This window comes from Chenopodium album, chromosome 14 (assembly GCF_948465745.1).
Source record: "Chenopodium album chromosome 14, dcCheAlbu1.1, whole genome shotgun sequence".
In the NCBI taxonomy this organism is placed as follows: Eukaryota; Viridiplantae; Streptophyta; class Magnoliopsida; order Caryophyllales; family Amaranthaceae; genus Chenopodium; species Chenopodium album.
The window spans coordinates 53,815,427-53,937,322 of NC_137847.1; the positions used below are offsets into that span (position 1 = coordinate 53,815,427).

At 34.3% G+C, this 121,896-nt stretch overlaps 14 protein-coding genes, 2 non-coding genes and 3 pseudogenes across 18 annotated transcripts; 10 read left to right on the forward strand and 9 right to left on the reverse strand.

Moving 5' to 3' along the window:
- Positions 1–1,662: 1,662 nt before the first annotated feature.
- On the reverse strand, positions 1,663–2,928 carry LOC145579604 (uncharacterized). Its single transcript, XM_081636839.1, has one exon. The coding sequence runs from the start codon at positions 2,706–2,708 to the stop codon at positions 2,022–2,024; it is 687 nt and encodes a 228-aa protein (XP_081492965.1). The 5' UTR covers positions 2,709–2,928; the 3' UTR covers positions 1,663–2,021.
- Positions 2,929–8,679: 5,751 nt separating this feature from the next.
- On the reverse strand, positions 8,680–13,645 carry LOC145579605 (carboxylesterase SOBER1-like). The gene is made up of 6 exons (XM_081636840.1): positions 13,271–13,645; positions 11,536–11,588; positions 10,164–10,287; positions 9,944–10,065; positions 9,322–9,429; positions 8,680–9,117 (listed from the first exon to the last, which is right to left on the reverse strand). The coding sequence occupies exons 1-6, from the start codon at positions 13,563–13,565 to the stop codon at positions 9,028–9,030; spliced, it is 792 nt and encodes a 263-aa protein (XP_081492966.1). The 5' UTR covers positions 13,566–13,645; the 3' UTR covers positions 8,680–9,027.
- Positions 13,646–14,831: 1,186 nt separating this feature from the next.
- On the forward strand, positions 14,832–19,055 carry LOC145579606 (mitochondrial pyruvate carrier 4). The gene is made up of 5 exons (XM_081636841.1): positions 14,832–14,991; positions 16,705–16,803; positions 16,969–17,021; positions 18,471–18,544; positions 18,776–19,055. Exons 1-5 carry the CDS (start codon positions 14,937–14,939, stop codon positions 18,819–18,821), a joined length of 327 nt encoding a protein of 108 aa, XP_081492967.1. The 5' UTR covers positions 14,832–14,936; the 3' UTR covers positions 18,822–19,055.
- A 773-nt stretch (positions 19,056–19,828) lies between these two features.
- LOC145580529 (small nucleolar RNA snoR109) lies at positions 19,829–19,915 on the reverse strand. The gene has a single exon (XR_014099551.1). It is a non-coding gene; the product is annotated as a small nucleolar RNA snoR109 (small nucleolar RNA).
- Positions 19,916–21,981: 2,066 nt separating this feature from the next.
- On the forward strand, positions 21,982–27,757 carry LOC145579607 (uncharacterized). The gene is made up of 3 exons (XM_081636842.1): positions 21,982–22,552; positions 26,840–27,004; positions 27,353–27,757. The coding sequence occupies exons 1-3, from the start codon at positions 22,124–22,126 to the stop codon at positions 27,506–27,508; spliced, it is 750 nt and encodes a 249-aa protein (XP_081492968.1). The 5' UTR covers positions 21,982–22,123; the 3' UTR covers positions 27,509–27,757.
- A 1,524-nt stretch (positions 27,758–29,281) lies between these two features.
- On the reverse strand, positions 29,282–30,755 carry LOC145579608 (uncharacterized). The gene is made up of 2 exons (XM_081636843.1): positions 30,248–30,755; positions 29,282–29,867 (listed from the first exon to the last, which is right to left on the reverse strand). Exons 1-2 carry the CDS (start codon positions 30,723–30,725, stop codon positions 29,341–29,343), a joined length of 1,005 nt encoding a protein of 334 aa, XP_081492969.1. The 5' UTR covers positions 30,726–30,755; the 3' UTR covers positions 29,282–29,340.
- An 8,347-nt stretch (positions 30,756–39,102) lies between these two features.
- LOC145579609 (alkaline ceramidase-like) lies at positions 39,103–44,742 on the forward strand. Its single transcript, XM_081636844.1, has 3 exons — positions 39,103–39,235; positions 42,394–42,732; positions 43,787–44,742. The coding sequence occupies exons 2-3, from the start codon at positions 42,479–42,481 to the stop codon at positions 44,298–44,300; spliced, it is 768 nt and encodes a 255-aa protein (XP_081492970.1). The 5' UTR covers positions 39,103–39,235; positions 42,394–42,478; the 3' UTR covers positions 44,301–44,742.
- Positions 44,743–45,430: 688 nt separating this feature from the next.
- On the reverse strand, positions 45,431–53,447 carry LOC145577574 (transcription initiation factor IIF subunit alpha-like). The gene is made up of 9 exons (XM_081635067.1): positions 53,087–53,447; positions 52,830–52,997; positions 50,165–50,310; positions 49,374–49,747; positions 48,501–48,616; positions 47,066–47,236; positions 46,751–46,957; positions 46,428–46,643; positions 45,431–45,767 (listed from the first exon to the last, which is right to left on the reverse strand). The coding sequence occupies exons 1-9, from the start codon at positions 53,255–53,257 to the stop codon at positions 45,672–45,674; spliced, it is 1,665 nt and encodes a 554-aa protein (XP_081491193.1). The 5' UTR covers positions 53,258–53,447; the 3' UTR covers positions 45,431–45,671.
- A 1,455-nt stretch (positions 53,448–54,902) lies between these two features.
- LOC145579610 (alkaline ceramidase-like) lies at positions 54,903–59,551 on the forward strand (annotated as a pseudogene). Its single transcript, XR_014099170.1, has 3 exons — positions 54,903–55,180; positions 57,675–58,016; positions 58,485–59,551. The product of XR_014099170.1 is annotated as an alkaline ceramidase-like (transcript).
- A 2,471-nt stretch (positions 59,552–62,022) lies between these two features.
- Positions 62,023–63,576, forward strand: LOC145579612 (umecyanin-like). Its single transcript, XM_081636845.1, has 2 exons — positions 62,023–62,346; positions 63,083–63,576. Exons 1-2 carry the CDS (start codon positions 62,160–62,162, stop codon positions 63,439–63,441), a joined length of 546 nt encoding a protein of 181 aa, XP_081492971.1. The 5' UTR covers positions 62,023–62,159; the 3' UTR covers positions 63,442–63,576.
- Positions 63,577–64,245: 669 nt separating this feature from the next.
- Positions 64,246–67,415, reverse strand: LOC145579613 (transcription initiation factor IIF subunit alpha-like). Its single transcript, XM_081636846.1, has 3 exons — positions 67,210–67,415; positions 64,841–65,034; positions 64,246–64,368 (listed from the first exon to the last, which is right to left on the reverse strand). The coding sequence occupies exons 1-3, from the start codon at positions 67,265–67,267 to the stop codon at positions 64,267–64,269; spliced, it is 354 nt and encodes a 117-aa protein (XP_081492972.1). The 5' UTR covers positions 67,268–67,415; the 3' UTR covers positions 64,246–64,266.
- A 2,188-nt stretch (positions 67,416–69,603) lies between these two features.
- Positions 69,604–77,528, forward strand: LOC145579614 (fumarylacetoacetase-like). Its single transcript, XM_081636847.1, has 14 exons — positions 69,604–70,008; positions 71,215–71,293; positions 73,724–73,782; positions 73,872–73,996; positions 74,080–74,154; positions 74,505–74,583; positions 74,774–74,873; positions 74,966–75,025; positions 75,139–75,209; positions 75,376–75,438; positions 75,595–75,656; positions 76,061–76,157; positions 76,264–76,389; positions 77,258–77,528. The coding sequence occupies exons 1-14, from the start codon at positions 69,805–69,807 to the stop codon at positions 77,315–77,317; spliced, it is 1,260 nt and encodes a 419-aa protein (XP_081492973.1). The 5' UTR covers positions 69,604–69,804; the 3' UTR covers positions 77,318–77,528.
- Positions 77,529–77,923: 395 nt separating this feature from the next.
- Positions 77,924–79,088, forward strand: LOC145579615 (BAG family molecular chaperone regulator 5, mitochondrial pseudogene; annotated as a pseudogene).
- Positions 79,089–79,213: 125 nt separating this feature from the next.
- On the forward strand, positions 79,214–79,286 carry TRNAV-UAC (transfer RNA valine (anticodon UAC)). Its single transcript has one exon. It is a non-coding gene; the product is annotated as a tRNA-Val (tRNA).
- Positions 79,287–80,196: 910 nt separating this feature from the next.
- Positions 80,197–84,466, forward strand: LOC145579616 (mannan endo-1,4-beta-mannosidase 6-like). 2 transcript variants are annotated; one of them, XM_081636850.1, is made up of 7 exons: positions 80,197–80,894; positions 81,593–81,793; positions 82,102–82,224; positions 82,595–82,806; positions 82,896–83,378; positions 83,472–83,942; positions 84,242–84,466. In XM_081636850.1, the coding sequence occupies exons 1-5, from the start codon at positions 80,493–80,495 to the stop codon at positions 83,308–83,310; spliced, it is 1,353 nt and encodes a 450-aa protein (XP_081492976.1). In that variant the 5' UTR covers positions 80,197–80,492; the 3' UTR covers positions 83,311–83,378; positions 83,472–83,942; positions 84,242–84,466. The 2 variants fall into 2 exon arrangements, with proteins under 2 accessions (XP_081492976.1, XP_081492975.1); XM_081636849.1 differs by having other exon boundaries at positions 80,199–80,894; positions 83,456–83,942; positions 84,242–84,465.
- Positions 84,467–105,924: 21,458 nt separating this feature from the next.
- Positions 105,925–109,067, reverse strand: LOC145578386 (protein NRT1/ PTR FAMILY 5.5-like). The gene is made up of 3 exons (XM_081635712.1): positions 108,837–109,067; positions 107,224–107,756; positions 105,925–106,783 (listed from the first exon to the last, which is right to left on the reverse strand). Exons 1-3 carry the CDS (start codon positions 109,065–109,067, stop codon positions 105,925–105,927), a joined length of 1,623 nt encoding a protein of 540 aa, XP_081491838.1.
- A 1,972-nt stretch (positions 109,068–111,039) lies between these two features.
- On the reverse strand, positions 111,040–114,560 carry LOC145578387 (protein NRT1/ PTR FAMILY 5.5-like). Its single transcript, XM_081635713.1, has 5 exons — positions 114,534–114,560; positions 113,604–113,646; positions 113,238–113,458; positions 112,408–112,955; positions 111,040–111,889 (listed from the first exon to the last, which is right to left on the reverse strand). The coding sequence occupies exons 1-5, from the start codon at positions 114,558–114,560 to the stop codon at positions 111,040–111,042; spliced, it is 1,689 nt and encodes a 562-aa protein (XP_081491839.1).
- Positions 114,561–116,408: 1,848 nt separating this feature from the next.
- On the forward strand, positions 116,409–119,429 carry LOC145578388 (protein NRT1/ PTR FAMILY 5.5-like). Its single transcript, XM_081635714.1, has 4 exons — positions 116,409–116,433; positions 116,649–116,863; positions 117,400–117,953; positions 118,544–119,429. Exons 1-4 carry the CDS (start codon positions 116,409–116,411, stop codon positions 119,427–119,429), a joined length of 1,680 nt encoding a protein of 559 aa, XP_081491840.1.
- A 671-nt stretch (positions 119,430–120,100) lies between these two features.
- LOC145578390 (acyl-CoA--sterol O-acyltransferase 1 pseudogene) lies at positions 120,101–121,641 on the reverse strand (annotated as a pseudogene).
- Positions 121,642–121,896: the final 255 nt, after the last annotated feature.

The following is a 121,896-nucleotide window of genomic DNA, read 5'->3' on the forward strand; positions in this document are numbered from 1 at the left end:
AGAAAGAGAGAAGGTACAGTATGATTAAATTTCCACTTTATTTTCTTACATAATAAGGATAGAACATATCAGAAATAAAGGGATTTGACAGCCTCCATTTGCCATTATTTCTCTTTTTCACTGTACTCCGTATATCTTTGTCTTTTTAGTTTAAAACAAATACGGACTATAAACTGTTCCATTACTCAGCTTCCATTTACAATATTCTGGAGATTCTCCTTGAATTTAATTTACCCATTGTTTAAGATGAGAAAAACAATTCTAAAATTTTGATGGTAAATAAATATAGTAAAAATTAATTATGATTAAAAAAAAAAAAAAAAAAATAAAAAAAACTCCTTTCATTGATCATCACTATATTTATTTTTCAGGAGGATTAATAATCATGCTGCTAGTATAAATTATTAAACCCGCATAACTGTAAATTACTTCTTAATATCTAAATTAAAACGGAGATAGTATACTATTGTATGATTGGATCCCCTTATCAACAAGAGACATGGATACGTAAACATTATTAACATTTTTTTTTTCCTCATTTTGACTTTATCCCAAATAAATGATTTATGATTTAAGCATTTATGAATCAAGATTTCCTCTAACATTTCCTCCAAAAAATAAAGAAAGAATATTAAAATGTCCCCTAAATTACGACTTACTCTCCCAAGAATATTAAAGGGTAATTAAACTATTGAGGATACAAAAACATCATAAAAAAGGTGAGAGGGGTGCGGAGAGCAATTTAACAATGGAATATTTGTTGACATAGAAAAAGTAAGAGAATTAGAACCCAATTACAAAAATGGAATAAAAAAAATGAGACAAATGATTATGGAGTGCAACGAATATAAGTTGGGCTAATTCAATGCTTATAATGAAACCCACAAAAAGGTGACCTTAAAGCATCATTGATCAATACTTCTTAATTAATAATAATAGTACATCTTCATAATATTTAATCATCCCAATATTCCCGTCAAAAAAAAAAAAAAAAAAAAAAAAAAAAATCATCCCAATATTTTCGACTAATTACCTACATAAACACTTTCATTTGACTAATTATAGGTAATTATGTGATATGGTACAAATTGGTTATCATGCCAATGTTATGCTATCATTATGTTAGTAGGTTAAAAGCTCATTGTTAAACTTTCAATAATAACACCAAGAAAAAAGCATTAAGAAAAAAAAATATATTAGCTAAACAAAGAGAACTATAGTTAACAAGGGAAACACCCGATATATCAAAATTTAGAAGGGATTGAAAAATGGCGGAAGAATTTTACAAGCATTTATTACAAGTCTTAAGTAATCTAATGTCCCACATTTGTAATCCTATATACTATTCAATTCATGCTTAAAACACAAATTAGACATTTCACCCGGTCTCAATAACTACTATTTTTAATTATAAAACACCCTTAAATTTTTCAAGTGATGTTAACTCCAAAACTCTTTAACATATCCAAAATGCCACCAAGATTAAACCAATTATGCAATCCCAAAGATTAATTATAATACACCACACATCTTTCTCAAAGGAAAAAAATGACTATGTTTTCTCATCAATTTGACTCAACATTTTAGTTCAACTCCATCCACCAACCAACCCAAAATAGAACAAAGATACAAATATTTGCATGTTAAATTATATAGCAAAAAACATAGCAACCCCCCATAAATGAGGAAGAAAAATCAATTTATTTCCAACCTAATATAGTATTCATGATTGGATTACATAATTTTTACATATAGAAGTACATATTCTACCCTCTTTTTTTCCTTTTTTTTTTTTTTTTGATGTAGAAAAATAAAAATAAAACCCTAATCTCATATGAGAATATTGTCAAAACTGCCCATATATATCATACAAAAAAAGAGCAGGGGAGAAGTATATCATACAAGATTGAAACTTTGAAACAGAGCATCTAAAAAAAAAAAAAATTGATTTAGCAGATTTATATTTCACATAAAATTAGCAAAATAAACCCACCTTAAAATTTGTAGTTTTTATTGATTTCTCAACCCCAAACACTTCCCCAAATTCTTTCACCAATAAAACTGACAATCTTCCTTACAGACCCCTGTTTCATTTCATCACCTACTATCTTCTCATCATCATCTTCACCTCTTTGTTCTTCAACCCGGCCCAACTCAGGCCCGACTCGGCCCGACCCATCTGACCCATTGCGAGTAACATCATCATTAACCTTAACCTTATCAGAAACCTGATTATTATTATCATGATCGAAGTTTGATTTGCTGTTCTTCCTCTTTTCTTTCCGGGTTGACCCCTGTTTCTTCTTCTTCCTTTGCGCCACCAAATTATCTTCGAAAGCGTCGATGATTTCATGAATAAGCTGCCGATTTGGGGAGGAATCCCATCGAGCCCAGTAGCTAGTATAGCAGGTGAAACAATAACAGCTCGAATAAGGAGGGTGTTGCTGAAGATTACTATTATTAGTAATATTATTATTAAAATTGCTCTGTTTTTTGGCAGAGGATTTAGAAGGGTCAAAATCAAAAGGGGTAGAAGAAGAAGAAGAAGAGGAACAAGAAAGAAGATAAGCTAAAACTTCTTTGTCTTGAGGAGAGAGAGTAACAGCAAGTGTTAGGATTGCAGCAGGAAGATAGGAGAGAGAAAATTGATCAGAAGATGGTGGAGAAGGAGAAGGGTGAACTTGACCTTTGCGGTAGAGTTTTTTCATGGCGGAGAGAGAAAGTAGAGAGAGAAAGAGAGGGAGGAGGAAGAAGAAGAAGTCTTATCTAAGGAGTTGAGTTGGGTTGATATAGAAGAAAGGGAAAGAGGAAGAATATTGAGGTTAAGGAATGGTTGATGAGTCTTTTTATTCTTTTGATTTTCTCTCTCTTCTTCCTCTGTTTTTCTCTTTATTGTGTTGAGTTGTAATTGTGGACCTTTGTTTTTATCAAATGTTGGTTCTTTTACTATACGGTGTGGGTTATGTAATGTAATAATGTATGTTTATAGAGGGAATGTTATTACTCTAGGTTTGGTTACTTTGACGGCGTCACAAACTCACATTGCGGTCACTATTAGAAAAGAGCTCATTAACGACAAAAAGTCCCGTCGTTAATCTATTATATAGCGTCATTTAAGACAAGTTTTCCTGTCGTGAGCCCATCCTAGAGGGGACTTTTGTAGAATATTTTTCCGTCGTGGAGTAAGTCTTTTGTATGAAGTTGGGTATGTTTTATAACAGATTAAAAGACGGTCATTAAAAGTGTTATAAGTTTGTCGTCAATAGACTGTCATAAAATTTTTATAATGCGCTCTTTTGGACTTACTTTTCAAATTTTAGTTATGTTCAATTTAGTTTTACCAAGTTTATTTTAGTACAATTAAGCTTCATTAGGTTGAGTTAAACAAGGTTCAGTTATATGAATTACCTAAGTTTAGTTAATTGAACTTTTAAGTTCAGTTCGGTTCAGTTCAGTTCAGTTTAATTTATTTTAATTTTATTCCGTCCAAAAGATTATGATCTTAGCCACCACCGAAGTAATAACAATAACATCACAATTTATGGGCCTGTTCTCTTCACTTTATCTTCAGTTCAATTCAACTCTAATCAATTCAGTTCCCAATTTCTTTCTGTCATAAGATATTCAATTCAGTTCAGTTCAGCTCACTTTAGTAAAATCAGAGCAGGCCTTAAATATAGTTTGTATTGCCTTTATGATTTTTATTCGAGTTGATCATGGGTTAGCTCGAGCTTAATAAAATATAATTTGTTTGGGACTTTAATTAGATTTAATTTAATTTGATAAGAAATCTTAATCGTTGAGTTAACTCAAGTTGGACATTTCAAGACTAACGTCGAAGAACCCAAACTCTACGCAAACTTTAGGATGCATGGGCTAAGTCAAAGTTGACTGGCATTAACTTTTAAGAACATAATCTACAAGAACATCTGGTATAATGCACGTAATTCATATCGCATCATTTTCAATCTCACAAGGCTATATATGCAAGAAAAACATGCCACAAGATCGACCCGATGGTCAACATATTTTAAACCAATAGCATATAAATAAGAGTTTAAAGATAAGGCGAATAGTTACAAGAAGCCAAAACATATATGAGAATATATATACATGCAAGTTAAATCACTTAGTAATCACCTCAGAAGTCACACCACCTTCGAATGCTATTGATTGGGTGTGCATGTTGGATATGTATCTGGTTGGTTTAAGTGGGTGTGCATAAGTCGTTATGTTAATACTCAAGCATGCACAACCAATTATGATATGTGTCACTTTAAAATAAGTTAGATTATTGTCAAATCAGATTAGATTTTTTTAATAGCATTAAGGGTCTGTTCTCTTCAGATTATTTTCAGTTTACTTCAGTTCAGTTCTTAATTTCTTTCTCTCATAAAATGTTCAGTTCAGCTCACTTCAGTCAATCAACATGCCCTAAGACTATAATAATCAGATTTCAAAAGAAGAAAAAAAAAAAAACTATACTAATCATTCTAACGGATCATAGTCTATCAAAAAAAACTTGCTCATAACCACAGCAAGTGGTCTCTAGCTAGTCAAAGAATGTTAGGCAACAATAACCTAAAAAAAACTTTTCAAATTCACCCCTCATAAATTCCTAATCCAAGAAAATGAAGATCATTTACCAATTTAAGAAGATGAAATACAATTATACAAGTGGTATGTATGGTTTGACGAGTAGGATACAATTGAAATTAGTTGGTGTTGCGAGGAAGTTACCTTACAAGTGTTACAACGTACAAATATGTAAAACGATGAAGATGACGTATGTGATAGGGTATGAAAGTATAGTGAATTGGGTTCACGTGCATCGCGGTATATGTTTGGCAAATTCAATTGATGATGCGGCTATTGAGTTTTCCAGAGCTCCAAGCCAGGCCAGTGTACCTGCAGTAGTACTTATACTTGTAGGGTATGCCCTACAATTCAAGGGCTCTCAATATAGTCTGTTTATAGTCTTGTTTCCAGCTCTGTATGTAGTTAGTGAATATGTTAGGCATGTTGTACTCGTAATTGGGAATCGCCGGATCGGATATATCTAAGCAAGACTTGATTTACTTGAATTGGATTAATCTAGTAAATCTGAGGACATAAGGTCGAGTTCTTATAACTACACATCTGCACGTGTTTAGAATATAACTCGTACTGAGTATTGAACCCTCTCCTCACTTCCTAGTGTTGGGATCGCAAAAACTGGTTTAAGAAAGTGTAACATTTGTGGTTGTTTCGATCCTTAAACTAGAAAGTCAATTGAAATTAATTGAAATTACGTCTTATGTCTTATAGTAGGAACTACATAATTACTCTTGAAAAAATTAAATGGTGCAAGTAACTTTTAAACTATACTATCTTGTATTCTAATTGATGTATAATATGAACAATACAGTTGTGTGAGAATATGTTAAATTCATTTCGATATAAAATTATTTAATACATGTGTGGAAATTAAGACATTTGTTGTTTATTTAAAACACGTCATAAATTTTATAAAAACACCAAATAAAGAAATATTTAAGGGATATAAAGAGACTGATACCTGTACAAGAATACGTAGTAGTAGTGTAGTACCCGTATTTAACTTTTAATTTTACCTTTTTTTTTTTTTTTTTTTTTTTTCTAGCAACTTCCAATTTTACCTCAAATGGTAGGCACTCCGCACTAGGGCAGCATCTCAACCGCAACGGGCCTGTAATAACTGACGAATAACAGAGGATAAAACAGGGCCCAATTGTTTTTTAGCCTTGTAAATTGGATTGTCTTTACATCTTTGTTCTTTTACGGTTTTTGGCCGACTTTTTTTTCATGCTACTGTTAAAAATTATTGATTGAATTGTACTTTTCTAATTCTGACCGCTTTAATTTTATTTATTTTTTATCAGGCTCTAAATCTTTTGTTGAACTCCTGAATTAAAATTCTGAAAGTGTACACAAGTACTGTAAAAACAACACTCGTGAATTCTGACGTCTCCAACATTATTTGAAATAATCTAAAAACAACACTCTACTAGATTTGTATGTTGTAGGTCCACTATACAATTTTTGCAATATGCTAATTATCTCACTTACGTGCCAGTAGCGGAGCCAATAATCGACATTCATCATCATAATATCGATACAATGTCTTTAAAATCTTGACTCCACCATTGCCATTGATAAGATATATGTAATAATTAATAAATGATTTTGTCTATGTGATAATAATTTTAATGCTGCCGAAGTGCCGATATTCAATCATTTGAATGGCTAAAGGTTGATTTATAGTTATATCGAGTATCTACATGACTAAAATGCCAATACATATTTTGGACGCACCATAAAAAAATCTGCTTACTCCCTTCTCAATTTGCAATAATTTATCATATCCTTTTTGATACTCAATCGCTAATAGCTAATATAATAAATCGACTATAGCTAGTAAAAGGTAATTAACCATGAATATAAAAACTAAATTTGGTGAACACGCACTTAATGCAAAGAGTCACTTGTAAGTTTATAACCCTTTCATTGATCATATTATATAATCATTTGGTTGCGTAGGACTTAGGGCCTGTTCACATTTACTTAATTTCAGTTCAGTTCAGTTCAGTTCAGCTCCAATCAGTTCAGTTCAGTTCAGTTCCAATCAGTTCAGTTCAGTTCAGCTCTTAATTTCCCTCTCACATAAAATATTCATTTCAGCTCAGTCCAGTTCAGTTCAGTTCAGCTCTAATCAATTCAGTTCAGTTCAGTTCAGCTCAATTCAGTAAATATGAACAGGCCCTTAGGAGGGTTGGTACACTTAGTTTATTGTACACTAGCCTAGTTTTGAGGTTGCTTGTTACTGTAAAAAAAATCCAAATGTATAACGACATTGCAAAGTGAATAAAAAAAAAAAAAAAAAAAGGTGTTAGAGGATTGTCATTTGTCAGTGGATTTGGTAAGGGGCAACTGTTAGGCCCCGTTCTTTAGAGCTGCTCTGCTCTGCTTTGCTCTGCTGAAATTTGCTCTGCTTTGCTCTGCTCTGCTCTGCTTTGCTCTGCTCTGCTTTGCTGAAATCTGCTCTGCTCTGCTTCAATCTGCTCTGCTCTGCCCTGCTCTGCTCTGCTTAAAATTAATACTTAATATTGAATTATTATAATAATAATGTATATTTAATAATAATAATAAATAAATAATACTTAATGATAATAATAATTAATATTTAATAATAATAATAAATAAATAATATTTAATAATAATAATAATAAATATTTAATAATAATAATAATATATAATTAATATTTAATAATAATAATATATAAATAATATTTAATAATAATAATAAATATTTAATAATAATAATATATAATTAATATTTAATAATAATATATAATTAATATTTAATAATAATAATAATATTTAATTAATATTTAATAATAATAATATATAATTAATATTTAATAATAATAATATATAATATTTAATAATAATAATATTATTAAATATTAATATTTAATAATAATAATAATATTAATAATAATATAATTAATATTTAATAATAATAATATTAATAATAACATAATTAATATTTGATAATAATAATATTAATAATAATAATGTAATTAATATTTAATAATATAAATATTATTAATTATAATTAATATTTAATAATAAAATTTAATGATTATATAGTAGTAGTTGTAGTAGTAGTAGTAGTAGCAGTAGTAGTAATAATAATAATAATAATAATAATAATAATAATAGTAATAATAATAATAATAATAATAATAATAATAATAATAGTAATAATAATAATAATAATAATAATAATAATAGTAATAATAATAATAATAATAATAATAATAATAGTAAAAATAATAATAATAATAATAATAATAATAATAATAATAATAGTAATAATAATAATAATAATAGTAATAATAATATTAGTAATTATAATAATATTAGTAATAATAATAATATTAATATTAATCAAATCTGCTCTGCTCTGCTCGGCTCTGCTTTGCTCTGCTCTGCTCTGCTTCAATTTGCTCTGCTCTGTTGAAATCTGCTCTGCTCTGCTCTGCTTTGCTCTGCTCTGCTGAAATCTGCTCTGCTCTGCCCAGAAGCTCAAAAGAACAGGGCCTTAATGTAGTAATAATTTATGATTTAGCTATGAAATATGGTTTACTACTTCGCTTGATATGGATGGTAGACAGATTACTTACCTCTAAAATAAAACTATTACATAAATTGACTTTAATGATAAGCTATAATATCGGATTATGTCATTCAGTGAATACATATGGTTTAATTCGATAATAAACCATGTATGTTTTCCCATTCGAAAATATTGTAGGCAGCAATCAATCTCAGTCCTTGAGTACCATCCCTATTGAATATTCAAGTGTTGAACTTATCTCGAGCTGTTTTGAAATTTTTTTTATCATTAACACGGTGTACTAATTAGAGTGGGCCGGCACGTACTACTGCTACAATTATTTAAAAATTCTAAGAACAACCTTTCATGTTGCATTTAACCTGCCTATCTCATCAATTTGGCTTATAAATTATACAAGAATCAAAAGGGATTAATGAATTCATAAAATATCAGCTTGAAATGATCAAGAAAATCTTCACTTCTGCATACTTTTATTTGTTTATGTGCATAAGATAACAAAGAAAAAGTGACAATAAAGATGATGATAATTGAGTTTAAGCTCTTTAAGGGACCACCCCAAAACACTCTTTACATCATACACGTAACAAATACTTTCTTTCCATAATTAGAATATTGATTTGGTTTAATTGGTTCCACAATGGAGCAGTTCAGAAAGATACAACTGATCAACTGATACCTGTATGTCTCTGTCTCAATGCAAAGATCAAATAGACCCATACAGATTGGACATGAACATCATCAAGTCAAGCCGCGTTATGTAATCAAGTACTGTGACTGTGAGTGACACAAGAACGATGTTGATGGTACCGATCATCAAATTCACCTTGGCAAACTAGCATAAAAAGAACGAGGGTGAGAGGAATGTGCTAAGAAGAGCTACTTAAACGTGACTTGATCCATGATTCAAGGTTCTTCAACTCCTCGGTGCTAATTGAATGTCCTAAACCTGGATAAGCCTGCAATAAACCAATAGGGTATGTGGTGAGTCATAATACTTCTATCTCACGGATGGGAAAATCTAAGACTTTTTTTTTTTTTTTTGGCTATGTAAAGGTGATCAAAACAATGACCCAGCGGTCTAATTTTAACTCGTGTCAGAGATAGACGTTTATCATTCTTGATGAGAGGTTAATGGTAAACCGTTAAACATCATTAAGTACCTTAAACTCGCAGGTAACACCAGCTTTTTCAAGGAAAGGAGGACCAGCTTGCCCTGCCTCAAATAAGACAGTTGGGTCGGATAATCCATGTGACCACAAAATTGGTGTCTGCACAAACACAAACTATATAAATAACAGTTTTTGCACCAAACAAGTGTCACTAAAAAGACGGCAGAAGTGGCTTGAAAAAGACTTCGACATTGTGGAAAATATACTTTTTGAGAAGCCAAAAGATGGTAGGCATGCAAGCAAGTGCTTCTAAAGTATTTTATATACTGAAGACTGAATATATGCATCCGCCTTTTATAATCAGTGTAGTGGATTACAACAAAAAATTGACTCGTGCCGTGTACAATGCGTCTTCAAATTCCTTAGGGGTCAGCCAGAATTCTTTTTCTTAACTTCGAAGATATTAAAGAAGGAAAAGGGGAAGAAAAAAAAACGAGAGAAAGAAAATGGAAAAAGTGTGCTCAGTCCATGGAAAATCACTGCTCAAAGTGCTTAATGATCTAATGCATGACTACTAATTGACAAGGTTGAAAGTTCATACTTGTAGAATGTTTCCCACAATAGAAACACAAACAGATTATAGTATTGAACTGCAAGTACAAGAACCTTGTACCTTCTTTGCGTCTGCTGGAAATTGTTCAATAAAGGAATGATTAAAAGGAACCCAGCCACTGAAAATTGCACCACCTCCTAAAGTTTTGGGATAAAGCAATACACTAGCCAAGGTCAAAGCACCTGCAAGAATTGACCCCCACTTAATAAGCTTTCTAAGTAGTTAAAGTCAAACCTTGAGTACAAATTCCGAGTGCGCGAAAGGTATTAAGAATAGGTACCTCCTTGACTAAATCCACAAACAAATATGTTATCAGGACTTATGCCTGAGTCAATCTCTTTGTCTATCATTGCATGGACGTTTTTCACTGCTTTCAACACAGAATTTTCATCATTTGGAGAATGCTGAAAAAGAGAATAAAGGTACTGTAAGAATATATTCATACTTCATAGTTCATACTCCAGTAAAGGTACTGTAAGAATAAGTATATGCAATGTACTCCCTCTGTCAAATTAATGGACCCCAATCCTTAGTAGGCGTTCCAACAATAGGTCACATTCTGGCTTCTAGAAAGTTAAACCTTGAACTTACTCAATTTAGTGAATTTACCCTTAATGTTACACTAAGCCAACAATCCTAAAGAGATGTGGAGTACTAAATTAGTATGGGTAAAATGTTAAACTATTGAATAGTGAAGTATACTTGTAGAATTTCACTATTTATGTCATAAAAAATGGCTCTTACCCACAAGTTCCTAACTATTGAACTTCTCCATTATTTAAGACGGAGGGACTATTACATAAGTCGGCAGCCAGGAATGTCAATGTCTTGCTAAGGATAACAGCAAAGTTGTTATAACACAGCATTTACCCAACAAGTATGCCAAAATGAGTTGGTGACTGGTTAGCCATAGATCAGACCAAAGTCAAGAAACTTCTAGCCTCTTTTCTCCAAGAAGCTAATATGTAACAGCTAAAAATGAGTGATGAAACTGATCAGAACAATAGTAAAGCTGACATGGGGCACACAGATGAGCTACATACATTTTATTAAATCTGAAGGGCATTGAACTTGTGTTAGTGATTGATCAAAAAGTTGCTAAGTGAATAGAGCATGAGAATAACACTGAGCTGAGTTGGATTCAGATTTTCTTTACATGGGAGGTAGTATTACATAAGTCCCCAAGCAAATTTCACATTAGATGTGATCAATAATCTAAAACTTCAAAACCTACATCCTCAACACGTATTTGTCATGGCTGAAATACATCCACAATAATCAGGGGAGACTACCTGTGTACAGAGAAGGATTGGGGCAATCCTTTCCAACACATTTCATCAATGGTCTCCTGGAAAATTAGAAATAAAAAATCTAACTTCCTTAGGTGAGTTATATTACTTGAACTTTTTTAGCCTTGGTTACAAGCCCTGACCATCAGTAGCAGTGTATCACAACTACCTTTGGCAATTGTAACTAGCTATGTGGCCTTGTCAAGGGCATCGGCTAATGCCTATAACATTCCCTAAGCTTTGTTCAGAACAATGTATTGGATGATATGATTGTCAGTTTTTTAAATTCTTTTAAAACAGTCACACAAAAGTGAGGCAAAACTAACAAGTGAATATAAAGAATAACTAGAATGAGTAGCTTACAGCCGTCACTGGTATCTCAGGAATGTCGAACCATGAGGGCATGACAGCGCCATCTGCAAAGAAAAAGCAGGCTATCCGCTTAGCAAAAATGTTTTGACCCATGACTCTAGAGCAGAAATTTCATAAAATAAGTTTATAGTGAGAAAATCTATCAGGCTCTCAAAAAAAAAGGGAGAGAAAGAAGAATTGGGCAACAGAGAAGTGGAATCGACATTCAAAGTTTTTCCAGAATTTTATAAATGAACAATCTGGGAAACCTAAACTCCATCTTGTATAATTTAGAAAACATATGGAAATGGACATGTATAAAACGTTTAAGCAACTGTCTTTATCCTTATAAGCAACTTTCTTAATTCTTCATACTTATCTCCTAGGTTGGAGTAGGATCCTGATGGTCAAGTTCTGTAGTTGCTTTCCTAGAGAATGTCATTTAAGTAACTAAGACACTAACAATAAACAAAAATAAGGGTTTGAAACAGGATGAGTTGCCTACAATCTACATATATCCTCAATTCATTAGACAAGCAATAACAGAGGATATTGTTTAACAATTACCAGCTGATGTCTTTCCTGACAACCTCCATGGACCATGGACATGTATAAATTAGAAAACATATGGAAATGGGAAGAATTTCATACAGAATTAAAAGGAAAAAGAAAAAACTAGAATGGCTAATAGCAATCATGATTCAATGAACGTTTAAGTTTTATACTATCTGATTGCTGATATTTTACCACTACAAAATGACAACTTTCTATGGTCATACCTATCTCATGACTTTGCACAATACTCATAGGTGCATCCTGGTAATATGGTATACCTAGAGCTGTGTACCCTACAGCTTTTTGCTAATTAGAAGATCTTCAAATGAACCTTGGATACACCTAACTCAAAGGGGGGTGATCAGCTAGAATTACCGTCCACAAACAGAATAATAGTGTCGACAATGCAACATAGCTTATCACCATATAACTCTTCTAACCGATCCCAGTCAATTGTTTCCCTATCCTAAATGACGGCATCTAAATCTAATACTATCACCATATAACTTTGATCTTTTACCTATATTGTCCAACCCTATGCTCAAATCCTGACAAGTTAAGCTGTTCCATGATCAACAACAAACCACATTGGAACTAATATTCGAAAATCATTGTTAAACCATTACACTTAATCCCTGCACACTGATAAATTTCCTCTTACCCACACCAAATGTAAATTGAAAGATGTAACCCAAATAAGAGAAACATCAATTCCTCTTTCACACTCAAAACACACTTCTTTCTACTCCACAATAAGCCGCAATCTCAGACTACAACCAGATCACTCAATGCAGCCATCCTACATTCATATTCTGAATTCCCAATTCCTAGTATCAATCAAATCAGACACAAAATCAATTCAGATATTCAGCAAAGAATGAGATACCCAGAAACAAAATTTATATTCCGAACAAGATTCAACAACCATCAACATAAAAATGCTAAATTTTGTAACAAATTCAGAAACTTGATTACCGAAATAAAATTTTGAAAATAAGTCATTTTTTCACTCAAATCAAAAATCAAACACATAATAGATAGAGATACACACAAAAAACTAAAATTAAACACCCATAAACAAAATTAAACAAAGAATCAAAAAACCATTACCGATTTTGTTCATAACCCACAAACAAAAACTGCCAAAATCAGCAAAAATTCAGATAAATTAAAAATAAAAGTAAGAACTTACAATTGCAGGTAACTGGGTTTGGTGGAGCAGAAGGGAAGGACCATTTGGAGGAATTAAACTCAGGAGAAGTGAAGAAACCTTTGATGGGTTCGTTGGCTGGTCCAGAATCACCCAACCCATGAAGCCATAATATGAAGCTCCTGCTTCGACCCGCTGCCATTTGCTTCGGGTTCGTGTTTGGGTTTGGGTCTGGATTCGGGTTGGAGATGAAGATGAAAAGGAGGGTGATAAAGAGTGAGAATATGAGAACCGCAATTGGCTTTGCTAATAGTGAAATTGAGCTTGCTACCTTCATTTATCTCTCCTGATTTTCCATGGAGTTTTTCTGCATTCTTTCGTTTTCTTTACTGATTCTTCGATTCTCATTTTCAAATACCTAAATTGCCCTTTTCTTTTCTTTTGTTTTATTTTTAAATGGTAAATAGGATTCTGACCAGATTTTAATCATCACAGATTTTTTTGGTCGAATGTCTACGGGCTAAATATTACCTTAGGGAATAGGGTCTAAAAGCATCTTGTTATGTTAGATATATTATCGGATTTTTCATTTTCGTATTATGTAAAGATATGCGATAAAACTACGCATTGAGAGAGCGTAAAATTATATGTCGGGCATGAATTAGATCATTTCAACCATTAAATAAGCCTCCCGAGTTCCCTTGAAAGCATGTGAAAAGCCTCGTTGTCTAGCCTTTTGAGATCCAAAAATGGTATACATAAGCTAGATTGAAGGCTATACACGAAATCGGGTCATTTTCAAAGAGTTTGGGATTCGATTTCAAAAACTCAAGTAGTGATGGACACATCTCAAGATCATACAAGATTGTTGGGAACCAATTTCGACCACTAATTAGTCATATAAGAGTGAAATCATCACATTAATGCAATAATTCGGGGTATCACCCAGGTCCAAAATAGGTAGGCTTGTGAACTTGAAATTTCGTTCAAGTTTGTTTGTTTAGTAATGAACTAATTATCAAGCCTTGACTAAGTTCATGACCTATTCATTGGAATCCTTAGTTAAACCTAAATTAGTTGTTTACAAGTGTGTTGGCTCATTGACATTCCTATTTACTCCCTCCGTTTTTAAAAACTTACTCCACTCTCTATTTTCGTACGTTTTTAAATAATTGCTCCATTTCCTTTTTTCGAAAGCTTTTAATCTTTTACAATATTCAAATAATTTCTTTCAACTAGTAGACCCAACATTAATCATATTTTTATTAATTTCATATTCTCTCTCCTCTAATTTTCTCCACTACTTTGGCTTTTTAGAAATTTTATTATTCCACCCACCCCACTACCTCCATATTTTATTAATCTCTCCGATTTCTACAAAAACTCCGCACATGAAAAATTTGAGCAAGTATTTAAAAACAAAGAGAGTATATTTCAATATTACTCCCTCCGTTTTGTAATTATCGTAACACTTTTTTTTAATCGTTTTAAAATAATTTTCCTAAAAAATAATAATTTAATCAATGTATTTACCCATTGATGAAAATGGAGAGTAGGGCCCACGAGGTGCACAAATTGAATTGGATATATGAACCGAAGAATTTTCACCGGCGAACCGCTCTCTTTTGACCTTCTTCTCAAACCCAGACTCCCAAAACATTGAGGAGAGATAATAGAATTTGAGGAGAGAGAAAGTTGAAGAGAATTCATGGCGACTTCAAAGCTTCAAGCTTTATGGAACCATCCTGCCGGCCCTAAAACCAGTAACCCTCTTTTCTTCTTGCAATTGAGAAAAAAAAAAAGATTCAATTTTTATACTTTATGCTTTTGGTTTCCCCAATTCAGATTTGCGATGTTATTGATTTTTCCTGATTCCCCTAACTTTGTTTGGTGTGATTGATATTATAAGAACTCTGGATGAAAATTTAGACATTGATTATAAGGGTTGATGTGTTTCCCTCGAAAATGGGTTGTTATATGTTCAATTGAGCTGTACTTTCAGTTGTTAATGATTTTCGATTAAATTAGCTGTATTTTTTTTATTAAGAAGTAATTGACCTTAAAAAAAAAGGGACTTTGATGGGTAATGTAGGGATTCTTGAGCTTAATTTTGATTTATGAAAATTCTGGAGTGTTGTGAAGCTTAGATCAGAATTCAATGTGGTTCTGTTTCATTTGGTTGGTGGCTCGGTGTCTTGGTCTGGATTGATTATACTTCGTACAAAGGATTGCTGAATTGCTATGGTGGAGATTGGGATTATGTGTGGAAACGTCATTACTTCAATTAGGCATGCTCATATTGCTACTAGTGTCAAATACGGGTACGTGTTTAGGTGTCGTACTTGACCATATAATGATAATCTTGCAAGCTTTTGTTTATTATGAAGTGCATTGTGCAAAGTTACAAATTAGAGTGTTGAGTATTCAACACGGATGCTTGGGGTGATATGAAGAGCCTGATTAATATAGATGGTGGACTGTTTAATTTTGTGGGGTAATTTGGATTGGAATTGGAGTATATGGCAGCTTAGGTTGTGCAGTTTGTGTTTGTGCTTATGGGTGATTGTTTGGTTAATAATAGGAAAATGGATAGGGAAAAATATTATGATTATAGCATATAGTGTTAATATTTTAGATAGACGTAGAGGATCCTTTCATATATAGTATATTTGTCAAAAAATTTCCACTTGGGTGATATTTCGCCAAAATGATCTTGTCAAAGGAGCATTTGTGCTGAATAAGTGTGAAAACCAATTTGAGGATGCTCTAGCTCCAAATGCCATCCCTTGTAAAAATCATGTGAGTAGTGATAACATGAAAATTGACCGTGATTTACTGCCCTTGAATAATGGCAAATGCTTCCTGAATGATGTTTGATGCCTAGATTGCCTGTCGAATGTCAAATTCTTAGATATTTGATACAAAAATATGAATTTCTTTGGAGGAAAGAGAAAAGGTTACTAAGTGGTTGGATTTTAAAAAGTTTATGGACCAAAGTACCAAACCCCCATTATGCTTCTTCCCCCCTCCCCCCTCCAAAGCAATCTTTTGATTCTCTCCTTCTAGATTTAGTTGTCATAGCACTAGCTCAAGTTGTATCACAGTTACTATCATCTCCAAATAGAGTATAGCAAATTGATAAACAGAAGCTCTTTTTTCTCTCTTTTTGTATTGTGTTGATGGATGAGAAATAAAACATGCCTTTAGGTGTGAGCCTATGGACATCAGTTGAGAGTATTCTATATGGAAGCTTGAACTACATCTGTCAATAGGATTTTCTGAAGCTGAACTTCTATATAAAATTTGATGCATCATAAATATTGAGTAAAGATCTTGACTAGAATTAGACTCATGCTAGGTATCAATCTAATAAACTAGGGACGTGATAGCAAGAATGTGATTAATTTTCATTGTTTCTTGCTACTTTTAATGATTAGCGTCCGTGAACTCGTCCAATGACTTATTTTCCATTGCAGTTCATTTTTGGGCTCCAACTTTCAAATGGGGCATTAGTATAGCCAATATTGCTGACTTTGCCAAACCACCAGAGAATATTTCATATCCTCAGCAAATAGGTATGTGTCTTTGCCTGATACTATCAGCAGGCAGGCATTCTGCACTACATTCTTTATATGAATAGTGTCCCCTCCTCTCTTTCTCCCCCAACGCAGGTTTTTTTTTTTGTCTATGCTCCTTAGTCCTTTTGTTTTTCCTGATGTCCTTTTCCTTGTCCTGCTCAGCGGTCACAGCCACTGGAATCATATGGTCTCGCTACAGTACTGTAATTACTCCTGTGAGTTTCTTTTATCTCTTTTACTGCTACATGGAAAATATTTTAGTGATTGTGTTTATTTAGTAGTTTATTTCATTCTATAGTTTGTAAATTGTAAGGATTTAGCTTCATTAGTGCAATATTATTTACTTTAGATTTTCCTCAAACATTATATGTAGATACACAACTCCTGATATAGTTCTTGTTGTTACTCCTATTTGGTAGTACTGTTTACTGTAGTCTTCTTGTTGTGTTTTAGTCACCTGCAAAACTTTTTAGAATATACTCCTTTGATAGACTTTGGTTGCAAGTTCTAAATGTGCTATATTCACATTAGTTTCACATTAATTACATATACAGAGTATATGTTTTTAGATTACCTGAATGCTTGAAAAATAAATCAGCCTACCTCACCACTGTAGCCCTAGGTTGATGGTGAAATGCTTACCCCAATGAGGCTATGATCCAATATGATCTTTTCGATGATCAATTGAAATTTTTCTGTGTGACTTAGTTCTTTGTTGCCCTGATATATATCATGGACATAGCCTTGGGGTTTTTTTTTTTTTTTTTTTTTTTTTTGTGCTGATGGGAAGGGATGGACCTTTCTAATGCATGCATATAGAGTCACAATAGTTCAGATCTTTTGGCATAATTTTCTATTGGCCTTAGTTTTTTGTAGTGTAATTAAGATTTGTTTTGAGATGTGCAATCAAATCCATCGGCTGTTAAGGCGTATTCCTGCTCAGTGTATACGAATCTGGCCTTCTGGGGGCTCCATGTTGCTGAAGAAATACCAAAATTCAATTTTCTCTCTTTTCATGACTTCCCGCTTCCAATATCAAAAAATTTGTTGCAGCTTGATGCCAAGCTTTGATTTGAATTTGTGAGGGTCTACTTTATCTTTTAATTTTAAATTTGGCACTTTGCTTTTAAATTTGACATATGGATGTTGTTCATGCGCTGAGGACATTGGTGGGGCTTCTTGTTTATACTTCAATCCAGCAACTTACCCGTAATTTCATTCTCTCAATGCATGTGGTAGTGGCCTAGAGGCTATAGTATTAATCAAAACAAACTTGGAATCCCCAGCTCAAACTAGTCAAATGTCACATGACTAAAGCTAACCCTTCATTCAGTTGATCATTGCTGCTCAAAATTTTTTTCTTTCGTGTGTATTAAATTAGATAAAGTTTTATCTCTTCATTGAAAGTGGTTGAAAATCGGTTGGAAGGAGAGTGGTTGAATTCTGCCTTTGATCTTGTTCCATGCTTAATTTATGCTGGAAGCTAAATCAGATGAAGTTTTCTCTCTTCAGACCAGTCTGAAATTGTTCCGAGTTTTTCTTACAAGTTCTTGATCCATGCTGTTTTTCTTAGCCGACCCCAAATCATTTTGGGACTAAGGCTTTGTTGGTGTTCTTGATCCAAGCCTTGATCATGCTGACTTATCATTTACTCCTGGTTACAGAAAAATTGGAATCTTTTCAGTGTTAATGTGGCAATGGCTGGAACTGGTCTCTACCAACTTTCCCGAAAGATCAAGTAAGTCTACTCTCCCTTCTTTAAATTATGAATTTCAGTTGTATTACATCTTTGAACAACAATAGCAAGAGTCCAGCATATCATATCTCAAATGGGATGTGCAAATATCTGTTCATGCAAACTAGGATGTTTTGGACGCTTTTTTTTCTCGATATTCAAAAACCTGGTCACTCACCTTGCTAATTAATCTTTTTAAGGTCAGTGCTAACTTGTATTTTTATGACATTTCAGGCACGATTATTTCCAAGAGGGAGAACCTGTTGCTGCCAAAGAATGACTACGAAAAGCAAAAGAATAACAAACCAAAACACAAAAGTTTGCCATAATTTGGCTTAGATCCGCATTTATCCTGTTTTTGCTGATGATTATGACCGACAATGTAATGTTTTCTTTTTAATGTATCCCATTTTAACACCAATTTTGATGGGTGCAATTCTTGTGCAAATTGTGAGGCACCTGTAATGTACATTTCAGTCTCTTATAAATCTGAAAATACAAGTTCCTCAGATCATAGTTGTCAGAATTGAACCATCCTTCACGTTACTGTGCTTGTTTTTATTGTTCAAATTTTACTAATCTGGTTGTTTTCATTCATCATCTCAAGTAAAACAGATACGCTTTATCATGCCTTGCCCTTTGTAATTTGTAATCATACCCTTCGTCAGACTTGTTTCAATAGTATAAAGTATAATCATATCAAACTCGTTTCAATACTAACGGAGTGTGAAGAGAGTATGATCATGTCAAATTTTTTATGCGCAACAGAGTCATCCATTCTAAATCACAGAGGTTAAAAATCAAGCCTAGCTATTATCAGATTTATCACTCTATACTTCTATAGCTCTTTTCTTAGTTTGATTGGGATTATTTCCTTTCAAGTATGCCTACTTATTCAATCATCCCATTTTAAATGTCTCCTAAAATCCTTATATGTCCATAACCAATCAATTACAAAAATTCAGTCTTAACTGCAGTTCTTGATTCAATCGAATTTTCCCACAAAAATTAATTTCACAAATTACTCAATTAAAGATCCACCCTTTATAAGTTAATTTAAATCTCAAACCACTTAATTTTCCAAGTTTATAAAAAAATGTAGGCACTTATAGACGCATAGCAGCTGGAAAATAAGCGCAGCAATGCCTGGAAAGTGTCGCAAAATAAAATAATTAATGTGACGAGAAGGGTCTCTTAAAATGGCTTTTATTTATGCCATCTCCTCTTCTCTCCCTTCTCAATCCCAATTTTTGTAAAAAAAAAAAAAAAAAAAAAACAATAAATCAAAAATTTAAGAAGCTCGGTAAGCAGTAACGTTGATTAAAATTAACAACAAACGGCCAGATAGCTTCTAATTTTCTATTGCTACAGCCATTTTGGCAAATCAAGAGATTGTTAAGAGTATTGATTTTACACTCTTCTCTTGGTACAATGCAGCTCAATGGTGATACAACAAGTTTAATGGGTATAAATCAATTGAAATTTAAATCGAAAACCCAGATAAACTGGAACAAGCAAAGAGGAAACTGATGAATCTTTCTTTAAAGTTTACAGAAAATTAAAAAAAGATAGAATTTTTAATTTTACGGGTATAAAAAGTAAATGAAATAAAATCAAAAACTCAGATGATCTTGAAGAAAACAGAGAGAAAAATTGAATCTTTGATCATAAAATTTATCAATGGAGTTAAAGTTGGTGGCTATTAGGGTTGAGACTTGAGAGTGAGATGTGAATGTTGAGGGATACATGCTCATATTTATATTCGATGATTTCATGAGGGATGCTTTTGTTTAATGGGCTAGGTTAACTTGAACGCTTCATCCTAATAATGGGTGGTTTTTGGGTAGTTTAGCCCATATATCATATATGGTGTAAGTGTGGTTCCTTCACCCTTTGTAGTTAGGGTCTCTTTATTTCAGCTTAATTTCAGTTCACTTTATTTCAACTTTTAATTTTCTTCTCTCATAAAATATTCATTTTAGCTCTATTATGTTCAATTCAGTAAATGTGAATAAGCCCTTAGCCAAGCATGGAGATCCCATTGGAGCATCGAGCCACTCATATAGGCACATAGCGTTATGTGTCGGCCTTGTGTTATTAGAACTCTGGTGTAAGAGTCATGTTATCTAAAGTTTTAGATGTTATGGTGATCTTTTATTAATGGATATGCATTCTATGATCCCTAATCCCTACCCTCTTCTCTTACCTCGTTTCCCTCGTAATGCAGTTTTGAATATTAAAGCTTAGTTCATGTCTCTTAAGGTCAGTTGAAGAGACTCACATATAGTAACAATACTTTTTACATGAATTTGATACTGAAAACGCATTCAAACGATTCCATTGTACACAACCTTCAATAAGAAAACCTTAGAACTCTCTTAAACAATGCTCGGGATCACATTTTTATAGACGGAGTATCTTTATCATGTATTATGGGTTGTGCCCACTACCCTAGTGTAAGACCTAAGACCCTTAATAATTGTGCATGGGCATGATGCACTAGTGCGCTTGTAAATACTTGTAAATAGTATTATTAACTCTATGGTGTAGTTAATTGTGTCGTTTGTAGCATTATATTTATGATATATTATTTGATTATGTACCTACGGGCTATCTTTGGTTTTAATGGACGGGTTAAAGGTCCCATTATTGTGTTACTGTCATTCTAGTGTTCACTAGTATTTGATGCTTAGAACAAGATAAAGCTCTATAGGGAAGCGAGTGCCTCACATGGTTGGGTGCAGCCATAGGTACCTCCTTGGCTTGGGGCATGGGACATGGTGGTAGCATGGTATGGGACATGTTAGACCTTGGCACGGTTGTTGGCTTGATACTTAGTGGGATTGGATGCGTGACTTGGTGCGGGGCTAAGCGGTGCGTAGGCTATGGTGCCGTAGGGCACATAAGTGCCTTGGTGCTTAGCTCAAAGCTATAGCTTGTGTGTGAAACGACACTATCTTATCAATACTTGCTATGGTGCTTGTACTGAGTCATATGGTCAGCTGTTGTTCGTTGGACATCGTGCTATGGTGCGCGCTTATACGAAGTGTCACTTGGGGCTCGGCCGTGGTGCGAAGCGACGCTTGGGAAGCGTTGCGATGCTTGGGTGAAGCACTGGCAACAAGTGAAGAGACACGATGCTTGCGAAGCAACACGTCAATTGCCGAATAGGTGCGTTGTTTGGAGAAGCTCAAGTGTGAGTGTGAAAGTGAGGGATAGCTCAAGTGGTTAAAGCTTCCCTCCCTTTTTCAAGAGATAAAGTGATTGATTCTCATCTCTCGCCCGACTCTCTATACACCAAAAAAAAATAAAAAATTAAACTCAACTATATAAAATTTTGTATCGATTAAAGTGTTGCAACGAAGAAAATAATTTTTGGATCCGGCCCATAACAAAGACTCAATTTTATGAAATAATTTCCAAATGCCAAACCCGTGATCCCTTCATAAACAAACCACCGTAAAAAGAGGAGAGAGAAAAACTAACAACAAAAGAAACCAAAATTGTTACGCCTGTTTTCTTTTCTATTTTCCGGCGAAAACCCACCGTTAAATCCGCCGTCGATCCACTAAACCGGCATTAATGGAGGGAGTCGGAGCTCGTTTAGGCCGATCTTCTAGCCGTTACGGCACAACCACCGTCTTTAACGGCCCCGTTAGAAAATGGAAGAAAGAGTGGGTCCCAATACCCCCCTCTTCTTCATCTTTATCTTCTTCCTCAAATTCAAATCATCATCATCATAGTAGTAGTAATCATCATCATCATTCATCCTCTAATGGCGCCGTTAATGGCAGTAATGGTAACAGTGGGTCCCATCTTCGTCTTTACAAGTGGGCCCCTGTTAATAAGGAGAATTCTAATTCGAGTGATAATAATAATAATAGTAATTCTAAGATTAGTAATAGTGATGTTAATGGTGGTGGTGTTGTTGCTAATGGGAGTAAGGACACTTCTACTGTTGACGACGTCGTTTCTGAGGAGCCTCCCAGAAGAAAATTCAAGTATATTCCGGTAATTTTTCCCCTTTTTCTGTTTTTGGGTTGTTACATATTTGATTTTTATAGCTTAATTGATTGATTTTATGGAAATTTCTGCTGATGAATTGAGGTGGGTATGGGTTGAATTTTTGTCTTGATTTTTACTTGCAGATCTTTTTGAGAGAATGGTTAAGTTATTGTTTTACTCCGTATAATTTTATTGGAGATTTGGGTGTTTTAATTTGCTTTAATTGTTCCTGAAGTTGATGAATTGAGGTGGGTTTTTGGCTTGAATTTTGGGGGAAGCTTTATTGGGGATAGTGCCCTTAACTTTTGGAAAATTAGGGTAATTTTAAATGCATTAATTGCAATCTATGCTGTTGTTTTGAGGTGGGGTTCTTTCAATTTGTTCTTATTATAGGTCACAAGCTGCGATCTTTTTTTCTTTTTTCTTTTTTCTTTTTTTTTTTCTTTTTTTTTTTTTTTTTTTTTTTTTTTTTTTTTTTTTATTCCCAGCAAAATTTTCTGGTTGCCTATGCTTCAAATTCTTAGAGGTAGATTGGATTTGAGCTTGTGGATTTGTTTTGATTATGGAAAGAAAACCAGGCAGACGACATATGTCGTTTCGGATGGATGGAATACAGTATCTTTCTTTGATTGGCAAAGAAGGGATCAATGTAGCTATAAAGAAGATTCAGGGTTTAGTGCAACTTGATGAATAATTGGTTTCATAGTATTTAGAAGCTAGGAAGGTGACTGTTTTGAACTTTGAAGTATACTTTTGTATTGTAGAATATGTCTTTTAAGGTAGGAGTATATATATTTTGCTGACACTTGGCAATATTATAGATTGTGTAAGATAGCCTCTTGATTAAAAGTTTTTAATGTACTTTGAGGTATTCAACTTATCACAGGGGTCAGGGTGTCAATTTATTAGTATAATAGCATGTGCTTTTGATGAGGTCATACCCTACTTAAAAAAGTATAAACCAGGCTGAATTCTGAAATTAATGTGATCATATCTGTCTTCTAACATCCAACAAATAAATCCAGAAATTTTGAACATTTTATCATTACTATATTTGGAATTGAATCTTTAATTATGTTTTTAGTGGTCATGGTTATTCGATATATGATGGAAGGACTTTTCTGGTTGCAAAGCATCAGTTTGTGGGCCAGTTGTTGTACTTTGTTATTCTTTGTTTGCAAAGACCTAGGAACTTGTATTGTTGGAGAATTTTTTGTTATTGCTCTCTTTTTTGGTCACTGGAAGTAACTCCCTACTGGATTTCCAAGTATGTTTGCACTTGGATAATCCTGCCGAGTGCTTGCGCTTTTATCCTTTGGTCCGAATTTCTTTTGAGAAATTAGAGGGGTGATGGTGAGGAGAGGGCACTGGGAATGGATGAGTAGAGTTGATAAACAAAGGAAGATCTTTAGGGTTCAAAGAGTGTTCATTCCCTGTTAAGTTATGCTGATGATCAAGATCATTAAGGTTTTATGTGGATATATGGTGCTGTACAATTGTCCTCTTAAGTTGGTCTTGATACCTTTTTTTTTTCCAGTTTTGTGGCCCCCTTTTTTCATGAGTAGGTTGCACCTTGAAGGTTAGAAAGAAGATTATAAGAATTCTGTTATGTGGACGATAATGTTGGAAGTTTTGTGTCCGAAATTTCCCTTTTCCCTGGCATTGAGTTGATTTCTGACAGCATTAGAAAAAATGTGATGAATTTGTGATTGTACTAATGAAGTAATACTAGCTGTATGTGCTTATATGCATAGATCCCTAGTTGAGTATGATGTCCTGAATTATGATGGGCCTATTGAGTTGTGATTTTTGAAGCCTGTTGGCTGTTGTAGTATCTTGGAGTTTGGCTGCTTGAGTATGCAAATGTTAGCTGGAGCATGTAGTACATGTTTGGTATCAACAGGGAGACTTTATGTGGGCAGTACCTTTAAGTAATTATTGTCTATTAGTTTTCTACTATTTGTGGAATTTTATGCAGTAAACTAGATGGTCTACTACAAATCTACAATGCAAAAATTTGGGGTTATGTAATTCGGCGTTAAGCCTAGAGTTGGATTAAGGTTGCTTTCTAGTTAAATATAAATGTATGTCATGAGAGAAAATATAAGTTGTAACAGTGGACAAAGCCAAAATTTGATTGTTTGGACAGACACGGTGTAGAATTCAGTTAGGAGATTGGATTAGGTGATTAGGGTTTGATATAGAACTCTTGTGTGATAAGGGTGATCTTTAGAGTGTTGTAACTCAAGTACTCAACATGTCATATACATCATTGATAGACCTATTGCATTGTTTGTTAGTTTTTCTCTTGGTTCTTGGGTTTGTTGTTGTTACTTGTGTTTAAATCCACAGCAATGCTTTCATATAACTCAATATGGAAGCCGCAATCCTTAACAGGGCTATAACTTGTAAAGTTGGATTCAGTTAATGAAAGATTGTCTTATCTCCTTTCTGTTTAGTTACCTTATTTTTCTTTAATTTCTAGGACTTGGAGGGAGCTAAATTTGCATTGCAGCTTGTGGAAGTAGAGGTGTTTGATTGTTGATTGTCATGTACTCAAATATTTAGATGACAGGTCAGAAGTGCTGCCTTGGTATTTGTTTTGCTACTGATAGAGTAGTGTTTAATGTAAACTGAAAAAAATGTGATGATTGGGGCTTGTATTACCTCTGATATAGCTTAACAGAATATACTGGTGTGTACGTTATGGAATGTCTCAGGAGTAGCAAGATTACTGTGAGTCATATAAGATGATGGAAGTAAAATATTCTGTGGCAAAGGGTGGAGTATAATTTTTTTTTCGCTATTATTATAGCTATTCTTTTCCAGCTCCCTTGGCCACTAATAGACCTTTCCAGACCTTGGCGACATTGGACCCATGATTAGTTATAGTGGTTTCGAGCCATTTATATCATTGTGATTGTCAAGTTTCAAAAGCATGGCTTTGGGAAGGATGAATTGCTCCCGAAAATTAATCTATTGAGTCTCTCCCAAGTTGTAGACTGAATGTCTAAACTGTGGATCTCATAGTATATTTACCAGTATATGTAGTAGCTTTTACAATTACATGTGACCTATTGTCTCATTCCATGAACTACTGCCACTATTGCTGTCTTTAATTGTCTTTCTTGAGTTTCTGGTCCTTTACGTGGCCTAGGAGTTCACATTGTGTTTAAGGGTATGTGCTAGTTTATTGACCCTCTCATTTGGATGGAGGTTGAGGATAGAGGTCTTTTTGAAATGGCTTTGATGACCTTTTTTCTATACTGGTGTATTGTGTTTGTGGGGATGTGGTATTTTACTGACCCTCCCATTTGGATGGAGGTTGAGAACCACGGTCTTTATGAGATTGCTTTGATAACACTGCAACTCTGTAAATATGTGCTATCAATCTATCATTCAAGTTACTAAATGTTAAGGCAGAGAGCACCCGGATCATCTATCAATTGGTGTTTCATTGTGTTTCTTTGTCCTTTTGTGGGAGATGATGCATTATGCTAAACTACTCCTCGGGACGGAGTGAGTATAGCTTGATGTGCTATCTCGGAAATGGTTCTGTGTTTCTGATATACACTTTGGGAAAATCAGTCATTCTTGATTTTTGGCAATGTATTTGGGTTTCTATTTCCAAGGAAGTAAGGCATGTGAATTCTGTCTCTTGTGGCTATCTTGTTATCCACCTTTATGATCATAAATGCACATATCTTTTTACTGTAGTGTGAATTTTATGGTAATATGACTGACAAAATCCGTATCAACATACCTGGTCTTATCTTGAGTCATGTTCCTTTCCCGTAGCGTTGTGTGCTAATTAACCAGATGAACTAATTTCTGCCACCCATGGCTTAATGGGTTTTTGAAATTTACATGCCTTTTTTGGGATATATAATATGTTGGTGATCCCGTGAGCTAATACTTGTAATATACTAAAATTGCATCAGTAATACTCCTATCTGGCTGGTTTTGATGTTCATTATTCAAAACCAAAATTTTGATTTGTCGTCTATGTCAGAAATTTCTGACTGGTGTGTAGTTTCTGAACTCTAAAATGTGCTGATCAACCTAAACTGTGTTATTAAATGTTGGGGAGGCATTTGAAAATGATTAGTTGAACATGTGCACAACCAAGTATCTTTTGATTTTTTTTGTTACGTAAGTTTGATCCTTTATATTCTTGGTTTGTGGCAACAATGAAGTCACTCCACCACCACTCATTTCCCAACCCCCCTCTTTTTGAGCTAAATAAAAAAAACACACTTAAGACAGTTTTATTTGCTTTGAACATTATGACAGATTGCAGTGCTAGAGGAACAAAAAAAAGAAGCAGAAGAGAATTCTGATGATGATGGTGAAGCTAAGCCTGCTGAAAGCGATGAAAATGTAGGAGAGCAAGAGGCTAAGAGTGATGGTAATGCCGAAAAACCTGACATCAATGATGTGCCCATGGAAGAGAATCAGGTAAATTAATTTCCATAACTTGTTCATTCTGATATCTTGAAATCTTGTATGTGCCTCCCAACTAATGTGAAGTATAATTGTAGTGTATTCTTGTTGTCCAACCAAATCTTCCCTTTGACTTTTGCAGTCTTCATAATCAAACCTTGACAATTGGCCTATATCAATCTATATTAGTAGAACTGAGTAAAAGATGTACAAAACATTTTGAAAGTATGGTCTAAAAATACGCATAATTAATAAAAAACAAAGTTGACTAGTAAGACTAACATGGGATAGATGGAATATTGTTCATCAGCTTATATATATAGTTTTGGATGACAATAGAATTTCGGCTTTGACTGTCTTCAGGATGAAGAAGAAAACCAAACTGCACCCGCAAGACAAGATTTGAATGAATTGGACTTGAGCCTAGGCTTGACATCACATGATGAGGAGCATGATTCTGACTCTAAGACAGACCCTAAAGCGGATGGTCAACTAGAAAGAGCAAATTCCGGGGCATGAACCAAAGATAGCAGTACACCCAGGAGATCGGCTTAGCTGGCCTTTGTTCTATGATTGCAGGAAATGCAGGTTTTTTCTCTGCTTGTTGTGTTGTCATCTCCAGCAAGTGAGGGAAGTTGCCTGTGAATGTATTATTTAGTCTTCATCTGAATTTTTCATTGACTGAGCTGATTGTATTTGTAACGTTAATTGTGTACTGAAACGATACTACATTCTTCCATTTTTCAACTGATTGATTTCTCTATCTAATTGTTCTAGTGAAGATTTAAGAAAAGTTGTAGCATGTACTATTGTACTAGTAGTTAAAATAGTTAATACAGCAAACATTTAGTATTTCTGAATTGATGTTAATTCGGAGTAACAATTTGTTCAATTGTAATTTTGTAGGCAACTTTAGGTATTTTCTACTTCATTGTTACAGTCAGGCCTCACGTCTATCGCCTACTTTTTTTTTTCTCAATACTTCCTACTGTATATTTATATATTTTTCCGTATTTAATTAATTATTGATCCAAAATGAATTTACTAAACCAACCATTATGAATACAATTAATTATAGTTTATATCTATTGTTTGAGGGCTCTATAATAGTACTTCGTATTAATTTTATGTAATCCAATGGGTATAAGGTTAAGGTCAAATTAATAGGGCTATTTAACGAAGATTTTAATGGATCGGATAAGTTGTCTTTATATGACCCAACTTACTATTGACCTGCACGGACTCGTCTTTTAATCATGCCTTGTAACTTGTAAGGTCGTAAGGAGATTTTAAAAGAGAGACTTATTTTGGAAATAATTGCTCATAATGTCGCCATCCAAAAATCATGGTAAATCTTTAGCTGCTCATTTTTCTCTCAACGCTATTACGTTCGGCAATTAATACGAAGTAGTAAAGTAAAAACAAACTAGGCACATTTAGGTCTTTGTCTTAATTGGACTAATAGTCAACTTTGATCTAGACCGCCTTTATAAAAATTGATTTGAATTTTTTCGAGTTTAATATAATTATCTCGTGATTGAAAAATTAGAAAGTCAACAAAATATGCACTACAATTGAGCCAAAGTTCTCGTGAATATGCTTAACAAAAGCTCAATCAAGTAATGAACCTAGCTCAAATATTGTAATTTTCGTTATATTGATATAAAATTGAAAGGAATTTTATATTTATTATTTATGTACTATGGAAAAAAAAAAATGAAAAATTAGCATTAGAAATTTGTTAAATTTGTTTCAAAATTTACGTTTAAAAACAACTTTTCATAGTAACTAAAAGTAATCTGTATTACATTGATTTGTGGTTAAAATGTGTATTGAAAAACATTATAAGTCAGTTGGCGGAGTCATAATTAAAACATACTCGTACCTCTTAACATAGATTGATAAACATTTAAAAAAATTTAGTGAAAACAAATTATGATCAAATCACACTGTCACAGTACTATTCTAGAATTGCAATGGAGAATATTCTAATATTTGTATGAAAATAGAATTCAAAAGAAAACTTAACCTATGCATGCGATACTTAAACACTTCTTCTCAAACTTCGTACCATATTACAAGATTTAACAAATAAACCACGAACACGAGGCTATACTACTAGCATCCGTCAGTGCTAAAGTAATCAAATTTTGACTAAATTTTCTTTAATATTATACGATATATTACAAACAACAATAAAACTATTCTGATTATATATAGGATATATAAATGTACAACTACATGTAGTTGTTACGAATTGAACTAATTCCCGAATAATTGATAACCAGCCAAAAATTTTGAATTCACTAAATTTACATAAAACCTTGATCAATCTTAATTATAATTTATTATCATTTCCCTTGAAGGACAGAAGCCAATAATCCAACTTTAATTCCGCGAACCTTGTTACCAAAATCAACATCCCTGCAATAATAAGAAACCTTAGTGAATTGATCAGCTTCGAAACCAATCGAAGATCTCTTCCTGGCAAGTACCTCTTTATCATCCTTCTCGACGACATTATTCTTGGCAAACGAATCTCGATTAGTCGTTCTCTTGTAAGGGCTAGAGTACTTAGCTTGCAAGTAACCATTGCGCCTCCAAGGTGCAACTAACATGTTTGCGTGCTTTAATGACTCCCTCATTGCATTACTCATAATCCTTATTATTTGTTTAAGCACTTGAGTATTTTTTATGATCAATATTGAAGGGATCATTTCTACTAGCGAGGTGTAACGACTTGTAGGTCGCGCTATCTCAAATTCTCCTGCCAAGAATACTTCGACTATGTATCGAGTTTTTCCTACGTTCACGTCTATGTACTCGTACGTTCCAGCCGGGAATCGGCCGGTTTTCTCCCACCGGGACTTGCAAAGGCCTGTGTCAATTAATTTCGTTAGCAAAACTATCTTATGTTACAAGAATACTTGTACAACAATGTGACATTTACTTCAAAATTTTCTATGAAAATAACGTTTTGCTTACGTTTCATAAGAGAAATTAAAGGCGAAATTCAGGATAAACCAACTTTTCAATTCCTAGAAAATAATCTTTGATACCATAAATAGAAGATGAGCTCATTATGTCAAATATATTACCACATTGAAAATTATTGCAAATAAAAGTAAAATTTCAGTTAAAAAAAAATTCAATTCAATCAAAACTCTTAAACCTAATATGAATGTTCATGATTAAATAAGTCAAATATAAAAATCGAAAAAAAATTAACATAAAAAATTAGATATCATAATAACTTACCAGCATCAAATCCTTTGTCACGAAGATGAGCCATTAAACTACGTTTAAGGCTACTTCTTGAAACATCATTAACACTACCATTGAAACCACCAAATAATTTCAAGGCAACATCAATTTCATCCCAAATCTTTTGTCTTGTACTCTTTTTTTTACCATTACTTGTACACTCTAACAACAAACTGTGTAACAACTCCTTCCTTTGTGTATCATTATCGACTTCATCATTGTCAGGTACCCAGTTTGCATCACCAGTCTCATTACTGTGTATATCACCCTCATCGATATCAATATCGATATCAAAGTTGTGATCCATTCCGTGATCTCCTTTCTCGATAAACGAGTTTACGAGATCCGAGAGATCGGCCCCGGTTTCCGGCCAATACTCACTCCCACTACTACTATCACACGGCCGATGCCACTTGGCGGCCTCGTCGAAGGCCGCCGCTACCCTATTGAATTTGATTGGTATTTTGGCCATTTTTTTTAGATGTATAGTTGTTTTGTTTAATATTGGACAAAAATTTGTTTATATAGAGAGAAAAGGTGAAATGAATGAAGAGTTGAGATTTATAATGATGATTTTATGAAGAGAGAATGAGGTAAAAATGGTGATATGATGTAAACATGTATGACAAATATATATATACTTGTTTATTGTTTAACCTTGAAACAAAAAATGGGACTTGACTCATAAATTACCGTGGATTGTTATGAATGTGGACTATGAATATTCCCTTTATTTGCGTATAGGTTCATCGGTTTCTCCCAATGTATGTGGATTGGTATGGGACACCAATTCACTTAATTGGTTAATTACAAATTCACAATGTATTTTGGGGGAAAACAATATCCATATATTAAGGATTTTAAGGGATAGGTTATTATCATATGACGTGTCAGATCTGAATATGCAATATATGAAGTACATTTTTTTTTTCCAAACACAATTAATGTTATCCAACTCAGCTGTACAAATCATGATATGTCTTATCTATACCTAAAATAATTTTTACACGTGTATACATTTTACAATAATTTTTCATGAAATAATAAGGTGAACGTAACCGGGACTAAATATCACCAAGATTTATAAAGGCAATTCTATACAATGTATTTGATGCAAGATCTTTAACATCGTTATTAAACTTTTTATTTAGCTAGGTTTAAAACTTCATATAATAATATCACTATTTCATGTATACCGTGTACTTTGTAACTTTTAAACTAGAATAATGATGCAACTATGTAATTAGTTCAACTAGCACCCTTTTAAAAATAAAATAAAATAAGGTACGATACTCCAATCCATTATATATATATATATATATATATATATATATATATATATATATATATATATATATATATATATATATATATATATATATATATATATATATATATATATATATATATATATATATATATTCAATTCACATATTTCATATACCATATAGCCTTAATATATACCGTAATTCATAAAATTATGCAGGAATAGTTGAAGAAGACAATAACACACCATCTAGTTATTATGTCATTATATATGATCTAGTTTGTTACTTCTGTGAATTCTAATACCATGATTAAATTAGGAGGTAAAATGATGGTTATGATTTGTTTATCTGTTTATGTAATTCTGTAGAATGATCGTATTACTTGAAAATAAGTAAGTAGTGACAAAAAAAACATGAGTTTATGGTAAATAGAAATGCATTCATATTATATTAATTTATTTAACTAATTGGTAGTAGGTTTCCTATGTTTGTGCAACACTAACACATTTTTAATAATCTGTCTTGCATTTTGACAAATTAGAGAGAAAATATAATTGTGTGGCTTAGCCTTCTCATTGAACCTCATGAAATATATATAGAGTTACAACTTCTAACCCTAGAATAAAAGATAATCCTAGGAAAATAGGAAGTTAACTAAAATATATAAGATAATATTCTACCATATCAAATAATATCTCATAATATCTCAATACCCCCCTCAAGTTGGAGCAATATGCGGGTCATGAATGCCCAACTTGAAACGAAGATTATCAAACTGTTCTTTTCCGAGAGCCTTTGTAAAAATGTCCGCAAGCTGAGAAGACGTCGAAACATGAGAAGGAGTAATCAACCCTTCGGTAATTGCATCATGAACAAAGTGACAATCAACCTCAATGTGCTTTGTTCGTTCATGAAACACTGGATTCTTAGTAAGATGCGGAGCCAACTCATTGTCACAAAACAATTTTATTGCCTTCGGATGTTGTACACCGAGACTCAATAACAATGCTTTAAGCCATTTTAGCTCATAAGTAACAGCAGACATAGACCTGTATTCAGCTTCCGTAGATGATGTTGACACTGAGGGTTGCTTCTTGGTTTTCCATGAGATGGGAGACTTATCAAGAAACACTAGCCAACCAGACAAAGAACAACGAGTGAGGGGACAAGCAGCCCAATCTGAGTCACACCAACCCTGCAGATTTAAGTCACAATCAGAGCTCAATAAAATACCCTGTCCCGGAGTGCCTTTCAAATAACGAACCACCCTTAATGCAGCATCCCAATGCTCACTACGAGGTTCTTGCATAAACTGAGACAAAACATGAATTGAGTATGCTAAATCAGGACGAGTAACAGCAAGATAAATCAAACGACCTACTAGTCGTCGGTATGCCTCCGGATTAGAGAGAAGATCACCCGTAGCAAGACTCAATTTGTGGTTCTGCTCCATAGGAAAGCCACTCGGCTTTGCTCCCAAAAGTCCTGCTTCAGAAATAATATCCAATGTATACTTTCGTTGGCACAAAAACAAACCTGCAGAACTACGAGCTACCTCAATACCAGAAAAATATTTCAAAGGACCAGGTCCTTCACCTTGAAGCAATCACTAAGATAAGCCTTAAAAACAGTTAATGCAGCGGAATCATTCCTAGAAATAATTAAATCGTCAACATAAACTAAGACAGTAATCTGAACTTTGCCTGTAGTATATGTGAACAAAGAGTAATCAGAGTAAGATTGTTTGAAACCATACTGTTTTGAGGCCGTGATAAATTTTGCAAACCAACATCGAGGAGCCTGTTTCAAGCCATAGAGCGACTTACGAAGTCTGCAAACCAAGGAAGGATCCGAGCTTTCAAAACCCGATGGCAATTTCATGTATACCTCCTCACCGAGATCACCATGTAAGAAGGAATTGTGCACATCCATTAGATGTAGCTCCCAATTTTTTGCAACCGCAATAGCTAGGACAGTGCGCACTGTTGTCATTTTTGCAACAGGACTAAAGGTTTCTTCATAATTTACTCCTGCTTTTTGATGATTGCCAAACACTACCAAACGAGATTTGATCTCCATTTGAAAAAAACTTGGTCTTGTAGACCCATTGACTGCCTAGAGCTCTTTTTCCTGGCGGAAGATGTTCCAATGTCCAAGTACCATTGTCTTCCAAAGCTTGAATTTCTTCCAGCATAGGCTTGCGCCATCCATCAAATTTCATTGCCTCTCTGAAGGTTTTTGGATCTTTACTTTGAACAACTGCTGAAATAAATTTCCGATAATTCACAGAAAAATTATCACAATGTATATAGTGTTCTAGGGGATACGGAGTACCTGAAGACTGATTGGATGGCCGAGACGGACTTTTAGCAATAACCGTGTGTGTAACAAAATCACGTAGCAAAACAGAAGGATATTTTTCTCAAAAACCTCAACCCATGTTAACGTTGTGCTGCTGCTGTGACGAGGGAACAACAGTGCTGTGAGGGTGCTTGGGTTGCTGCGGCTGGGCGGTGGCAGCAGCTTCACCATGCTGCTGTTCTGACTGCTGCTGCTGTTGTCGGGTCTGCTGGGCAGCAGCAGTGGGCTGCTGTGCTGGCTGTTGCTGCTGTTCGAACTGTTGGGCAGCAGCAGTGTCCTCCGCATCCCCCCTGCAGCCAGCAGTATTTTGCCGCGGGGTGCCTACGGAATGGGCTGCCTCTAGCTGGTTTTACGATTGATGTTCACTAGTTTTCCCCCCATTAATAATTTCAGTCACATTTCCAACATTATTTGCAATAAAATCATCATCACTTACTACAAGTTCCGCAAAATCCACATGAACATCATCCTCCATATTATCACAAATATTCGGATCCAAATTAACATCTTTGGGGCAACCAAAAGGGAAAACGTCTTCCACAAATTTCACATCACGAAAGACAAAAAATTCCTTTGTTTCAAGGTCAAACAACTTCCACCCCTTTATCCCAAACGGATACCCCGTGAATGCACATTTACGACTTCTGCTAGCAAATTTGACTCCTTTAGTCTTTTGATTGTGAGCAAAACACAAGCACCCAAAAGTACGAATAACATCAAACGAAGGAGATTTATCGAAAAGAATTTCAAATGGGGTTTTATTTTGTAGGAGTGGAGTTGGGGTTCTATTAATCAAATGAACTGCAGTTAAAACACATTCACCCCAAAAATAGATAGGCAATTTGGCTTGGAATCTCAAGGCTCTCCCAACATTAAGAATATGTTTGTGTTTTCGCTCTACTCTCCCATTTTGTTGAGGAGTACCCACACATGAAGTTTGAAAAATAATTCCGGTTGCAACAAAATAACCAAACAATTAAATTCGGTTCCATTATCACTCTGAACAATTTTAATTATTTGATTAAATTGCCTATCAACCATAGCAACAAAGGCCATAAACATCTTAAATACTTCAGTCTTATCAATCAACAAATAAATCCAAACTGCTCGAGAAAAGTCATCAACAATGGTAAAAAAAATAACGAGCTCCACATGACGAAACATGTCTATACGGACCCCACAAATCACAATGTATTTTCTCGAAAATCCTAGATAAATTATTATCACTCAAAGAAAATTTGTCTCTAGGATGTTGAGCACGAAAACGCACCTCACATCCCTTTGCTAGTCTACCTTTATTATTACGAATATGAGGAAGTAGCTTCACCACTCTTTCCGAAGGATGACCCATTCTTCTATGCCATAGCTCCAAATTTGATTCGATCACAGACACACGTTGCACCACATCCGGTTTGCTAAATAAGTAATAAAGTCCGTCTCGTCGAAGGCCCGTTCCAATCAGCTCCTTCATTTGGTCCTGTATTGCACACATATATGAATTAAATTGAACAACAACTTTTAATTGATCACTAAGTTGTGAAACGGAAATTAAATTGCAAGTCAAATGTGGCATAAAAAGAACTCCATTGATGGTAATTTTATCTGATAAGCGGATCGATCCTTCCAAAGTAGCGAGTACACTCTCGTCATTCGGTAACCCAACCGGACATTCAATGTTGTGGGTATCAAATAACCAAGATTTATTGCCGGTAACATGATGAGTAGCTCCGGTATCTATAATCCAACAAGGGTATCATCAAATTGACGATATAGGTGATTTTCGTGAATTTTTGCATTACCCATAAGTATAGGTAAAGGGGACGGAAGTGGTGTCCGCAGGCCATGGTTGTTTATTTTGAAGGGGGGAAAAAATTAACCTGTTCTTAATACCATGACAAATTAGAGAGAAAATATAATTGTGTGGCTTAGCCTTCTCATTGAACCTCATGAAATATATATAGAGTTACAACTTCTAGCCCTAAAATAAAAGATACGGAATAATCCTAAGGAAATAGAAAGTTAACTAAAATATACAAGATAATATTCTATCATATCAAATAATATCTCAATACATTTGCATGAACATAAACGATGGCACTCCAATCGGAGGACAAACAACTCGTCTCGATATGTGTGATTGACCGATAGAATGCCTATCCACTCTTTATTTACCTTCACATTTATATTCCCTACTATCTAGATTTTCTCTTTTGAAAATTTAGAATTTCTTGGCTAAGTAGAATTTAGTTATAAGTGCATTGATAGGTTAATGTTTTATTTAATTCTCTATTGAAATCACGATTAAAATTAGGTAAATGATATACATAGTCCTTAAGGGTATATATATAACCATTAAATATACTCTAAAAAATTGTTCAAATTTAGAAAAGCATGACAAAAATACACTAATTACACTGATTTACGCGTGTTTTTGTCATGAATTTCTAATTTTATACTTTAATTTTCAAGAGTGTATTAAAATTATACGTGGTCAAATTAATTCACTAAACAAGCAAATGATGCAACTATTTAGAAATGAACAAGATCGTTAATCACATACAATATAATTGATAAAATGGATCAATTTATCAATATGGAGTAACAATGAGGAAACTAATTTAAATGAGGTTAATGATAATGCATAACTATATGGGATTAGTGATTGAGTTATCAAGTACGCATGAAAATTATAGAGGTGGTTGTTAAACAATTAGTTTACAAATATATGGTGTTACTAACAAAGTTGTAGTACAGAGTTATATAGTTTGTTACACCATCGGTTGATTGATTGAGTGACGCCACAAGTACAATATAGTAGAACTGTATAAGTCCAATAGGCTTACAAATTTACAATGTAAGTATAATCCTACATGCATTATTATCCAACTAAAGTACTAAACAGAATATGCATTTTTTTTTAACCAAATAAACCCTATGGAAGTCAGGATAATTAAATAGCCAAAGTTAGGCCTTTTTTTTTCATCTTATTTTGACGCTTATTATAATGAAAATGCGGAAAATGGACAATGTCACATAGCCAAATTATATATATATATATATTTGAAATAAGTTTGTATCATAACTCATGCAAATAGGAGTTATGGTCTTTGTAATATTGTGTCTATGTTCATTGAATCTTCAGATTATGTCCACATTCATCTCTAAAAAAACATTAAACTCTTTCATGTTCCAAGCCACTAGCTATAAGCTAATCTTGGTTGTTGTCTTTAAAATTAAAGAAAAAGTACATATTACTCGTTAAAAGGATTTAAGCATTTCATGATGTCTTTAAAAAAAAGCTTTATTTTGATTAATGAATGTAGATTTTGTTTATTTGACACTTAAACACAACATTTTGCTTCAACAATTGAATAATTTTAAATGTGCTTCAACAATTGAATAATTTGACAGTTAAACACAACATTTTGCTTAATCGAGCATTACAATATTACTTGTATTTTATGTTGCCAATTACTTCATTATGTTAAAGGACTATGTCAATCAAAAGTTTATGCTAATGTTTTATACTCTATCACAATATCCCAATAATCAAGGAGTGGAGAGATAGTTAATCCTTCCATCTCCCTCCTGAGTGGTGGGGTTTCATCCTCACCATTCTTCTATAACATCCTATAAGGAAGAAAGTAAAAGATCCTTGTGTAAGTGACATGTACGTGATACGATTTTATGATCATATCACTCATTATGATGAACCTAATAATACCGGAATCTATTAGCCATTCTTAAATTTCTTACTTACCAAACACATTTCGGATTATCCCTACCCCTAAATTCTCACTATTATTTTTTTCACATTATCACACCCGTTGTAAGGTTACTAGGCCCATTGTAAGGTCACCAGATAACGACATTACTTCTAGTAATTATTTATTATTATTATAATTTTTTTTTTTTTTTTTTTTTTTTGCAAATGAGGCTATTAAGGAGGAACAAGGCGTGGAAAACCAACACCTTGAGCATGCTCACTAAGAATCCTAGGAAGCTCCCAGGGAGCACTACCTAGAATACGAAGACTAGAAGAATGAGTCACCCCTTGATTAACAAGCCAGTCAGCAGCCTATTACCCTCATGGAGAACGTGAACCACTCTAACCTCCCAATCATCTTTATTATTGGTTTTTCTAATTCACCTTTTTTTACAAAGATATATAAATTTGTTTAAGTATAACAGCTTTTTGGTTTTCTAATTCACCTTTTCATTTTATGATAACAAATGTAATGTCTTCATGCAATTTTCCCTAAAATGATCTCTAACATCATAAGTAAAAATTAAATCTATGGTCTTGGAGACACTATAAAGTCTATAATTTCCCTCTTTGGTGCATAAATGATAGGGATTTATCATCCACCTAACACTTGAGTACTTGACGTAGCAATTTGTGGATAGGAACACTTCTTTTTTTTTTTGAATCATCATTTGTACCCCTTCGATAATTTTATTTATCATTGTTTATATCCCATTAATAATTTTTTTTATTTAACTTTGCATATCGGTATTAATTAATACTCCTTTCGTTTTTTTATAAGCTAGAGTTCAGATTTTCCACTATTTATATGTCATCATTGATTTAATTTTTTTACCAATATATAATACTCTGTATATAAATATGATCATATATATGTTCTTGAATTTGTCATAATGTCTACTTTTATATATTATTATTATTTTTTTTTTATAATTTTATTTGCATATCAGTATTAATTAATACTCCTTCCGTTTTTTTATAAGCTAGAGTTCAGATTTTCCACTATTTACATGTCATCATTGACTTAATTTTTTTACCAATATATAACACTCCGTATATAAATATGATCATATATATGTTCTTGAATTTGTCATAATGTCTACTTTTATATATTAATTTTTTTTATATAATTTTTACTAATCATTCATTAAAAATATTGATGATCAAAGTTGTGTCTCCACTAATATGTAAATTTGACTCTAGCTTATAAAAAAAACAGAAGAACCTATTCTAACTACTAATATTCTAAATACACGGGACATTATCATAGTGTCCTTAATTTATCGTGTCATGTCGTATTATATTTTCAAAATCTCTATACATGGGCCACGCTTGCAACCCATGTCGGCCCGTATGTTAGAATCGGGCTGCCAATTTCAGAACTATTGGCCCAAACCCGAATTGCATCTGCATGTTCCAAAAACAAAAACAACAAATAAGGAATTTTTCTTAGAAATTCCCAAATTACAGCCAAAAATGGAAGGAGAAAAAAACCGATGTCCAAAGTCGATCTCTTTCTCTCTCTTCCCCTGAAAAATTGATGCAATACAAAGTAAAAGTTGAGTGATCTCATCTCTTCTTAAAAAGGTAAGTATCTGAATTTTCTTTTTATGTATTTAATCGAATACTTTCCCTTTTTATCGATTGTAGAATTGATGTGTGTGTATAATTAGATTATTGCTTTTTTTTTTTTGGTAAATTTGGTATGAATTGAATATAATTGTTAGCTTGAATTTTCTTTTGTTTGAATATTTATTTACAATAAGTTTATATGAGAAAGACTTGTAATCTTTTAGTTCTTAAATTTTGTGGGGTTGCAATTATTGGGGTTGATTTGTGTTTTAGATGTAGCCTTAAAAGATTGCATTTTGAGTATGATCCCTGATTTTCAAAATCTAAGAATTTTTGGGTATTGATGATTGATTAATCATAGGAAGCATAGGAGGAGGAATTTTGGATTTTGACTTATTTAAGAAATCTTTTTTCATTTTTTGGTTTGAGGGTATGTGCTTGGATTGTGTTATGAGAGTGGGGTGTTTTTTTTATTGATGGATCAAACATTGACATTGTATGTTAGTATGTTACACTAACTGTCACCTGCCCGGTTGGCGGTTGCGATGTTGAAGATCATATGTTTGGATCATTTGGGTTTGCTTAGTGTAAGATTGTACATTTGGTTTGTTCATTTGATTTTTTGCCGGGTGGGAATTTGGTAGATATGAAATGCAAATATTTGTGGTGAATCTTTTATGTAGAATGTATTTCAGGTCTTGCAGCTGTAGGAGATATGGGTGAACACAACTCTATGTAGGAGACATACTACCATTATGTGCTCCTTTATCATTCACACATATTTTGTAGTTTCTTTGCTAGCATTTTTACTTATTTTTGGCTTGGAGTAACAATGAGATTACGAGAGCCACTATGGCTTTTTTTTTTTTTCCAATCAGAATGAGGAAAAGCCTTCCCACCTTTTTGTTTGATGGAATCATTGAGGATTATATGAGCGGTAGATTCTTCCTTTTCGAGGTTGGTTACATTGTTAACCTTAAATGATGTGTTCCATTTAGCAAGAAGTCAACAGAAACCACCACCACCAGTCCACCACCTAAATTTGTCAAATCCCTTGTAGATTTAAGATTTCAAGGTGTATGCTAGGGTATTTTCTTATCAACTCAGATTAGCAAAGAAGCTGTGGACCCTGAGGTTGTTGAATAATGTTAAAACAAAACAAAGTGGGTGGGGGGTTGGGGTTGCCATACAAGAGTTTTGTATTCATATCATTGTGTGCAAATTGGTATGAATTAGTTGAATGTGATTGCATTCTTTCTACAGTTGTCTTAGTCAAAATACTTTTGGGTTGAAGTACGTAATAATATCTTTTGTGTCATGAAACTGATATTTCAAGGTTTTGCGTAGATGTTTATAAATTTCATCTATGGAACTTAGCATCTTCTTTCTTTGTCACTTTATAAGTGTGACAAAACCTATTGCCTCATACTTTCTCTACTAGTCTACATTGAGGTTGCTTGTGTTTTCCGCTGGAATCTGTTATACTGTTTTTTTTTTTTTTTTTTTTTTTTCTTCTTTTTTTTTTCAGAGGTTTGATTCAGTTTGGTGTCACAAAATGTAAGTCATTTAATTATATCAAGTGTTGATGAGAAATCTAACTGAGTAAGTAGCCAGTGGTGGCAATTTGGTCAGGGAGCTCTTCAGAGTTAGAGGAGGAATAAGAGTCACCATGATTTCTCATCTTCGTCTTTATTGTTTGTTCTCCGTTTATACCATGAAAGAACATGTCCTTCCAACTATCTATTCTTTCCATCAGTGTTACGTAATACTCCATTCCTCTTGCGTTTTGCTTATTTCCAACACACATATTGGAACACAAATATTGGTTTGCTGGAAGTCTGGAACACTTTTGGGCTAGTTTTCAATATTATTAGGTAGCATGTTGCGATCTTGTACTTGTTTCTTCATACCAAAGCGTACTACGGAGTACGTATTAGGTAGATTCCTTCACTTTTTAGAGTATTTTGATTGGCAGTAGATTCTTCAACTTCAGTGTTTTGTACATTGGTGACTTAACTAATACTTCCTCCGTTGTTTTTTAGTTGACATGTCTCTTTTATCACGTTTGACAACGCATGATTTTAATGGTTCATAATTCTTATTAGCAACATGTAAAAATTATAAAAAGTTGATAAAGATGATTTAAACAAGTTCCCACATGACTAATTGACTACTTTTTTTATCATATTATAAATCACAAAAGCTAGTCAAAGTGAAGTTTGTAAATAGTGTCAAAAATCAAAACATGTCAACTAAAAAAGAACAAAGGTTGGATGTTCTTGTTTATTGATTAGAATAATTATGACAACCTCTACCATACCCAAAAATCTTTATAAAAAAGAAGTATGGACTATGGAAGCATTGGCAGAGACGGAGAGTTTTGGAAGGCAAAGTAACAGGCATACCTCTAATCAATCGAGAACTTGAGAGTGACTTGAGACTACTAAAGAGCTTCTAATTGATGAAGTTACTATACTGGTGAGGAAAACATAAAATATTCAGGGGTGGTCATTTTTTTAGTTGATTTTCTTTCCTTCCAGTGGATATGTTTGCTTTGCTGTTTTCTCATCTAACTGTGTATGCATTTGTTGATGATTGAGGGTTCATTTTTCTGTGCTGGTGTATCATATGCCAATTAATACAAGGTTTTCCTTTTTTTTTTTTTTTTTTTTTTTTTTTTTTTTTTTTTTTTTTTTTGTGTGTGTGTGTGTGTGTGTGTGTAACATTTTTTGAATCTATCAATATCTATTGATTTGTTTCATTATAATTTGATGTACAGCAGACTCCTTAGAACTGAAACTTTAGTTTAAGATCATTTTACTCAAGTATTTTGTGTTTGAATCCTGGACAAATATATGGAAGACATCAAACAAAAGGGAACCTTTCATAAAGTTCTAGGTTCCTTTTTGCTTTGAATGCTTACTTTTTCCAATTGACTTAAAGCATTGAGATATATGACCACCTTTTCTTGAGGAGTTATTTTTATTGTTTGCTGATGTTTTAAGCTTTTGCACCTTTCAGATTGCATTGCTCATGTTGTAAACTTGCTTTAAATTTTTTATCATCAAGTTATCATTTCTCATGTTATCGACTCTTGAAGATCATATTTGTTAAACGGAGGGAATATCCGAATATGTTTTATTCTATTCTAAATATCAGGCCTATATTTGCAGGAATAGGTTGGAGATCATAAAAGCTCTGCAAGTTTTTGAATAAGACATTTATAAAGACCAACATTGTGGATCACACTTTTGATCAATGGATGCTGAACTGTTAAACTTTTGGGGCCCCGTCACATCCTCTATCGACTGGTGTGAAAAAAATTATGTTTGTTCATCTTATATTGCAGAGTTTTACAACACAATTTCAAATATACCAGCCATCATTTTGGCTGTCATTGGCCTCGTTATTGCCTTGAGTCAGGGTTTTGAGAAGAGATTTACTGTTCTTCACCTTTCAAATATGATACTTGCAATGGGGAGCATATTGTTCCATGGAACACTGCAACGTGTGTAAGTAACTTAGGTTTTTTTTTTCTCCTGCAAATATCATGTTTTTTTACCCTGCAAGTTTTTGGGTCATGATTCTACAACATTGCATTTAATGGTATAATTTTGGGCATTATGACTTCTTTGGTTTGACTAGTTGACAACTTGATGCTATCTAGTGCACCTTCGAGTTTTTGGTTTATGGATATTGAGTTGTTTGACTTGTCAGGCAATTAGATCAATGTGATAATATTTTTGCTTTACTTTTTTGTTTCTTTCTTCTTATGCATCTTCCCCACTCTCAATTTTTGGCTCATTTTGATAATCTTGCCCATTTCTGCTATATTGTGCACATTGCTTCATTTTTAATACCCTTTTTGGATTCCGTTTGAGATATCTGTCATTAGTAGCATCGGTCAGCAGTGTGTTGACACTTGAATGGACAAAGTCCTACTATTGGAAAGTTTGTTTGTGGTAGAAACGGCCTTTGGGTTTTCACATATCTACACCTTTGGTGTTGCTTAATTTTCTTTTTGCTTCAACTTTTGTTTTTTGTGGGTGTGTGTGTTTCTCTGTTATTACATTATTCACTTGTTAATTCTGACTAAAAGCAGTCCTTCTGACTGCTTGTAAAATCTTTATGGTAGTATTTTCTCTCCAAAGTAATAGTAATGTAAATCTTCATTCCCTTGTATCAACTCCTTGAAAATAAAAATGCTGTTAATACAACACTAGCAAGTTAAATTTGGACCATGCGGTCTTTTGCTCGTGGGTCTAGCTGAACCCAAAGCCATTGGTAAGTTTTATTGGGTGAAGTTGGCTACAGCTCTTTTGTATAGATTAAGCTCAAGTGAGGAGCTATGAGCCTCCCGAGTATGTGATGCCATCAGTGCCAAAAAAGCTATTTTATACCTCCCACTCCCTCCCCTTCCCATTTTGTACCTCCCACTCCCTTTCCTTCCCATTTTGTACCTCCCACTCCCTCCCCTTCCCCACTAAACAGGATTGTAGCTTCTGGATCGTTTGGGAAAAAACTTGATTGTCCGTGCATGATACATGTCTGCTGTTTGTTTTACAGGCAACAGCAAAGTGATGAAACTCCAATGGTTTGGGAAATGCTCCTTTATATCTACATTTTGTATTCACCTGATTGGCATTACCGAAGCACAATGCCCACATTCCTCTTCCTCTATGGTGTTATTTTTGCTGTTGTTCATTCAGTATTTCATTTCAAAATTAGTTTTAAAGTTCATTATGCTGTGCTCTGCCTCCTTTGCATCCCTCGGATGTACAAATACTACATCCACACAGAGGATCCTGCAGCCAAGCGTCTAGCAAAGCTATATGTCATCACTTTATTCCTTGCAAGCCTGTGTTGGGTTTGTGACCGTGTTTTCTGTGAGCATATATCTACTTGGCCTATCAATCCACAAGGACATGCTTTATGGCACATCTTCATGGGCTTTAACTCCTACTTTGCAAATGCATTTCTGATGTTTTGCCGTGCTCAGCAGCGAGGTTGGGGTCCAAAGATTGTTCATTTCTTGGGTCTTGTTCCCTATGTGAAGATTGAGAAACCAAAATCTCAATGAGCTAGACACAATTACACAAAGCCTGTTGAACCTCTTATTTCCTGGTCCCTTATCACCTTATGTACTCTGCAGTTAAGAGGCATCTCTATCTGATAGAAACCTACTCAGAAGGGACTGTTTACGTAGGCTGTTCTGAAGTGTAGCTTGCAAACTATAACCATACTTAAACCAGTAGATGGTTACAGGCAATTCTGTCAAAGCAAATATTCAGCATTTTTTTGTTTTTATATTAGGATCTAGATTAGTCAAAGCTATGGGCAGTTTTTTTGTTAGAACTCAAGTATAGGTTCTATAGTTTACTAAGTTTATGTTGTCTTCATTCGATGGAAAGTGTTAAATTCTTGATTCTCTTGTCAGCTTACTGATACCCAGATTCTGAAGTTTCTTGTTTATGCAAGCTTTTCATTATTTATATAATTACAAATGTTAATTTATTCATCTACATATATAGATGCGCTGTGATTCTAATAATTTACTTTGTTTCCGTGTCTTGACGAATGTTTTGTCGATCTACTCTACTGATAGTTGCCTGCCTGGTTGAGCTTATACTGTACAAGTGATGCTGAAACTCAGTTGGCTGACTTGGAACTTAATGTGAATTTGGCAGGGATGATAATGATTTTTGGTACCGTTGGTTGGAACTCTTATACATCTTTTGTGAATGCCAAATACTTTTTGTAATTAAAATCTTCATAAATAGACTCAAAACTTGAGATAGCGAGAGTTTGTTATATACATCCGGGTGTACCGTACACCCACGAGTATTTTGTACTCATTTTGATGATTATTTTTCATTTAATCATCAAATGAAGAGCAAAAACTATTTGGGTTAGTTTTGTGTACAGTACACCCGGATGTATATAGCAAATTCTATGGGATAACATCCCATATACTTTTAGCAATCTGGTAATGGCTTGACCCATTGAATTACTCGCTAATTAACTGATTTTGTTCTTATGCAAAGTTCAATACCTATACCCATCTGTATAACAAATAACTGATAATTCAAAACTGCTCTAGAGGTTTACAGAAAATGGCAATAAAATGTAATTTATCAATAAATTTTTTCCTGAGAGTATTGTTAATTTGTGTTCTTTAATGAAATTGGACAACTTAAGCAAACTACGAAGTACTTTAAATTGAGCTCTTTCATATTCAGTACTCAGATAAGATAATTCCCCTTGCGGTCTTGCAGTAAGTTGTACGAGTATATAATATTTCCACACAGAAATTAATCAGACATCTATGTGACTAGTTTAGTCAGGATATGAATTCTACAGCTTTACAAGTCCTGATATTCCATTGCCTTGTGAAAGAGTTCACAATATCAAACATATAGCGTCTTATTTTCTATCTGAATTATAACCAGATTTATCTGCCCCTCTCCCTTAGCACAACAAAACTCTTGTTATCGCTCTTCTGTATCTTAGAGATCCGCTTCAAAATATCAGCAAACGCCTTCTTGTCCTGCCAAAAAGAAAAAACAGGCTTGAGGAACAGACTCAGACATAGCATTGTTTATCATTTGGTATAGTTAACAAGTACGCCACAGAAATATACAGCCATGCCAGCTACGATAAAATGAGAAGTGAAGCGGACCAAAGGAAGACATCAGGAATTCACATCATGATATAACCAAATCATAAAGGTTCAATACTATGCACAACAATGAGTAACCATTCAAACAAACAGCCAACAAAAACATATTGCTTGATCACGGACAACTGATATTGGTAAGGCAAACTTTTGTTTGAAGAGGAAAAAGTGAACATACAAATGTATTTTGAGTAGAGGTGTCAAAAACACACCCGACCCGACCCGATCCGAAAAATATCCGATTCAGATTTGGACTCGTGCAGACATGACAATTTAGTATGACTTAACTTTAAAAATTGACCTGACCCGACCCGACCTGACCATATTAGACCCGATCGGATCATCCGAAGTGACACCCCTAATTTTGAGGATTATGAATTTATGATGATTATGTCAAGATACAAATCATAGCCACAATGTGGAACATAGATTTCTAACAGCACCAAAATTCAGATCCGTGCAATTTAATCATAACATCATGTACCCAACAATGTGCCTCGAGTAAAAATGAAATAATATATTAATATGTACCTCTGGTGACTTTAGTCTTGATTTAAATGTGGCCACAAGATCAGCAGTGGTTACAGGAGCTTTTTGCAACAACACAGCTCTAATTTCTTCTTCCGAGACAGGGCCCTGAGCAGGTGTTCCTGAAGTAGATGTACCAGCCTTTGTAGACGATGGTGGTGTAACTTTTAGGGCCCCGCCATTTTTTGATGCATTTTCCTTTGCGGCTGATTTCACATCCTACCCCCCAACATCAAAATCAGTCGAGTGGAAGGAACTAAAAACGACAAATTACATCAACAGTATAACAAGCAAATGAAAAAAGGCCAGGTGAGAAAGTGACTTACATTTTCAGTTTTCACCTTCTTATGAGGAGCTGCACTAGAAGATTTTGTATCATCACCATTTTTCCTTTTTCCTTTTGCTGATTTTGAGGCAGGAGTTGCCCGAGAAGATCCTCCAGAAGCTGGTTTTGCAGGGCTGCTATCAGCTGGCTCATCTTTAGGGTCCTTCAACTTCGGAGCTAAAACGGGAGAAGGGCGATCTTCCTCATCCTAACATTATATAAATTGATTGGAGTGAATGCAACAAAATTTCAGATAGAAAAAGGCAACTAGCATTAATGTCTATGAAGAAAATAATATGCAGCTACTAAATATTACGTCATCATCATCATCCTCTTCATCTTTCTTTTTTTTGGCTGAGCTGTCATCTTCTTCGTCTCTGTCAGACTCATTAAGCCCATTGGCCTGTCCCTGCAGCAATTTTTTCAGCTCCTTTCCTGATTTGCTCAGTCCTCCCTCCTCTTCATTAGCCTCATCGTCATCCTCGTCCTAAGAAACTTTATATATGAGTATCATTCAAATAATAATAATAATTCAATTTGCAAATCCACAAATGATACCACTTCAGTCAGCCAAAAGGAGCAATTCTGACATCCTAGTGAACATCATTTACTCCTAAAATCAGATTATAATCCTCAAATGAACTTCTTCAGAGTCTGGACACAGAAGGCCTAGTTGATTTACATAATGTTAGAATCTTGGAATATTAAGTATTACTAAAACAAAACATTGCTGACTTCATCTCTCCTCAAAACTGCATACATGTTACTTTCTTATGAAATTTTTTCCCGCCTAAAACCATTGATGATGTCATTTTTTTGTAATTTTTTCTTTCTCCAGAAAGGATTTTTTTTTTCCTTTGAAGAGTGGAAGGGTGGGACCATGGAGGGCTTAAACGAGGGAGAGGGAGACCGAAAATGTCTTGGTTGGAAAGAGTTAGAACGGATATGAAGTTTATGGATTTACATGAGGAGGAGAATCTTTGTCGATGATTACACGGAATAATCAAATTTGGTTCATGTAGCCGACCCCACTTATGGGATTAAGGCTTTGATTGATTGTGTGATACGTCGTAAACAAGCTAAGTAAGTTCTTTCAACAACTTTAATCCAAAAAATCGAAGTGTAGTAAATTGAATAACAACCGTATTCCTTTATTTTGATTTAAAGATCTATCATTCCTTCTCAATTCCTTAACACTAACTAATATTCAAATGTATAGAAATTTTCTGAAATATTCTAACTGTATTTCTTTTAAGAAATCTCCTTCCAACGAATTTATGACAAAATTGAAAAGATTCATTGTATATACGAGTTCTATACTATAGCAAAGAAATCGTGCACCGTACAGGGATAATCTAATTGAAATTAATATAGCAAAGAAACGAAATGCACTTTTGCCTCTAGCAGCATAATGAGCGAGGGGTTGCTAAATCAGAAGCCAAACCATTAAACTTCCAATTATACTAACCATCCATAGGCTCAGCACAATACCAAAAACCAAGTCCAAATAAAGTAACATATGACTAAACAGATAACTTAGGGTGCGTTTTATCCATCAGATTTTACTAATCTTAACTTATCTAGTTTAGACTGTATTAAAACTTATTTAGTTGTAATTTAAACTTGAGTAACCCTTCTCAACCCTTATTTTTATTAATACAAATGACAATAAGTTGAACAGACAGGCCCTTACAGAAACTGCTTTAGGGCAGTTCAATTTGGGTGTATAAAATGGTTCATTGAACACAAACCTGCTTAATCTCTGGGGGTGCAGGAACTTCAGGAGCTAGGTCTTCCCGCTCCTCAGGATCATTACCAACAGCTTCATCGTCATCAGTGAAAATTTCTTCATGCTCCCAGTCATCACCTAGATGATTCCAAACAAAAGCAATCAAAAACATGATTAGTTATTGCTGTGTTTCATTTTTAACCCTAAATTAGTCTATTTGATAAGATGACCCCAACCAACCATTGAAAGTGGAAGAGCTCCTTCAAGGACCCTAACCACATTACATTCCACTTCCACTGCCACAATAGCAAATTCTACCATTCTGAAGTGCGGGAAGGTATCAATACAGCTCTAAAGATCGGTTAAAATGCTCCTATTAACACTTGATACCTTTAAATCAAAAGTAGGGGAATTCTTATAATAGAAGTATCTGATACATAGCAGTGCCTGACACAGAGTCAATACAAACCACAGTGATTAGGGATACATAAATAACAGTGCCTGATACATGTTTTCAACAAAGGACCCTTCCCCACCCCACCCCACGACACCTGGAGTCCACAAAACAGAGAGAGAGAGAGCCGGGGGGGGGGGGGGGGGTAAGCTCTAGATATGAAGTTGATCAAATGATCAGATGTTGCCCAGATTATGTCAAAATAAATAATAATGGCATGTACTGACATGCAGTTAGATGTGGCTGACAAAATGCTGATTCAGCTTAATAACAAGAGCCATAAACATCAAATATCATCACTATCAGAACTAGGACAAAGGTAGGTACCTAGAAATTTTAACACTGACCATCTTAAAGAGTTTAGGACGATATGGTTTGAAGTCTGGAACCACACAAAATAATAATAATGACAATAGATGTAAAACAACACAAAATCCTCACCTTTCTCAATATTATCATCTTCATCATCAAAGTCACCTCCAGCAGGGCTTTCATTGCCGTCGTCGTCATCAGCTCCGTTGCTAGATCCAATTTTTGGCTTCCTATCTGCATCCTCTTCTCCTTCATCCTCTCCCTTTTCTGAAGCATTACCCTCCTTTTCAGCAGTTGATTTCTTGCGACCTTTCCCTGCACCACCAGTAGGAATATCTTTCACAAGATTTGCATCAAAGGTTGGGAATGCAGCAGCCCCATTGCTGGCTGTCTTCATCATCCATCTTTCGTAACCATCAACAAACTTTCTCCTATTTTTCATCTTCTCCTCTGCTTCTTCTAACGTAAGTTGCTTATATTGTGCAACCTTATTAAAGTTGTACCTGGCATAGCACAAGTGATCACAAACTGTTTTTGGATTACTAGTTTTGGGGTGGTGGGGAATGAGGGGTGAGAGAATGCCAATAATTCATGCAATAAGAAACTAAGAGCAGCCCAAAGTGTTATCATGGAATCATATTTGACTCACATCACCACATTATAAGGGTTATTGACTATTGAGTTACTTTGAATGTGATAGCAATATCATCTGAGATATAGAGCCCTGAAAGCTATAGCTGTACTGTAAAGAATAGACAAGATGCGTGCAATCAGTAATCACAACATACAGTAACTGTCTGCACAGTATATAATTGGATACTACATAAAGGACACAGTGTCAACTATGGTTAAGTTAAACTTAAAATTTTGGAAAAAAAAAATGGAGTTCTTAAATTGTACGAGTGAAATTTATCACATACCAAGAACCAGCTGGTATAGCAACAAACTCTTTGGCCTGCATCATTAGGAGATAATATGTAGCAGATTGTGCACCTTCCAAATGACCCTGGAACTGTGATTGACCAGTTTCATCTTCCAGCATCCAAGGCTTATTCTTTAACTTCTCCTATTGAAGATTACACATCAATGTTACTATAATTCACATGGAACAAGCAGCAAGAAATGTCAATAACTTGTCCAACATGACTGCACATCAAGTAACCTACAAACACAAGATGAAAGCAATATAACTGCATGTTTTCAGATAACGTATATACTAAATGACTGCCCAAGACCATCACTATTATTAGTTTTGATAGTTACAAGTTAAAGGATACATACCAAACTATAAGCCTTACAAAGACATATGGAAGAAAGGAACAATTTCGACACCAAAAGACAAATAAGATTTCAAATCAACACAGAATAACTTCTTTACAGAGCAAAATAAGCTAATTGTCATGTGGGCAAGTCAGGGAGGTAAGACTTTGAAGCTAGACATTAAAGCTAACAAATTGAATATCAAAAAGAATTGCAGGTTCAACCCAAGTATATCTACATACAAATAGAAGGATAGATAGCAAGAGTTTAGAACTTTAGATCTCCAATCCACAAAACAAAAGTAAAAAGAGTGCAAAAAACTGTCTGAATTTACGCGGTACACATAACGAAATATATTAAATCTTTTTTGATAACAGAGTTCTGTAATTTAGAGCTGATGACTGAACAATATTAAAGATGCCAAGCGTTGCATCATTAAATTAAGGATATAAACTGGCAACAATGACAAACAAGCAATTAATTTTATAAAATGAATACATCTGGTAGCTTTACATGTATTGGCATGATAGTATATCATGTTCACAAGTATAGAAAATAACAAATTAATGTTAAGAAAGTATAGATAGATAAAACATCATGCTTAAGGTAGTAAATTTCAAAATTAATCCGTGGATCTAACATCTTGTACTCTCTACGAGCCAAATCATTTGCATCATTTTGACTTTCAGGATTATATTTTCAAATTAAGACCACTAGCTTATTGAAACATGTTTCAACATTTACAGCATAAGGAAAGCCTTTTATGCTGTATACATATATTCTGTGCATACACGAAATACATGACCTGGTAAATACAGCTACATTAGACAATACAAAAACAATCACAGCCTTATTTTAAAGAACATTCTATTATATCATACTCCCTCCGTTCTTTTTTGTCTGCCCATTTGACTTTTCATGGCCTTTAAGATACGTCTTAAAACATAAATATCTCCAATACTATATACGCAATAATTATAAAAGTTCAATATTCTTAAAGTAGACATTGTAATGAATCCAACAAGGCCCCACATGAATACCTTATTTCATATAGGTTAGAGATGATTTTAAAAGTTTGATCCAAAAAAATACAATGGGACAAACAAATAGGGACCGAGGGAGTAATAGAAACAGAAAATCTCAATATAGTGTCAATCATGTCACTCTACAAACACTTGAGAGGATATGATGCAATATTAGTCTTCTAAAGTTTTTCACACACTCCCATCTGAAGTAGTTTACCTAAACAAAGTAATATATTGAGTGACAGGAAACCTTTTTAAAGTTTGAAAAAGAACCCTTTATTATCTTGATAAGTGGGTAGCACAATTAATTACTAGAGCAAAATAAACACTCCCTCCTTTCCTTGATTTCAAACTTATCATTAAAGGTGCCTCAAAATAAACTTCATATTTGCCTTTTCACTTATAGCTAATAATTTACAAAATACCTTTTCCTCCTTTCTCCACCCCCCTGACCCTTTCTCCTTTTTGTCAAACATATTATCATTTGAAATTTCACTATACATTTAACAACCATTCTTAATCTTCACATCAAGCCAAAATGTAAAGTTCGTGATGGGACGTCCATATAAATAGCAAGATTGATGTTTAGAATTTAGATCACCCTTCTTTCTTTACTATTAATTAATTGTGATAAGTGTAAGTAAAACCATATAACCATATCTTCAATTGTGCTCTGTCCCCCACATGCAATATTTTCAAGTTTCAACAGAACTAAAATTCTTCATGCTAACACCATTCACTATAATTCAATCCCCATCCTCCTTCCGACCTTCCCCCAAAAGATAGCACATACAAATGCACCAAAATGATTGTTCATCTAGCATCCACAAAGCTGTCCATCTACAATCACTTGTTCAGCAAAAGCTAAACCACTCAAAAAGCACAAATCGCAGCAACTAGAAGCCATAAACATATTGCTTTCCCGGGTAGCAACAAATCAACAAACACCCTTCCCACACTGATCACGTACTCCCATACAAGCTTCAAGCGTGCCCCAATGAGTATCTTATCAACCCGACCACCTCCACTTCAAACACGAATCAAATGATCCAAACAGTTGCAACTGATACCGCCATTTGACATATTGATCAACTCTCAAAGAACTTTTTAGAATAATATATCACCTAATTACAACAGAATTTACTCTTAACCAGCTAAGCACTTATCAACCATATTGTTTCCACAATCCAAGATAAACAACTAATAAAGAAAAGTGACTAAAAACCCTAAGCATTAATTCAATTAAATGGTATACCCAATTCTAAAATTAGCTCTTCCCCACAAACTTAGAAAGATTTACCTTCAAAGTATCGCTAATCTGGCGACCTTGATGTCCTTGAATCCCTTCTTTCTGCAAAGTCCATTTATTCTCCGCACTCTTCTTCTTGGAGAAATTCGGCAATCCAGTCGGAAATCTCCCAATGAAGTAATTCTTATCATTGCTCGAATTCGTCCTAACATTATACTCCTACAAAATTCATCGATCAAATTCAAATTCATTCAATTCAACAGAAAATGAATCATATGATGATAAAGATGAGAGAGAAAATTGCGCACACGAATCAATCGAGTGATAGGGGTGCCACATTCGAAGCATTTAGCGCGATTTTCCGCCATAGTTTTACCGCAGTTAGAGCACAGCGTCAAATGCTTGCAATTGCTGCCGTAGAGATCGCTGCTTGATCCGCATCGACCACATGTTGGCTTCAGCATCAAATCGAACGACATAGCTGAGGTTTTGCAGCAAGAATTTCTGGAAATTGGAAGAAGATTATTGGGAATTAGGGATTATAGTTTGAAGAATTAGGGTTTGTCAGTTTCGTATGAATTATGAACAGGGTTTTTTTTGTTTGATTTTGGAGAGTGGTTTGTGTTGGAATTAATTTTGCCAAGAAATGAGCTCGATTTAGGCTTTTATTTACAAGGCCTCCGATAAAATGATGAACCGTGGTTGTCGGAAAGATAGTGCTCCGTATTTGATATACACCGTATTATCTTCGTTTATATTATTTGCAACGATTTGGCATAAAATATATTGAAAAATGTCTAATCGTTGGCTCGTCGCAAATAATATAAAATAGAGGCACTACAAAATACTTAGTATGCTTCTCAAATGACAAAAATGTACGTAAATAGACTTTTCTTTTTATTCACGGTTTTATAAGCGTAAAGTCGTAATGATTTTATTTAGGTTTAGTGATTTTGCCTATAATATTACAAATTTACAATTTTAGCCTCATAATAACAAATTATGTTTATTAAAAAAAAGAAACTACAGCTCCCTCAAATTGTATGGTGGTTTTTAGAGGCCTTGACTGATAAAGTGAAATGATCAAAATTATGTATTACTTTGTAGTGAATAAGTCTGTCAAACTAATATATTTCATACTTTGTATCTCATATTATGAATATACAAAAATATGTACATAATCTAGACTAATGTGCTATATTAGATATTGTTTTTGTTTCAAACTATGTACTTACTCAGCTGCACAATTTCGATTTTATGAATATGGCATACAATCAATATCAATATATATATATATATTAAAACTCAATGGCAAGGATTGTAATCCTGCCATGTGTCACCAATCTCGCCACGTGTCATTATGGCTTGACAAATCATGTGGTACACCAATGACATAACTTATGATACTTTGTAATAAATTTGCATTTTAATTTAAATGAGTTATTCATGTTCATAAATTCTAAAATTTTAATTGTCAATTTATATGTGCATTTTTTAACAACAATATGATTACAAAGTTCAATTCATTTCTTTCAATTTATATAGGTTATATGTATTTAAAATATGTAATTAAAATGCGTAGTAATTTTAAACGTTTTTTCTTTTAACCATAAGATAGGTTTACTTTGTTCTTAAAAAAATACATATATGTTTACTTACTTTAATTGAAGGAGTTTTTACAACAAATGAAAAATAATCTAATACTAAGCATAAAATTTAGGTTGCTACATAATGAATAATAAATTTTAATGTATACTAATATTAGCAAAAATAAACACGTGATCATTTTTATTGCACTTTATTTTATTATAATTTTTTATTTACAAACAATGACCCGGAACATCGTCCGGACCAAAAACTAGTTTTAAAATGATATTCCATAAATAATAAGTGTATTTTTTCGGAATTCTTACTTCTTTTACCTTAATACAATAATGCATAAAGGAGGTCAAGAGTTGGCTAAAGTGCTAGCAAGAGATCACGTGAGAAGGCACGATAGTGGAGAGCGATGCATATGTTGTCGTGACGCACGTGATAAAAAAAATGTGAGGGTTGAGGTACGGAGAGTCCTTAAAATCACTGTACATTTTTCCACTTTTGGTTTTTTCAAACTAAAAACTGAAACTCCTTGAAAGAAACCTAGCCTCACATTTCTACTATTTGTACAGTGGTCAGTGGATGCTGCCTGACCTTTGTTCTCTGATATTTTCTTCCCTCACCGGCGACCCACCGAGAATGGCGGCGACCGGTGAACGGTGAACGGAGACCCACCTAAGAACGGAGGTGACCGGACAAAAATCAAAGGGAGACTGAGGTTCAAAGTCGACATCTTTCCCTCTCTTCCCTTGAAAAATTGATGCATTAGAAAGTAAAGTTCAGTGATATCATCTCTTCTTACAAAGGTAATTATAAAATTTTTCCTTTATGTGTTGTTGATCAGACACTTAACCCTTTTTATTGATTGTAGAGTTGAAAGGTGTTTGATTAGATTATTTGCCTTTTTTTTGGTAGAATTTGTATCAGTTGAATATAATTGATAACTTGCACTTTGACTTTTTAATCAAATGTGAGAATGATTTGTAATTATGTGTGTGTTAGATATAGCCTTTAAAGATTGCATTTTGAGTATGATCTCTTAATTTCAACATCTATGAATTATGGGCATCGGTATTACTCATAGGAAACATAAAAGGATGAATTTTGGATTTTGATTTGTGGGTATGTGCTTGGATTTTGTTTTACGGGTGTTGGGCGTTTTTATTGCTGGATTAAACATTGACATTGTTTGATAGTACTAAACATTGACATAATTGATCAGACACTTATTGCTGCCATGTTGTAGTCTTGTAGATATGTGTTTTGTTCATGTGGATTGCTTTGCTTGGAGTAAGATTATGGCACATTTGGTTTGTTCATTTGATATTTGGTCAGTTGTGATGTTGGTTGATATAATATGTATATTTAAGTGTGTTTTTAGATTAGTGCATGATGCAAATAGAAATTCGTGGCGAATGCTTGGATGGGATCCTGTAGAATTCAAACTCCAATGAAAGTAATCCTGATAAGGCATGTTGGAGAACGTGCATAGAGGAACAATAGGGCCATAGGGGGAAGAGCGAAGCATTCATACCTGAGGGTTTCATGCATATCTGCATATGATATAATATGAATTTTGGGGTGTTACCAAGTGTATAGCTGTATCTAAGTGTATCAAGAGTTAATGAAGGATCTAGCTGGCTAAGAAACATGAGTAGCAAAAATTTGAAGCTCTGTGAAAAACAATAGCCACTTGACTCCATAACTAATTCAAAAGAGACCTATATTTTGCCATGCATGTATTTGAAAGTTTAAAAAGTGATTTATCTTTGTGATTTCAACATGATGAACACTTGCAGCCTTGCAGGCTGGCCTTAAAGAATCAATTGAACAAAGATAGTATTCTAGGTCATGCAGCCATAGGAGAGATATGTAAACCTGAGTCAATGTAGGAGACAGAATACCACTGTTTTCCCTTTTGTAATTCATACACATTTAGTAGTTTCTTTGCTAGCTTCTTTACTCGTTGGCTCTGACATAGCTTTAAAGCTTTGGCTGGGAGGAACAACGGGAGCCACAATGCCTTTCCCATTTCCACCTCTTTTGCTGTTTTCCCATCAGATAGAGGAAGAGCTTGTGCTTCCCAACATTCTATAATTTCTTTTGGTCTTAAGTACGATATACTAACTTTGAGTGAAACAATTTAAAGGGTAAAACTGTATGGGAATTTATTTTTAACCATTGTCCAAATTTTTATTCCCTCCATCCCTAAAGATCACCCTTTACGCATTATTCATTTTGTTAACTTTTGGTTTAGTTGAGTTGATAAGAGACAAAAGTGGTGAGGTCAAAAGTATTTTATTTGAGAATAATGCCGATGAGCTGAAGGAGATAACGATGAAGGGTAAGGCTTTTTGGTGGATGCTTATGCTTACCCTACATTATTATACGCTTCATTAGTATCCCCTTCCGCTAAATCAACTATTGGCGGATGCGTATGCTCCCTTTTTCAATTTCTTTTTTTTCAAGGTGAAGGAATTATATAAATCAAGAGGACCATGATTGGAAACTATTAATATTTAGACAACGGGTACAAACTTATATCCATGCCATTTTAACCGTTAAATTTGTCTCACTTAAAATATACAGCATATCATAATTAGAATGGTATTATTATTGCTTTAAGCTTTTGCACCTTTCTTTTGTTGGAGGTATACACTACTGGTATGCCATTTCAACTCGTATGAAGTACTTTGCTCGTGGTGTTTCTATTTGTAAGGTATTTGATCATGGGTTCGTTGAGAATTGAACCATTTCATTGTCCATTTCCTGCACATCTGGGATTTTCATCCTTCTATTGTTTTTTCTACTCTCATTGTTGTCATACTATTGTAACATTATTTTTAACATACAACAGAATTTGCATTAAATCTTTTGTTATTTTGTGTTCAATTACTTGTCATTAAATAATTAAGTAATGGTTTCTCATGTTTTCAACCCTCAGAAATCATCTTACTCATTATTGAGGTAGTATCTTCAGTATTATTATTCTTGGATAATTCTCAGGCAATAAAATAGTTGTATGATTCAGTTTAGAGCTCATTCTTCCTATTGCTTAAGAAGACTTTTGCTTTCTCAGCATGAGACTTTCTGTGTCATCAAGTCTAAAATCTTCTGTGACAGAAGTCTTTGTGACTATTGTCAAGTGCTTTGTTAAGCCTGTTTTTTTTTCCCCCTAATTCTGTTTTATTTTAATTTTTGCTTTTGTCTTGAGCTCTTCACTATGTGTCATCTTTTTTTGACTAGGAAAAGGAGGGAAGATATTTTGTTCTTAGCTAAATATTAGGCCTATATATGCAGGAATAGCTTGGAGATCATAAAAGCTCTGCAATGTTTCGAATAATCAATCTAGATCGACCAATATTGTGCTTCACCAGCTTTATGATCAATGGATGATGAAATGTTAAACTTCTGGGGCCCAGTCACATCTTCTATTGACTGGTGTGAAGACAATTATGTTTGTTCATCTTATATTGCAGAATTTTACAACACAATATCTAATATACCAGCTATCATCTTAGCTGTCATTGGCCTCATAATTGCCTTGAGTCAGTGTTTTGAGAAGAGATTTACTGTTCTTCACCTTTCAAATATGATACTTGCAATGGGGAGCATAACGTTCCATGGAACACTGCAACGTGTGTAAGTAACTTAGTTTATTTCTCCTAAAATTATCATGTTTTTTTACCCTATCTTAGTTTCTTAAATATGATTCTACATCATTGCATCTAATGGTAAAATTTGTGCATTTATTAGTTCATGACTTCCTTGGTCTGACTAGTTGACAGCTTGATCATATCTTTTGCACCTCGAGTCTTTGGTTAATTGAAATTGAGGTGTTTAACTTGTCAGGCTACTAGATTGGTGGGATCATATTTTTCCTTTACTTATTTGTGTCTTTCTTCTTATCCCCCCCCCCCCCCCCCCCCCCCCCACCCCCCCTTCTCACACTTTTTTTTTCTTCTCATTGCTTGTTTTTGCTGTATTGTGTTCATTGCTTCAATTTTAATGCCTGGATTCTATTTGAGATATCTGGTATTGGTAGCATCGTTGTTCATTTGAAAAATGTTGATTATTCCTGCATGAAACATGCCTTTATTTGTTTTACAGGCAACAGCAAAGTGATGAGACTCCAATGGTTTGGGAAATGCTCCTTTATATCTACATTCTGTATTCACCTGATTGGCATTACTGAAGCACAATGCCCACATTTCTCTTCCTCTATGGTGTTATTTTTGCCGAGATTAGTTTTAAAGTTCATTATGCTGTCCTCTGCCTCCTTTGCATCCCTCGGATGTACAAATACTACATCCACACAGGGGATTCTGCAGCCAAGCGTCTTGCAAAGCTTTATGTGATCACATTATTTCTTGCAAGCCTGTGTTGGGTTAGTGACCGTGTTTTCTGCGAGCATGTATCTGCTTGGCCTATCAATCCACAAGGACATGCTTTATGGCACGTCTTTATGGGCTTTAACTCTTACTTTGCAAATGCATTTCTGATGTTTTGTCGTGCTCAGCAGCGAGGATGGGGTCCAAAGATTGTTTATTTCTTGGGTCTTGTCTCCTATGTGAAGATCGATAAACCAAAATCTCAGTAAACAAACACAATTACGCAAAGATGGTTGAACACCTTTCCCAGTCCCTTAACTCCACAGATTAAGGTGTCTCACTGCCTGATAGTAACCCACTCAGAAGGGACTTGACAATCTTGACAAAGCCTGTTCTGAAGTATTTCTTTTTTGGGTAAGGAGAAGGCCCATCTTAAAAGGGGGGAATTTAAGGGAAATCCCTACTGGAATGAGCTTAACACCTAGAAGTCGGAGAACTAGCCAACTACTCTAGCCTCCTTGACAAAGCCTGTTCTGAAGTATGGCTTGTCACGAAACTATCATTAACCATTCATACAGCAGTAGACGATTACGGGCAATTTTGGTAAAGCAAATATTCTTGTTTTTATATTAGGGTCTAGATTAGTCAAAGCTATGATAGTTTTTTTGTTAGTAGAACTCAAGTATAGGTTCTACAGTTCTTCAGTAAGTTTCGGGTTTCTTTATTTGGTGGAAAGTGTAAATTCTTTGATTCATCTGTGTTACTGTTACCCAGAAGCTGAAATTTCTTGCTTATGCAACCGTTTTGGTGATTTATACATTTGTACAACTCGACGACTCTTTGACTTTGATATTTTACCTCTTTCATGTTTAATACAAAGTAGTAATTGCTATTATGTCTTCATATTTTGTTTAACAATAGTCATGTGTTTCGATTACCATAATTTATTATCGGCTTAAAAGAACAGTACTGTAGTTGGTCTGTAGGTAGTCTAGGTACCGTTCGTACAAGTTTGTGTCTATGCTATTACGCCACGAGACACGACTCACACGAGAGTTATGTTGTAATGTTGTATGCATGGAACTCGTGCTCCCAGGCCCCAGTAGTAATTTATGTGGTCAATTAATCTGACGCTTGTTACTCGTACAAAATGGACTTTATCTTCCTTTACTCTGTATTTTGCCCCCACTTAACAGCCTCTTAATTTTTTCTATAAATTAATAATGGTAGATAAGTTTGAATGAGAAAGTAATATCTTGTACGGAGTAAAAAAAATAATTTTCTTTATACATAGGAGTTTTGATTTCAATTAAGGCTTTATTTCGTTTGATGTAAAATGCTTTCATGGTAAATAATTCTCATTATTTCCCAAAATTATGTCCATAATAGTGAAAAGTCAAAGTGTTGTGATTTTCCTTGAAAATACATTATTCATGGATATTAATTTTTCACTGAAAATGTTTTACATCAAACTAAACAGGACCTAAATGTAAAATGTTACTCATACTTTATATTTTATAGATCACGAGAAATAATAGAAGTTCCTTATATAAGAGGAGATAGGAGGCCAAGGGCCTGTTTACTTCAGCTTAATTTCAGTTCGTTTCCTAATTTCCTTCTCTTATAAAATATTCAGTTCAGTTCAGTTGAGTTCAATTCATTCCAGCTCAATTCAGTAAACGTGAATAGGCTCTAAGTTATTAACTAGTAACTTTCAGTCATAATATTAGGGGTGCTCCGTGCTCACCAATCTCTTATATGTAACCTACATTTGGATAGACTTGGATTCTATTTAAAAAATTGTTTCCATCCTAAGAATGAACAAATGCTATCTAATCCAATTCCTAAAAGATAGCTGATCTAAATCAACCCAATAAGAATGACCATCTTAGATAAAAGAAAAATGGTAAATTTACTAGAAAATCCAACAAAAAAAAAAAAAAAAAAAAAATGGTACATTTATTTACCTGAGAATCCAACAACCCAAAAGTAAATTAAAAGGGCACACGCTTGCCACGAGGACTAAGCACTATTTCGTCTATTTGGAACTTGGGATTAGGGGAATATCTATATACGTAGTATATTTCACCCTCAAAATAGAAAACTTATTTTTTATTTTTGCTTATTTATGTACCGTACATTTTAATATAAAGAACTATATAACTGTAACGTCTCATTTGATAACCGGTTATAAACAATAGTAATGTGAAAGAATTTATATGTAATGATGAAAAGAAAATTCATGTTTATTCCCATGATCACTCAAAATGACCATTTTCCTTCTAACTTTCCAACCTCACTTAAAATACCACCCAAATGATAATGGATGGTAATGATTTAAAAAAAAAAAAAAAAATGCTTGGGGCCTTGGGGGATGAGATTGGATTCATATGGAGATTATAGCCTATAGGTTGTATTTCATTCTAAATTACCCTTAAATTTCTTTCCTATTAGTCTATTACCACGTTTGATTACTTGCTACAAAACAAGCCGTAAGTATTTCACTTTAAATATCAATACAATATTACTTATCAGTATTTTTTTTTTTTGGTGAAAATATACTTATCAGTATTAACATAAAGTAATTTCGAGTAGTTGGAATATGATCTTGCCATTTCATATTTTTCGCCTATTCATGTGCTCATACTTAATTCATTTATATTATTCTTTCACAACTTCCGTTATCAATTAATCTATCAATTTATAACCATTAACCACTTTTTACTACTTGAAATTTTCTTATTTGAACTAGAATTAACTTATTAATATATTATTCATATGTTATGTGACAAACTTATCTTTCTTCAAAAAAAAAAAACTTATCTTATACTCGTCGACTATATAATTTAAATTTTTGAATAAGTTGAGTAGAAAGGAGGCAAAGCTAATAACTAGCGGGACAAAATATTTTTTGTTGTTTCCTCAAAAAAAAAAAAAAAAAAAAATTGTTATCACACCATTTTGATTGTATTTCAATAATTCAATACAATACTCTGTATAACTCTATTTATTTGGAGCTTTCATTTTTTCTATTGGTTTTCATTTTGTCTCTTTAATCAATAATCCAACATTTTCCTAATAATGTTAAATTTAGTAGGCAAGAAATATACCTCACTAATTTAAATACTTGTGACAAATACATAGGTCCCTTAGGAAACTGCCTTGAAACATCCTTTACTTTGTACAAAAGTGAAAGTACGTAACAAGCAAAATAAAACAAAAACTACAAAAAATTAAAATAAATAACATAAAATAAAATAAAATAATTGAAAAGTGAGTTTGAAAGATAGATAAAAAGAGACTGGTAGTTGTAGTAAGGCTATGAGAAAAATATAAAAGGGTACTGGTAGTTGTAATAATAATATTAGGCTTCTTATTCACTCTTATTATTTGCTGTTTATAAACTCCTTTTACACTTTTTGTTGCAGTTTTAATTTCTACCACTTGTGAAAATATGGGTTGCGTCAAGAAAAACTTGTTCATGTTATTGTTGTTGATGGTGGTGGTTGTGTTTGTTATTGGTGGCAAAAAGACCGAGGCTCAAGTTCACCACGTCGTCGGAGATGATCGTGGTTGGGAACTCGCTTCCGATATCGCTTCGTGGGCCGCTGGCCGGAGTTTTGTTGTTGGGGACTTCCTATGTATGCTTTCTTACACTACTGTCTTTACACTTTCTATTTCTTGAAGTCTTTACTATTGTGTTTATGTCATTTTTTATTATAAAACTGATTATGAGATGCTAACCATAAACTCGATCGGTTTTTATATTCTATCAAAGTTTTTGGGTTAGAGTTTTACAGTTGGTTTTGATATTTTACTAGACCAATTTCGTGCAATTAACTTGAGTTGTTAGGGGTTTTTGGGAGGTTTGTGAAAATAAAAGAGTGGTTTATTTTAGTAGTTTTGGAATATTGGAGATGTTACTTTACTTTCATCTTTGAGAAACCCCATGGTTTTGTCAATTGGGAGAGTGATTGCCTAATTATTTCTGTATTAGCCCTACTAGGGTTGATGCCCATGACTCAATTTGTGTACATAGATACTAACTTGGTAAATTATAGGCCATATATGAATTTAGATTCATGTCTATTATGTGTTGATACACGTTATCAAGATTGGTAGTTATAGACTACGTGACTAATTTTAAACAACCGCATCAAATGCTAATTGCTTTCTTTTTCGTTACTGATTAGAGAAATATTTGTGGTCAATTTATCATCACCTATAAAGTTGTCTTATGATGATAAAACGATCTTATTTAAAAATATGTATCAATGCTAATATATCAATGCTAATATATCATATATGTGTAACACGTTTAAAATTACCGTCTCTAATTTATTGTAGCATAACCTTTTTGACGTGGCTAATTCACAGGGTTTGCCTACTCTAGTGGCTTAGACGAAGACAAGATAGTCGAGTTAAAAAGCAAGGATGAATTTGAGTCGTGTGATTTGAGCAAACCAATCAAAATTTATGACAACGGCTTAGATAAAATTTCACTAGAAGAGGAAGGGATCCGCTACTTCGCAAGTACAAATTCTGAAAGTTGTAATAAAGGATTAAAGCTTCCTGTTGAGATCAAGTCCAAATCAACGGCTGTGATTCAATCATCAATATCATCATGGAATTCTGTCTTGGCCCAAGAACCCACTGCTCCATCTTCTTCAACTAAGATTTGTGGGCCCACTTTCATGATTATTGCTACACTCATTTTCTATTATATGGGGATATAAGTATATCTATTATCATTTTTATTAATTTGTTATAACATTTTGTTTGAACTTAATTCTTAAAAAAAAAAAAAAAGTATTATTGTGATTTGTTATGGTGCATTGGTGCCTAAGTCCAATTCTCTATTTCATGTGGTAGTAACAAGTTGAATACTGAGTTTTGAACTTGTGAAAGTTTTTGCAACAGTTTCTGTTATTTTGTAGATGCAACAAAGAGTACTTTAGATACTCCCATTTACTCGTAACATCTTGAGATGTGGGACTCGAGTCGAGACCTTATACTCCGCATCACATATGTAGGTATCATTTATTCTTTGTAACTCTCTTAGCAGTAAAAAACTAAAAAAAAGTTGTTGAAAAAAATGTACTTCATATTTTCTCTTCACATGATTTAGTTGTTCATATATGAAAGTTGACGATCACCATTCACGCCCAAAAAAACAGAAATATTTTGAATAATATTTGAAATTTTTAGAGGTTTACAGAAATTGGAAATAAAAAGTAATTTATCCAGAGTTTTTTTCCTGAGAACATTAGGTTGCACTCTTTAATGAAACCGTATAATCTCAGCAAACTCTTTAAACTGAGTTCGTTTGATTTCTGTGCTCTGGAAAAAAATCAATCCCCTTGTAGTCTTGTAAGTTGTATACGATATTTAACAGATGTTAATCAAACATTATCTGTATGACAAGTTTAGGCAGCATATGAATTCTACATCTTTACATTTCACTTGATACCATGGAAAAAAGTTCACAAATCTAAACAATAGCGTCTCTTTTTTTTTTTTTTGTTTTTTTTTTTTTTTGTCTGGATTATAGTAGACAATAATCAGGTTATATTGCCCCATTCCTTTAGCACAACATAAGTCTTGTTATCGATCTTCAGCAACCTGGAGATCCTTTTCAAAATGTCAGCAAATGCTTTTATATCCTGCAGAAAAATAAATACGGGTTTAGGAAACAGAATCAGACAAAGCATTTTTAATCATTTGGCCAACTTAAGTAAGCCAGGGAAGTATACGGGCATACAGCCATAACAGCTACAACAAAGTATGAGGGGAAAGCAATAAATAGGAAGACATCAGGGTTCCACATCTTAATTTAACCATATCATTTTGGATAACAACAAAAACATTATAATTGATCATATAAAACTACTGAACACAAATTTAACCTAAAGTAATTTGGGAGGCAACCTTTTGTTCAGGGAGGAAAGAGATAACAATCATAACACTAATGTGTTACAAGTGTATTTTGAGGAATTACTAATATTTCAAGATAAAAAAAAAAGACCATCATAAATTTCTAAAAGAACCATACTTCAGATCCTTGCAATTCAATCATAACATCATGTAACCAACAATGTGTCTCAGGTAAAAAGGAAATAATATATTAATATGTACCTGTTGTGTCTTTAATCTTTCTTTGAATGCACCCACAAGATCACTAGTGGTTACAGGTCCATATTGCAACAATATAGCTCCAATTTCCTCTTCTAAGATAGGGCCCTGAGCAAGCGTGCCTGAAGTAGATGTACTAGCCTCCATAGACGATGGTGTTGTAGCTGAAGCAGGAATGCCTGAAGTAGATGTACCACCTAGATGATTCCCCACAAAAGCAGTCAGAAGCATGATTTGTTAATGTTGTGTTTCTTTTGCACCCCTCTATAAAAGCCTTTCTAATGAGAAGATTCGCTTCATATATTAAAAAAAAATTGAAAGAGCACCCTCAAGGACCCCAATTACACCACCTTCCACAGCCAAAACGGAATAACCTACAATTGCTAAGAGCAGGAAGGTATCAATACAGCCTTAAGAGATGTTACATGACCTTATTAATACTTCACACTTTACTCTGAGCTAAAAGTAGGTCATTTTCATATAATAGTAATGTCTGAAACATAGCAATGCCTGACACAAGAGTCTGAGTAAGTGAGTAACATAGCTTCATTACACTTTTTAGTGGGGTGCAAACCATAATAAGATGACATTATAATGGATTCATTTGTTCATCCCCCTTCAAATTTCATTCACTTTTAGGCAATGAATAACTGAAAACTATACTGCACAATTTAAGTTCAATATTAATAGGAAGCACCATCCAGCCCAATATCTTGCTAAATTTCCACTTCAGATCCCAAAAAATAATCAACTTCTCCAATTTGGTCACATTATCACTGATTAACATTGACACAAACAACTTGCTTGTAAGCATTCTTGTCCTGAAAAATAAGAAATTATGGTGATAAATTAGAATATAATATAACTAGGGACTTCAATACAAAACAGCACAATGATTAGTGATTACAAGCTTTCAATAGTGGACCCTTTCCCCTCCCCAACTGGCCAACCCCTTGTTCAAACCAGAGTGACAGAGATAGAAGAGGGGGGGGGGGGGGGGGGGGGGGGGAGGAGGTTAATCAAATGGTCAGTTATTTGCCCAGATTAGGTCCAAAATAATAGGGACGTGTGTAGTTGTCCAAAAAGCTGATAAAGGTTGTATTCAAATACACTAGCCTAAACCTAATACAACTAAGGAAATTCATTTCTTTGCATACTACGTATTTCACATTGTATCAAGCTGACCCTGGAAATACATACCAGTCCTTAATTTAGTAAACATTTTATCATATATCGTAATAAGGGGAAAAAATCCCAAAAATCCTTGAAAAAACAGTCAAAACTATACAAACATTTGAGAAGAGGGTATGTTGCATTGTTGCAACATTTCATGTTCTAAGCTATATTCCACAGATGCTTCCAAACATGTTAGTCTGCCTTAACAAAGTAACTTGAGAATCAGGGAATCCATTTAAGCTTTTTGAAAAAGAACTTGACATTATCCCAATAAATGGGATAACATAATTCACTAACAGAGCCAAATAAACTTCATGGTGAGACAAAGGCCAAAGAATAATACTTCCATGAAAAACTTAACAAACTAATACTTCATATCATCAATCTCTCCATCCCATCAATCTTTCTCTCCATCTCATCAATCTTTTCCCTTTTCCCAAACAAGTTATCTTTCGACACTTTAACCATACATTTAACAAACATTCTTAATCTTCATCTCTAACCAAAATTTATAGTTCATGATGAGACAAAGGCCAAAGAGTAATAATAAGGAAAAAAAAACAGGCAAAATACGGGCATAAAATAGGAGAGTATATTCATCTACTCAGCAAATTTGATGTTTAGAACTTCAGATCACCCTCCCTACTTTACTTGTAAAGCTGTACTCCGCAATGCCTTACACCGAGATCCTCAATTACGCTCTCCCTCAATACACATAGCAATAAAATAGTTACTCCGTCCATTAGTCTCATTCTCACTGTACTTGCTCATCTAGCATCCACTCAACGAGCACAAATCGCGGTAACTAGAAGCCGTAAACACATTTGATATTTCTTTCCAGGGCAGCAACACATCAACAAACTCCCATCCCACACCATTCACATACTTTCATACAAAATTTGAGCAAGCCGGAAAGAGCAACTTATCAACCTGACCACCCTACTTCAAAGTAGACAAATTGATCCACTCTCAAAGAACACTTCAGAATTATTGATAAACTAATTACAATAGATTTTACTCTAAAAAAGCTAAGAATTTATCAACCACATTGTTTCCTCAATCCAAATATTAATAAACAATTAAGAAAAGTGATCAACGTACATAAACAGAAATTCTTCTACAAAATTCAACATTCAAATTGATTCAATTCAACAGAAGATAATCAAATGAGGATAAAAATGATAGAGAAGATTAACCGCTATTGTTTGATCCAGATGTTAGCCTCAGGGCATTCAGCATTATATCGTGCGACATCGCTGAGAGGTTTAGTGGCAGGAATTTCTGGAAATTGGAAGAGGATTATTCAGAATTAGGGATTATAGTCGAAGAATTAGGGTTTGTCAGTTTTTGTTTAAGAGATTATTTTGCCGCGAAAGTAGGTTGAGTCGGGTATAAAGCGTCAAAAAAGGTGGCAAAGATTTCATGAACTCTACCTGAAATTTTTGTTTATCGGCTAAACCCATCTCGCTCCTTGGACTTCCTACGCTACATGAAAATAATTATTTTAAGAGTGGAAAATTTGCAAATTACATTCATTTAAAGTTAATAATTTATAAATTGCAATTATTTAAAAAAAATTGTAAATTGCAATTCAAAAATTCCTATAAATTGTAATTTGCAGTTAGATTCAACTTTTCATCGGTTTACGTGTCGAAAAATATTCGGTTAAGGTTTTAGGGGTCATTTTAGCTCTTAAGGATTCGAATTGAGCTCGAAATTAGCAAACAAATAATTTTAGTGCTTTAAGGTGAGTTGCAATAATGGTGATGCAATTTGTGGTTCCTGCAGGTGGATGCACGATCCACATAGTGCATCCGCTGCGGAATATACATCATGTTGTATCATAATGTACATGACTATAGAAAAGAACATATTGTTCAATTCTAATGTACACGAATTATTTTGAGTTTCAGTTTTGTCAAAAAGGAAAATATAAGTAGTAATTTTTTTTTTACCATACATTAATTTCTAATCATTTCAAACTATACTCTCTCTCTAGAAGATTTCTCTCCCAAAAAAGAAAAACTGAAAACCGCTTCAAATTCATCAAACCTTAAGAAAAAATTCGTGAATTTCAAACTTCTTGGTGCAAAATTGTTCAAGATGGTTGACGAAAACAAAAGGTAAGTACAATTTCGACATGCATAGTTGTTCAATTTGAGTTCGATTGTTAGTTTTTGCAAGTTTTTGGTGTAAATTTGTGAATTATGTGGTTTTGGTGTTGCAATGAGAAACTATATAAATTTCTTGAAAAAGACCGATCAATTATTATATTTTGAAAAAAGAAAGCAAGCAAATAAACAAATTCAGAAAAAGTTGTAGCTCTAAATAATACAATGTACATTAAAATACAGTAAAATGTTCTTTTTCATATTTTATAAAGCGGATGAACATATTATAGAAACGTGTTAGAGATATGAGATATCGAAAAATATATGTGTAATATATTTTCCGTAGATATCATTAAGAGAATAATATATTTAGGTTTATTTATGTCAAGATATTATTAAGAGAATATATCTTTAGGATTTATGGTTATACTAGTATATCTTTTAGGAAGATTGTTTCCTATCTTACGAGCTTAGGTTTTGTATAAATTCTCGACCTATTGATGAATAATAATCAAGCAATACAAGTCATTCATTCTCTCTTCACCTCTAATTTGTCATGGTATTAAGGGCAGGTTAGATCTTGGGAGGGTTTCACAAAATTTCCCCCCGACGGTGGGTTAGAAAATTAAACCCGTCGGTGGGATAAAACTTTAACCAAAGCTATAATTTTTTTTCCCCTCAATACTAAAGAATCATGCGTGATGTTACACATATATTTTCCGATAACTCATATCTGTAACAAAACGTAATGAACAAATCTATATTCTTACAATGTAAAGAGCATATTATTAAAATATAATGAACATATACTTAGAGTGAAAAGAACTTGCGTACTATTTAATAATAATGTTTTATCTTCATATTCTTTGATTGTCAGTATAATGTACTTTTATTTGTGACATAATATTAATTGTTTATTTTGAAATGTTATTTAAATTTTGTCTTTAAATTATGGTGGTTGAATACAAATAATATTCATTATATTATATTATCATGTTCTTTATTAATATTACGGATGTTTTTTAGATATATATATAAAGAACATAATTTTGATTTTTTTTTTTTTTTTTTTTTTACAAAATAGCTATATGTTCTCTATAAAACAACTATATGGTCATAATAAAACAACTATGGGTTTGTTCTGATTGACTGAACTGAGTTAAACTGAATTGAACTGAATATTTTATGAGAGAAGGAAATTAAAAACTGAACTGAAAATTAAAATAAATATATGTTATTTACAAAATAACTATATGTTCTTTACTGAACAACTATATATTAATTTCGTTTTTTTCTTTTAAAAAAAAAACTAGATGCACGAAGAATTATGCATCTGTCTCCGGGAAAAAACATTTCAATGGTGATGCCAGGGATCGTCAAGGACTCAAGGTTAGCGTGATGTGAGGTCAAATTTTGGCAATTGAGTGAATGTAAGTAACGATGGGGGTATCGAGGTCATTTAATACCACAATTTGAGTAATTTGATTGTGGCATTTAGCAATTCAAAATCTACTCGTCAACAATTCCGCCGGTTAAATTTGGTTGCCGTGTAATACTCCTAAAAGTCCTTCTCCTGCTTACAACATTTATTCAGAGTTAGGTACCATTCTTACGACACCTTCTTCACTCTCTCTCCTCCACCAACCTCACTCTCTTTCTCTCCCTACTTCGCCGGAAAAAATGGCGGCGAAATCCTTCATCGACGTCTCACCGGAATCCGACTTCCCTATCCAGAACCTTCCTTACGGTGTTTTCAAGCCCGAACCCGCTTCACCTCCTCGACCCGGTGTTGCCATCGGCGACTTTGTGCTCGACCTCTCTGAAATCTCTTCCGCCGGTTTATTCTCCGGTCCACTTCTCAATGGTTCCGACTGCTTCAATCAGGTCTTCTTTTGTTTTTCAATTCTTCAACGATTGTAATTTTGGTCAAAATTGTCAAAATTTAGTCATGTGTATTTGATGTTGTTGTTGTTGTTGGATTTTGTATGTTGTATGTTTTAATTTGTTTATATTTGTGTGGATTTTTGTGTTAGATTTTATTTTTGTACCGTGAATTTGTTGAAATTATGCTGTGAGCCTGTGATTTTAGATTGTCAAAATTGTAGGTCTTGTATACGACAGGTGTATAGTGATTTGGACACACGGTAATGTAAATGTAGCTTCAGATAATGTAAATGAAGTTGATTTTATGTGATTTGGGGTGATGAAGTGTTATGAGATTATGTTGGGAGTATTGTGACTTTATGATCAAAACTTTAGGTCATTGGATACAACAGGTGTATTGTAATTTGTACATACTAGCATATTTGGTCACTTCAATTTGAGAGTCATCACTTCGCGAAGTTGACTTTATGTGATTTGGGGTGACGGAGCCTAATGTATACTGTATGATACATTCAGAGTACATTTAGATTTACTATTTTGTATGCATGTTTCATGTTTGGGTGTAGTTCTTGAATTTGTGCTGAAAATTTATTTTCTTAGTTTAAGCATTGGGTTAAGGATGATTTACTCGACTTTATCAAGCAATTTATTTATTTAAGTGCAATGTTTTGTGTTGAAATTTTAGTACAGTACATAGTAGTCTCTTATAAAGGCGAATTCTGACCAATAGATGATTAGTTTAAATTTTAATATGCAAAATTTCTATTATCAATGTAATAGACGGCTTCAACACTGAGTTAAAACTTAAAAGTATGATTCTTTTCCATTTATTAGTGGAATTTGATTTGTATGTTCTTTCTTTGGTGGGAAAATGAAAAGAGGTGCTGATTAATAACTTATTAATGGAAATATTGAATCATGTGATATGCAGAACTCGAGCTGCTTGAAAACTGTTTTTCTTCGAGATGCATGAATTTATAGTAATTTGTTTTTAAATAATGATATTTCTGAACTATTAAGAAACCCTGTTGATCATTTGCGCGCTACATCTCAATGATATTCGAAAAATTGAAAATCATGTCTAAATATGACTTGCAAATACCACATCATTTTCTTTCTTCCAATGCTGTCAAACATTTTTGGTTTTAGCTATGTCTTCTATACTAGTGCAAACTGCTTATAATAGCTTCTTTGTTATGAATATAGCCTACACTCAATAAATTTATGGCAATGGGACGACCTGCGTGGAAGGAGGCACGTGCAACCATTCAGAAGCTACTATCAGGTATGCGGGATCTCCTTGTTTCATCTACCTAGTTGCTCAATCAATCAATCAATCAATCAATCAAAGCCTTAATCCCAAAAGTGGGGTCGGCTAACATGAACCAAATTTGATTATTCCGTGTAGTCATCAACATAAATCTTTCTCCTCCATCCCTTACGATCCAAAACTTCATCCTCACGTAAATCCATGCACTTCATATCCTTCCTCACTCCTTCCAACCAAGTCATCTTTGGTCTCCCTCTTCCTCGTTTAATCCCTCCATGGTCCCACTCTTCCACTCTTCGCACCGGTGCACCCTCGGGTCTCCGTCTTACATGTCCAAACCAACGCAGACGATTTTCCCTTAATTTATCTACAATGCCCGCCACACCTACTTTCTTGCGAATAACCTCATTTCTGATTCTATCTCTTAAAGTGTTTCCACACATCCACCTTAACATGCGCATTTCCGTAACCTCCATCTTTTTAATATGCTCTTTCTTAGAAGCCCAACATTCTGTACCATAGAGCAACACTGGTCTTATGGCAGTCCTGTAGAATTTTCCCTTCAACTTTAAGGGAATGCTGCGGTCGCATAACACTCCCGTGGCCGCTCTCCATTTAAGCCACCCTGACTTAATCCTGTGGGTCACGTCTTGATCAATGTCACCATTCTTCTGGATGATCGACCCTAGGTACTTAAAACATTCACTCATGGTCAAATCCTTTCCATCCAAACTCACCACTTCATTGCTTGTCCCCCTCTGAGTGCCAAAACGACATACCAAATATTCAGTCTTACTCCGACTTAGCTTAAACCCTCTAGATTCCAACCTTTGCCTCCATTGCTCCAACTTGACATTAACCCCATCCTTAGTCTCATCCACCAAAACGATATCATCTGCGAACAGCATACACCATGGAACCTCATCTTGAATTGGTCTAGTTAATTCATCTAGAACCGTTGCAAAAAGAAAAGGGCTTAATGCAGACCCTTGATGCAATCCGATTGTAATAGGGAAATCTTTTGTCAACCCTCCGCATGTCCTCACATTTGTTGACACATCCCGATACATATCCTTAACTAGGTCTACATACCTTCGTGGGATACCTTTCTTCAATATTGCCCACCAAAGTATCTCTCTTGGCACCTTGTCATATGCCTTCTCTAAATCAATAAAGACCATATGAAGATCTTTCTTCTTTACCCTATAAAACTCCATCATTTGTCTTATCAAATGGATTGCCTCCATAGTAGATCTCCCAGGCATAAAACCAAATTGGTTATCTGAAATGCTTGTGCATGCCCTCAACCTTTGTTCAATCACCCTTTCCCACAACTTCATAGTATGGCTCATAAGCTTAATTCCTCGATAGTTAGAACAATCTTGAGCGTCTCCTTTGTTTTTATAAACCGGGACCAAGGTGCTCTTCCTCCAATCTTGTGGGATCCTTGTAGCCGTCCATATCTTGTTGAAAAGGTTTGTTAACCAATCAATACCAATCTTACCCAAACACCTCCACACCTCTATCGGTACCCCATCAGGGCCAACCGCCTTCTTAGGTTTCATCTTCCTCAGTGCAATCTCCACCTCTACTCTCCTAATCCTTCGCACATACTCCATGTTGATTTCTTCATCACTCATAGAGGTATCTCCTATCACAACTCCATTACTTCCATTAAATAATTCATCGAAGTACCCCTTCCACCTGTCCTTGATGCCCTCCTCTTGCACTAGGACCATTTGGTTCTTATCTTTGACACACTTCACCATGCCAATATCCTTCCTTGCCTCTTGTCTTCTCTTTGCCATCTTATAAATGATCCTTTCTCCCTCCTTGGAATCAAGCTTTTCATAAACCTCCTGATATGCCTTTTCTTTTGCTTGGCGAACAGCTGCCTTTGCCTTACTCTTAGCCTCCTTATACGCTGCAAAGGTTTCATCACTCCTACATTTTCCTAAGGCTTGATAGCATTCCCTTTTTTGCTTAATTACTGCTTTCACCTCTTCATTCCACCACGAAGTATCTCTCTGTACCGAAGTTCTTCCCCTTACTTCCCCTAAGACCTCTTTGGCCACTCTTAGGAAACAGTTCTTCATTCGTAACCAAGTCTTGTCCGGATCCACCTCTCCATCCCAATCCGCTTCTTCAATTACCTTTTCTGTAAAAACCTTAGCTTTTGCATCCCTTAGGGTCCACCATCTTATCCTTGGTTCTTCTTGTCTAACTTTTTTCTTCGCCTTCTCTTTCAGACGAATAGTCATTACCAATAGCCGGTGTTGGGTGACCACACTCTCCCCTGGGATAACCTTACCTAGTTGCTCGATCCATATTAAATCTAACTTTCTCAATTTAAGGGACATAAGCTTTGTTGGAATTCCAAGATTTCAACCTGCAAGATTAGGCTGGGAAAAATTTGACCTATTGTTTTATTTTTTTTGGCTACAGAAAGTGAGCCAACATTGCGTGACAATGCAAGTTTGAGGCAGAAAGCACTTATTCCTATGGTAAACTACTCCTGTGACATGGCAATTTTAAGCTAGACTATTTTATGTGGTGTATAACAGTTCTAAATATTTATAATTTCCTTGTTTAGAGCAAGGTGGAGATGCTTGTACCTATGACCATTGGAGATTACACTGACTTCTTCTCATCCAAGCATCATGCAAAGAATTGTGGGCTCATATTCCGTGGCCCAGAGAATGCCATTAATTTGAATTGGTATGACATGTGTGATATTCCTAAAGAAATGCTGTTGTTAAGCTGGATATGTTGCTCAATGATATTGATTGAAAATTGGGTAGGTACTATATTCCTATTGCTTATCATGGGCGTGCGTCTTCTGTTGTCATCTCCGGAACTGATATAGTGAGACCAAGGTCTGATTTCTAGTTGTATTTCTGATCATTTTACTTCTCATTTTCTTTTCCAATTGCAGAAGCAATATATTTCACTGCAGCAAAAAATTATTAAATATAATTTGTATGCCCATGAAATTTGATATACAGTTATACTTTGCCCCCAAAAAAATGAAAAGAAATGTGTTACTTATATATTGTTGGTTCATGGTTCATTTATATAATGTTGGTATGCAACATCCCATCAAAAGCTAGCAGCATTTATTGATTGAGCTCTTCTTCTCTTACACACCTCTGGAGGTATCTATATGATATGTCATACAATTTTCTATTTATTAATTTATCAAATTCATCACTGTTTTTCTTATCAGAGGGCAGGGACCTCCAGCTCCTAACTCGCCATCTCCTTACTTTGGGCCCTCACGGAAATTGGATTTTGAGCTAGAAATGGTATAAGCTGTAGCTCTCTTCTTTACTTTATTTATACAAGCATAATATTTTCAGAGTTAAGAGACCATAAACAGTGGAATCAGTTTTACTAAGATACTCCTCTTTTGGTTGTGGAATTGGCCATGTTTTTTGATATATGTACATAGTGCTAATCAATAGTCGGTCTATGTGGGTTCTTGTGATACTGCAGGCTGCAGTAGTTGGTCCAGGAAACGAATTGGGGAAGCCTATTGACGTTAATAATGCTTCTGATCATATCTTTGGGCTTGTTCTGATGAATGACTGGAGTGGTAGATCTATTGCTTAACTTTGTTTTTCAATCTGGATTGCTTCTTTCTGTCAAAAAACATTGTTTAGTCATATACGAAAATGTTTTCCACAGCTAGAGATATTCAAGGTTGGGAATATGTACCTCTTGGACCATTCCTGGGGAAGAGTTTTGGTATGTTTTTTTTTTTTTTTTTTTTTTTTTTTTTTTTCTCTCCATAATATTTAGTTAATTTGACTTTACATATTTGGAGTTTATGAAGTAATGAAACATATTTCTTTGTTTAGGTACAACTATTTCTCCATGGATTGTGACCCTAGATGCTCTGGAACCTTTTGCATGTGGTGTCCCAGAACAGGTACTTGATGTATCTGTATCAAGGAGTGAAAACCTGAGAAAAATTTATATACAAAATTGAAATTTGTCATTTCAACTTATGCGCTTTCTTGTCTTCAAATTGAACTTTTACCAAATATACATGTTGATGATAAGTACACTGATTTGGTACTGCTGTGTAACTGTAGGACCCTCCCCCATTGCCATATTTGGCTGAGAAGACATCAAAAAACTATGATATACAATTGGAGGTATTATGTAGCTCTATTTATAATTTTCAATTCTGACATTGATCCATTCCTGATTCCTAGGTTAGTTCTGCAGTATGGCTGGCCTGCTAAAAATTTGGTATTGAGTTCTAGCTTTATTTATTTATTTTTAAAAGATTGATATTTTTTGGTTGCTAGGTTCAACTTAAACCTGCTGGACAGGAGCCTTGTGTGGTAGCAAAGAGCAATTTTAACCATTTGTAAGTATCTCACATCCATTCTTTCTCCTTTCTTCTGTTTGTGGCTCCCATTTGGTAAGTAGTATATATTTGGTATGATTGTAGACTTGTAGTAGATAAAACTTTTAAAGGTGACACCACTATTTTTAATTTGATACTAATTGGTAAGCTGATAATTACAAATACGGAGGAGGAAAGTGTCTTAAAATTGCAAATTATGCTATTTATCTGTTACTAAGTTTTGCTGTGGATGGTAGGGGGAAATCTACTGCTGTTTTCCTATTTTTCCTGCTACTGTACTAACTGTAGAGTGTAGCCTCATTTTTTTTGCTCTTACTAGTATTTATGATGTTATCCAATACTAATTGTCATTTGATGATTTAACCATTTTGTTTGTGCAACTTATTTTCTCTTTTGGGGTTTAGGTACTGGACGGTGACGCAGCAGCTTGCTCATCATACAATTAATGGTTGCAATCTAAGGCCTGGTGATCTCCTTGGGACTGGTACAATCAGTGGTCCTGTAAGTGTTTGTTATGTCTCTTATACAGCTTTCCGGAAATTGAATTTATTGTTGGTAGTTGTGCTAAATTGTTGGGAGATTTTGATCCTGTTTAATTTGCTGACAGGAACCTGATTCTGTTGGATGTTTGTTGGAGAAAACATGGAATGGACAAAAGCCACTCTCTTTGAATGGAACATCTAGGACATTCCTAGAAGATGGAGATGAGGTCATTATCACTGGTGTTTGCAAGGTTTGTTACCTTCAAAATTCCCATACCTTAGAAATTTTCAAATTTGCTAAATAAAATTGGTATTGTGCTCTTATGGAGGTCATTACATGAATGCATCATTGTACATTCTCTCTGAAAAATGCACGAGCATTAAATTTGAAGTTACTGTTTGAAAGCAACTATAAAATCAAAGCGCAAGACAAAATTCATGAACCTGCAAAACCTTGGCTGAAGTATTGGATGATTTAGAATAATTCCTGAATCAATCATTATTAATTTAGTGCTTGGTCAGAGGCAGTATACTGCTGATATTTTAATTCTGAAAGTGTGTATACATTTATTTGAGATATATTGGAACAGCACAGCTATAGCTATGGTATGTATTGCTTTCCTAACAAGAACTCTGGTATTATGCTCCCCTAGCAAGAAATTTGTATCTTGGACATGTTCAGTTGCTTCCTAGTGTTGATATTTGTTCTTTTCACCTTATTAAAGTAGTTTCAGTTTAGATAAGGGATAAGTTTAGGTAAGGCTGTAAGCTTAGATGAGTTTCATATTAGCACCAATAAATTACTCTATAAAAGAAAATCTAGGTGAAATGAACGAAGCATTAGATATTATATTTTCAACTTGGTTTGGACTTTGAAGCACCGCATTAGATATTATATTTTCAACTTGGTTTGGACTTTGAAGCACCTAATATCTTGTCCGTAACACAATATCCATATCGACCTGCCTATTTTGGGTTATATTTAGGGTCTCAGTCACAAAGGTCCACCCAGTAGTCCAGATGAACCTAAAAGTTCGTGTTAGTGAGTCAGTATATGCTCATAGTGTAGTAACCTTACATGTTCTTGGAGAAATGTTAATCTTGGAGGTTTCTATGCAGGGAAATGGTTACAACGTTGGATTTGGAACATGCTCTGGGAAGATTTTGCCATCTCTCTAACGAATCATGCTGTATTTACTATTTAATACTAGTGACTATATTACAGAAAATAAATGTCCTTTTTGCTCAGAATTTCAGCACTGTGTTTACAACTGATCACCATTCTTTCTATCAGTAATCAGGCTATTAGCATGTCACAATCTGTATGTACTCTTATACATATGTGTATTTGTATTTAGTAATATCAATTGTTCATTTTGCGTGCTTCAAATCCTAATTTGAATTGGCCTATTTGCTTGTCTAGTATTTCCTCAAATCCCTACAGTTATAGTGAGAACTGAGTATGCTTCATATAGTAGCAGGTGGGTTATAAGGCTTAAAGCTCCCTAAAGACCCTGGTAGATAGAATGCGCCTGCCAAGGCTGCGATTAAACTACTACTCGAGGTACCAAATTCTATGCATTCCACAGTCCGTAAGTCCGTAATCATCTAATATCAATCTCGAGTAGACCGTTGTAACGCATATGGGTGATGGTTATATTGATACATGTTTGTAGGACCAAACATTACTCCATTATGACCAGGCACATGTATAAATTATCATCTATAATATACAAGGTCAAAAAGCTTGATTGTTACGTGTTCCATAATTCAGCTTCTTCCTTTTTATCTAGTTTTCTAGTCTTCTACATCATTTTCAGCCCACCTTTTCTGTTATCATCACTCTCTCTCTACTTTTCTCAGCTCACAGTCGGTGGCCATGAACCCCAACAGAAAAGCTCGTTTCTCACCATCTTCAACATCAACTGTCACCTACACCTTCCGAAATGACAACTCTACCCTCCCCAAATCCACTGAAATTCCGATCAAGCCACCCGCCTCGCCTCCCATCCCTATCACCGTTCATTTCCATGATCACTCAGCTGCGGCTTCTAAGATACAGGCAGCCTACCGTTCCTACGTGGTCCGAACCCTGCTGAAGAAGATCAAAGCCGTCGAAGCCGAGGTTGATAGGCTGGAGTGGGTGATCCAATTGCAGGAAACTGTGGATGCAGTTAGGAGCAGTGAAAAGGAGAAGCTGAGGATTAATGAAGCTTTGATGGTTCAGCTGTTGAAGTTAGATTCTGTTCCTGGGTTCAACCAGAGTGTAAGGGAGCTGAGGAAGAATCTCAGCCGTCGAATCGTGGGGTTGCAAGAGGTGATGGATGGGATTTGTGGTGATCACAGAGCAATGGACGGTTGGGATTTGTGGAGGGATTGGGATGAGGGGTTTGGCGGAATTGAGGAGAGGGTTACTAGAGAAAGAGGTGGAGAGGAGTTGGAAAAGTTTTGTGCTCATAACTTGGGGTTCCGATGTTTAGAGAGGTTTTTGCGCGATTATTAAAAAAATACAACAATAATAACCTATTATGTATTCCGTGGTTCCCTTATCCTATCTAGTATCTACTCACTATCAAATTCTTGATGAATCTCATTAGCCTGCAAAATTGAAGACGACAACAATTCAATATGCATCTCCTTTATTGGGAGAAATATTTTGGTCATATTGCTAGTTCCATGAAATCGCGATAACAAAAATTAATGTGGATCCTTGCTAAGAGTCTAGAGCAGCATTTGACAGCAATTTACTGTACTAATTAGTATGAATCTTGCTTATAGTTTTTGAGAAGCTAAGATGAATGGCTAGTATACTGAATGGTATAGTTAAGGATGCTTTTGTATGAATGTTTTAATTCTGAATTTTGATGAACCAAACTTTGTAATGAACTTATATTCTACAATTGTAGCAAAAAAAGTTGCTGTATGAGATGGGTACTTGTAAAAAGTAGAACTTGTATTATTTTGAAGTTCAAGTCAAATATTGTTTACAGATGCCAGAAAATGAGGCAAGTTATCTCCTTTTGTAAATATGTAACACAAGTATAAAATGTCAAACACTAAACTTTATATGACAAGGTTGCTGTGGTGTAGTGGTTATCACGTCAGTCTTACACACTGAAGGTCCCCAGTTCGATCCTGGGCAGCAACATCCTGGTGTAATTTTAATTATTTTTTAAAATTTTGCCACATTTTAATTATTGATCAAGACAAGACATATTAAGACAAATGAAGGATGAATTAAGACAAGAATGAGATTGGTTTGGCCTTTGGGCACCAAGGACATGTTCTCTTCAACTTAATTTCAGTTCAATTCCTAATTTTCTTCTCTCATAAACAATTCATTTCAGCTTCAATCAATTCAGTTCAGCTCAATTTAGTAATCTGAACAGACCCTAAGTAGGTTTCCAAGGGAGTTTTGGGGACCTTGGAAAGCAACTCGATGCCTAATCTTGCATCATGCGAAATGAATTTGAACGCATATAAATATATAATACACAAAATCAAACAATTTTTGAATATTAAGGGGTTTCAAAGAGTCAAGTAATATTACAAAATGTATTTCTGGGTCATTAATAATGTTGATGATATAAAGGCAAAGTGGATGATTAAAACCACCAAATGACCTCCTAAGGTCTCGTGGGATTTATGTAAAGCACCTTGCATTCTTTCCTTTTTGGACAAGGAGTTGAATATGGTCCAAACTAAGGGTTATAATTCACGTTTTTAGGGCAATTTCAGGATTTTTTCAAAATTGAAGTAAATGTTAGGAGTGTCACATGAAGCCTTAAAAGTTGGTTTAAAAGCATAATAAATCTACCAATAACTGTATAAGTCTCTATTTTCTCTCCCGTTTTTCCTCCACATAAAGAATATCACGGAATATATTTTCAATTTTCTGAACTAAAATAAACTGTCATTCATCACCAACACAAACCACCCTTCCTTTCCACAAGTACTTTAATTTGCATCATTCTTGGCTCACATCATGCTTTCTTTTTTTGTGATTTTGCCTTTATTTTTCCCAATGCCCCCCTTTAAGGGCTTTAACCCTATTTTCACCTTAATAAAAGAAAATTTGTCAAGATCTTAATACCATTATGTTGGATTCTAGCAAAAAGAACGGGATGTTATTATCATATTCACAATCTTATTAGTAGAAGATCCCGATTTAATAGGGTCTCCTGTCGAGATACAACTTGAAAAAAAAAACCGAGGAAGTAGTAACATAAAAAATTATTCCTTGCACCAACTCTGACGGTTGCCTACCGACAAAATAAGTGTTTGTTACCCTCACTTCCACTGCACAAAAACCTCTCTTTCACTTTCCCAAATTCCATTCTTTACCCAAAACAAAATGAAGAACAACTCCGAATTCAGAGAGAAATACGCGTACCCAATTCTAGGAATAGCTACAATTGCTATACTTCTCTTCCTCAATTTCAGTAATCAGCTCACTTTCGAATTTCCCACTGTTTTTTGGCAAAAAAACATGGGTTTTGTTGGGGTTAATTCCACCAATTTCATCATACTCAACAGTCATGATCAAATTGATCAAAGGGTGTATGTTAATGGGTGGAATTCTTATTGGTTGATGGAGGCAAGTGTGTGGGACCCATCAAGATCAAAAGTTTCTAGAATGCTTAAGAAAGGTGCTCAAATGGGGTTGAATGTTTGCCGTACTTGGGCTTTCAGTGATGGGCCCGGCCCGAATTCCTTGCAGATTTCTCCTGGGGTCTTCAATGAAAGAGTGCTCAAGGTATCTTCTTTGATTTCTCTCTTCTGTTTTTTTGAATTTTCCTGTTTTATCTGCTTAATTGAGCTGTTTGTACTTTGTAGTAATGTAGCATTTGTTTTTGTGTATAGATAGTCTTAAAGGGTAATGATATAGACGGAATTTGATTCTACACTGTGATAATCAAATTTCAAGACTTAATCAACTAAGCTAGATGGCATCCCGAGTAATGTAGTTTTAGTACTATAGTATGGTAGCTTAAAGTTTGGTGAATTATGTAGAGAAATAAGATATTCACTTGTAGGTTTGGAGACTTTTAGGTTATTTGGTTTGTTACTTAGAATATGGTCAAAAGTTTCTTAAATTATCTTTTGGACCTATAGAGGAAGTTCTGACCATAGTTAATGTTTTCAAATCAAATTGTATGAGTTCGTCTAATCTCTCCCAAGATGTGTTTTTTATGATTGGTGAGCTTATTCTTTAGCAGTTAGGCTCATGCTATCAAGCTATGTGCTGTATCAGAAGTAATGGGGAATGCTACTAAAGGCGTAGCTAATCTAACTATGAGTATATTAGGTTCCATGTCACTGACCTGAAGTAGATTGATTGAATGAACAACTTGAAAATTATACAATGCACTTTAGAGAAAAATATGTGGATTTTCTGCCTAACTCATATTTATCTGATTAATATGCTATGGTGTTGGTTTTTTTATGCAACAGGGGTTGGATTATGTGATAGTGGAAGCGAGGAAGAATGGTGTAAGATTGATTCTTAGTCTAGTAAACAATCTGAATGCATTTGGTGGTAAAGCACAGTATGTGAAATGGGCACAAGAAGCTGGAGTAGTAAATATCTCATCGTCAGCTGATTCCTTCTTTGCAGATTCAACAATTAAGGGCTATTATAAAGCTTACATCAAGGTACTTGACTATATTCTTGTAGGAGAAGAGCCCTTCTATCTTTTATTTGCTGGCGTGAACAATTTTATAGAATTAAAGTTAATCAGATTATTATATGTGTTACTGAACTTGCAATTGCGCTTTGGTGTGCCAATAAATATTGCTGTGAGGGGATTAAGAAACAGGTGTTTACACTTTTTGCACATGGATTATTGCTTTAACATATATTTTAAGCAGAATTATGTTTCCCAATTCCCAGTGACTCATCATCACTTCAGCTATAGCTATCACAACCTATTTATCGTTGGCTTGGTTTCTGAATGCTATAGGTCATCGTAACGAGAAAGAACTCCTTAAGTGGAGTTAGATATTCTGAAGAACCAGCCATATTTGCATGGGAACTTATAAATGAGCCGCGATGTGATTTTGACTCTTGTTCTTCCATTCTTCAGGTAAGCTTCTTATCTTTTGTGTGTGTGTGTGTGTGTGTGTGTGTGTGTTGGGTGGGGGGGGGGGGGGGGGGGGGAGGGGTGGTAATCTAAGAAAGATCAGGCTTTCTCTGTTGGGGTGGCATAGTGTGGCAAGCTATAGCTACATTCAGTGAGAATTGTAACCTGGTCTTCGATCTCATATCTAAGTGAAGCAGTGACTTGCCAAACTGAGCCACTCCTGATTCTGTATTACTTTTTCTTGGTATTTCTGGCCTTTAAACCTTCCGTTTTCATTGAAATGATTGGCACAAAAGATTTATCTTATTCAAGTTATTTGATTTTTCATCATTTACTTATGCATCCTGTTTTTACAATTTACATCCATCAATAGGCTTGGATTACTGAGATGGTAGCATATACCAAGAGTTTGGACCAAAAGCATCTTGTTACCATTGGTCTTGAAGGTTTCTATGGACCCAAACCTGTTGAAAAATCAAAAATAAATCCTGGAGAATGGGCTACCTTGCTTGGAACTGATTTCATACAGAATTCTGCTATTGATGGTATCGACTTTGCTTCAGTTCATGCATACCCTGATAGCTGGTTAGTGAATCAGATCTTTGATGAAATTGACTGCTTGAATCTTCAAAAAAATTTCCCTCTCATTCCTTACTCTACTTGTTAAAATATAGGATGCCACATGCTAATGTTACTGCAAAACTGGATTTCCTTTCACATTGGTTGGATTCTCATATTAGTGACAGTGAGAATATCCTGAAGAAACCTGTTCTGTTTACTGAAGTTGGCTATCCATTACATGTGAAAGGTAAAAATGTTCATTACGGTGATAAGCTGATGAGAACCGTCTATCATAAAATTTTTGAGTCTGCCAAGAAGGGTCAAGCAGGAGCTGGGTCCTTGATATGGCAGTTGTTGGTTGAAGGAATGGAGGAATTTGGAGACAGATTTTCTGTTGTAGCATGGAAGCACCCTTCTACCTATAAGCTGATTGTAGAACAATCGTGCAGGCTAAAGAGTATCATGTGGAAAAGGAAATCTACTGGAGAACTCAATGGAGAAGATCCTTGCTCCGGTCTTGTGCCCTAGTGGACTGGCATGAATCGGAACTTCAACTCCTCATGTACCCATGTAGAATTCTTAACATGCTGACTTGGGTATGTACACCTGAGATTTCACTACGACTAAAAATATGGAACTTTTTCGTATAATACTGATTCTGACACTTGAACAGGTTGGGTATGTAACAGTGTCTATCACCAGTACCCTAGTCTTGGTAACATGAAGCCTGAAACTAAATATGCAGAAGATGCCAGTTTTGATGAATTAACTTAAATTATTGGCTGCATAATCGTCAAGGAGAGAATCAAAGAAGGCAGAAGAACATGTGTGCATCAATGTGAATCATAGGCATGTATTTTTCTTTTTCGTTCCCTTCTTCTGTTTATCTCTTTGAATTGTATATATTATAGTGTGGTTCCAACTTCTAAGCATACCTGTAAATGTTGGAGGCTTGGTTTCTGTGAGAGCTTTTATTGTTCACATATGTTTGTTTTGGGAAAGAGGAGAAGTTTTTGTAATTTATTGATGGTAAATGAACTTTCAATCTGAAGTTATTTAAGAGCAGTGATGGAACTGATTCGCGCTTCCTTTACTCAGAAAAGCAGTGATGTGTTTGAGCTTGAACACGGTTTATGTGAAGCAATGTTTACGATACGAAGGTAATCAGCATCCTTTGTTTTGAATGGGAGTTTATATTTGCTTATTTACATGGATTTACTTAGAGTTATTGGCAAGCAGCAGTCTCTATTTCTGCCTTACTACAGTTTGAATTTTTCGACTGTTAAAATCACCTCAAGCATCTTGTTGGATAGTTCGACACAAAATTTGGATCCAAGTTGGAGATGGAATTTGATAGATTTTCATCTGTTCATATCATAATACTAATCAAGGAAAATTCAGATAAAACTCCTAGCTTTACTTTATACTAATTATAACTAAATTGATTCTGTCTTTGCAGGTTCAACAAGAAAATCTGGTGTTAAACCAGTGCAAAGAACTGCTTTCAAGAAAACACTCAACATTTTGGAGTTTCAATCAAGTTTCATTGTATCCAAAATAGAAAAGTAAGTAATTCATCTCAAATTAAAGACAATTGAACTTGACACACAACATTAAGATGATGAGAAATTAGCTCGAAACAGAACTAAAAAGATGAAAAAGAGGCAAAGTACAAACTGTCCATTTGATTGATCTACATAGCACAGCTGCACCTGCACTTTGACATGCACTTCTTGCAGTCAGATAACTTGGGGTACTTATCGTTGCAATCACACCTCTTTATGCACTTAGCCTTCGACGTTCCTGCCCACAGGCATTTTGCCATACAGCGTAGTGCTGTTGTACACGACGGGCAGTCATATTTCATCCTTCTCAGAATGCAGTCTTTGCAATCAGAGCTGTCATTTGAACATGCTGATGCTGGTAGTATTGCTAACCATGAAATCAAAAGTGCAACTAACACGAAAGATTCGAACTTAAGCTTCGTCTTACCCTCCATTTATTCCTTCACTTGCGACTCTTAGTAGCAAATAATGGAAAACTCTCAACTAACTTCTCTAAAAGATTGCTGTATTAGTTCAGCAAACTTTGTTTCTTTCACTTCAGGAAAGAGCTTATTATAGAGCTTGGATGCTGCAGCTGTAGTGGGCATTTATGCGTTGATGGACTACCATCTGTAACATAGATACAGGAGTTGCTTATTTCTATGCAGATATGGCAGCTATTTGACAGTAATGGGCTTTGCAGATCATAAATTACATGTAAAATTTGATATTTGCCTAGATTATCAAATCAAGTAGGGTAACGCTATATGTAACCTTTAGGGCTAATGATAAGCATTTAATGTCTTTTCTAATTTGGTATTAATTTAGGAATGCTTGACAATTAAAAATCACGTGTAAATCAGGATAATTAATGTTATATTTTCATCCCCTTTTTAGCTCCTTATATGTAGCCTTAAGGGCTATGTTCATTCCAACTAAGTATATGGTAATTAATTACGCATTTGATATTTTAAAATGTGTTGTAATAGCTTGATGTTCGCATAAATTGTGAAACTAACAAGGATTTAAGGCAATCTATAATACAGACAGTATTACATTCATATTTTGATACTGCATTGGTATCCGATAAAGAAGTAAAAGTCCATAATACCCCTTGATATCCGAAACAAAGATATCAAGTATATCAACTTGTATTTCCTCCTCGGAAAGTTATGTGAAAAAACAAAATCATGACTGATATTATAAAGGATTGTACTGTTTGTAATATGCTCTTATCATTATATTAGTGAATGCATGTAATTGTCCAATTATTTCGTCCATTCACTAGTAGTTTTGGAGTTTGAAAGTTAAATGGCTCGTTGTCTTAGACTAAACTATAAAAACAAGTTCTAATTAGTAGTAAACTAAGTAAAATTATGTTGCATATGAGAAAAAATTTGAAAATTAGAAAAGAATAAGTACTACTTTTACTAAACTTTGGAGGGGAAAAAACCGCTACCAAATGTTTTAGGAAATTTTACTTTATTATGTTTAACACAACGATCACGTAAAAGGTTTAATGGTGTGAAAATGTTGGCTAATTGTTAATTAGATCTTCATTCATTACGGTCCAAAATTCTAAAGTCTTAATTGATTAAGACAAAATTGTGCACATCTAAATCACCATATATGATATATCCTATCGTCCACAAAATTTGTTATAGGTTGTTTTGTGCTATGTATTTTTTTAATTGTATAACAAAACACTCTTTTAACTTTAATAATAATTATTTAATCATCAAACAATTTAGATGAAATTTATGTTAGAATTCATTGATTGCAAGATTTAATACCAGGCCAACTCTCAACCTCCAATATATTGGTATGTGTAATCCATTATCAGTTTGCAGCAACAAAGCTTGTGGCTGTGGTAGAGTGTACCACTGCAATTTGTTGCATGAAGTAAATGCATTCTAAAGGGACAGCTTTACTCTCTTAAAGATTAAACCTTGTTCTTTACAATTTTTTTTAAAACAACGTTGTTGCTAACAAACGCTCCATGGTGTTAGATAACTATTTAAAATATTTTTCAAAACTAAAACAAGAATAATGCATGCTAAAATCACGAGTCAATTGTTGACTTAGTGGTGAAACTAATGTGGTTTAAAATCGAACCAAACCACAAACCAAACCAAATTAGAAATGTGGTGCGGTTTTTTTTAGAATATGGTTTGGTGCGGTTTGAGGAATCCCAAAACCGAATTAATATGGTTTGATTTCGATTTTAAGATTTGAAAAACCAAAAACCGAAATCCAAACCGAATTATGGCCCATATCCAAATTATAACCTAGCCCAATACTAAGGGTCTGTTCTGATTGATTGAACTGAACTGAATTGAATATTTTATGAGAGAAGGAAATTAAGAACTGAATTGAATTGAACTTATTGGAGCTGAATTGAATTGAACTGAAAATAATTTGAAGAGAACATATCCTAATTCCTACTCTATATATATAAAGCCAAAAAATAATAAAACTTGTATTGTTTATGTCCTAGAATGTCAATCAATGTAGGCGATGTTGGAGTGAATGACCAATTAGATGGAGCAAAAAGAAATTGAAGAGGATGAAAAATTTCGGTATGGTTCGGTTTTCTTTTGAAAAATTGAATTTAAAACGATGTGGTTTGTTCAGTTTCAATAGTAATATGGTGCGGTGTGGTTTGAAAAATCCCAAAACCGAATTAATGTGGTTTGGTTTCGGTTTGGACTATAAACCACACTGTAAACTAAACTTTCACCCCCTAATTGCTGTAATGAATGTTCATTTTAAATTAGCATTTCTACTTTTAATTATCTTATCCAACGCCTCTAGGGTATTCGTGAGATTTTGCTTTTAAAAATTCGCAAATGATTCCTTTAATGTTTCACTTCATGTGGATGCCTCCATGGCCTGATCTTTCTCTCTTTATCTATATATATTAGGGATTTAGGGGTGTCAATTCAATTTGGGTCATCAGCTATTTCGATCCAGGTTAACCTTTTGTACTTTCACGCTCAAAAGTTATTTTTATTTGAAAATTGTTAAATTTGTGAATATATCAAACCTTACACTTGTCTCTATACTTATTTTGTACCTTTGTCGATTGATCTTCTAATATCAAACTTCAATCAAACTTATAAGGTTTACAACTTTTGTGTTTTTAATCGTATATTCCAAGTCTAAAATTCAAATTAGGGGTGGTTCTAAGTATATATATAAGGTGAGAAACCGCACAAGGTTTATAAGTGTAAGAGGCCTAGATATTTCATAATACAAGAATTAGGAGTATTTTTTTTTACTGTATAAAGAGAGAAAACTTGTTGATCAATATTGTATAAAGAAGTCTTCAATTTTATCAAAAGTTTGATAAAGTATATTTATTTGTGAATAAATCCATTTATTTCCATGGATTAAGGTCCCAATATTACAAAGGTGCACAGAAGTATTATCTTGGCACTATTTGTAAAATTTTAGCACCACGTGTAATTAAAATAATGTCAAATTAACTACTCCTAGTACTTTAGTTGTATTGTTGGGCCATGTTGGCTTAGAAAGAGTCATTTTCTCATTTATTGATAGTTTAATACACATATTTTAGATGTTTAGAGCCTGTTCATATTTACTGAATTAAACTGATTAGAGTTAAACTGAATTAAATTGAATTGAATTGAGTTAAAATGAATATTTTATGAGATAAGATAATTAAGAGTTGAACTGAACTGAACTGAATTAATTAGAGGTGAATTGAACTGAACTAAAATTAAGCTGAAGTGAACAGACCGTAAATCTCATTCATCTAATAAAACAAACAGTAAATAAAGTTTTTAATAAAGACCTCACACTCGTCAAATCCTCATCAAACTCTTGCCAGTATTGGTCATTGGGCTATATCCTATAGGCCAGCAACTTCATTTAGGGGTACAGTGGTGATGTGGTGCGGACAATTGCACATTGCTCCATACAAAAGTTCTATCCATTTATATGCATTATTTTGACTTTTATAGGTAGTACTAATCTGCTTTTAAATAAAGTTGTATGCTAGCAAACGTCGCAATAAAGTCAATTTGATGAAATTAATTCTTAGTCGTGGATATATCAGCTACTATCTTATATGTCTCCTCACTACAAGCTTAAGTAGTACGGAGTAATATGAATTAGCTACTACAAACATTTAATAATTTCTAATACAGTGTTATTCATTAGCAGCCAAATAAGTGTTCGTAACTAATAGAATTATATTCCGTGAGTCTAAATGTCTAATCCATTGCACTCTTGGCAAATGGCAATATATACAATATGCAAGGCTTATCAAAAGCTACTGACTTAGCTACAAAATAGGAAACAGCTATACAAAAATATATTCTAGGCTATACATTAGGAAACCGAAAATATATTCAAAGACCAAAGATATACTCTTGTTCTTTTTAATTGACATGTTTCTTTAGTCACGTTTGCCAATATACATATTCAATCGTTAATATCTTTAATTATTGAAAAGCAAAAATTATAAAAAGTTGATATTTTGAAAATATATATTGTGACAAATCTAACAAGACCCCACTGACTATATTTTCCATTACGTATAAATCACAAAACATAGTCAAAGTGTGTGAATAATGCTAAAGTCAAAATATGTCAACTAAAAACAAAACGGAGGTAGTATATCTTAACGCATCCCCACAGTCGAAGCGGGAGGAGGTCGGACGCTTAGGCTGTCCTTAAAATCCTTAAAGAGAACTCGCGGGAGACCCTTTGTAAAAATGTCCGCAATCTGATATCTAGATGGCACATGAAGAACACGGACTTCGCCCTGAGCAACCTTCTCTCGAACAAAATGGATATCCATTTCAATATGTTTCGTACGTTGATGTTAAATAGGGTTGCCGGATAGATAAATAGCACTGACATTGTCACAATACACAAGAGTAGCCTTTTAAACTGGACAATGTAACTCTAGTAGAATATTTCGGAGCCAACATGACTCGGAAACTACATTAGCCACACCACGATACTCTGCCTTAGCACTGGATTTTGACAAGGTCGGTTGTCTCTTAGACGACCAAGATACCAAGTTATCACCCAAAAATACATAATAACCAGACGTCGAACGCCTCGTATCAGGACATCCACCCTAATCGCATCAGTATATGAGACCAGAGTAGAAAAAGAAGAGGGATACAAGTGAAGACCTTGGTCTAGAGTACCCTTAACATACTGAATTACTCGCTTAAGAGCTGACATGTGATCAACCCGCGAATCATGCATATGAAGACACACCTGTTGGACGGCATATGATATATCCTGCCGTGTGAAAGTCAGATATTGCAAAGCCCCTGCAAGGCTCCTATACAGAGTAGGATCATCAAAAGTAGTACTAGAGGTAGCACTAACCTTCGAGTTGGTGTCAACTGGAGTGGGAGACGGCTTACAAGAAGACATACCGACACGCTCAATTATCTCTTTTGCATACTTCCTCTGTGAGAGGAACATACCACCCTTATGCGGACCCAGAAAATAATACCAAGAAAATAATTAAGCGGACCCAGATATTTCATAGCAAACTCTGAACTAAGAAGATCCATTATGGAATGCATGAGAGTATTTGAAGAATCTGTGAGAATAATGTCATCAACATACAATAATATATAAGCCATATCAGACCCCTTGTGGTAAATGAATAAAGAATTATCCATCCCGCTATTAGTAAAACCAACATACATTACAAAATCAGCAAAATGCTTATACTAAGCTCGGGGTGCCTGCTTAAGCCCATACAAAGACTTACGCAAAAGACAAACATAATCGGGATGAGCACGATCCCTAGATATAACCCAATTGTTGATGCATATAAACTGTCTCCTGATGCTCACCACGAAGAAAGGCATTTTTGACATCCAACTGATGGATTGGCCATGCCTTTGAGAGAGAAAGACTAAGAACAGTGCGAATGGTAGCCGGTTTCACCACCGGATTAAAGGTCTCCCCATAATCAATGCTAACCTGTTGAGTTTTCCCATCTCCTACAAGATGGGCTTTATGCCTCTCAAAAACACCATTAGACTTTTCTTTATAAGTAAAAATCCACATAGAACGAATAACATTAACATCAGGTGGACGGGACACCAACTCCCACGTCTTATTTTTAATAAGAGCATTATATTCATCATCCATGGCCAACTTCCAATTCGAATCACGAAGAGCTTCAACCGGATTACGAGGTAAAGGAGATCTCGTAGTTGCGGTGCAAGCTGAATATTTCGGATTGGGTTTGAAAATCCCATTCTTACTTCGTGTGACAATAGTGGGCTGTGGAATAGGAATATTAAACGTAGGAGCTGGGCCGGCCTGTGTTTATGATGGTGTTTGGGTTGGAGGAGGGGGGTTTCCGTTGGGCTAGAAGAGTGAGGAAGCCTAAAGTTATGTAAGGTTGGAGAAGTTGGTGGATCAGGTAGCACGATGGGCTGGGCCTGAGGAGTGGAGGTGTAACACCCCGACCCCAAACATATTAGGGAGGGGCCTATTGTCACGAAATGCGCATCGAGGGCCAACAACTGTCCTCACAGACCAACACAAGTCCTTCCGGCGCATTTTGTCCTCACTCATGCGCACCCCGAGAAAACTTCCCAGGAGGTCACCCATCCCAAGACTACTCCCAGCCAAGCACGCTTAACTATGGAGTATTCTTAGCATATGAGCTCCCTAAAAGGAAGATGCATCTTGTTGATGTGAGTAGTATATCAAACTCCTTTAAAGCAATCATGAGGGGTATTACATACACCCCCACTTGAGAACGGCAACGCCCTCGTTGCGCCTGGAAAGCTAGGGACTCCAGTATTACGCCTAATGGCAACTGGGTAGCCAAAGTGTTACATCCAGTCTGGCTATGGCCATATGGCCCCAGAATTCTCCCCCGTTAAGCGACTGACATAGGATTAATTATCCACGGTCAGCACGCGGTCGCAGGGTTGCTCTGATACCATTTGTAACACCCCGACCCCAAACAGATTAGGGAGGGGCCTATTGTCACGAAATGCGCATCGAGGGCCAACAACTGTCCTCACAGACCAACACAAGTCCCTAGTCTTGGGATGGGTGACCTTCTGGGAAGTTTTCTCGGGGTGCGCATGAGTGAGGACAAAATGCGCCGGAAGGACTTGTGTTGGTCTGTGAGGACAGTTGTTGGCCCTCGATGCGCATTTCGTGACAATAGGCCCCTCCCTAATCTGTTTGGGGTCGGGGTGTTACAAATGGTATCAGAGCAACCCTGCGACCGCGTGCTGACCGTGGATAATTAGTCCTATGTCAGTCGCTTAGCGGGGGAGAATTCTGGGGCCATATGGCCATAGCCAGACTGGATGTAACACTTTGGCTACCTAGTTGCCGTTAGGCGTAATACTGGAGTCCTCAGCCTTCCAGGCGCAACGGGGGCGTTGCCGTTTTCAAGTGGGGGTGTATGTAATACCCCTCATGATTGCTTTAAAGGAGTTTGATATACTACTCATATCAACAAGATGCATCTTCCTTTTAGGAAGCTCATATGCTAAGAATACTCCATAGTTAAGCGTGCTTGGCTGGGAGTAGTCTTGGGATGGGTGACCTCCTGGGAAGTTTTCCCGGGGTGCGCATGAGTGAGGACAAAATGCGCCGAAAGGACTTGTATTGGTTTGTGGGGACAATTGTTGGCCCTCGATGCGCATTTCGTGACAATAGGCCCCTCCCTATTTCGTGACAAACCAATACAAGTCCTTTCGGCGCATTTTGTCCTCACTCATGCGCACCCCGGGAAAACTTCCCAGGAGGTCACCCATCCCAAGACTACTCTCAGCCAAGCACTCTTAACTATGGAGTATTCTTAGCATATGAGCTTCCTAAAAGGAAGATGCATCTTGTTGATATGAGTAGTATATCAAACTCCTTTAAAGCAATCATGAGGGGTATTACAGGAGGTCCAGTTTGGCTGGCCCAAGTCAGGTTAGGCTATATCTGGTTGGACCGTAGGTGGAGAATGTTGTGGAGAATTTGAGTTTGGTGGACTTCTAGGTGGAGAATGTTGTTGGGTTTGAGATGACTCAGAAGTAGTAAGATGATGAAGAATATATGATGATAAACCTTCATCAAGAAAATCATAAGCATCCGACTTAGGCACATAGAGTTTAGCAAAAGGGAATACCTTCTCATCAAACACAATATGACGACACACAATGATTTTATTCGAAGACAAATCGAAACACTTATACCCATGATGGTTGGTAGGAAAACCCAAAAAAACGCACGGTGTGATCGAGGTTGTAACTTATTAATAGTTGTGGAAGGTATAAGAGGATAGTATACACACCCAAAGACACGCAAATGAGAATAAGAAGGAACCCTTTTATATAAAACCTCTAGTGGAGATTTGTTACCCAACAACTTACTTGGATGGATATTAAGAAGGTAGGTGGCCATTTGTAATGCATGATGCCAAAAAGAGGGGGGAAGAGAGGCATGAACAAGTAATGTATGAGTGATATTATTTATGGAGTGATATTATTTATGGATCGAATTTTTTGCTCTGCTTTCCCATTTTGAGAAGAAGTATGAGGGCAAGAAAGACGAAAATATATACAAAAACCAAAGATATACTCTTGACTAATATATCTTAACAGTAACTATGTTAAGTAAAGTTGATAAAGGAGCTAATCCCTGTTACTTAGATTCATCATCACCAATCTCTTTACTCTTACTACTATTGATGTCATATGGTTACTGCTGTTTCTTTGTCACAAAGTTGCCTAAGGGCGTACCAAGGCTAATTTCACTTGTTGGTGTATTCTACGTTCTTTTTGTTGCCCCTTGGTACCTTCCCTTCATCTATCTCCCTTCGAGGGCTCGCGTCTTTCTTCTTGTCTTGGATCTCCTCTTTCAAACTCCTACTCTTCTCGTTTGGTAAGGGTGATCTTATCCTTTGTGATAGTTATGTAAACTTTGTGGTTGTTGCCGTTTTTCCTTTTAAAGTTAGGAATGAAGTCATCAGTACTACGTGCTCTGTTAAAAAGGGTACTGAAAAGGATCAGATGTACACAACCTTATTTTCTGACAACAACTATCTGTTCTCTGAAAATGTATTGCAAATACTAGCACTAGCTAGCGATGTCAATATCAATTTTCGCCCTTTCTTTACGTGATGGAATGATATTCCTCCTGTCACTTATCATTGTCGTCCACCAAATGTTGCCACATTTAGAGCTAATACCTATTTTGAAGCAGCCCTATAGAGCTACATCACTTCAAAATTTTTGGGGTAGAAGATGGAATCGAGTTTCTTCCGATATTCTAAGGCACACCAACATACAATCCAGCGCGTAAATTACTAGATCTTTACGTTGGGGTTGGTCTAGGACAAGTAGTAGCATTGGTTGTCACCCTAGTAATATCCGGGATAATGCACGAAATAATGTTCTACCACATGACTTGTGGAATGAAACCCACTTGGGAGGTGACCAAGTTCTTTGTTCTACAAGGAATTTTTATGGCTCTTGAGATGTTAGTCAAGAGGTTTTGGGTACGAACCCTAGGGTGGTCATCGATCCACCCGATTGTTTCCGTGCCATTAACACTTAGTTTTGTGTTAGCAACATCATATTGGCTGATTTTTCTCCCTGTTACGAGAATTGCATGGATAGGATGTGATAGGAAGGGTTTCGCGGTAGTTAGGAGGTACCCTTATTGAGAAAGATGTAAAATGTGTTAAAAGTTTGAAAAATATGTGTCTTAATTATTTTATTATTCACGATACATCAAGTTGCTCTAAGCAATATTGTATGCAATAACAAGGTATCAACTAGGTATTAGATCACTTATCAGGGAGCTTACCTTAGATCCTAATGGTTTAGAGTTCAAATTGTATCAATCGATGAGGGTGCTTAAGGGTGTAGCTTAGGCGTGTAGCCGGGTAGGTATTTTCATTGTTAAAATCTCGATTTAAATTTTAGAATCTTACGATTTTACGATTTACGTATGTCATACGATTCGATTTAAGATTCTACATATTTCTGTTAACTAGCGAAAGTCTTACAAGTTTAAAACATGCCTACAACGTTATTTATAAGTATATATTGTCAATTATTGGTTGCTTAGTGGATAAACGACTATTTTCTATTAATAATTAGATTTTAAAGTTAAAATTTAAATTTTTTTTGGATATGATGTCTTGATTATGCATGTCCGTAGAATCTTATAATTTTACGATTCGATTCTGAGAGGCCATTTCGATTCAAAGTGGAATCCCGATTTTAATAACCTTCGGTATTTCCTTACTCTCCATTCTACTACCAAGTGTCCGGCCCACAAATACTAAACTAAGAAACTGTGCAAGTTGAAATGTGGTCATGCTGAAAAAAAGACAAATATATATTTGCAATAACAAAGTCTATGTCATCTAAAAAAAGTCCCAAAACAAAAATCTAAACTTTATGTGAGCCAAATAGCAGTTTCTAATTCTAAGTACTCTTTTTAATACTATCACCAGAGATGACTTGAATCACAGCAGCAGGTGAGGACCTCGGGAAGCTTGTCAACATGTAAAACAAAGATAGTTGAAGAAAAACATTCTCGTCGTTGAGCTCCGAATCAACGTGAATGGATAGTGTTTCCAACACCTTTGCATATTTTAAGATAAACTGTAAAAATTCAATCACTATTTTGCTACCTTTGTTACTAACTAAACCAACAATTTTCACCATCTTAAGGTGTCTTAATAAACAATTGCAGCTTCTATAATTGGGATTTAACTCCCAATAGTTCTTCTCTTCATCATAATCATAATCGACGCCTTTGCACTTCACCTACAATAATGTAAATAAACCATGAATGATCGAGGTTCTATATATATTCACTTGCTTCACATGAGATATATATATATATATATATATATATATATATATATATATATATATATATATATATATATATATATATATATATATATATATATATATATATATATATACATATACATATACATATACATATATATATATATATATGTATATATATATATATATATATATATGTATATATAGTTCTATCGCATATAATCAATTTTTTAAAATATAATATATACGTGTAGTAGGTTATATTTCATTCTTCAAGTGAAAATTCTATTTGGCTAATAATATCGTAACTCATTATAATAAGTCATACTTCGTATAACATAAATAAAACATCAAATTCAAAAAGTACATAATATATATATTGAATCAAATAAAGGCTTATAAAAATTATATGATTGTCAAGCTAAATTTAATTAGCTTAAATTTTATTTGAATTAAATTTAGACCTATTATTCTAGCTTTCAAGTAATTTTAAAAGGTTATTATGTAATCAATGTTGTAAATTGTGCATGTACGTAGTATATGATGATAGCATTACAAACTAATCAATTGATAGAAATTTAGGTACATACCTTAAGTTCCAAAGTTGATGTCATATTAATGGTTAAGCTCTCCAACTCGAGGCAATTTTGAAGCATGCTTGCTAGTCCAGGAAGTTCCCATTGCTTAATATTGATATTTAAAGTTAGACTCTTACAATTGAATTGTTCGATTTCCGCAACGAAAACCTATTGTTCATCCATATATGAAATGTAAATTCATTAGTATGCATTATGCAACAAATACTGAAATTAATAAATCAAGAAAAATGAAAAGGCTAAAGTAATTGAAGAAGTCATTCACCTGAAGACCCCAAGTCCCTAAAGTAAGTTTCTTCACATTTTTAACACATTCATCACCATATTCTTCGTCATCACTACTATCACCCTCATCTTCTTTGTCATCACTAGTATTATCTGTATCCTTTTCTAACCTTTTAAAGCGAAGTATATAATCATTATTATAAAAATTTTCAAATTTAAGAATAGACTCTCCCAAGTAGCACTTCTGATAGTACATAAACCCAGTAATAGTCAATACTTGAAGAAAAGGAGCCGAAACACGTAACATGTCACCACATTTAACACTCCCAAACTTGCAATTATGAAGCACCAATTGCCTCAAAGTTGTAGAAACTATATCCAATCTTTTGAATCCGTCACAATCAGACAATTTCAAGTTCTCTAATAAAGGACAACCTAAAAATATTTTTTGCATCCAATCATCTGTCAATTGATCATGAACTTGTTCTATGGACAAACTCATCAATAACTTCCAATTAATCTCACCAATAGATTGGTCAAAGCTAACACCCCGTAAAGTCAAGCTGGTTAAAACCTCGTTTCGAAACAAGAAACGAGGCAAATAATACGAGGACTTTATACCTAACAATGATTCAAGCTTCTTTACTTTACGATGAAGTGCTACACGTATCCAAGAATCCAATTTCTGCTCATAATACTGAAAATAACTGAAAATATGGACAAGAATTGGATCCGGTAATTGGGTTATTCGATCGCTTTATTTCGAATCTTGCTCTTCTCCAAATCTTTACTTTTTTTGAGGTTGCTGAGAATTGGAGGTTGTTAGTAAGGCCATTATTAACTTATCTTTTGTTGAATTTTTGTAGTAGGGTTTTGGAAGATTTTATAAGATGATGGGAATCATGGGATACTTTATAAAAGACTGTGGATTGAAGATTGAACTAGGGTAGGTTTTGGGATGTATTATCAATAATTTTTTAAATAAGGCAAAGATAAATGGGTCGCAGCTCATATCAGCAAAAATTGCTGATTAAATGTCACTTATCCGTCCTAATACATTAAAATATTCGCATTAGATAATGATACTTGCTCAATTAAACAATAAAGCATGAAGGTACATACATTACATTAATTCCAACTCCATTCGATCAAGTAACATACTTTTATTTCGAAATGAAAACGGCTATACGCGTGAAACCAGTATGTGCACAAAAAACGTCAAATTATTAATTTATACCAACACCAATTAAGTAATATGCAATAACATATCATATCATCCAATAGAAAAAGATCCCTTAAAAAAAACCCTAAACTTAATGTGAGGCAAATATCAATTTCTAAGTACTCTTCTAATCTTGTTATTAGAGATGACTTGAATCACAGCAGCTGGAGAGGATCTCGGGAAGCTTGTCAACATATAAAACACAGATTGTTGATGAAAATACTCGTCTTCGTCTAACTTTTTTGGTTTGTATCCGTGATGGGGCTTCTTATCAACGTCAATGGATAGTGTTTCCAACACCGCCGCATGTTGCAAGATAAACTGTAAAAATTCAATCACTTGTTTGCTACCTTTATCATGACATAAGCCAACTATATTCACCTTCTTAAGGTGTCTTAATAGACAATTGCAGCTTTTGTAATTGGGATTTAACTCCCAAAAATTCTTCTCTTCATCATAATCATGTTTCACGCCATTGTACTTCGGCTACAATATTGAAATAAAGTAAATAAATGACCATCTATATTCACATGTTATATATTTAGTTCAAAACAAAAATCTATATATATATAAAAAAAATGGCTACGACTGTATTAATTGACTGCTGAGTACTTTAACTTTAATTTAGGCCATGTTCACTTCATTATTAAAAAAATAATATCAGTAAAAATAAGTTCAGTTTTATAAAAATCATAAACTTTCAAGAAAAAGTATAATAGAGAGCCAGTAACAATAATTTCAATTCTGTAAAATTAATTTCGGTTCAGTAAAAATAATTTAAGTTCGGCAATAATATTTCAGTTCAATAAAAATAATTTCAGTTTAGCAAAAATTAAGGTGAGACATGAAGTGGACACAGTCTTAATCTAGTATTATTATTAAAAAAGAGAGGATATTTTATAGATCTAACCATTATTTATCACGCCTTAAGTCTCAAATGAGTAAGATACATATAAATATGTAGCATAATCAACAGCACAAACTAATCTATTGATAGCAATTTAGGTACATACCGACCACCACGTTGTATTAATGGTCAAGCTCTCCAGCTCGGGGCAATTTTGAAGCATGCTTGCTAGCCCGGGAAGTTCCCATTGCTCAATATCGATATCCAAAGTTAAAAACTTACAATTGATGAATGAAATAGATTGATATTCCGCAACAAGAACCTATTATTCATCCATAACAAACGTAAATTAAATTCACTAGTAGTGTCCCAAGGATGCAACAAATACATGGCATTGTGCAAAATAAAGCTAACATTCTAACAACATCACTATAAATTAAGAACATGTATAGTTTTGCATTCGATCATGCGCTGAAGGGGGCTAGTTTAGCAAAATTATTTACTCTTTGAAATAAGTATAATAAAATAAAAATTACTCATTCAAATGATACTATTAATTTTACTTGTAAATTTTTCAAAAAAAAAAAAAAAGGTAAATTTTTAGCTATATGCTAATTTAAGCTACTACTTTCATGTCCATGTTTTAAAGATTTATTAAAATTTATATACAGTTTGATCAAAGTCTAATACCTTGAAGTACAAAGTACATAATTAGGTTAAGAAAACAATAACACATTCATTCGAAGAAATATTATAATCTAAGATATAAGATAGGAGAGTAAATATAAAAGATACATCATTTAATTATAATACATAGCTATTATTGATCTCTTAATTACTCCTTATTATATACACCCGGTGTATAGCGCATTAATAGCCATGTAAAAAATATCAGTCAAGACAAGCATATATAAGATTACCAAAATTAAAAAAGTAAAAATAAAAAAAAAGGGCTAAAATGAGGTACTCACCTGAAGAACCCAAGTCCCTAAAGTAAGTTTCTTGACATGTCGAACACTTCCTAGGATCTTTATCGACTTAATGTTAAGCTTATTATTACGAGTATTTTCTTGGTCGCTACCATCATTATCACTATCATTATCATTATCACGGTCACGGTCGTCCATATTTAATCCAAGAGTAGCCTTGACCAAGCACGAAAGATTCATAACACTACACTTTTTATAGTACATATACCCTGAAACACTCAATTCTTCAAGAAAAGGGGCCAAAATTTGCAACATCTCACCACATTTTTTAACTCTATAATCATAATCCGATGAACCTAATCCGCAATTATGTAGAACCAATTGCCTCAAAGTCGAAGAAACTATTTCTAGTCTTTTGATTCCTCTGCAATCAGCCAATTTCAAGTACACTAACAAAGGACATCCCACCAATATTTTTTGCAACAAGATATCCGTCAAATCGGCTTGTTCTATGGACAAAATCGTCAATGATTTCCATTTTATTTCCCGAGTATAACCCTCAAAGTTAACACACTGTAACTTCAAACTGGTTAAACCCTCGTTTCGAAACAAGAAACTAGGCAAACAACACGAGGCCCTGAAACTGCAAAATAATAATTCGAGCCTTTTCACTTTATGATCAAGTGCTAATCGTATCCATGAATCCATTTTTTGCTTATGATACTTATAATTATTAGAGAAGCAATTATAATCAAAGTCAAAGCAACACCTCTCGAAATTGTTGCGATTGTGATATCTCAAGACTTCATCAACATATAAAATAAACTTGTGTTGATTATTCATCTTATTATCATATGATTCCTTCAAGTCAGATTGCCGGAAAACAAGGGAAGGAAGAGAGGACCATATCAAGGAAGACCAACCTTTCGAGACAAAAGTGGCTCGATACGTGGCGTCCAAGGTCGAGAGAAAAGAAAATATATGGAGAAGAACGGACTCCGGTAATTGGTTTATTCGATCAATTTCTTTGGAATGTTGTTGTCCTAGTCTTTGTCGTCGTCTTCGCCGCCATTGATGTTGAGGCTGGTGCCGCCATCGATATTGAAGCCTATGCCGCCAGGCTAACCATTCATGTTGAGGCCAAGACCGCCATCGATGTTGAAGCTGATGCCGCCATAGACGTATTTTTTTGTGCTGAAGTGTAAGGGGTTTTAAGGCCATTATTGATGAATAAATAATGTTTTTGTAATTAATTAGAGTTTAGGAAGAGAGTGGATTTTATAAGAGAGGATTATATATGATCATGATGGGATATTTGGAAAGAGTATGAACTATGAAATCAGGACCGACTCTCTATTTCGAGGCCTTAAAATCTCAAGTTTTTTTCAATTTGTTTGTGCTAAAATAAAATTATTTTTATAGAAATTAAATACTTTTTCCGAGTTGAAATTATTTTTAATGAACTTATTACTTCAGTTAAACTTAACTTATTTTTGCTGAAATTATTTTTCAATTTGTCTATCATGTATCATGGGCACATGTTAAGTTACAAAATACATATTTTTCAGTAGCGTTGATATCAAACTAACTAAAATAACCATATAAATTAGAATAGTAATTTAGAGGTAGTTTTCAAATAAATCAAAAATGATTCTGAAAAGTTTCATGTATAGCTAGCCACATTATATCGGGGTTGCTTAATCAGGGGTTATTCGGTCTGTCAGGGGTAACTCGATTAGTCAGGGGGTTATTTGGTTAGGGTGTGGTTGGGGTTACTTATTCAGGGGTTAATTGGTCAAGGTGTGGCCGGGGTTACTTATTCAGGAGTTACTCGGTCGGTCAGGGATTACTCATTCGGTCAAAGGGGTTATTCAGTCGGTTAGGGGTACTCAGTCGGCCTACTCGATCAATCAGGGGTTACCCGATCAGTGTTTTAGTGTGTGTTAGCCGGCCACACAAAAAACATGTTGTAATTTTTATTATTGTAAATTTAGAAAAAAGTTGCTTGATGTTTATATATTTCTCTTGCATGAGATTCAATTTTGATTACTTATTGGTACAAAATTTTAATTTTGGAAATAAATTTTTAGGTGACAAAAATACGAACATAAAACCTAAGTATCAATAAATTGTAAATTGTTAATTTTTATAGTTAAATAAAGAAAAATAGCATATTACATGCAATACTAACTATTTGCCCACTTTAAAATAAAAAATATAAATATAAAACTTAGCTTATCGTGACAATGCCATGGAATCAACATATAATACAATTTTATTCTTTTCGTTTATGTGGGTTTAACATATTGCATGCATAAGAGGGTTATTGGTTTGAGTATGGGCGGGCAAATATAACGTGTTTAAAATATGATGATCAAAATGTTGAGACAAGTAAATGAACCATTGACCCAAATTGGGGAACCCAACCATTTTTGAAAAATTATTCATTCTTGATTGCCTTAATTTCAAGGATGATGATTAAAACCTTGTGACAAATAAGAAACCCAAACTCGGGTAACAAACCTCCTAAAAGTGCTTGAAAATATATATTCTTCCTTTTAATTTTGTTGGTTCGTTGGTCCCAATAGTTTTTAATTGCTAGCTATCCCCATAATTATTCATGTAAATATTAGATGCTAACCCAGTTTCATAAGATGTTGGGCTCCATAAGCATTTTTTGGGCCCTACTCGGCCCGATTTTAATTATTATTTTTGGTTTTGAGCAATCTAAAAATTCATTTTAAGTTCAAATTTTGACTCACTCCAACTACGTACTTTTTAATATTATTTCTAAATTTTAAAACAGTGAATTTATTTAAATGTAAATAATTTAAGCGCTAAAGAAACCTCCAAATATATAGTTATATACTACCAAATTTTGGTTGAAATCTGTCACATTAGATTAAAAACATGAAGAATGACTACCATTTCATTTATATATGGTTAAAAAAACAATAATTTTAGTTGGCTGACTTATAAGATGAAAAACGTAAACGGATCAAATCGCACTAATGAAAAAGAGAGTTAATGTTAGGGTATGGATTCACAGTAAAAGGGTAAATTAAATCAAGAAATTATAAAGATCTAGAACAGCGGAAAGCTTATATTTTCTATTTATTTATGGACTTTTGTAGATGACCAAATGGATGGCCAACTATATATTCATATATATAGTGGTGAATATCAGTTGATTGAAATACTTCAATTCAAGTCCCATCTAGAAATCTTCATAACTAGAAAATTCTAGTTAATTATCCTTCTTCTTCAACTAACTTTGTAGTTGGAAATTTAAATGCCAATTTACCGCAACATACTAGATTAATCAGGATTATATTAGCAAGAACTTTGGGCTTTATATGATTTTGGGTCACGGCTTAACATTTAAATCACTAACAAACCCGAAGGAGTTAGGTCATGTCATCCTAGCTAACACTCCCATTGTTTTTTTTTTTTTTTTTTTGAGGAAACACTCCCATCTATCTATCTATAACTTTATACTAAAGGCAAAACCAAGAATGACACATGTCATTTCCTGGTTAAAAATTTTCCCTCCAAAAGTTTTTTTTTTTATTTATTTTTTTAAATTTTTATTTTTTTGGCCAAAGCTTCTTAGAGAAGTTTTTAATACAAACTATACAATAATAATTCACTTCCTATTTGATAAATATATCTTATTTATATATGCAATAATAGTTTTCTATCTATAACTTTGTAATGTAATTCGTAGTTATATTTATTAGTCGTGCATATATTATTCTCTTTGTTTTCTTTAGTGTGATAAATTTTTTAATTTTTTTTTTTTTTTTTTTTTTTTGTAATTACAGCACTTTAATTTCATCCTATTTTGCAATTAGGTATAATTTTTTTTATAATTAAATAGAAGTCTTAAACTAATGATAAGTATTAAAAATTACCGTGTATGGCACGGGACTTAACCTAGTTGTTTTATAAAGTACATCAATCAATATACTTCGTATAATTTTTTTTAAGGGTTTTTCTATATAGTAACCCTCTAACTTTCCATTTTCTACGATGTGCCCCCTTTTGGGAAATTCACATTATAACCCCAAAATACATTTAGTTTTTATATAATAACCTTGTAGTTATCTCGCCCTTAACAAATTCCGTTAGTGGGGCCTACTCTCCACCTAATAATATTTTTTTTATCGATTTACATGTTGGAAATTATATTCCGTTAAAGGTCTAGGGGGCTATTTTGGTCCTTAAAAGACCAAATTGAGCTCAAATTTTGGAAAAAAAAAACGTAAATGCCTATTGTTGCATATTAAAAAATGCCTCGATTTGCGTGTTTACGTATTTAATACCAAAAATGAGACATTTATGTTTTTTTTTTGCCAAATCTGAGCTTGATTTGGATCCATGAGGACCAAAATAGCCCCCAAAACCTGTAAGCTAAGGGAACAATTTTCAACACGCAAATCAATAAAAAATATTATTAAGTGAAAAGTGGACCCCACTAACGGAATTTGTTAACGGTGGGATAACGGAAATGTTACCGTATAGAAATTAAATTTATTTTGGGGTTATAATGTGGATTTCTCAAAAGGGGGGCACATCGTAGAAAATGAAAAGTTAGAGGATTATAATGTAGAAAAACCCTTTTTTTAAAATGAATTGTTTTTTAGTTTCACTTTGTTTTTGGACATCTTCTTTTATTTCTTATCGATTCTCTCTCATATTACCCACTATATTTTTATTCTATTATTTTTAACTCTCAATAAACCCTACTTAATTTAATTCAGTAAAAATAAGGTGAAGAAAACAGGACTTTACACAATAGCTTTAAGTATGCATGAAAAATCACTCGTATATCAATCAAGCCGACCATTGGTAGAGGAATAATTGGTCGTTGGACAATCACCCTAAAACCAAACAATAATTCTACCTAAACCCACCTAAGACAAGTCTAGGGTAAGTAGAGGATCGTATCCACAGGGAATGGGTAAAGAACACCAAGAGTATGAAACGGTTGTAAGCTAATTCAATCACAAATTGGGTTTTGATTAGTTAATTTCTATAAAGAGGAACGCTAGGGGAAACGGGATTCAACACCAACCAAACCAAAGAATCAATAACAAGGATAAATCATGAGCACACATGGAAGATAGAATAGGAACTTAACATTGTCTTCTTTCAAAGTTACAACACAAGCATTTCCTAGATTAAGCACCAAAATAACAAGGATTAAGTATCAAGGATAGGAAGTGGGTTTCTAGCTCGAGTTTGTCTCTCGATAGTTCCGAACTAGCATGAAGCACAAATAATTGAGATTTCTCACCTAATTACCACACTAAAGCATCCTATCCATTGAAACAAAGCATCAATAGTCATAAAAGCAACACAATCTAATTTCACAAGAAACGACTCACTTCAAAACCCTACCTTTCGATGTGAGTAGAGGGATTAACACATGAGCATAAAGTGGCCATCAAAATACATATGCAACAATCGATTCAAGCACAAACAACTATCATTCTAAGGTAGAATATGAATAAATCCAAGTCAATCAACCATAGCTTGGTTGGGTTTTCACCCAACCCCTAACTAAGAGACTACTCACTAAACATGGTGGAAATTACTCTAACAATTAAATTTAGGATTTTCATGAATTCAAATAAACTAGGAGAGGGATAGAACAAGGATGGATTAAACATCAATAACAAATAAACAAGATTAAGGGAGAAATTATCAACTCAAAGCAATTAAAAACTGAAAATTAAGAACAAGAGTTAGAGGAAAGAGATTACTTAATAAGCTCCAAAGTTGAGAAATTGTTGAAATTGATAGAACAAATTTCAAATAATTCTTACAAATGATTGAGTTTTTGAGAAACTAAGCTAAGGGAGAGGAAAACTATGCACTAATTAAGAGAATAAGCCTAAGGGAGTTAAGAGAGAAGAAGATCTCCTCTACAAATGAAGCCTTAGGGGTATTATATAACCCCCAAGTAAAGGACGGAGAACACGAGAAAACGACCCGTCTACAGGTCGGCACGGACGTGCCAAAGGTTGCACGGACTTGCAAACCTGTTAAAATATACTGCCTGACGCTGCACGGACGTGCTTCATTTGGCACGGACGTGTAGGGACTTGCACAGACGTGCTACTTTTTGGCACTGACGTATGTGCAACCCTTTTATGGCGAAATAACTTCTATTCGGAAGGTCATAACTTCTTCATTACTCATCGGAATAAGGCATGGGACCAGTCGTTGGAAAGCTCTTGAGATGAACTTTAATCTCCAATTTGAATCACTTCAAAATATTGATTAGAACAAAAGTTATGGTCATTTTAAGTTAACCTTAGTGCAAATTAAATTAAAAATCCTTCCAAAACCTTCCAAATACTCTTATTTCACTCTTGGACTCTTTTCCTTGTTTCTTTCATTCTTCCATAGCTCCCTTATTTCCTCCTCTTGCCTCCAACTTCTTTTCTTATTTGTCCAAAAGCTTCAAAGTGCCTTCTTTATACCTAAATATGCACCAAAACACTAGCAACCTCGTAAAGCATAGGATACACAAAAAATGCATAAAAATAGAGTAGTTAGTGAACTAAGGCATTGATTTCTCACAATTTTAAGGCTCAAAATCACTCTAAAATCATACAAAATTGCAAGCTATCAACCGTGGTTAACTTTTTATATGTAGCCATTTGGATAATACAGATAAAATTTCATGTTGGCTTGTGATTTATTAAAAAAAAAAAAACACAATCTAACTAATTAAGAATACACTATGATGGGGAGATTATTACATGTATCATGCATTGCTAGCTTAGGATAAATTAAAATTAATACAAATACTAACTACAAATGACAAAGACAATATGACTAGTTGATAACTTTTTTTTTACACACAAAATTGCTCAACGATAAATAAACACAAATAAAAACCAATGCAATACATCACTACACATGTCGTCAAATTAAATATGATCATCATCCATAAATCCCACAGGTAATAGCCCTTCCGCCAACTGCCCATCTCTTGGCACCCTATAACCATAAAAACATGCCGCAACAATATATATCACAAGATTTACAGCAGCTAATGAAGCTAGCACCCAATAATAGTTATCTAATCGACTAGCATTCAATGTGCTTTGAAACCAATTTGTTCCCGTTCTTTTCTCGCTTATGCTCCCAACAATTTCGACTAACACAACACTTCCCATGACCCCGAGTCCAAAGAAGCCCCTCGCGAATAGATTGAAGTACTTAACCATGGATTTAGGTGCTTGATCCAATGATAGCCCGTAAGCACTCAATCGATGAATGCCATCGTGACAACCAAGCAACATGAATTGGAAAAAAAGCCAAAATATTGTCATAGGTACTCTTTCGTGTGGCTTGTCAATTAAGTCATGACTCTTGACAACACCGAGCCTTCTTGTCTCTATCTTTGCTGCCGCGATGCAAGCAAGTGTGGCGTACATCATGGCAGCTGCGATTCCAATTCGAGGAATGTAACGTCGACTTAAGGACATTGTTGGTAAAAAGCCACTAGTGAAGCTTTTCCTAAAGTGGTCATAAAACCAATAGAAAAGTATAAGAGGGGCTTTTGCCTTTCCTACTCTACGATCCAAGTGATTCGCTTGCTCGAGGAAATAGGTAGCCCCTAAGGATGATACAAAACCGCAAACAATGAAGGTCATCCAAATTGGAATTGTGCGTATAAATATCTTGGTTTCCTCTACTTCTGTTACTTTGCAAAGGCTCCATCTTTTCTTCACTTGTTGTTCTAGCACGGGTTCTGCTTTAATTATGGCTGCCTTGTCGAGGCACCTGCGCATTGCAAAGCGTAACATTACATACAAATTATATGAAAATTAACTCTTCTTGTACTCATGTAAATTTTTATAAACATGTTTTGGTATACTATGTTAGTTTTAATTAGCTAGCTAGTTAAAACAAGACCTAGTTTCTCAGATACTTAGCATGTTGATTGTTCAATATATACTTCTTCTGTTTCATTTTACTAGAAATTGACATTTGCAACTATTCACATATCTATATGTTTGACTATCTTTAGTGATTGATCTGATCTGATATATATGTGACATAAAATGTAGTTGACTGAGATCTTGTTATATTCTCTCAATGTATAATTTTTTAATGGTTGAAGTTCTGCATTGAGAAATGTAAAAGTCAAAATGTTGCAAGTAAAATGAAACGGAGAAAAGATATTGAGATAAGTATAACAAAAGTCAGAATAAATCTTTAACCTGAGGCCCTTGGTATGAGGCAATAACTCTTGGAGAGAGTTAGGGCTTTCATAGAGCTCGTTCGTATCTTTTGGGCGCGAGCAAAAGCTCTTGGAGGCAGCAGCGAAAAGAACCCGAAAGATTGTAGTCAAGGGGCTCCCTTGTGGCCTAGGAGCAGGGTTCCCAACCCCTAAGCAAACCCTCAAGATTAAGCAAAAACAGAAAGAAACCACACCAAATATGGCACAAATTCCAAACAAAATAGCCCATGGCTTGACAAAGGCTGCTATTAAGAGCGCGGCAAAGGCAACCAAGTGTGTACGACACCACCCTACGCGACGTGTACTGTTACTAGCAGCAGCCTCCTCTGCTTGCTCCTGCGCAAAAGGCGCATAGCAAGCAGAGAGTGCAGCCATTCCCAAAGCGGTGAATACGAGCCCCGAGTAAAACAGTTGTTTTTGCTGCTCGCCAATGCATTCAGGCTTGTATTGGGTGCAATTTCCATTTGACTTGCCCAATATAGGTGGTGTTGACATCCATATTAGACCAAGTCCCTACATTAATATTATTCAACATTATGTTTGGTACAAGAAATATTGATTAAGCTGACCTTAGCTTAGTTACGTCACGAAAAACAAAATAATAATAATAATAATAATAATAATAATAAATATCTCCTTGCGTAATATCTATTAGACAGAAATTAAAACCAGAATAATCATGCACTCATGGGCGGCTAAATACAAAAATCTTCTTATATATAGAACCTATTATCAAATGATTTGTATTCGAATGACAACCAAAGAGTTGAATTATTGGTATAAACCAGCTAATATAAGACAGTTATTTGAAAGGGAGATTCTGTTTGTTTTAAAAGTTCAGTAATATATATAACTCATTATTTATTGTTCATAATTAATTAATTAATTACCAAGATTATTACATGGTCCGAAACCAATATAATTAGTTTTTGGGTCAGACTAATTCTCCAGCATATATTCAAGAAATTGAGAAAAAAGTGTGATATTTTTAACTCACGTGACTAACACGTGAAAGTCAACGTCGGAGCTCCGACATTGACCACCAAGAAAACTCACCCAAGTACCCCTAAAAACATAATACAACTTTAAAGGTCATTTTTCACAATTTTTCACTTAAAAGTTCCTTTTACAAAAAGTCGACCACTTAAAAGATCTTTTTTCACAAATTTCTCATTCCACCGCTTGTAATTAGACTCCTAATTTCTGTTTTATTTTTTTCAATTCACAAAGGTTGGACTAAGTTCATGCAAATATTGAATGGTAAGCTAAACTGAAGTTATTAAGATAAGAGGTTATCAATTACTTGACCTTTTCATTTATCACGTTTGCCAATGCAAAACTTTGATCATCAGTAACTTTAATTATTCATAAGTACACATTATAAAAACTATATATTATGATAGAGCTTATTGAGATGATTCTAACAAGATCTTAATTACATTCTAACACATGAATTGAATATGTTTTTCAATTCCCTACGTATAATTCACAAAAGACCATCAAAGGAAGGGTGGTGAAGAGAGTAAAAGTCAAAGTGGGTCAAGTAAAAAAGAACGGAAGAAGTATAAGATTAGATAAATTTAGATGACTTACAATCATGGAGGAGAAGCTGCTAAAGAGGACGACGAAAGAGTTGCCTAGGAAAGCATCGGCGAGGTAAGCGAAGACAATAGGCAGAATTTTGATAATTCCCATCCAGATATTGATAATTGCAGCAGCATGAATTAATTTAAGCTCCCATACATCGGTTAAGTACACCATCATTAGCCATAATATATACCCGGAAAACAAATTCACCCATTTCTGCAAACGTACTGCATACATATTCAAAGGAATGATTAAATAATGGAGTTAGTTAATCAAAGTTAGATGTCATATAATCAAGAATGAACAAATTAAAAGTGTCACAACATTCGAAACAATCTTAGAGAAAAAAAAATATATAAAGTATTGTTAGTAAGAGAGAGAAATTAAATAATATGAAAAGTACGTAGTAGTATTTGTGAAAGTGGGGTTATTGGGAGAGAGATAGTATAAAATAATGGAGTAATTAATTTGAAACGGATGTAAAAAAGGAGTGTTGTGATTAATATGAAATGGAGGGAGTATATAAATAACGTACAAAGTACTTTAGTAATCCGTAAAGACTTAATATTTGTATATTATGTTCAAGCTTATTCATGAGCTTTTCGAGCTTATCTTTAGATTTTTTCAATATTAAAGTATCGAGTGAATTGAGAGTTGACAGTCCTTCCTACGGTGGTTTTACCCTCTGAATATATTGGATGTGGAGAGACTCCTATCACCCATAAGCATGATGAAATGAGTAGTTCGATGCACAAGTTAATGTTAATGCCTTTGATAACAAAGTATTATTGTAATATAATACCTAAATTTAAGTTATAAGAAGAAGTATAAGATTAAAATTAACAAATTAATTATTAGATGTACATACTCAATATGCCAATATACTCCATAGCTCCACTGTTTTGTACTCCTGCCAAGGTGGTTTGAGCTGAAGACAATGATCTAGCCTTTAAATTGCCCTTTCACCTAGATAAAACACACAAATTATTTTGTAATTAATTGGCTAGAAGCCTAGAATAAAGCAAAATCACCAAATATCAAATATACATTTAAAAAAAAAGTGAAAATTTAGTTATAGAATATATAGTTAGAACAAGATGCTAAAAAAAAAGAAGAATATATATGATCATAGCAAAAATGAAAAAAGAAAAGAGACAAATTAAAGAAGATGATAATAAGCTGAAAACTAATTAGTATCTACCTATATCGATAGATTGGTGTACAAAAAATTTAGCAAAGGAGGGTATTATATACAAGTATATAGAACCCTTAAATCAGTTAGCAAATAATTTCTCCTAAGAAAGATATAGGAGGCTGCTAAGCAACCTTATCTTAATAAAATAACTACTTGCAATGCAAGTAGCTTTAATGAAAGTATTATTAACTATTATAGATTATATATTATTGCTAATGTAATAATATAATCATCTTACGTGAGTTGCCAGTTAGCCACCTTATTACTATAACGAAAAAGAATCAAACATATATATATTGACCCAACTTGTCCAACCTTTATGGTCATTTTATACCCAAAACATTGTTGTTGTAACTTGTAACAATAATAACATGTGCCAAATTCGTACGTTCGTACCAACCTTTATTCTTTTTTTTTTTTTGGTAGACTTCATTACAGTCTTTCAATAAATAAGTTAAAATAAAATATAATAACATAAAATTGATGGGCCGTTCTTTCAAGTGTTTTACAACTAGAATGGGCTTGGCTAAATTAAAGGGACTTGTATACGTTATGCTCTTAGTATTGGGTCTAAAAGGTTGCGAAATACGGTTTAATTTTCCGATATACTAGCTCCGAGTTTTATTAGTTGCAACTTTGAAATATTTTAGTTGCAACTTTGAAATATTTTATGTCTCACAAATAATACTTTAAAGTTGCAACTAATAAAAATCGGAGATAGCAACATTTTCTGACAAAGGATTATAATTACACAACTATTATAGATGATTAATATCCTTTTATCAAGTGATTTTTTAATTTATAAATCGTTAAGACAATGTGATTGCAACTTATTATTTCAAATAGATCGAACAGGTTGTATAAAAATTCAAATTGGGAAGGGGGATCGATGAGTTATAACATCCTTAGAGAAGATCGAGAATACAATCTAAATCGATAATTTAAAACACTTAACACAACAATAATCAACATGAAGAAGTGTAAATCGATCATATGCATAATGCAACAAGTCAATCAAAAATCATCATCCATGAAGTTGAATGCTCCTTGCACCATCTGCTCTAATCTGGATTCCCTATATCGATATAAGCATGCCACCAAAATATAGACAACAAGATTAATCGCGGCTAGTGTAGCCAACACCCAATAATAGTTGTCTAATCGGCTTGTGTTCAATGTACTTTGAAACCAATTTGTTCCTATTTTTGCCTCGCTAATCATCCCAACAATGTAAACAGAAACAACACTTCCCATGACCCCAAGTCCGAAGAACCCCCTTGCGAAAAGATTGAAGTACTTAATCATGGAGCTAGGAGCTTGATCGACGGAAAAGCTATAAGCACATAACCTTTGAATGCCATCGAGGCCACCAAGCAACGCGAATTGAGGCAATAGCCAAAATATAGTCATAGGTACTCTTTCGTCTGGCTTGTCAATTAAGCCATGATTCTTGACAACTCCGAGCCTTCTAGTCTCAACCTTTGCTGCCGCGATGCAAGAAAGTGTAGCGTACATCATTGCAACTACTATTCCAATCCTAGGTGCATAACGGCCACTTAAAGCAAATGTCCCAAGGAAGCTAGTGGTGAAGCTTCTTCGAAACTGGTCATAAAACCATAAGAAGAGTATAAGAGGCGCTTTTGCTTTCCCTACTCTAGGATCCAAGCGTTTCGCTTGCTCGAGAAAGTAGGTAGCCCCTAAGGATGATACAACACCGCAAATAATAAATGTCATCCAAATGGGAATTGTGCGTATAAATATCTTGGTTTCCTCTACTTCAGTTACTTTGCAAAGGTTCCATCTTTTTTGTTCTTGTTGCTCTAATGATGGCTCTGCTTTGATTATAGCTGCCTTATCGAGACCACTGCAATGTGTAACAAAAAACAACAATAGTTAAATAAAATTAATATTCTCTTGATCACCTAGACCATTTTATGAACCCTAGTGCTCTAATATATATATATATATATATATATATATATATATATATATATATATATATATATATATATATATATATATATACCACTTAAATTTACCACAAAATGAGGGGAAATTATTAGTGGTTTTTGACTATACTCCAACTAAAAACATGAGTAAAACAAATAATTTCACTTATATATTTTGTACCTTATAAGAGTAAGATTAACTCATCCACCATACAACCAGGTGTACCTTGATAAATATAGCATGTGAGATGTGACAATATACGGTAAATTGAGCAAAATAATTTTTGTAAATTAGTACATAGTAGTACAATAGCTCCATGAAATGTTTCTTAGATTTTAAGTCAACTTATGAAAAAAACAATTGTAAGGAAATTTAAAGAAACAGAATTAGTAATAGAAGCAATATAATTGATTAGCAGGGGAGTTTATTTACCTAAGGCTCTTCGAATGGGGCAATAATTCTTGGTTAGGGTCAGGTTTTTCATATAGCTCGTTCGCATCATGAGGCCTTCGACAGAAGCTCTTGTAGGAAGCAGCAAAAAGAACCCGAAAAATTGTAGTCAGGGGGCTCCCTTGTGGCCTCAAAGCAGGATTATTATCATTGCACCCTTTGGTAACCCTCAAAATCAAGCAAGCAAGAAAAGAAAGCACACCAAGTATGGCGCATATCCCAAATAAGATAGCCCATGGCTTGACAAAAGTGGCTACAAGGAGCGCGACTAGAGCAACCAAGTGAGTGCGACAACCCACAATACAACACACACATTCACAGTCACAACTATCATCAATCACCTCCAAATGCTCCCGTGAATAGGGTGCATAGCTAGCAGTATGAGCCGCGATTCCCACTGCAGTAAAGGCAAGCCCCGCGTATAAGAGTTGTTTCTGCTGCTCGCCGATGCATTCAGGCTTGTATTGGGTGCAATTTCCGTTTGACTTGCCCAACACAGGTGGTGTTGACATCCATATTAGACCAAGTCCCTACAATTATTTACCAATAATGTTGATTACAAGACATGTTACTTAAGTTGACCTTAGCTTATGTATAAAATATACTTCATATATAGATAAATAAAAATAAAATCAAGTTTCTAGTGTTGATTAAGCCCCATGTTATGCGCATAATCATTAAAATATTATGCATAATAGTCATATTTCAAATGACTACTGTAAAATTTTTTGAATATATATTATGGTAATTTTTTTATAAAAATAATTTGTATCGTCTATGTTTAAAGAAATACTCCGTATATGATAACTTACAATCATGGAGGAAAGGCTGCTAAAGAGGACGACGAAAAAGTTTCCAAGGAAAGAATCAGCAAGATGAGCGAAGACAATGGGCAAAACTTTGCTCAACCCCATCCATATATTAATAATCGCGGCCGCATGAATTAATTCAAGCTCCCATACATCGGTTAAGTATACCATCATTAGCCACAGTATATAGCCCGCGAACATATTGACCCATTTTTGCAATTGTACTGCATTTTACAAACGAAATAAAATCTAGTTAACGTACACCTCTAGTTACACATGATATATAAGAACCATATGTATGTAATTTATTACATAACAAACCTAAATATATGTTACAGACAATTAATATAAGACATCAAAGATACATACTCAAGTTGTTGATATACTCCGCCATAGCACTTGGCTTCTTTATCTGGTACGTTGAAATTGATCAATATTATCAGAATCTAATGTACATTGAAATCGACTACTGGCTTACTATTGGATTGTCTTTAGAAGAAGACGAGCAAGCTAGCTCGAGCACGCCAGGACCTACCCTATGGCTCTTCGGCTGAAAAGACGATCATGTAACGGAATGAAATGTGTTGGGTTGAGTGGTTGACTAATGAAATGCTGAAAGTCTCTATATATTGGTTGTACTCGTACATGAAACTAGTTTATAGTTTTATATATACGTAGTATATATATCCTTCCAGGTTGTATTCGTTTGTTGGTTGTACTTGTATTAATGAGAAAAAAACGCTTTAAAGTCATGGGGCAACTAATTGACCCATTATTATTACTTCATTTTTCAGATTTATCACTTTCTATAAATGAACATTTTATTCTAGATGCATTACTTTTTTTTTAAAAAAATAATAATAAATGCACTCTCTCTCTATTATATCACATGGATCCTTTTTATTTTTTCTTTCTATCTCTCGTACTCCAAAAATTACTTAGGCGGTATACTATATCAAAAGTGATACATCTAAAAAAACAGTAAAAGTACTTAATAATCATGCTTAGTAGTCTATTCGTAGGCCTAAAGATTTAATTTGTACCACTCCTAATCACAAGGAACATGGATTAGCTAGCTAGTGCCTTTGTGGGTTTTATTAACCTCTATAAATTGAACATTTTAATTCATTACAAAATGTCTTACTTTGTTATTCCAAAATGGAATATGCATGTATGTCTCAAGTGGAAGAATTGTAGAAAACATATATTTTATCTCCACGTTCTTAAGTCAGTTACTTCAAGTTCCAAATTATATTCCTTACATATCTCAAATTAATATATTAGTTGAATCTTCTTTACCTTGGTCCCCAGGCCAAGAGGGCTCATTATTGCCCAAATGGGATCAAAAGGCCCAAATAAGCCAAATACTCTACAAAGGACCCATTATTGCCCACTCATATGCCAATATGCCACAATATATACCCTCTTTGGGGGGGGGGGAGGTAAAAGAGATCACACTCTTATCATTTTAAAGGATAATTCACTGCTCTCTTTCCCTTAAATACACTCAAATTATACATTATTTGCTCTCTTGGGGGGGAGGTAAAAGAGGTCAGAGGCTCCGCCCTGAGGTATAGCCCCAAGCTCGAGATTTATTTTGTAGGTTCACATGAGACCCAAATCTGAGGCCCACAAACAGCCCATCAAGTGTAAACTGTCAATTTTTTGTCGAAACAATGTCATATTAACCACTTCCTACAATTGTCTAGCACATTCACACATGCTAGGTAGGCTAACTCATATGACCTCTAAAAAAACTATACTAACTTTTATTTTACAGTTGAAAATAGATTAAGGTTTGTTTGTTTTGATAGGAAATATTTTTCATGAAACTTAAAAAAAAAAAAAAAAAAAAAAAATTAAAAAAATAAAATAAAATAAAAATAAAATAAATCATTGGAAATTAACATGATTAAGAGGGTTTTCCTTTGCTATTGTTTGATTATAAGAAAATTTACGGAGAAGAAGAAAAATGGAAGTGAAAGGGAGGGGAAGAATAGAGGAGAGAAAATAGAGAAGTAGCTTAGTGAAGATCAAAGAGGAATTGATGTGACATGCCTTCTTTACAAAGCGAAAATGATTTCCTTATCTAAAAACTAACTTTTCACATGTTGAAAAATTATTTTTACCATTTAACAAAACAAAACAAAACAAAGGACAATGGAGTATGAAGGAAAATGATTCTCCATGAAATTGTTTTCTACCAAAATAAACAGAGTCATCTAATAAAAAAATCGAGTAACTTTTAAGATCGACTTATAAAGTGATAAAATTTTCACCCAATTTAATATGTACAACAATTTCATTTACATATGGGTTGTTCACTGGATCTCAAAAAGATTTTAATATAATTAAAGCCCGGCCTAGTTCGTTTCCTTAATTGTTGCAAATCTTCTTCCCTCTGTCATTTCATTTGCATTATTATGGCCGTATAGGACATTGAAACATGAGCTCTAGTAGATGATTGAATAAGACGATGATGCAAACCTCCTATGTGAAATGTCGGCATCTCCTTCTAGAAAGATGTAGCTTTTTCCAATTATATTACAAAGTCAACACACTAGAATATCAATTGAAAGGTTGTCCTTCATCCAATACTAAAAGGATCAAATTAAAAGGACACGTTCATGATTGGATAGTTTGCAACTTAGCAAAAAAGAAAAGAAAAGAAAAGGCAAAAAAAATCCAAGTTGTATTTGAATAGTCAAAACAGTGCTGTAATTCTTGAATTGACGACGACTTCAAACGGCTAACAAGCCGCAAGTCAACCTCAAGGTGAACTATACACTGTATATGAACATGGTTATATATAATTGCATGAAACACGATATTGATAGAGAATATATTAGGATATATTTTATATAAAAATTTTGTAGGTCGAAAAAATAAATAAATAAAATTTACTTAGTACGTATATAAGTAAAAAATTTATTATTTTATATATACTTCCCTAGAAAACCTTCGTTAATTGTTATAGGGTGCATTATATCAACGGTGTCTAGATATAGTAAGTATGCCACTATCTCAATTTTCTTTGATTTTATGCTTTCTTTGTAATTAAGTTTTTGGATCAATTTGATGTATCTTCCAAGTTTTTTTAATTATGTTTGATGTGCATATAATAATGTTGCATATTTTTCAGTAGAAATCAATAATCGTTGATATTTCAAATCCATGGCATCAATTTTTCGGGTGACAGGTAACAGTTTCATACCCACGTACTATCTATATATCATGCATCTTACTCTTGTATACTTTTTCGGTCCCATATATATATTTAGATGTTCTGTTCCATACTTAACTATTTATTTGGTCAAATTTTGAAAACTTTGGCACACCAGATGATGTATATAAGAAAATTTTCATCACATATAATACTATTGTTGAAATGTCTACAATTTATGATGAATGCAGGTATATTGTGGGCGGATTTCTTCGCATACTATGTACTATGGATGATGATGATATACTTGACCGATGTTTGGAAGCTTGATTTCACACATGCTGCTGCAATTATCAATATATGGAGAGGCTCAGCTTTAGTATTGCCTCTTGTATTTGTCTATATTGCTGAAGCTTTTCTTGGCAACTTTTGTGTCGTACTCCTTACCAGTCTTTCTTACTCAATTGTAAGTTTTAACTTTAGTTTCTTTCTCAAGCTTATTTAGTTCGATTCATCATTTTTTATTTGAAAATTATATTATTTGAATGTATAATTTTCAAACAAAGTATATCATAACTTGTAGATATAAAAATTTAATCTTAAAAAGAGTAATACAAGTAACAAAAATATTTACTAATTTTGCACACATTGATGTAAGAAATTATGATTAAGTAATAAGATATTGTCCTCATAACCTAGCTACTTTTCAGTAAAACGTGTGCACAAAACTACAAAATCCGTTAATTTAAAAGTTTGAAACTTTGTTTGAGAAATACTTCACCCACCTCTTGTTCTTTTATGTTTGTCTCGTTGAAATAATTTATAGGGAAATTCTAAATATAAGCCTTGTGCATGCATTTTTAACTTTTATCATTGGTAAATGGTTACCAATAATAACAGGCAAAAATATGAGGCTACTATTGAGATTTTCCCTAGTTTATAATTCAAAGATAGAAACGCATGGTGATCATATAATTATTCAGTGAATCAATTATAATGTAGGGACTTGGGCTAATATGGATGTCAACCCCACCAGTCCTAGCAAAATCAAGCAACAATTGCACGGAATATAAGCCTGAATGCATAGGAGAGCAACAAAAGCAACTATTTTACGCAGCATTGGTCCTAATAGCTGCTGGAAGTGCTGGTCATTTAGCCTCTCTAGGATCCTTCGTAAACGAGCAAATGGAAAATTTGGCCACTGATTTCCTTTCAAGTGCACCAGGCTCTATGTGTTGTCCCATACTAGGCGGGTTCATGGGCATTTTGATTCCGATTATCGGACTCATTGTTGTCTCCCTTGTCAAGTCATGGGGAGTTCAGTTTGGCGTGTGTGCCTTATTTGCATTGGCCTCACTTGTAGTTTTCTTGAGTGGCGTTTGCTCTTACAAGTATGTTGGACCAAGAGGAAGCCCCCTTACTACCGTCTTTCGTGTGTTCTTTGCTGCCTTGTCTAAGATCACTTGTAGTAGGCCACAAGATGAGAATGAGCTTTATGAGATACGTAGTGATGTCGATGAAAATGTTGCTTTGATGCCTCATACCAAGGGTCTCAGGTATTGTGTACTAGCCTAACTCCATCTTTATTCGTCCTTGTACGATCTATATGTCATGTCAAAAGACTAACTCAACCAAAATTACCAAATTTTTTGCTAATAGTTAGAGCCACATGATCAATTTCATATTGTACATGTCATGCAAGAACAGCCATACCTAACTTCATAGTTTTAGTAAATTATTAAACGAATCATGCATAAAGTTGCAATAAATGATGTTTAAATTAAAATTGACTTAACTCAAAATTTGGCTCGCATAAATACAAAGAATCTCAACTTGATTTTGTTGTGTCTGTCCAAATTTGATTTGGCTTGACACAAATTTAAAATTAGGACATACCACCAGCCAAATGATTATGAAAAATTAGGTTATTATAGTAATTAAATTGTTAGATTTTTTTTCCTCGAATTGGAGTGTATTCTATTGATTCGTATATATAGGGTTCAAAAGATAATTATACAATATTCACAAACTATATCCTTCTATAACAGAATATCTATCATATTCTGTCATTAATCACTAAATTGAAACTTAATAATAGTACTCATTTATCTTAATCAATGTAATGTACAAGATTCTATTAATGTAGGTGTCTAGACAATGCTGCAATAATTCTACCACAACCAACTCTAGAGCAACAAGAACAACATAGATGGAAGCTTTGCAGGGTAACAGAAGTGGAGGCAACCAAGACCCTCGTACGCTCGATTCCCTTGTGGGTTACCTTACTAATTTGCGGAGTAGTATCCGCCATTGGCGACACGTACTTCCTCGAACAGGCAACAACATTGAACCCGAAATTAGGGCGCATCAAAGTCCCTCTAGTCTTATTCTTGGGACTCTACGACCAAGCAAAGAGCGTCTTCTCTAAGTTCTTTGTTATGATAGCTACGGAAATTGTTGGGCGTAAACAATCACGAGTTCGCTATGTTTCTCCCGTAGGAGTTGCCGTGTCAATGGTGTTTTCGATACTATGTTGCATTGCTGCAGCAAAAGTCGAGGCAAGAAGGCTTGAAATTGTAAAAAATCATGGATTAATTGATAAGCCAGATGAAAGAGTACCTATGACAATATTTTGGCTTTTACCACAATTCGCGTTGCTTGGTGCGTTAGATGGGATTCGCGAATGGAGTGTTCCGAATTTAGTTGTTGGTCAAGCTCCTCGCTCTATGCTCGGGTTGTTTAACTTCATCAGCCTTAGTATAATCGGGACCGGTTATATGGGGAGCGCTGTTTCAGTTTATGTTGTTGGAAGGGTTAGCAAGAAGGTTAGTGGGATAAATTGGTTCCAAAGCACATTGAACAAGAGTCGTTTAGACAAGTATTATTGGGTATTAGCTGCACTTAGTGCAATAAATCTTGTAATCTACATTTTGGTGGTATGCTTTTATCGCTTTAAGGATTTAGGTGTTGAAGAGTTGGAAGAGCCAGAGTTTGAAGAGACTGAAGACAACATTTTCAACCACATGGAATGATTGATGTAGTGAATTAAATTAATTTCACACTCTATCATTCGATTTTTCGTATTCTTTAGGAATGACTGTATCGAATCTTTGACTATTTGTTATACCCCTCTTATATATCGAAGAGTGTATGTAGGTGGATTTATAGTAAAAAGACTTGTAACATGAAAAGAAAAAAAAAAGTTATAGTAAAACCAATGCTCTATTTTATTGTCTAAATTCATCCAATGATGATAGAATAAATAAGATCTAATTTGAAAATTTTACTGTAAACCATCAAAAGCTTTTTAAAGATTTTTAAAGCTATAAACTCCCACTAATGAAGAGATAATCAAGTTTTTGCAATGAGATGGAGCGATTGTTAGTGGGCCACATAGTATAATTGGGCTTAAAAAACAGGTTGGTGATACAGTACAAAGCCCAATTTCAGAATTACTTAAATTTGCATGTAGACCGATATCAATAAGTAATACCGAAAGTAAAACTAGTAATGACACATATTATTTTCTGATTAAAAATTTTCCCTAACCTTAAAGATTCAAACCAAATGGTCCAAATCAATCCATATAAGTTGACATCAGCCATAAAAGTATAAAATGTTTGGATCAATCTACATCAATAGTTTTATATATGTAAATCAACTTCACATGAAAATGAAACTTTTTATCTTTCTTGTAATCATTAATAATAAAATATAAATTACTGCAAGTAAAAAAATCAAAATTATACTTCCTTCATTTTTTTTTTAGTTGACACGTTTTTTTAATTACGGTTGTCAATGCACAAATTCAACCGTTAATATATTTAATTACCAATTATAAAAAGTTGATATTTTAAAAATATATATCGTGACAAATCTAACAAGACCCCACATAACTATATTTTTCATTACGTATAAATCACAAAGCACGGTCAAAGAAGATTATGTAAATAGTGTTTTAGTCAAAAACGTGTCAACTAATAAAAAATGGAGGTAGTATTAGTAAAATCTATAGTTCAAAAACAAATCCACAAATCACAAAATCTCAATTACTTTCCAAACAATGTGCCTCCATTAAAGGACTAAACTCATAACTCGCTTAACATATGCGCCAACAACCGCGTACTCCCCAAGCCCCCTCGAATCCAAACCAGCATTCAACAATGGCGGCAAGAACAACCAAAACCCACTCCCCACCACAAACGCTGCCGTTAAACCGCCGGAAAACCACCTTGGTGGGACCCACCATTTTCTCTCTCTTCCATACTTTTTCACTGTGATCTCAACACAAAGACAAAATCCATGAATCAGAAAGAACCACGTGGCCTCAAAACTGGGACTCACGCGCCCAATATAGTAGTATATTATCTCGTGCATTAACGCGGATACAATAAAAGTCGCCATCACAGCTGTAAGCGTTGCCAAATCACGGCCGAGGATTCCGGTGAAGAGATTCCGTGTGGGTAGGTACACTGTAGGCCTAAGAATGCTGGTTACCATGAGATTCCATCTTTTGCCCCAAAAATCTTGGAGAGAAGTTGATAAAAGGGGTTCATTGAATTGAGGTACAAAATCTAGACCTATGAAATATTTTGCTGATTTTGCAACTATTGCTAAAAAAACTTCTAATGCAAAATAAATGTGGAGAAAATATAGTAGCCATAAGATTTTTGGATGAATTTGTATTATTTGATCACTATAGTCATAAATTTTGATTATTAGAACTAAAAGAACAAATTTTGTAAAGTAATTCCATGGTGATTTTTGTGGGTTTTGGGATTTTTCTTGAGATGGGTATGATTTATTTTGTGATTTTTGTGGATTTTGGGATTTTTGATGAGATGGGTATGATTTATTTTGTGATTTTTGATCTGGGTTTTGGTTATTTTCTTGTTTTAGTGAGTTTTTGGGAGGTTGAACTTTGATGGGTAAGCAAGAAACAGCTAGAAAAAGAGGATAGGAAATGGGAGGATCAAAAGAAAGTGGAGGTTTACCAAAAGCAAAAAGCAAGAGCTTAAAATTTGCAAGCCAAGCTATGAAAAATGCAGTTAATCCACACAAATGAATAGAAGTAAGATTTAATGGTAATATTAGAAAAAGAATGATTACTGGGAGTATTGCTATTAATCTTGTAATGCCCTTTGGTGTAATCTTGCCTATAACATAACAATAGCTTAATGACGCAAATATTGATAGCCATACCTTTCCAAAGTTTTTCAGCTCATCTTGTGCTAGTTCAATCATTTTTTCCCTCTCTTGTATCGATCGATACCGGATTGTTGTTGTCGTATCGTGTTCTTTGATCGGATCGAGTCGCTTGGACTCGAATCTACTTGAAGATTTTTGGGAGTGTGGATTTTTAATGGAATTGGCAAATTTTGTGCTAGTAACTGGTGTTTGATAATGTAGAAGTTAAGACTAGAGACTAAAGTTGTTAGGCCAAAGTGGTTAGAAGGTGCTAGGAAATAGAATAGCAACCACGTTTTTGTGTGCGATTCC

Bases quoted from the DNA above. Each gene is read 5' to 3' on its own strand.
- LOC145579604 (XM_081636839.1), bottom strand. From the start codon at position 2,708: ATGAAAAAACTCTACCGCAAAGGTCAAGTTCACCCTTCTCCTTCTCCA.
- LOC145579605 (XM_081636840.1), bottom strand. From the start codon at position 13,565: ATGAAGGTAGCAAGCTCAATTTCACTATTAGCAAAGCCAATTGCGGTT. The intron at 11,589-13,270 runs GTAAGTTCTTAC...TTTTCTTTGCAG, and splicing joins AAACCCAGTTACCTGCAATT to ATGGCGCTGTCATGCCCTCA. The intron at 10,288-11,535 runs GTAAGCTACTCA...TCTCTTTTTCAG, and splicing joins CTGAGATACCAGTGACGGCT to CATTCTCCAAATGATGAAAA.
- LOC145579606 (XM_081636841.1), top strand. From the start codon at position 14,937: ATGGCGACTTCAAAGCTTCAAGCTTTATGGAACCATCCTGCCGGCCCT. The intron at 17,022-18,470 runs GTGAGTTTCTTT...TCCTGGTTACAG, and splicing joins ACAGTACTGTAATTACTCCT to AAAAATTGGAATCTTTTCAG. The intron at 18,545-18,775 runs GTAAGTCTACTC...ATGACATTTCAG, and splicing joins CAACTTTCCCGAAAGATCAA to GCACGATTATTTCCAAGAGG.
- LOC145579607 (XM_081636842.1), top strand. From the start codon at position 22,124: ATGGAGGGAGTCGGAGCTCGTTTAGGCCGATCTTCTAGCCGTTACGGC. The intron at 22,553-26,839 runs GTAATTTTTCCC...ACATTATGACAG, and splicing joins GAAAATTCAAGTATATTCCG to ATTGCAGTGCTAGAGGAACA. The intron at 27,005-27,352 runs GTAAATTAATTT...GACTGTCTTCAG, and splicing joins TGCCCATGGAAGAGAATCAG to GATGAAGAAGAAAACCAAAC.
- LOC145579608 (XM_081636843.1), bottom strand. From the start codon at position 30,725: ATGGCCAAAATACCAATCAAATTCAATAGGGTAGCGGCGGCCTTCGAC. The intron at 29,868-30,247 runs GTAAGTTATTAT...TAATTGACACAG, and splicing joins TGACAAAGGATTTGATGCTG to GCCTTTGCAAGTCCCGGTGG.
- LOC145579609 (XM_081636844.1), top strand. From the start codon at position 42,479: ATGGATGCTGAACTGTTAAACTTTTGGGGCCCCGTCACATCCTCTATC. The intron at 42,733-43,786 runs GTAAGTAACTTA...TTTGTTTTACAG, and splicing joins CATGGAACACTGCAACGTGT to GCAACAGCAAAGTGATGAAA.
- LOC145577574 (XM_081635067.1), bottom strand. From the start codon at position 53,257: ATGTCGTTCGATTTGATGCTGAAGCCAACATGTGGTCGATGCGGATCA. The intron at 50,311-52,829 runs GTAAATCTTTCT...AATCTTCAATAG, and splicing joins AGATTAGCGATACTTTGAAG to GAGAAGTTAAAGAATAAGCC. The intron at 46,644-46,750 runs GTAAGTCACTTT...GTTGGGGGGTAG, and splicing joins AGAAGGTGAAAACTGAAAAT to GATGTGAAATCAGCCGCAAA.
- LOC145579612 (XM_081636845.1), top strand. From the start codon at position 62,160: ATGGGTTGCGTCAAGAAAAACTTGTTCATGTTATTGTTGTTGATGGTG. The intron at 62,347-63,082 runs GTATGCTTTCTT...GCTAATTCACAG, and splicing joins TGTTGTTGGGGACTTCCTAT to GGTTTGCCTACTCTAGTGGC.
- LOC145579613 (XM_081636846.1), bottom strand. From the start codon at position 67,267: ATGTCGCACGATATAATGCTGAATGCCCTGAGGCTAACATCTGGATCA. The intron at 65,035-67,209 runs GTTAATCTTCTC...GGAATCATCTAG, and splicing joins ATCTGGATCAAACAATAGCG to GTGGTACATCTACTTCAGGC. The intron at 64,369-64,840 runs GTACATATTAAT...ATTTTTCTGCAG, and splicing joins AAAGATTAAAGACACAACAG to GATATAAAAGCATTTGCTGA.
- LOC145579614 (XM_081636847.1), top strand. From the start codon at position 69,805: ATGGCGGCGAAATCCTTCATCGACGTCTCACCGGAATCCGACTTCCCT. The intron at 70,009-71,214 runs GTCTTCTTTTGT...TTATGAATATAG, and splicing joins GTTCCGACTGCTTCAATCAG to CCTACACTCAATAAATTTAT. The intron at 74,584-74,773 runs GTATAAGCTGTA...GTGATACTGCAG, and splicing joins TGGATTTTGAGCTAGAAATG to GCTGCAGTAGTTGGTCCAGG.
- LOC145579616 (XM_081636850.1), top strand. From the start codon at position 80,493: ATGAAGAACAACTCCGAATTCAGAGAGAAATACGCGTACCCAATTCTA. The intron at 81,794-82,101 runs GTACTTGACTAT...TGAATGCTATAG, and splicing joins ATTATAAAGCTTACATCAAG to GTCATCGTAACGAGAAAGAA. The intron at 82,225-82,594 runs GTAAGCTTCTTA...ATCCATCAATAG, and splicing joins CTTGTTCTTCCATTCTTCAG to GCTTGGATTACTGAGATGGT.
- LOC145578386 (XM_081635712.1), bottom strand. From the start codon at position 109,067: ATGTATGCAGTACGTTTGCAGAAATGGGTGAATTTGTTTTCCGGGTAT. The intron at 107,757-108,836 runs GTAAGTCATCTA...ATATTAATGTAG, and splicing joins GCAGCTTCTCCTCCATGATT to GGACTTGGTCTAATATGGAT. The intron at 106,784-107,223 runs GTTAAAGATTTA...TGCAATGCGCAG, and splicing joins CCTCATACCAAGGGCCTCAG to GTGCCTCGACAAGGCAGCCA.
- LOC145578387 (XM_081635713.1), bottom strand. From the start codon at position 114,560: ATGAGCCCTCTTGGCCTGGGGACCAAG. The intron at 113,459-113,603 runs GTATGTATCTTT...TGTAAAATGCAG, and splicing joins GGAGTATATCAACAACTTGA to TACAATTGCAAAAATGGGTC. The intron at 111,890-112,407 runs GTAAATAAACTC...TACACATTGCAG, and splicing joins CCCCATTCGAAGAGCCTTAG to TGGTCTCGATAAGGCAGCTA.
- LOC145578388 (XM_081635714.1), top strand. From the start codon at position 116,409: ATGGCATCAATTTTTCGGGTGACAG. The intron at 116,434-116,648 runs GTAACAGTTTCA...TGATGAATGCAG, and splicing joins ATCAATTTTTCGGGTGACAG to GTATATTGTGGGCGGATTTC. The intron at 116,864-117,399 runs GTAAGTTTTAAC...ATTATAATGTAG, and splicing joins CCAGTCTTTCTTACTCAATT to GGACTTGGGCTAATATGGAT.